This window comes from Hemiscyllium ocellatum, chromosome 5 (genome assembly GCF_020745735.1).
Source record: "Hemiscyllium ocellatum isolate sHemOce1 chromosome 5, sHemOce1.pat.X.cur, whole genome shotgun sequence".
In the NCBI taxonomy this organism is placed as follows: domain Eukaryota; kingdom Metazoa; phylum Chordata; class Chondrichthyes; order Orectolobiformes; family Hemiscylliidae; genus Hemiscyllium; species Hemiscyllium ocellatum.
The window spans coordinates 57,916,775-58,060,953 of record NC_083405.1 but is presented as its reverse complement, the minus strand read 5'-3'; the positions used below and the strand labels follow the sequence as shown (position 1 = coordinate 58,060,953).

At 41.1% G+C, this 144,179-nt stretch overlaps 2 protein-coding genes, 1 long non-coding RNA gene and 1 pseudogene across 6 annotated transcripts; 3 read left to right on the top strand and 1 right to left on the bottom strand.

Moving 5' to 3' along the window:
- Positions 1 to 9,179: 9,179 nt before the first annotated feature.
- On the top strand, positions 9,180 to 12,593 carry gngt1 (guanine nucleotide binding protein (G protein), gamma transducing activity polypeptide 1). 3 transcript variants are annotated; one of them, XM_060825457.1, is made up of 4 exons: positions 9,234 to 9,248; positions 9,719 to 9,868; positions 10,006 to 10,105; positions 11,986 to 12,587. In XM_060825457.1, exons 3-4 carry the CDS (start codon positions 10,025 to 10,027, stop codon positions 12,109 to 12,111), a joined length of 207 nt encoding a protein of 68 aa, XP_060681440.1. In that variant the 5' UTR covers positions 9,234 to 9,248; positions 9,719 to 9,868; positions 10,006 to 10,024; the 3' UTR covers positions 12,112 to 12,587. The 3 variants fall into 3 exon arrangements, with proteins under 3 accessions (XP_060681441.1, XP_060681440.1, XP_060681439.1); XM_060825458.1 differs by lacking the exon at positions 9,719 to 9,868 and having other exon boundaries at positions 9,180 to 9,248; positions 11,986 to 12,593; XM_060825456.1 differs by lacking the exon at positions 9,234 to 9,248 and having other exon boundaries at positions 9,632 to 9,868.
- A 27,167-nt stretch (positions 12,594 to 39,760) lies between these two features.
- LOC132815703 (uncharacterized) lies at positions 39,761 to 49,002 on the bottom strand. Of its 2 annotated transcripts, none has more exons than XR_009644697.1 (3): positions 48,940 to 49,002; positions 42,359 to 42,431; positions 39,761 to 40,059 (listed from the first exon to the last, which is right to left on the bottom strand). It is a non-coding gene; the product is annotated as an uncharacterized LOC132815703 (long non-coding RNA). The 2 variants fall into 2 exon arrangements; XR_009644696.1 differs by having other exon boundaries at positions 48,894 to 48,976.
- Positions 48,330 to 124,635, top strand: zgc:85777 (uncharacterized protein LOC405871 homolog). Its single transcript, XM_060824778.1, has 9 exons — positions 48,330 to 48,513; positions 75,256 to 75,376; positions 101,768 to 101,897; positions 110,174 to 110,280; positions 112,405 to 112,572; positions 113,635 to 113,808; positions 115,193 to 115,354; positions 117,539 to 117,689; positions 122,941 to 124,635. Exons 1-9 carry the CDS (start codon positions 48,355 to 48,357, stop codon positions 123,032 to 123,034), a joined length of 1,266 nt encoding a protein of 421 aa, XP_060680761.1. The 5' UTR covers positions 48,330 to 48,354; the 3' UTR covers positions 123,035 to 124,635.
- LOC132815915 (large ribosomal subunit protein eL42-like) lies at positions 119,845 to 120,327 on the top strand (annotated as a pseudogene).
- Positions 124,636 to 144,179: the final 19,544 nt, after the last annotated feature.

Here is a 144,179-nt window from a genome sequence, read left to right as displayed (position 1 = left end):
TCCAAAGTATCTCTGAAGGTCTTTTTTTTGTCTTGTGGCATATGTCTTATGCCTTCAATGTTTTTTATTCATTTACAGGATATGGGCATCACTAGTTGGGACAGCATTTATTGCTCATGCCTTGTTGCCTTTGAGATGATGGTAGTGAACTGTCTTCTTGAACCATTGCAATCTATTTGGTTAAGGTAGACCCTCTCATTGGTCTAGGCACATCGTCTATATTGTTAGGGAGGGTGTTTCCTGGATTTTGACCGAGTGATACTGAACAAACAATGATCCAAGTCTTGATAATGAGAGCTCGGAGCGGCATTTGCAGGTGGTGGTATCCCAATGTACCTGCTGCCCTTGACCTTTCAGATGGTAATTATCATGTACGTGGAAGGTGTTGTTTGAGGATCATTGGTGAATTTCTGCAATGCATCTTGTAGATAGTACACATTGCTGTTACTGAGTGTCGGTGGTGGAGCGAGTCGGTGTTTGTGGATGTGGTCAAGCTTCTTGAGAAAAGTTGACTGGCAGGCCCAATGATTGATTAGAATGTAAAGTACTGCAAAGAATGACTACATTAATCAAGAGAAAGAATTTAGAGTATCAGAAGAAGCTAGATAGTTATATAAACGCAAAAAGCAAGGTATTCAAAAAGGAAAGGAATAAGTAAAGTGAGTGTTTCCCCACTAGAGAGTGGGCATGGCAAGTTAATAGCAGATAATAAGGAAATTGAAGATGGAATGAACAACTATTTTGCTTCTCTCTTCATTTTGAACAATATGAAACATGTTTCCATCATAATTGTAAATCAGGAGGTGGAGGTGATAGATGAAATTAGGGAAATTGCAATCAATGGCTCAGAAAAGATTTACAAGGATGTCACCAGGTTTAGAGGGTGAGAGCCAAAGAGAGGGGCTGAATAGACTGGGGCGTCAGAGGCTGAGGGGTGACCTTGTAGAGGTTTATAAAATCCTGAAGGGCATGGATAGGGTAAATAGACATGGTCTTTTCCCTTGGCTGGAGGAGTCCAGAACTAAACGGCATAGATTTAGGGTGAGGGGGAAAGATTTAAAAGGGACCTAAAGGGCAACTTTTTCAAGCAGAGGGTAATGCATGTATGGAATGAGCTGCCAGAGAAAGTGGTGGAGGCTGGGATAATTACAATGTTTAAAAGGCATCTGGATGGATATAAAAATAGGAAGGATTTAGAAGGATATGGAACAAGTGCTGGCAAATGGAACTAGATTAATTTAAGATATCTGGTCAGCATGGACGAGTTGGACCGAAGTTTTGTTTCCGTGCTGTACATCTCAATTGACTCTGACTCTATGGTGGAAGTGGTACTAAACAAACTGTTGGAACTGTGGACTGACAAGTCTCTGAGTCCAGATGTACTCTGTTTTAGGGTCTTAAAAGAGTGATGAGTGAGATAGTATTTGCGTCAGTGTTGATTTTTCAAAATTTCCTCAATTCAGATTAAAATGTAGCAAATATAATCCTCTTAGTCAAAAAGGAGGGAGGTGGAATACATGACACTGTAGATCAGTTCGCTTGATATCTGTTGTAAAAAGATATTAGAATCAATCATTAACAAGTTTATAGTTGCGCACTTAGAAAATAGAAGCCCATGACATAGCAGTTAACATTAGCATCACAGGAAGGTTGGAGGCTGGCAGAAAACAGAGAGTTTGCATCAATGTGTCTTTTCCAGACAGGTGGACCGTAATAAGTGGAGTCCTGCAGGGGTCTGTGCTACCTTTTACAATTTATACAAATTGCTTAGTTGCAGTGATTGAAAGCGTGATGACTAAATTGGCAGATGACACAAATATAGATTGGAAAGTATACTTTGAAGATGATGATACCAAGGATTCAGACTGATATATTTAGGTTAAGTGACTGGGCAAAAATCTAGCAGAAGAAATATAATGTAGGAAAATGTATCATTGTTTATTTTGGCAAGAAGAAAGAAAAGCAGAGGATCATTTAAACAGTGAAAAGTATACTTTGAAGAGGGATCTAATGTTCAAATGCAAAAGTCACAAATCATTAGTATGCAGGTATGATAAGTGATCAAGAAGGCTGATGGAATGTCAATCTTGATTATGGGATAAACTGAACACAAAAACAAGGATCTTATGCTGCAGTTAAAAGAACATTGGTGTGACCACATCTTGAATACTGTGTGCAGTTTTGCTCCCCTCATTTATGAAAGGATGTTAATGAATTGGAGGTAGACCAGGGGAGGTTAATTACCTTGATCCCTGGAATTCATGGCTTGCCTTGTGAGGATATGTTGGTCAGGCTGGCCTAGTTTCCACTGTAGTTTAGAAGACTGATGGATCATTTGATTAACATATTTAACGTACTTTAGTGGGCGGCACGGTGGCACAGTGGTTAGCACTGCTGCCTCACAGCGCCAGAGACCTGGGTTCAATTCCTGACTCAGGCGACTGACTGTGTGGAGTTTGCACATTCTCCCCGTGTCTGCGTGGGTTTCCTCCCGGTACTCCGGTTTCCTCCCACAGTCCAAAGATGTGCAGGTCAGGTGAATTGGCCATGCTAAATTGCCCGTAGTGTTAGATAAGGGGTAAATGTAGGGGTATGGGTGGGTTGCGGGTCGGTGTGGACTGGTTGGGCTGAAAGGCCTGTTTCCACACTGTAAGTAATCTAATCTAAGATTCTGAATGGTCTTGACAATGTGGACATGCAAAGGACTGGTTCATCTTACAGGTCAATCAAGCACTCGGGGGCATTGTTCATCCTTTTGGGACATAGATGAGGAGATATTCTTTTAACTCTCTCCCTCATAAAACAGTGAAGGCAGGGTCTTTGAATATTTGAAAGGCAGGTAGCAAGACATTCTTGTTAGGAAGAGGAATCAAGGATCATCAAAGATAGATGGGAATGTTTAATTTGAAGCACAACAGATCAATCATGATCTTAATGACTAGTAAAGCAGTCTCAAGGAGCTGAATTGTCTACTTCCACTCCTAGTCCATATGTTTGTGGATTCCTTTTAACTGCAAAGGTATTGAGGTCTGTGGCAAATCAGCTATGATCTTGTTGAATCAGAGATCAAGCCAGAGAGGCTAAATGGCCTACTTCTGCTCATATCCCTGATGCTTTCATGTTCTTATAAACTGCAGGCACATGCTGCAGTGTTGAAGTTGACATAGCACAGTAACATGTCCACCTCTTGGCTGATTGATACATTTACTCTTTGGTGCTCCACACCACCACAAACTGCGTGTTTCCTCTGTGCTAAAGCACAAGCTAAATCACTGAAGCTCCTGGCTCTAACTCAGCATTAGAAACATTGTGTGTTAAAAACGGGCTAAAATACAGAGGCCGAATGTCTCTAATTAAGTGCTAAAAGCATTGTGCACTAAAAAAAGAGGTTGCGATCTGTAAGAAACTTGGCTCCACATCAGTGCAAAATCTTTCTTCTAGGTGACTAGCTGTCTCTGACTGCAAAGCATTGTGGCAGAAGCATACAAGTCTTGGCTGTCTCTCAGCTTCAATGCAACTGGTTAAAACCTGACATCTTATACTCCACAGGGCTCATGTAGCACCAGAACGACTGGCAAAATTTAGGGTAGGAACATCCCCAATGTGTCCTAAATGTAAAATAGAAGTGGGCACTCTCATGCACTGTTATGGACACGTCACAAGATCCACAAATATTGGGACAGAGTAGCGAATGCTCTGACAAAAATCTTGGGAACGGAGATAGGATTGGATCCAGTGTCTCTTCTCCTGGGCTTTTCAAATCTGCCCTCCCTGGATCTGCACGGGAGGAAATTATTCTCCGTTCTCTCTTTTTGTGCAAGGAAAAATATCTTAGTGAATTGGGTAGCTGAGGGCCCTCCAGGACTTTCGAATTGGCATAGGTTAATCATGGAATATATCCCCCTTGACTTCCTCACAAATTTGGTGCACCAAAACACTGAATTATTCTATAAAATATGACAGCCTTTTCTGAACTATGTAGACACAGATGTTTTGGCCATATTGTCAAGGGCTTTTGTCCAGCTGTGGGAGTGGTTCTGGCTGGTCTGCCCCCCCGGGGAGGAATCCATTATTATGATTTGACGTTAATCCATTTTGAGTACATATTTAATTATTTAATTATTACGTTATTTCTTACAAGTAATGTAAGATATCTTATTTTATGCTTTGGTTGTTTGTAGGATAGATTAGTAGTTAGCTGAGTTTTTTTTTCTTTTGTTGTGTTTTGGCTATTATTTATTTTTAAAATATATATACTTAATTGTATATTAGTGTTTATATTTCTTTGTATTACTTTGTAATTTTGTACAAAATGTTTTAAAAAATCATTTTTCTTTCAATAAAAATACGTATTAAAAAAAACCTGACATTTTGGATGAATTGCTCCAGGATCAGGCATGGCGATGTTATGAGGTTGGTGGTTTCCTTCTACTAAATTGTGTAGATGAAACGATCAGGAATACAGTGGCTCTTGACCTTGGATGGACATTGCACAGAAGAAGCAGTTCATGTAAAAAGAAGCTGGATAGCTGGTATAGACATTCTGTGAACTGCAACAGACCCTGATAAGACAAGTTGCCAGCTTCCCATTGTGATTTATTGTCAAGTTTTAGTGCCATCTCCTTTTATGATGGAGGAGAACAAAGCTGGAAATGTGATGTTAGCAGGGTGAATTGGGGTGTTAGTGAGATACAAATGTATGGAAGTCAGTTGTTCATCACTCAAGGGTAACATTCTGTAGTCACTATCTCAGGCTTGAGGACCAAATTGGGCAAGTCTTTCTGAAACAAAAACAGAAATTCCTGGAAAACATCAGCAGGTCTAGCCGCATTTGCTGAGACAACCCAGAGTTAATGTTTCGGGTCCAGTGACCCTTCTTTAGAACTTCAGAAACAGAACAATCTGTGTCATATTTCCAGCATCCACAGTTATTTTGTTTTTTTCTCTGTTAAGTATTTCCCAATGTTGAGATCTGAATTTTTTTCACACGTGATCGGTTTGCCATTATCTCACCATACGTGGAGGGTGGGTTCCACACAAAGATAACACCCAGGTACTACAAGTAATAATGATTGCAAATTGTATGTTGAATATTATTGAAAGGGGTTTAAAACATAAGAGGAAGAAAATCTTTGTGAAATTCTACAGGGCTTTGTTGAAACCATTATGCACAGTTTGATCTCTTTACCTAAACTAGAATATACTTGCCTTAGAAGGAATGCAATAAGAGGTGTCCTAGATTAATTCCCACGATGAGGAGAGATTGAATGAAATGTGTTTGAGATTTAAAAGAATGGGGGATGATCTTATTAGAACATATATAATATTCTGACAGATGCTGACATGGTAGATAATCTGTGGCTACTTCCAAAAGTATAGTCTCAGAATAAGCAGCCTTTAGATTTTGATAAGGAGAATAATTTAAAATTAGAATATTACACATCTTTAGAATGGCCTGCAGATGTTTGGTTACTGATTGTAATGAAGGCTGAAATTAATAGATTTCCAAGATCCAACTGAATTAACAGATAAGGGGACAAATGGGAAAGCGAGTTGTGGTCGAGAACCAATCAACTTGCAGAAGATACAATGAAGTCCTATTTCTATTTCTTTTACGTTCTTATCAAACAATTTAACATTTTGAAATTGTGTGTTTTCCTGCTTTTACCAGTGTTCTCAGGTTGTTGAGGCTAATTGGGATAAATAGGATGGATGTTGCCTCTCTAAACAAGCAGTTTTATAATTTATTATAAATGTTGTTGTCCAATGGTCTGATTACCTGATTTTTTTTTACGCTTTGCAGAGAGATTTCACTGAAACAGTGGTGTTTGGGATGATGGACAGTGAAGTCCACCACTCTCTCATGAACTATTTTGCAAAAATGATATTGATTCTCAGTAATCAGTGACTATTTCTAAAAATATATTTATTTTGATTATATAGATTAAAATACCATGGATGATGTTGATGTATGCTTGCGAAAAACTATCAAGCAAAAAACTGTGCCATGAAGGAATGAATGCATTCAATTCTGGTCTCCTTCCTATCGGAAGGATGTTGTGAAAGTTTAAAGGTCTCAGAAGAGATTTACAAGGATTTGCCAGGGTTGGAGGATTTGAGCTATATAGGGAGAGACTGAATAGGCTGAGACTGTTTTCCCTGGAGCGTCAGAGGCTGAGGGGTGACATTATGGAGGTTTACAAAATTATGAGGGGCATGGATAGGATAAATAAACAAAGTCTTTCCCCAGGGGTGGGGGAGTCAAGAACTAGAGGGCATAGGTTTAGGGTGAGAGAGGAAAGATATAAAAGAGACCTAAGGGGCAACTCTTTCACGCAAAGGGTGGTACATGTATGGAATGAGCTGCCAGAGGAAGTAGTGGAGACTGGTACAATTGCAACATTTAAAAGGCATCTGGATGGGTATATGAATAGGAAGGGTTTAGAAGGATATAGGCTGGGTGTTGGCAGGTGGGACTAGATTGGGTTGGGATATCTGGTCGGCATGGATGGGTTGGGCCGAAGGGTCTGTTTCCGTGCTGTACATCTCTATGACTCTATGACACTAATGATTGTTAGTAAAATCTCTGATCACAATGTCAAGCAATTCTGCAATAACTAGGAAATTAAAACATATGTACTTTTACCAGTCGACATAATTCACAAAGGAAGTATCATAATAAGAGGTACAAGACGCATTAACCCTTCACTTATACATATACTGTGGGGAGAATTTACAGATCATTTCAGAAAAAAAATTGTAATCTTATCTCAAAAGATTAATGTGTACATATTTCATGAATAACAACCGATAAGAGAAAATTTGGGATTTTGCTTTCGTAAAACATATATCAGAGATTGTAATAAGTTACTTCAAATTGGTTAGAGCTGAAGATGGTTTTAATTCATGGCTGTGAGTGCATCACCAGAGACGCTTTACGGTACAGTTTAAAATTTCGAGTACAGATCACGACTATGATTAAGCCCATCAGGCCCCATGGGCTAATTAAATATTCAGAAAACACGAAACCATTTCTTCCCCAGTTACAAACTCTTTTACCTTGTCGAGGATTTTCCCTTCCTCTTTTTGTCTACTTGCTTCAGCTAAACCAATCTTGGTTGTAAAAGATCAGCTTCTGTTACCATATCTTCTTTGTAACAAAGACTTTCTGCATTCACACTGGCTTATCTGCTACTGTCACTCTTATCTATGTTCTCGTTACTTCCAGACTTAACTATTCCAATGTGTCCTCGTTCCATCCCACATATTGCCCCCCATAGACTTGAGCTCATCCTAATCTCTGCTATTCAATCGTATCTCATACTAATCTCCATTTGCCATCATCCCCTGTGCTTTTACACAATGCTCACTGACAGAACGCTCGGTGCAGTCAGAGGTTCTTGGTGGAGAGACATTTTCTATTCCCTGACTCTATCAAGTTCACTTGCATCTCCTTTGCAAGAGAGGTAGAATGAAATTTCCTCCTCTGATGAGTTGAATCTTGGGCCATTCTATTTACCTGCTCTTGCTTCAGCACAGGAACATTTGGTGTGTGTTTTTTTGTGTGTTGAACTGCACAGCCTACCTTCTAAACCAAAATGGGAGCCAAATCTGAGTTGCTGCCTGCAAAGTTCAGGCCAGCTGATGGCTCCTTTTCACATCTGCTGGGTTCTCTTCTGCTGCTTTCTCAGGATCTCATAGAGCCCATAGACTTGTAAAGGAAATGTGAACATTTAATAATAAGCAATAATCAATGGAAAGGGTCTTCAATAAGTGCACTTTGGCATGTTGTTAAAATTTTCAGTCAAAATTACACTACCTCAGAGCTGAAGCAAGGTAGAAATATAATGGGTTTCACGGCATTGAGGGGAAGGAGGGGGAGAAAAAAAGAGACAGTCTGTGAAAGGGAGGAGGGTAGAAGAGATTGCATGACAAAACTGTCATCAGATAAAAGGCAAAAAGTGGTGGTCATGATTGAGGGAAAGAAACAAAGCATTTATTCCAGAGTGTGTTTGAATGGCAGAGTAATAAAAAAACTCTATCCAAAAGCAAAAACATGAGTAACAATATTAAGTCCATTACATGCCAAAAAAAAATCAAAATGGGATGCAATGTTCATGACCTGAAATTGTTGACCACAGTCCAGAAAGCTGTAAAATAGCTCACTGAACGATAAGGTGCTGTTTCTTGAACTTGCATTGATCTTCACTGGAATGCTCCAGCAGGCTGAGGAGGGAGATATCAACTGAGAACAAGACCGTGAACTAAACCAATAGGCAACAAGAAAGTTGGGGGCATGTTTATGGTCTAAGTGGAGATATTTGGCAAACCATGCATTGAACCTGAGGTTGATCTCCGACGTGCTTCCACATTGTGTGCAACAAATGTAGCGATATTAAATTGAAAGTAAATTGCTACTTTAACTGTTACGGATGTTAGACCCATGAATATAAGGAGAAATTAGATAAATGGAAGTGCTATGATTGTATCAGAAAGTTTCAGGGCAGGAAATGGGTGTTGGTGGTGATTAAGGAATGGACCAGTGTGTTGCACATGGAACAATCCCTTTAAAATGCTGACGAGAGCAGAGGGCAAGATATATCTGGTGGTAACATCATGCTGGAAATGGCAGAAATGGTTGAGGATGATAATTTGAATATGGAGACTGGTGAGGTGGAAAGTGAAGACACGGAATCCTATTGTGGTTCTGGGAATGTGCGGAAGGGGTGAGGGCACATGCAGAGGAAATGGGACAGAGGGAGTTGAGTAGTCAACAACTACTTTAGTCGTGATTGTACCAGTTGGAGGAAACTGTCACACTTACAACACTTTCAGGTCGCAAAATGTGTTTTGTGGAGCAGCAAAGAGAGGTGAGATTGAAATACTGGGAAATGTGGAACACTGCTTCTCCTGGCTACACAGCAATGGCTATACCAAAAGATTCCAGATGATTCTGTCATATCAAATTTCAGTACAGGGGTCAAAAACAAGAGTCAGTCTCTTTATTTGCATGTTTAAGGATATCTCAAACTTATTGTGGACTGTCAGGGACACAGGGAAAAGAAATGTCCATTCTAATACTGGATTGGATGACGTTCAGAATGTAGACCATTTTACTAAACAGGGCCAGCTAACTCCACACTTCCTATCTTCTGTCACAGTCCGTAATTACAACATGGAAACCCCTTGTGACAGAATAACACTGCATTTTTAATTTTCGATGAGAAGTTAAACTTCATCTTGGAAAGGTCAGGTTTTTTTTAAATACCAGCCTATTACATCAACTTATTTGAAGTGATTGTGAAGATGTGTTAAACAAATTCAGAACTAATGTGAGCACACTAATTGTAAATACACTTCAGTGCTGTGTATTAGGAAATAAGGGGAATTATTGAAAGTGGTTATTATAAGTGACTGCGTGCAGTAGGTGACCCACTCCAACAGATGTATAAGAGCAGATAAATACTCCGATAACAGACTTTTGCAGCTTACCGCTACTGACGTCAGTATGATCCATTTTATTAATAAATGTAATTTTAAAATAAACAAAATGTGTGTTTACAGGAAGGCTGACGAACCGAAGGAAGGATATGTTTTTTTTTACACTGTTTCCTTTAAAAGTTGCGTATACAATTTTAGAACAATATGTTTGGCAAGGATTTTCTCCCCTTCTATTTAATGAATAAATCTGATCAAGCTTTTGACTTAATCACATTAGAAGATTAAGATATTAAGAGCCCTGTTTTAGAGGGCATTACAAAAGGTCGCACTGGTGGTGCAATCGGACTGGGGAAGTTAACGTGAGCAGCGGCCGGCGAGTCTCTCCCACAGCTCGCCAGTGAATGAGTTGTATTTACCCCGGGTCAAGGTGAGCTAATCGCGCCCAACCCTTGGATCTGTTGCATTATTCGTTCGTTTGCAGTGTGGCGCGAATTTTGATAAATGCTTTCAAACTAGCAATTACCTTCACAGTATTGTGAGCAAAAGTTTTTATTTGTATTTAAGACGACAATAGGAGCCCAGCATGGATGAGCTAACAGACAAAGACCGGTTGAAAATGGAGATAGAGCAACTTCGTAAAGAAATACCATTGGAGAGGATGTTGGTAAGATTTCCCGCTTCTCACCCTTTAAAAATAAGGGGGTCGCGAATTTGAGATAGAAGGGAGGAGAACCTTCTAAATGTTATCCCTCAGGAAAAAGGGCGGCGTAGAGTCTTTGAATATTCTTAAGGCAGGGATGGTTTTTGATGGGGGAAGGGGGTGAAAGATTGGTCGGGTTGGATGAGAATATATAGAGTAATCAGGTCAGTCCTATGATATTGAATGGTGGAACAGCCTGAGAGTTGCAAGTGGCCTACTCTGCGCCTCTTTGTACACCAACATGCAAGTTATGTTCTGGGAAGAGTTACCAGGACTGAAACGTTAACTTTGGTTTCTCTTCACAGATGCTACCAGACCTGCTTTTCCAGCAACTTCTGTTTTTGTTTCTGATTTATAGCATCCACAGTTCTTTCGACTTGTATTTAACACGAAAGCTATGATATTTTTCTGTTGCTGTTTTTGTGGATCGGCAGTTAACCTTTAACGTTCGCCGAGTTGGTATTAAAATTCATTTCATTCAAAATTGCCAATCAGCATTACTGAAATCTTAATGAAGGCTACGTGTGAAGTATATGTTTGGTATATTTTAATACTTTAATAGCTTTGGATCTGCCTGATGAGTGGGAATAATGCTTGAAGTTTAAAAAAAGTAATTAAACATTAGCAAGACTTCAAATGGCTAAGTACAAAATAAAAAAAACTGAACTGTGGAAATCAGAAACAAAAACAGAAATTGCTGGAAAAACTCAGCAAGTCTGACAGCATCTTTGGAGAGAAATCAGTTACCGTTTTGGTTCCGGTGACCCTTTAACTCTGATTTTCTCTCCACAGATGCTGCTAGACCTAATGAGTCTGATAAGTACATTTCCAACAGAACACAGTACTCAGCATGGTACTTGTTCTTCATTAAAATCAAGGCCACTCTTAAAATTCAACCAAACTGAATCCATAATGTGTTTAATATCTTCAGTTATATCTGTAATCTAATTACACTTAGAAATGTTCACATCTAGTAAAACATAAGGCAAATAAAGGACCTGGTTATGTGCTGTTTCCATGGCTACTCCAGAAATGGTTGCTACCCTTGTGCCAAAAGTTATAACTTGAGGAAGAGCAGCACTCCATGTGAAGCATTGCCGACCAGGAGACTCTCCTGCTTTTATTGCAAGGATTTGCAGCTAAATAATCAGCCACATTATGATACACCTTCCATGTCCATGAGCTCTGAGCTTCTCACTCTGAGGCAGGAGTGCTACCACAAGTCTTTCCCTGAAATCCACTAAATTATTGTGAATTAACAGTAATTAGAGATAACGTAGGATCTGCTGGAAATTGTATCACTGCACTCAAAAGTGTGAAACAGTAGGACAGAACTTACTAATGATGAATACTTTTTGAAAGTTAATAATGTCACTGTTAATCACTGTGGGTAACTACCAATCAAACACTCATAAAGACTTGACGCGATGGAAGTTGAATTAATGTTTAGGGAACAACCAGTTTTGTGAAGCCTCAGAAGGCCAGGAACAAAGTCCTCATATTAGGTCAAAATTCATTTGTGGGAGTGCTAATTGCTCTTCCTAATTCACAGTGCATGTAAATTTAGATTACTGGAAATTAAAAATAAACATAGAAAGTTTGGAAATACACTTAACAAGTAGCATTTGCAATGCAATTATACTCTAATAACCTTAAGGTTAGCTTTGGCAAAGATTAACCTTAGTGTACAACTATGGAACCCAAACAGTGGGACCCATGTTTCATTGTGAATCCCATTATCAAAGTCAGGAGACAACTCTCTGCATGCATACAATTATTGTGTTTAAATTCTACTATCAATCTATTTTACGATAGCCACATAACTTTATATTGAATTATTTCAGGTGTCTAAATGTGCCGAGGAACTGAAGGATTACATTGAATCACAATCAGCAGAAGATCCTTTGGTAAAGGGGATCCCTGAGGACAAAAATCCCTTCAAGGAGAAGGGTGGATGTGTCATATCATAAATCAGACAGGACTCCGATATCCTCAGGGCATCAGGGTATTTTCTACAGTTTAGTGCCCATTAGTACAATGAAACCCAATAGATGCTAAGCCTGGAAGATGGAAAAGTGCAGTCTTCTGGCATGACATCTTCAAGTTGTTCATGAATTTAAAAAGCATTTCAGCACCTGCTGCAAAATAAAATAGTTTTGGCAAATTCTACTAAGTTTGGCAAATTATTTTGGAAAAAAAAAACATTTGCCAATGTATGAAGGATAATTCTTTGTGAATCACTTTAACATTACAATCTGTATATGGAACTTATTTTTAAATGAATAGTGTACATAGCCTGATAAATGTAAGGCCTGAATTGGTGTATAGAAATTGATTAAGAAAGCTATATTATTTCCCACTTCAAAAGACTTCTTGCAAAGCAATGAAATTAATAAAATTATTCTGATTCATTATTCCTGAAACCTTGTATGAATGCATCAATTTAATCAACAATCCAACACTAATGACATATAATAATTGCAATGTAGAAATTTTATATATATATATTGCAAAATCAAACTTATCATACCTTTAGACCATTTAATACAGAGTTTAGCAGACATTTCATGGGATTGAAATTTTTTTATTAAATTCTACCATGACAAAGTTTTAATGAATGTTGACAAACACAATAAATGCTTGTTAATACAACATTTTCAAAATGGTTTTTTACCATTGTGTGATTTCAGAAAAAAAACATGTGATTTTCATAAAACAATTTAAGCTTTATATTTTACAGTTCCATTTACTATGTACCTTTAATGTAAAAAAGTTTTCAGGCAGAAATATATAGTCAATAGAAGATTGATTTGTAAGTAAGAAATTTGAAAAACCTAATGGAAAAAAATTGTTCTCAGAAGATTGTTAAATGGTACATAGTTAACATAGAGAAACATGGGGTTGAGGGAGACAACTGAAATAAAATAATTCAAGTAACTGAAAGATGTGATGCTAAAAGTGAAGTAAGAGGAAAAGAGCTCCATAAAATATCTCAAAAAGCAGAATCACCCAACATAAATATTAGACTGGAAAAAAAATGGCTGCCAAAGATTTAAAGACAAGACCTTAAGGTTAAAAGTGCTCGGTAGAGGGAGTACCCAACTTCAGTGGAATGGATATAATGGGTGGATGTGAAATAGAGTATTGTAGAAGCAAATATAGAAAAAGCAGTTGTAATGGTCTCATTGTTTCTATGAATGTTAGAAACTTAGGTCATTCGAAGGATTGACCAGAACAGCTGCAGAGTTAAATGAGAGAGGTGATACTCATTGGACTTTGTATTTAAGAGCTGGTTTCTGCACCAAGGATCATTGACTGCGGGATTAATTTTAAGAAAGGCTGGGTTCTAGGCACTGCTCCCAGGTCTGCCTAAAGGAGCCATCAACAGGTCCAGACAATTGCTCCATGGCTGTGTTCACATTCAGGTATCCTTGAAGAGGGAGGACACAGTGTCCGCTAACACTCTTGATACCTTTTGAGAGAGGTGGGCACTGCAGGGGGTGAAATGCTTTGTTTCACTCTCCAGCTCCATTTTAATTTAGTTCCCTCCCTCTCTCGCTACTTTTCCCTCACCTTTGAAGTTATTGCATTGTCCCTAATGTGCAGTGCTTGTAAATGTTTTGTTTAATTAGAAACACAGGTGACCTGGTGGTGGAGTACTAGTTTTTAAGAAGGTTTCATGGGTGATTTGGTTTAGGTAGTAAACCAATCGGAGGTATGTAAAAGCGTTGCTGGGTAGAAAAAAGTTCCTGCCCCTCTGATGCTGCTTGACCTGCTGTGCTTTTCCAGCACCATTCTAATCTAGAAAAAAGAAACAGCTGTGTTCTGCAACAGAGGTGATTTGGCGATGGTTTAAGGAAAATAAAAAGTTGCTTTCTGGGGCCCAGCCAAACTTATCATCAACAGGTCCAGGCAGCAGACCATGAAGGAGGTCATAGTTCCCAACCACCTGCCTGTCTTCTGCAGTTCCTGCCAATTGACCTTGGAGAGGGAGCATACATTGTCCACCAAAACCTTTGGAGCTGGGTGAGGGTTATGCATTATTGGGAGGACTTAGTGGGTCTGTATTTTAAACAAAAGTTTGGTTCAAAAGGTGCTCTTGTCACTAAGTCATAATTTCGTGTCAGTAGTACTGTCCCTATCTCTGAGCCAAGAAATTCGGGCTCAGGCCTCAGCTACGTCAAATGTGTGATAAAACATGCCTGAACATGTTGATCTTAATAAAAACTGATTTCATCCCCTTGAGACCTTTAGAAACAGATGGAGGCTATGGTGCATTATTTCTCTACCAACTCCATTTTGATTTAGATTCCTCTTTCTTTTATTATTGTGACAATGCCCCTGATTTGGTCATTAGATATTCAGGTAATTAAGTTATGGACTCTTAAAATTTTTTAAAACACTTATTTCCTGTTGATTTTTTTTCTTAAAAAAAGGGTTGGATTCCACCCAAGCGGAGAGTTGGCATCTGTATAAGAAAGGGTCTAGAGAGAAAGGTGGAACCTGGTGTCCATGCTAAACTATAGGTTTACAATAAAACTTGTATGTCACTGAAAGTTTTTTGCTACCTAATTCTCTATATGAATATCATTCATAAAGTATTTTCTGTTCTAATCGAATATGGGAGCAATTTGAAGGAATTGTAAGGTTGAGAAATTTACATTGTCATTCAGGAAAGGGGAAGAGGTAAAACTAAGTAAGTGCAGGTCAGTCAGACTAACCAGAGAAGAGATTATTAAAAGCTGTCATCAGTGACAAAATAAACATTCATTTAGAAACGGGGATAATCACAGAGAGCCAGCTTGGATTTGCTAAAAAAAAAATCTAGTTAATTTATTGAAACTATTTGATAAGAAAACATGGAAATTTGATTGAGGTAGTGCAGTATGTTTTATATACGGACTTTCAGGAGTTTGTGACAAAATGCCACATAGAATGCTTACTTAAGACAATAGAAACCTGTGAAATTAAGGGAAAGGTTGTGTTGCAGAAACAAAACTAGATCAATTGCAGGAAGCAAAGTGAGAAGTCACACAACAACAGGTTTATTTGAAATCACAAGCTTTCAGAGCATGACTTCATCTGACAAAGGAGCAGCACTCCAAAAGCGTGTGATTTCAAATTACTGTTGAACTATAACTTGGTGTCATATGACTTCTGACCTGGTCCACCCCAGTTCAATACCGGCACCTCCATATCATCGGTGATAAGTGAGTTTGGAAAGTGGTTTACAGTGGTGTTCTTTGAGGATCTGTCTTGAACCCATTACTCAACTTTACAACCAAGCCAGATTTTCATGCAGGCAGTAGTATTACTAAGTTTGTAGATGGTGATAGGTTTGACAAAGTAATAATTCACAATGAGAATTGCTACATTTTCAGGATGCCATAGGATTGTGAAATGGGCTGAGGAATGGTGAATGGAGTTCAATCCAGAGCAGTGCGAAGTGATAAACTTTGGGAGTATAAATGTTGAAAGGCAGTTTACCACAAATAATATGGCTTTGAAAGGTGAAGTGAAGATGAGTATATACAATGCCTTCAAGGTAGCAGAGGAAGTTACTAAGGTTGGTAGTGGATGGATTATTTGAGTTATTAGATAGAGGAATCATACAAAAGAGTAAAGTGACCAGACTAGAAATGCATTGATAGAATTTGGGGTCAAGAAAAGAACAGCCAATTAGGTGTTTTTGAAATGTAGTCACTGCTCACCTGATAAGTATAAAATAGAGAGTTTCAGTTTCTAGTTTCCTTTTAGCAAAATTTATAAGTATAGCAGCATGGAAAATGGAAGCATGAGTAGGCTGGTTAGCCCTTCGAGCCTGCTTCGCCATTCAATCCGATCACAGTTGGTCTTTCAATACAGGAACCTGTTCCATTTTCTCCCCATACCCTTCAAACACTTTACCCTAAGAACTATATCTAACTCCTTCATGGAAACATTTGATGTTTTGGATTCAACTGCTTTCTGTAGCAGAGAATTCCATAGGCTCACCACTCTTTGGGTGAAGAAACTTCATCTCAGTCCTTAATGGCCTACCCAATATCCTTAGGCAATGACCTCTGGTCTGGACTAGTTTATTTATTTTGCCTGGTTTATTTGTTTATTCATTATGGGGGTGCTCTTAGTTGGTGTGCATAAATCACCTGGACCAGATGGACTACACCCCAGAGTTCTAAGGGAGAGAGCTGAAAAGATAATGGGGGCATTAGTGGTGATCTTTCAGGAATCACTAGAATCAGGGAGGGTCCCATGAGGACTGGAAAATTGCTAACATGACACCTCTGTTTAAAAAGTAAGGCAAAAGATGGAAGGTTACAGACTGATTGGCCTAATCTCAGTCGTGGGCATTGTGACGGGTGAGATTTCTGAATACATGGAAGTGTAAGGTAAAATAGGGCAAAGTCAGCATGGTTTCATCAAGCGGACATCATGCCTGATAAATCTGCGAGAATTCTTGAAGAAAGTAATGAGCAGGTTGGACCAAGGATAGCCAATGGATGTTTTTGACCTGGACTTCAAGAAGGCCTTTGACAAGGTGCAGCACAGGAGACTACCGAGTAAGATAAGGGCCCATGGTGTCAGAGGCAATGTGCTAGCATGGATAGAAGCTTATCTGTCTGACAGAAAGCAGAGACTGGAGATAAAAGGTCATTCTCAGGATGGAAGCTGGTGACAAGGTGTATTCCAGAAGGCTCGGTATTGGGACCACAACTTTTCACTTTATACATTAACAATCTAGATGAAGGAACTGAGGGCATTGTGGCTATGTTTGGAGGTGATACAAAAATAGGTAGAGGGAGAAGTTGTATTGAGGAGGTGGGGAGACTGCAGAAGGATTTGGACAGGTTAGGAGAGTGGCTTGCTGCGTTTGTCCAGCCTCCTGCCTGTCTACCTAGGTTAGGAGAGTGAGCAAGAAGTGACAGATGAAGTACAACGTGGGAAAGTGCGAGATCATGCTTTTTGGTAGGAAGAATAGAGGCATGGACTATTTTCTAAATGTGGAGAAAATTCAGAAGTCTGAAGTGCAAAGAAATTGGGAGTTCTAGTCCAGGATTCTCTCAAGGTAAACTTCCAGGTTGAGTCAGTAATTAGGAAGGCAAATGCAACAAAGGCATTTATTTTGAAAGGACTTGATTATAAAAGTAGGGACACACTTTTGAAGCTGTCTAAGTCTCTGGTCAGACCGCATCTGGAGTATCAGGAAGGATGTACTGGCCCTGGAGAGTGTTCGGAGGAGGTTCATGGGAATGGTCCCATGAATGAAAAGGTGAACATTTGAGGGCTCTGGGTTTATACTCAATGAAGTTTAGAGGATTGGGGGGTGGGGGGGGTGCGGGCAGTGGGGGGATCTAATTGAAACATACAGAGTATTGAATGGCCTGGACAAAGTAGATGTTGGGAAGATGTTTATATTGGTAGGAGAGACTAGAATCCGAGGGCATTGCCTTAGAGTAAAGAGAAGACTTTTAGAATGGAGGTAAGGAGAAATCCAGAGAGTGGTGAATCTGTGGAATTCATCACCACAGAAGGGTGTGGAGGCCAGGTCATTGAGTACACAGGATATTTAAGACTGAGTTGGATGGGTTCTTGAATATCAGGGTTGTGGGGAGAAAGTGGAAGAATGGGATTGCAAATGGCGGAGCAGACTCAATGGGTTAAATGGCCTAATTTCTGCTCCTATTTTAGGACCTTAAGGTCTTATAGAACTCAAAAAGGACAACGAGGACTGAATAAAATGAGAAATCAGTGCTCAGTCAGGAATATGATGCACAAAGGGTAGGATGGATTCCTTTTCATACATTTTCCTGGCTCCAATAATTGGTGGTTGTTCTTTTATCTACTTGCAGGTATTCTGTAATTTGCAAACACTTTAGCTGATTAATAATTCATTGACTTATTAAATAACATTTACATAGACATGACAGGGTTTTGATGTGTTGAGCTTGCAATAAATGGGGATTTGTGGAATGCACCACATAATTGCAGTAAGTGTCGACAGCTTGCGCAACCTAAGTTCAGAGTTGCTGAGCTGAAGTTTTCATACCTTGTGGAGTATCAGACAGTGAGTTGGTCACTTTGTTCCATGTGGAAAACATGATACCCTTAGTTTAGAGCATCAAAGCAGTGTTGGGCACTATTCAGGGGAGGAGCTGACTGTGACAGTGAGTCAGGCAGAAGATAGTGATACAGAAGAATCCACCCTTGACTTTGGCCAACAGGTATGAAGTATTTTATAGCTCTGATGATGTAGACAAGGATATCAGGGTGGATGAACAACTGACCATGGCATCATGGTGCAAGAAGCCACTAAAGCATAAGGATTGTGATAGTGATGGAGGGTGAATAGATTTTGTCTCCTACAGCTGTAACCAGGAATTCCAAACCTGGTATTGACTGCTTGATGTCAAGTTTATGAACATATTTCCATGGCTGGAGATAAACTTAGAAAGGGAGAGAGAGCATACAGTTGTTGTGGTCCACATAGGAACCAATGGCACCACTAGAACCAAGAATGCTGACAGAATATGAGAAATTAGAATCCAAATTGAATTGGAGAACATTATGGGTAACCATCTCTAGACTGAGCCACAAAATTTGCATGGGTCAAGTAGATTAGAAAATGAAACATGATGGGAAAACATATTCACCAGGCTTAGGTGAGTTTTTTGCGAATTGCTTTACTAGGCGTTGGATTGCCCTTTAAGTTGGGGAAGTGGTGAATGATGAGGTGGAACATTCAGGTAAAGATAAACGTCAAAGTATCAGAACGTATAGCGCTGCATGTACAAGCAGAGTAGAACAGGAAGGACAGAGAGTTGATTAGTAATTATACATCAGCGAGCACAGGCCATGCACAGTATGCTAATAAAGAATTTAAAATAAAGGCTTTTTATCTGAATGAGCAAAGTATCTGCAATACTGTAAGATAAATAAATCAATGGCACAAGTAAAGATAACTAGATCTAATTGGTATTATTAAGCGATTGTTATATGATGAATAAAGTTGGGGAATGAATATTACAGGGTACATATTATTTCAAGAAGATAGGCAAAATAACAAAGGATGAAGAATAGCCCTGATAATAAATGCTGACATAAGAACAGTAGAGAAAAAGGAATAGGGTGAATGACAAGTCAGAAAATAGTAGCATGAATAGTTTATGGTTCCTATAATAGTATTTGTATCATTGGATAGAGCATTAGCAAAAATTATTGAAGTGAATAAAACTAGCAATTATGAGGACTTGAATCTTCACTTAGACTTGGGCAATTAAATTTGATAGAATATACTAGAAGTTACAATTGTAGAGTATTTTCATGACAATTTCCTAAAACAATGCATAGTGGGACTAGCAGTATTGTCTCTGGACTATTAATCTGGGACCCTGGTTTAAGTACCAACATGGCAGATGGTGAAGTTTGAATTCAGTAAAAATCGGGAATTGAGAGTCTAATGATGACCATGACAGAATTATCAATTGTTGGGAAAATCCACCTGGTTTACGAATGTCCTTTAGGGAAGGAAACTGCCATCCTCACTGGATGTGATGCATATGTGACTCCAGAGCCACAGTTATATGGTTGACTCTTAATTACTCTCTGGGTAATTCGAACAGGCAATAAATGCTGGCTGAGCCAGTGATGCTCAAATCCTATGAATGAATACAAAGAAATGTCTAGCATTGTGCAGTGATGTAAGGTTAATTAGTAATCTCATGTTTAAAGATCTTCTGGGAAACAGTGATCATAATGCAATGGAACTTCATCTCAAATTTCAAAGCAATATACTCCAATTAGAAACGTCATTCAGTTGCAGCATTTCATTTAGATCCTCAGGACTTACTGCTTTTCATCAGTTACCATGATTACCTGGTTCCACTGTCTTTACAAAGTTTGTCCATAGGATGTCATGATCCCCTTGAGAGTAGATCTTGTCTTTTTTTCCTTTTCACCTCCTGAATCTTGCTTCCTGTGCAGGGTCACTCTCATATTCTGCTATACTTCGATCTTTCTCAGGTCAGAATCAATTTAAATCCAGCATCTACGCCAGCTAAGCCATTCCTGAAGAAGGGCTTATGCCCGAAACATTGATTCTCCTGCTCCTCGGATGCTGCCTGGCCTGCTGTGTTTTTCCAGCACCACATTTTTCAACTCTATGCCAGCTATACTGTATTCCCCATTAAAATGTGCAGGCTAGCTAAGACTCATGTTGGCCTCTGACAATATTACACCTATATTCAGCCATTCAGCTGCTCAGCAGACTGTATACTACAATAATTTAGAGAGGCAGCATCAGAAAGGTTGTGTGATACCTACTGTTGGGGATAATCTGCTTTCGGGGTACCTACATTGGGGCTAGGGAGGGGAGCACCATTATTAAAGCAGACACTGTCAGGTACCAGCTAAAACACAGCCATGTAAAGTAAACCCAGCCACTGCAGGACTGTCTGCCTGAGGCCACATTCCCTGGGGATTAGAACATGTCCATCAGTTTCAGATCATCCTGTTACAATCTCATTGTTAATAAAGGAAACCGGTAACTATCGGATAGTGTAAATCGCACCGATACTACACTTAATTGATAAAGTACTTGTTAATGCCTCCGCTGACGTCAAACTCCATCGGGTCCTGTGTTAAATGATAATACCTGTATATTCAACTATGGAGAACTATTGTGAACGCCCAGACAGCCAGACGCATAGCAATGAGGAAACCCTTCCAAACAATAAACTTTTGAATTACAAGATCGGAAACTGCTGAACCCAGGATGACTACCCATTGTTCAGCACAGCAGGAGCTGGACAGGTATCTCGGGGCAGCCAATAGAGACACTAATCCCTTCACAGACAGGTGAACCGACCAATGAGAGAACCGAACGAGGGGAACCTGACCGGGAACTCGAGGAGGCGCGAAGTATAACTGCTCCAGGTCCGAAGAGGAAGACAGAACGCCTTCTCCAACGAATTGCATGCACTTGAATTCGTTGTATAGTTTGCCAGTCTTGACTCTGTAATAAACGGTGTTTTTGCTCCAAACTCTAGCCGGTGTGATCTCTCCTTCCAAAGAACACGTGGAGACGAGACCCTACGTGTCCGTCCCAACACTACATCAAAAGCAAATGTCACATGGTAATCTCATAACACAATCCTTGGACTCATTTTAAATTTTACATCAAGATTCCTTTTCTGAAAAACCCTCCCTCAACCATTCTATCCATTCCATCTTAGTGATTACCACCCTATCTCCAACTTTTATCAAATCCTTAAGCATGTTGCTGCTTCCTAGACTTGGGCTCTTCTGTCCCATGACTCTTTGTAGTGTTCAGTTATTACCCTTTCTCTAGGAGCAAATCAGTCATAATGAAAGTCTCGTATTACATTTTTGTGACTGTAATCACAGCAATTTATTCCTCAACTAATCTTTAAACTTTCTACAGCATTTCAAGTGTTTGGCCATGCCATTTGACAATACTATAATCCAACCTTTTTCATGCATGATTACCTCAAAGTCAAGGTCTTCACCACATTATTATTTTCAGTGTCCCACTATTACTATTCATTTATTCTTCATTTTCACGTTATATTTCCTTTTAGTGACATTATTCTCAGGTGTGATATACCAATATGTTGAGAACCTGCTGATCTATTATTGCTTTTGGCTGTGTTGTTGAAGTGATTGCCTTGATTGAGTTCTAAGTCAAAGAGAGGCGCAAAAGCCCACATGTATCCATTAAGTCTCTGAACCATCATCAGTTCCTGATAGGCTCAAGGATAATTCTTCCAAAGATGTTAGTTAATTAATCTAATCAATATCCCCAGTAAAAGTGGACAAGATTCCCGCATCAGGCCCTTCCCATCCCAGTAGATAGTTTTCCCACTGTTACATATTATGCACCATGTCTCCCACCTGATTTTCGCAGCATTCCCTCTACCACCATTCCTTTACCAGAACTTCCATCTAATATTCTAAGTTTAATCACCACTATGAATGATGACAATGCAGAGCTGTGTTTTTATTGTTATGTTAAGAATTTAAATCATTGCATGGTACCAATTATTCCTTTGCAGGTTAATATCTTATCACTGTTGATAGTAGAAGAGCTTTATCATCCTGTCCAGTATTTCCTCTGAAAAAAAAATTCATTATTTCTTCAATTATTTAGGCAGTATCATTAATAATGACTGTTAATTTTCTTCATGCTTAAGTATCTGGCATGTAAAAATTATTGCGGATGGTGAATTCCCATTTACTAAGTGTTGAAAATAAATTAAAATGAATAGTAACTAACCCAAATACTACAACATAGGCACATTAATAACATTTAAAACATACTGATTAGAATTTCAAATTATGACCTTGACTGTCCCTAAAAAAAATGAAAAGGACTACACTGCAAATTAAAAACAAAGACTTTGTTCAGAATGAAAATATGAGGGATTAGTGTCCAAGCCAATGAAAACAGGAATCAATGATAAGGGAAGATGTCCGGTCCGCCCAGTAACAATAGTTCAAATCAAAAGTTAACTTTTCAGAATTGAGGGATATGAAAATGCGCAGAAATGAACAAACTTAGAAATATTTTGTGAAGAGACACAGCTACAAACAACTATCAAAAAAGGAGCACAATAATATTTTCATGTTTGAAGTATTTTGTTTGTGTAATTCCTCCATGCTTTCCACAGAATTTTGAAACTGAAAACCAAATTGCTAAATTGTCTTCACAGATTGACAAATTGCAGAAGCTGTTATCAGATCAATGAGAAATACAGTTACGCCACTAAAAGTAAACTCTGGGGCATTCTGGAGATCTGAATTAAAAACTGAAAAAGCAAGAGAAATTCAACAGGTCTGACAACCTCTGTAGAGAGACAACAGAAACAATTAATGTTTCAACTGCAATGTCTCATTCAGAACTAAAGGGTGTTGGAAAATAACGATTTGTATGCTATTGTTAGAGGGTGAGGAGGAAGTAGTGGAACAGATGGTGAAGTGTCCACAGCAAAATGGTGAACAGTGTTTATGCTCTGAAATTGATGTGCACAATGTTGAGTCCTGAAGGCTCAAAATACTTAAGTAAAAAATGAAATGTTGTTCCTCTGGATGGCATTGGGCTTCATTGGACTGCTACATTTGGCCTAGGATGAAAGCAATATGGTACATTGATATGGCAAACAACTGCAAAGCCATGTTCATTCTTGCAGACAGAGCAGTGGTTAAATATTGTTACATTTTACTTTTAATGACTATTGTTTCTAACTATATCAATTTTCATTTCCTTTCACTTTTAAAATGGTTGTGTATCATCAAGTCGGAAGACAGTCATCAGTAAAATGTTTTTAAAAATCAGTTCAGAGTTAATAGTCAAACTATTATATTTATTTGAATGTGCACCTGCATCATCGATCCTGCCTCTTCTAGCTGAACTTCACTTTGTCTCAGTTGCTGAGGCATGATTATATTTACTATGCAGGAGTCTCAGTCTTAACTCACACTCTCTGCTTCAGGACAGCATGTCTCAGCTGACATGCAGTCAAACCTCCCTCAGATAGCTACCAGACATTGCAAGGTCTCCTCTGCTTTTTGACACTAACTGGATCTTATTTTGTCCACTGCTTCGACCTACAACAGTCCCCATCAACAATTGTCACATTAGTCTTGGTCATACCAAGCATTATTGTGCTATTCTTTTCTTAGCCAGAGTTGATTATTATTTGAGATTCACTCTGATAGACAAGGATAACTTTCTTCAAAGCCCCAATGTTACTGATGTCATAACCTGACGGATCTAATATGAGAAGAATATATTTTTGTCTTAAAGTTGAAGACTGTTCTTGTCATATATTCACTTCTCTTTCCTTTCCTTTTGTCAATCTTCCATTTTCATCCCTGTCTCCATCTAATACATGCTAACATCCATAAGACCATTTCTGAAAATTTTACCATTTCCTGCTGGCATCTCCAAATGTCTATTTCCATTAAATCCACTTCTTCTTCCTTCAATGTCTTACTCCACATGTCTGGTCACTCCTTCTTGGTCCTTAGCTGACATTGTTAATGGTCCCCTGTCCTCAGATACTGACACTCTCATGTTCATCATCTGTCTCCTGAACATTTTACCTCATATCTCTGTCCTCTCCAATACAAGAGCATCTCTAACTTTTATTTCCTTGTTAAGATTCTTTAACAGGTAATAAATTCCCATTCATTTACATCTCACTTGAAACTCTGTTTGACTCTATCCAGTGTCATCTTTCAACACTGAATCACTATTCTTTAGAATTTGAAAGAATTAGAGGTGAACTCATTAAAGCATATAATATTCTTACTGGATTCATAAGGTATATGCAAAAGATGTTTCTCCTAGGTAGGGGTGGGGGAGGAGTCTAGATTCAGGGGACATATCTCAGATCAAGATGTCCGGTATTTATGACTGAGATGAACAGGAGTTGTTTCACTCAAAAGATGGTGTATCTCTGGAATTCTCTATCTTTGACAGCTGTAGAGGTTCAATCTTTGAGTGCATTCAGGACAGAGTTGGATAGGTTTCCAGATATTAAAGATATCAAAGAATATGGTGTTTACGCAAGAAAATGACGCTAATGCAGAAGATCAGCCATTATATAGTTGAATGGTTGAATTGGTTTAAGGGGCTGAATGGCCTACTCCTACCGCTACTTCCTGTATTCCCAAGCCCAATTGGCACTGGTCACACAGCTCTGGGCTATCTCTTGTTAAAATTACACACGACATTTTCTATGTTATGGAACACTTTTCCTTTTGCAACATTCATTAGTAAAATTAATCACATCAACTCCCCAGCAACTCTCCTTCATTTACCTCATTGTGATTGTCCTCACATAGTTTCATTCCCACTTACTTAGATGTAACCAATGAATCTCCAACCCTTCACAACCACACATTGTCACTGAATGGATCCCCAAGGTTTGATTCCTGAGTTTTTCTTCTTTATCTAGATGCTGGCACTCAGAACATTACCTGCAAACACAAATTCCTCTGTGCTTTTCCTTACGACTCTAGGATAGATCACAACTTCCAACATAACACCAGAAAGACTGAAACCATGGTCTTTACGCTTCACTACATAATCCACTCTATGAATCTGAATTAAGCTATCTGTCACATAGACACTCCCTTTGACACTTAATAGGCTTGGACTTTCAAATTCCACACGGAAGCAGCAGTTTGCCTGATTCAGTAGTCTTGCCATTGAACATATTATGTACGTTTACTAAGGCAGAAAGACCAGTGATGATGTAATACAGAAAATCGGGCAAAACGAGCAAGCAACAGAAGGAGAGTATGTTCAAAAATTAGCAAGACTAGATGTAGTGGGGAAAACTGAGTGCAAAATATTGTTAGCTCTGTAAAATGACAACCAACAGATGGGATAGAAGAGGGTAGAAAATAAAATTTGAGAACATTTCAATACGCAGCTTTGGCAAACCATCAGGAGAAAGTTGTGCTGGAAAGCCAGACTGTGTTCAGAATGTATTGACCAGAACATTGTGTTCACACATTGTGTCTCTGTGTGGTTATTGCTAAGACAGGTGAATATATCTGTTAACAGCAGCTAACTGCAGATCAACGTTTGTATGAATTTATACTATAAAACATTAGCAACGTTTTTGAAAAAAAAATTATAATTGTTTCTAACTGCTCCGCTTAGAAGTAGTGATTCATTGTTTCAAAGTATCTCATTATATTGAAAATTTGTACTAATGATTTACTACTAGGGAATAGATTTAGTGGCCACAATATTAACAAAAATAAAATATTGTTGATGTTTCTAATTTGATATATATTTCATAAATAACCAATAACGATATTTATAAAATACTTTCCACATCATTACATATTGCAGTTTTTTAAAACGTTTGTTCATGGGATGTGTGGATTTTTTTGGCTAGGCCAGCATTTAATGCACATTCTAATTGCACTGGGAAGGTGCTGGTGCACAGCCTTGTTGGAATGTTGCAGTCCTTAGGATATCGGGGCACCCACAGTGCTGTTAGGGATGAAGTTTGAGGATTTTGACCTGTGCAACAATGAAATAATGGTGATACATTTCCAAGTCAGGAAGGCAGGTGGTTTGGAGGGAATTGGCAGGTGGCTATGTTCACATGCATCTGCTGCCCTGGTTCTAGTAGTCATCGTAAGTTTGAAAGTTATTATGTAAGGAGTCTTGGTGAGTTAATGTACTGCAACTTATAGGAGCTGCTGCCACTGCTGTTATTGTGTTTTGCTGGTGAAGGGAGTGAATATTGAATGTGGTAAATAAGGTGCCAATCAAATGGGCTGCCTTTTTCTGGATGAGGTTGAGCTTTTTGCGTGTTGTTGGAACTGCACTCATCCAGGCATGTGGATAATATTCTGTTATGCTCTTGACTTGTGCTTTGCAGATGATGGATAGACTTTGTAGAGACTCAAGGTGTTTTACTTACAGCAGAATTCCTAACCTTTAACCTGTTCTTGTAGCCACCATGTTTATATGTCTGGTCCAGTTCAGCAGCACAGATAAATCACTTCAAAAAGTAATACTTGAACAGGGATTGTTCTATCTTGGGGTTCTAGAAATTTAGTAGAATCACACTTGTAGATGCAAAAAGTGGAGCTGTCAATGAATTTGTTACTCATGGGCTGCAGAAAGGTATGTGTTTTCTTTGAGATACAGAGCATGTTGCAGTGATGGGTGATGTGGCAGTCTGGACATAAATTTATTTTCTTTATTCTTACATGAGATTTAGGTGTCCCTGGCAGGACCAGTATCTGTTTAATTGCATCTGAACAGAATAATTTGCAGTTAAGAGTCAGTCATATTCCTGTGGATTGGGAGTCACATGTTTGCAAGACTAATAAAGATGGCAGATGTCCATTCTCTGCACTATATTCTGATCATGGTCTGCAATGGCTTCTTCCATCATTTCTCTCAATCTATAGATGGTCAGATCATCCATAATGGCTTCTGCTCCATGCACCTTACCGTTATCTCATAGTGTCTGTGTTGATACTCTTCTAGAACAGTCGATATGCCATATGGGATGCACAATCATCTATATTTATCAAATGGCATGTAAATTGTATTTAGAACATGGCTGCTTTCTCCCAGCTTTACTCGCCAGTAATCATTTTACCATCTAAGAAAGCAAACACTTGTAACTTGTGACAATACTTTTTTAAAGCCAGTGAGATCTCTTCAAAGCATTATTGAAATTATTTGGATCTATGCATACTCCTATGTTGTTGTGGTCCATGTTGGGACTAACAACATAGGCAATGCTAGGGTGGAGGACCTGCTTGGGGGGTTATCAAGCACTAGGAAGGAAATTGAAGTACAGGTCCTCAAGGGTCATAATCTCTGGATTACTGCCCGTGCCACGTGCCAATTGGCATAGGGATAGGAAAATTAGGGAAGTAAACACGTGGCTAAGGGATTGGTCTGTGAAAGAGGGATTCCATTTCATGGGGCATTGGCATCAGTTTTGGAACCAGGGGGATCTGGACCGTTGGGACGGTCTCCACCTGAACCGATCTGGTATCAATGTTCTAGAGAAGAGGATAAATAGGGTGGTCAGTAGGACTTTAAACTTCTGAGTTGGGGGGAAGGAAAAGTGAAAGTGACAGGGAGTATGGAGTTAAATGGAAAGATAAGCAGGAGGATAGCATGTATGCAGATGGATTTAACCTTGAGGCAGATTAGGAATGCAACAAAAAGGAAGGATAACTTAGGACATCTTATGACTTCCAATATCTCTAATGATGAGAATGTTAGCATTAAGGCACTTTATCTGAATGCTCGTAGCATTCATAACAAAGTAGATGAACTAACGGCACAGATCATCGTGAATGATTATGATGTGGTGGGCATCACAGAGACATGGTTGCAGGGGGGTCAGGACTGGCAGTTAAACATCCAAGGATTTACAACTTATCAAAAAGACAAGGAGGCGGGCAGAGGGGGCAGGATGGCCTTGTTAGTTAAGAACAAAATTAAATCTATGGCACTGAATGACATAGGGACGGATGATATGGAGTCTGTGTGGGTGGAATTGAGGAACCACAAAGGCAAAAAATTCATGATGTTGTGTACAGACCTCCTAACAGTGGTCAGGACCAGAGGCGCAACGTGTACCGGGAAATAAAAAAGGCATGTCAGAAAGGCAAGGTCACGGTGATCATGGGGGACTTCAATATGCAGGTGGACTGGGTAAATAATGTTGCCAGTGAATCCAAAGAAAGGGAACTCTTGGAATGCTTACAGGATGGCTTTTTGGAACAGCTTGTCATGGAGCCCACAAGGGACCAGGCTATTTTGGACCTGGTGCTATGTAATGAACTTGACTTTATAAAAGATCTTAAAGTAAGGGAACCCTTAGGAAGCAGGGATCATATTATGGTAGAGTTCAGTCTGCAGTTTGAAGGAGAGAAGGCAAAATCGGATGTAATGGTGTTACAGTTAAACAAAGATAATTATGAGGGCATGAGAGAGGAACTGACAAAAATTGACTGGAAGCAGAGCCTAGCGGGGAAGACAGTAGAGCAAAAATGGCAGGAGTTTGTGGGTATAATTGAGGACACAGTACAGAAGTTCATCCCCAAGAAAAGAAAGATTATCCAGGGAGAGATTAGCCAGTCGTGGCTGACAAAGGAAGTCAGGAAATGTATCAAAGAAAAAGAGAGATCCTATAAAGTGGCCAAGAGCAGTGGGAAATCAAAAGATTGGGAAGGCTACAAAAACAAACAGAGGATAACAAAGAGAGAAATAAGGAAGGAGAGGATCAAATATGAAGGTAGGCTAGCCAGTAATATTAGAAATGATAGGAAAAGTTTCTTTCGATACATAAGAAACAAACGACAGGTAAAAGTAGACATTGGGCCACTTCAAACTAATGCTGGAAGCCTAGTGATGGGAGATAAGGAAATAGCAGGAGAACTTAACAAGTACTTTACGTCAGTCTTCACAGTGGAAGACCTGAATAATATCCCAACAATTAAAGGGAGTCAGGGGGTTGAGTTGAGTTTGGTTGCCATTACAAAAGAGATAGTGCTAATTTGCCTAACCTCGGTTGTTTGTAAAATTCTAGAATCCATCATTAAGGATGAGGTTTCTAAATTATTGGAAGAGCAGGTTCGGATTAGAACAAGTCAACATGGATTTAGTAAGGGGAGGTCATGCCTGACAAACCTGTTGGAATTCTTTGAAGAGGTGACAAGTAGGTTAGACCAGGGAAACCCAGTGGATGTGGTCTATCTAGACTTCTAAAAGGCCTTTGATAAGGTGCCACAGGGGAGGCTGCTGAGTAAGGTGAGGGCCCATGGTGTTCGCGGTGAGCTACTGGTATGGATTGAGGATTGGCTGTTTGACAGAAGGCAGAGAGTTGGGATAAAAGGTTATTTTTCGGAATGGCAGCCGGTGACAAGCGGTGTACCGCAGGGTTCAGTGTTGGGCCCGCAGCTGTTCACGTTATATATTAATGATCTGGATGAAGGGACTGGGGGAATTCTAGCAAAGTTTGGCGATGATACGAAGTTAGGTGGACAGGCAGGTAGTACTGATGAAGTGGGAAGCTGCAGTTTGGGAGAGTGGTCCGGGAAATGGCTGATGAAGTTCAATGTGAGCAAATGTGAGGTCTTGCACTTTGGAAAAAAGAATACAAACATGGACTACTTTCTAAACGGTGAGAAAATTCATGAAGCCAATGTACAAAGGGATCTGGGAGTGCTAGTGGAGGATTCTCTAAAGGTAAACATGCAGGTTGAATCCGTGATTAAGAAAGCGAATGCAATGTTGTCATTTATCTCAAGAGGGTTGGAATATAAAAGCAGCGATGTGCTACTGAGACTTTATAAAGCTCTGGTTAGGCCCCATTTGGAGTACTGTGTCCAGTTTTGGTCCCCACACCTCAGGAAGGAATTACTAGCACTGGAGCGTGTCCAGCGGAGATTCACACGGATGATCCTTGGAATGGTAGGTCTAACATACGAGGAACGGCTGAGCATCCTGGGATTGTACTCACTGGAGTTTAGAAGGTTAAGGGGAGATCTAATAGAAACTTACAAGATAATATCTGGCTTGGAAAGGGTGGATGCTAGGAAAATGTTTCCGTTAGGTGGGGAGACTAGGACCCATGGATACAGCCTTAGAATTAGAGGGGGTCAATTCAGAACAGAAATGCGGAGACATTTCTTCAGCCAGAGAGTGGTGGGCTTATGGAATTCATTGCCGCAGATTGCAGTGGAGGCCGGGACACTAAATGTCTTCAAGGCAGAGATTGATAGATTCTTGATGTCACAAGGAATTAAGGGCTACGGGGAGAATGTGGGTAAGTGGAGTTGAAATGCCCATCAGCCATGATTAAATGGCAGAGTGGACTCGATGGGCCGAATGGCCTTACTTCCACTCCTATGTCTTATGGTGTTATGGTCTAGACTTTAATGCTGCTCGACTGGTCTGTTGGATTTTCCATTAACTTGAGTATTCCTGTCTTTTCAAGCTTAGTCTATCTTGTCTTTTGGGCTGGAGTTGAGGCAGCTGGAGCTCTCTTTGACAGATGCTGAGTCGTTCTCAGTCTTGTCTACTTTGAGATTTATTCCTGATGAAGGGCTTATGCTCGAAACGTCGAATTCTCTATTCCTGAGATGCTGCCTGGCCTGCTGTGCTTTGACCAGCAACACATTTGCAGCTGTGATCTCCAGCATCTGCAGACCTCATTTTTTACTTTGAGATGCTGTTCACCAGGAAGCCATGCAAAACCTGTGAAAACATCTTTATCACCTTTTACAACCTGTAAAGCAATCAATAGCTTAGTGGTCTACAAAATGCTGTAAATCTCTGCTGGCATGTGTCAGGTTAAAGTTCAAACTCTGGTGTACATTGGCTGAGATGAATGGATTTTACTTAAAGTCTACTGTTTGGAACGGCTCATCTTTGTTCTTCCCATTACATTGGGCTGTCAGCTTCCTTTGTCCTCCTGTGATTAAAATGATTTATCATACAGCCTCAAATTTTCCTATGCAGCCAGCAAAACTGGCACCAATCAACGTGTTTATCTAATACTTTATGTCACTAGATGCTGAACTTCTGCAGTTATCATTTCAACAATACAAACCACTTATCGCCTTTAGACTTGATGCCTTTCGAGAGATTTGTCAGAATCATAGGCCGTTTTTAGGCTTTTTTTTGCTTCTTTCTGCCAAGCGTTTGCATGCAAACTGATTTAACTTTTTGCATTATAGCCCACATAGACATGCTTCATTTTCTCTTCTGTGTGTCATCTATGATATTTGAATCCTGCCTTCTGGCCTTGATCTTTCTTCTGGGTCTTCAGCAAACGTTTCTTCCTATTTTACCCAATTTGTTGTTCGCATTCAGCCTGAAATGTCTCCGAGCATACAGCAAAGACATTTTTCTTCATGAGTATACTTTAGCTGATAATTGACAGTCTCAAAACTTCCGTGCATGGAAATATATGTTTTTAAGAGTAATTTTCTCTTCTCTCAGAATCTCACTGCAGCATCTCTTATGCTAAGACAAAACTATTCAGGTAAGTTCATTTTTCAGTTACCAAAACTCACAAGGTTCAGTTAAATGGATCAATGCAATCACATACTGATCGATAGTCTCCTTCTCTCTGAGCTTTTATGTTGAACGCATATTGTTCATACAATTAAAGTATTCAAAATTGCTTTCAAATTTCTCCAGTATGGCTATTCCACTTCTCAGTGAGGACTAAAGTGCAATGCAGCACCCTTTCACCAGTATTGATAACAGAATTGCTACACTTAATTTATTTAGGCCTTTCAGTTTACACTGCAGCTCCTTCATAATTTTGTCACTGAGAGTGGAAGAGCTCCAATTTTGTTTTCACAGCACCAGGGATTGGAAAGTTCACAGCCATTCTTACTCAGCTCGTGGTTCAAAGTTGTAGATTGATTTTCTAATTCTTCCTTACTATTTCTTTTTGTGGCTAGTTTTCTTACATTGTTGAAAATCCATTCAATTTCACCTGTATGTTGCTGTGTGTGGATTGAGCTGCACGAGAACAATGTGGAGGCTGGTAGAATTACAACATTTAAAAGATGGATACATGAATAGAAAGGGTTTAGAGGGATATGGGCTAAATACTGGGAATTTGTGAAATTTATGACATGGATGCCATATTTAAACCCTGGTTTTACAGCACTTCAGAAGCTGTAAGCCAAGAGCTGCATTGTGCACTGTGATCCTCCATCGTTAAAGGTAATGGCTTGGAAAGGAAAGTTAGCTCTTCAGTTTGCAGACACACTCCTGAAGTACTGGTAGATGGGATGGTGGAAAGCAAGATGGTACCTTTTTTTCCTGCTAACTGCCAAAGGAAGCCACATTAATAGACTTCACCATACTGAACAGAAATTGCAACATGCGTCGGTGTCCCAGGTGAAAAGCAACACTTAGCAGGGCAGTGAGAAGGTCAGTGATGTTCTGCACTTTGCAGGTGTAAGTGAAACCATTTTCTTGCAGCTACCTCACACTCACATGGCCTTTACTCATCTCTGCCTCTGCACACTAACCTCACCAAGGCTCATGAACTACTACTCTCATTATTTCCATCATGTCATCAGCTTTCATGCATATAGTAGGTATGGTTAGTATATTCGCAGGTGATACCAAAATTGGTAGCTTGTGGACAATGAAGCAGTTTTCCTCAGAGTACAATGAGACCTTGATCAGATGGGCTGAGGAGTGGCAGATGGTGTTTAACTTAGATAAATGTCAGGTGCTACATTTTGGTAGGATCAGGGCAGGACTTATACACTTAATGATAAGATCCTGGGGCATGTTGCTGAACAAAGGAACCTTAGAGTGCAGGTCCATGGTTCCTTAAAGTGGTAGATAGGATAGTGAAGAAGGCATTTGACATGCTTTCTTTTATTGATCATGCATTGAGTGTAGGAGTTGGGATGTCATATTATGGCTGTACAGGACATTGATTAGGCCTTGTTTGGAATGCAGTATTCAAATCTGATCGCCCAGCTATAGAAAGGATGTTGTGAAACTTGAAATGGTTCAGAAAAGATTTACAAGGATGTTGCTAGGGTTGGAGGATTTTAGCTACAGAGAGACTCAAGAGACTGGGGCTATTTTCTCTGGAGTGTCAGAGGCTGAGGGGTGACCTTATAGAGGTTTATAAAATCATGAGGAGCATGGAAAGGGTTGATAGCCAAGCTCTTTCTTCCAAGGTAGGGGAGTCCAAAACTAGAGGGCATAGGTTAAAGGTGAGAGGGGAAAGATGTAATAGGGACCTAAGGAGCAACTTTTTCACTCAGAGGGTGGTGTGTGCATGGAATGAGCTCCCAGAGGAAGTGGTGGAGGCTGGTACAATTACAGCATTTAAAAGGCTTCTGGATGGGTATATGAATAGGAAGTGTTTGGATGGAGATAAGCCAAATGCTGGAAAATGGGACTAGATTAATTTAGGATATCTAATTGGCATGGATGAGTTAGATTGAAGGGGCCGTTTCCATGCTGTAAATCTCAATGACAATGTGACCTCAACCTTGTAAACTGTTTACTATTCCTGTCTTCTGCAATTCTTTTTCATTCACACGGCACAGCTCAATTAATCTTTTGTCAATCATTACCAATTGATTTACCATCCACATATAGCAGCCTAAATCCCTCCTTTTGACTCACTGAAAAATTAATAGGCCCACTCCCTCAGCTGTAATCAGATGATGCCCTTGACTGACTATGGGCATACTTCCTGACTGACCACAGTGCCCTTGAGACCAATAAGGACTGGTCCCAAGCACATGCAGCATGTTTATTATGCAAACTCCTGTACATGTGACATTGAAATAGTACTTTGGCATAAGCACCATGTCCATCCCGTCCACTATTCAGTGCTCCAAATGTTAACAAGTTGCCTTAAAAGCAATGCTTACTACAAAGGTTGGCTGTCTCCGAGTAAACGAAAAGGGAATGTGTGCTAATAACATAAACTAAAAGCCATAAAATGGATCAGGCATAGCTGCATGAGGTGTGCTTGTGTGTGTGTATCTCTGCATGCAAAGAGACCTGGCCTATGCATGCAAGTCACCACTGTTCTTGTGTACCAAAGAGAAGGCCCAAATGGCTAAAGTGGTATCTGAGTTGGTCAAAAAGCAGCTACAATCCTATGGAGAAGTTGTTTATTTGGTGATGCCAAAGTGCATGGACACAGGGTGCAAGAGAATGGTGTCCATGGAGAAGGCACAGACATTGCTATAAAGGTAGAGTTGGACAAAGCAAGCAGCTGCCTGCTAACTGTTTGAAAGTTCAGGCCAGAGTTTGATGTCATCTGGTTTGCTGGGGAGGGAGAAGAGAATCATGAATGCATAGAAATAAGGTGGGATTAGCTAATAATGCAATGCAAATGCAAGGAAATAAGTAGTTGCTGCTCATTAGTATGATTCAGAACTTGGTATTTAGCCCTAAGGACAGAATTATAAACCTTGCTGATTAGGAAGCCGATTTTCATATTTCTCCACATTTTCCCAACATTTGCACCATTGTCCACTTTGCTTAAGAGAGGAGTTGGGGTAGATGATGTTAATGGAGAGATGTGTCAGGGTAGTGAAACTCAGCAAGTCTGCCAGCATCTGAGGAGTCAATACGACATCTTTGGGTCAATATGACTCTTCTTCAGAGCAATATTGGGAGTGTTCTGAAGAAGAGACCAATCGGACTCAAAACATTAACTCTGTTTCTCTCTCCACAGATGCTGCTAGACCTGCTGAGTTTCTTCAGTACTTTCTGCTTTTATTTCAGATTTCCAGCAGCTGCAGTATTTTGCTTTTGTTTGAGCTGTGTTGAGGATGGGTTGAGTTAGCAAAAAACTAGTTAAGTCAGTAAAACAAGGAGATGATGGTGTTGGTCTGAATTGGAATTCTGTATTAAAGTAAACAAGAAAATATAGATCAGTTCCAACAATCCCACATTTTATTGCTTTTTCCTACTAGAAGATGGGGGACCAGAAAGTGAGCTGTGTCCATCTCTTTCCAGTGGAAGATACTTGAAACATCCAGTTAATACAGAAGAATATGAGGGAAGGATTAAGTAACGTCATCATCATTACAGACATCATACTGGATAAACTAACAAGACTAAAGGAAGGTAAATCCCTTGATCTGGATGGCTTGCATTCTAGGTTCCTAAAAGAGGTAGCTACCGAGATAGTGGATGCATTGGTTGCAATTTTTCAAAAATTCTTCGATTCTGGAGAAGTACTAGAGGATTAAAAAACTGCCAAAGTGACATCCCTATTTAAAAACAGTTGGAGACAAACTGTGGGTAACTATAGGCTGATGATCTTAACATTTATTTTTGGAAAAGTTTTGGAATTAATTATTAAGGAAGTAATAGCAAAACATTTAGAAAATCAGAATCTAATCAAGGCAGGTCAACATAGTAAAGGAAGTCATGTCTGACTAATTTATTAAAGATTTTCAAGTAAGTCTCAACCAAAGTGGATAGGGAGAACCAGTAGCATTTCGACTTCCAAGATGTTTGATGACGCATCTCTCAAAAGGTTAACTAATAGGAGCCCATTTTGTCTGAGAGAACGCTCTTTAGGTGGTCTGAAACCTGTTGATCTTCCAGCTGAAGGAGTTGACCCCGACTGAGTGTTGCAGACTGGCACATTCCAAGGTCCAGGACGACGTGTTGAGGGACGCGCTGAAGCTTGGGGCAGCTGCCGCCAAGGCGCAGTGGGGAAAGACCACCGTGTAACGTCTGCCTGCCTAAGCACAGGGGTCTGACGCAGTAAGGGGGCTCCGCTGACCCCCCTGCTAAATATGTGGATAGTAATTGTACAGACCTGTATATATGAATGATTACTCTGTCTCTGTATGCCAAGAAATGAAATGTTTACGTATGTATGGCATGACTAATTGTACAGATCATCAAAATATTTTATGAACAAAGTATATTTTTGAAATTAAAAAAAAAGTTGTCTGAGCTAGTATATATTGACATGGATAAAGACTGGCAGAAAAGCAGCAAGTGGGGATAAAAGATTCTTTTTCAGGTTGGCAAACCATGACCCAGTGGGCTTCCATAGGGATCAGTGCAGGAACTACAACGGTCTACAATATATATGAATGACTCAGAGGAAGGAAACAAATGTCCTGCAGCCAATTGCAGGCAGTACTAAAACATATAATGATAAAGTTCTGAGGAGCGTTGCTGAACAAAGAGACCTTGGAGTGCAGGTTTATAGTTCCTTGAAAGTTGTAGTTCTTTGAAAGTTGAGTTGCTGGTTGATAGGATAGCAAAGAAGGCATTTAGTATGCTTGCCTTTATTGGTCACTGCATTGAGTATGGGGAGTTATGGGGTCATATTGTGGGTAACTAAGGCATTGGTTAGGCCACTTTTGGGTATTGTGTGTAATTCTGGTCTCCCTCCTATCGGAAGGATTTTGTGAAACTTGAAAGGGTTTGGAAAAGATCTACAAGGTTGTTGCCAGGGTTGGAGGCATGAGCTATAGGAAGAGGCTGAATAGGCTAGGAGTATTTTCCCTGGAGTGTTGGAGGCTGATGGATGACCTTATAGAGGTTTATAAAATCATCAGGGGCATGAATAGGGTAAATAAGCAAGGTTTTTTCCCTGGGGTGCTGGAGTTCAAAATTAGAGGCATAGGTTTAGGGTGAGAAGGGAAAGATGTAAAAGGGATTGAAGGGGCAACCTTTTTATGCAGAGGGTGGTATGAGTATGCATGAGCTGCCAGAGGAAGTGGAGGAGGATGGTACAATTACAGCATTTAAAAGACATTTGGATGTATAAATGAATTGGAAGGGTTTAGAGGGACGAGGGCCAAATGCTGGCAAATGGGACTAGATTTATATAGGACATCTTATCTGCATGAACAAGTTGGACTGAAGGGGCTTTTTCAGAGTTGTATATCTCTATGACTCTATGTGGAAAATCAAGTTATGAGAGGGATAGAAGCAATTTACTGAGAGATACTAATAGCTTAAGCAAGTCGAAAAAAAAACGTTGGCAGATGAAGTATAATGTCGGAAAATGCAAAATAATTCATTATGGAAGAGAGAACAAAAGAACAGAATATTATTTAAATACAGAAAAACAGCAGAAAGCTGTAATGCAAAGAATCTGGTGATACTTGAACATGAAGCATAGAAGCAGTTAATCACAAAGGTTAACTGAATGTGGTTCCTTATTTCAAGGTGGTTGGAGTATAAAAGTAGGGAAGTCTTATTACAACTGCTTGTGGGAATATATCTGGAGTACTGTGAGCAGTTAGGTCGCCTTATTTAAGGAACAGTATCATTTCATTTAAGGCCATCCAGAAAAGGATAATGAGGATGACCCCTGGTATGGAGGGATTATTTTATGAACCAAGGCTAAACAGATTAAAGTTTAGAAGAATGAGAGATGATCTCATTTAACATTCTTAAGGGCAAAATGTAAATGCTGAGAAAACGTTTCCCCTCATGGGAGTCAAGAACCAGAGAGCTTAGTCTCTGAATAAAGTGTTGCTAATTTATGATTGAGATTTGGGGGAATTTTCTTCTCTCTGAATATTGAGGGTTTTTGGAATAGCTTGCCACATAGAGCTTTGAGAGTAGAGTCTTTTGTCTATATTTGAGAGAGATAAATTATTGGACAGTCAGGAAACCAATGGTTTTGGGGAAATTACGGAAGGGTGGATGTGACGAATGTTGGATTAGCCATGATCCTGTTGCATAGCAGAGTAGGCTGAAAGGGCCAAATGGCTTTTCCTAATCCTATTTATTTTGGTCTTATGGTCTTATCTCAGTGTTTGCTGCTATTGGGATCAGGAGATTTTGATTATGTTGAAAAATGAGATTCTTCATGTTACCTCTGTCTCCACAGCCAATCCCAGCAACTGTGAGTTGTATTCAAATAGCACCTCAAATGAAGTAAATTGTAATAAAATATTCCAAAGTACTTAATAGGTGATGTATGCAGCAAACAATCAAACTGAGCCAAAGAAGGTTATATTAGGTTGGATGACCAAAGATTTAATCAAAGAGGTAGTGAGAGAGATTTCCAGATGTAGGCAACTAAATAACTTGTCACAAATGGTGAGTGGTGAAACTTAGGCTAGCGCCTGTAGTAATCAATACAGGATTGTCAGGCTGAAGTTGATTTCAGAGATTGTGAGGGATAAGGCCATAGAAGGAATAGACATCAAAATGAGAAATTTAAAATTGAACATCACCCGATCAGGAACCAATGCAAGCCTGGGAGCACAGAGGTGATAATTTTATGTTGAGTGCAAATTTTATGTTTGGGAAATAGGTTTCAGTATGCTGAATCTCACCCCACACATACGCAAAACCCAGGAGGAGGTAAGCCACTGCTTTTTATACTTTGGCTATCATCAGATAGATGAGAATGAAACCAGACAAGTGGAGTCCACCAAGCTGAATTATTTCAGAGAGAATTTGATGGAGGCTACATGGTGTGTCCAAATGTTTTGAAAGCTGCAATCTGGTAAAGAATGTTAAGGAGGGATATTTAACATTTATCGCTGTCAAATAGGCAATTTGGGACTTCGGGCCATTTTGATACTGAAGGATTGGAAAGTTTCAAAATGGAGATCCAGGGAGGATTTTGCAAGGTGAGAAAATGTTCAAGGACTGTACATTACCTTAAATCTGTGTCCTTGTACATTGATACTTCTGTCACAGTAAACATTTTCTTATTACTTATGCATTGAACCCATTCATGATCTTGAACATCTCAAACAAATCTCCTTCACACCTTTTCTTTAAATTAAACAATCCCAACTTCTCTGATAGTTTTGCATAATCAAGCTCCCTCTTCCAAATACTATTCTTGGCTGCAGACCAACTAGCATTTTATAAATGTTGAACCAAAATAATCATGTGGTACAAAAGAACTTAATATTGCTGAAAAGTGGCAGGAGGTTGAAGAATTCCATCTTACACTCATGAGGAGAAAGACACAAGCAACTAAACATTAATTTATAGATATTTTCTAATCAACCTGTTCAGATGTGTTATTTCACAAATCTGGGGCAAGTAATACTTGAGCCAAGGCTTCCTAGTTCAGACACAGGGATGCAACTACAGCACCATAAAACCAATGCCAATCAGATGAGGGTACTAATGTGTTGGACTACGGTTGGCATGGAGACAACAGAAAATCTGTTCTTTAGCTACGTAAAGTATGATAAAGCTGGAAATCTATTCTGTTAACTCCTATTATAAGCCATGTTCATGGTCGCCGATTTCACGGTTTGGGATGTATAACCGGGGATGCTTCCCTCAATAGTGGGACTTTATGTAGTTCGTATTATCTCACCTCATTCTTCCAACCAAAATATATCACTGCTCTGAAAATGAAACTGTTCAAGTAGTAAACAATAAATTTGGAACAGATCTCTGTGCTTCAGGGAAATAAGGATTGCAGGCTAAGAAAGTCAATTGCCACATAAGTAACAAAATGGCCAAAGGCCAAAATCCCATTCTTCAGGAAAATTTGCATGTATTTAAGATCTTTCACTAACTCAAGGTGTCCCAAAAGTTGTTTTACACACAGTAAATTATGTTAGAAGTGTAGTCACTGTTTTAATATTGTAAATGCAACAACCAAATTTGTGCACAATGAGGATCACAAAAAAAGACAAACAATAAAATAATATTATTTGCGGTGGTGTTGAGGAATGGCTTATGCCCGAAACGTCGATTCTCCTGCTCCTCTCCAGCTGCCTGGCCTGCTGTGTTTTTCCAGCACCACATTTTTCAACTCTGGTCTCCAGCATCTGCAGTCCTCACTTTCTCCTCCTTGAGGAATAGATGGTCAGACATTGGGAAGAACACTCACTCTTTCATGAAATAGCTCCGTGGGATCTTCTACATTACACTGAAAGGACCAAGGTGACCTCAATTCAACTTATCTTCTAAAGGACAGGTTCTCCAACAGTGCAGAACTCCTCAATGCTCTACTAGCATGCCAGTTTGGATTATGTGACCAAATATGTGGAGTGGCACCTTATACCAATGACGATTTACATTTGATATTAAGAAGTGGACAAGAAAGGGGAAAAAAGTGGGAAGTGGTTAGTGAAAAGTTTCTGTTACTAGGCTAATAATGCAAAGACCCAGTCTAATGATCCAGAGAATGTGAATTAAAATCCCTTTACAGCAGTTGAGGAATTCAACATCAATGAATGAACAACCTGAAGTGAAAAAAAAACAAACTATTTCTTGTGGCAACCATGAAACTGTCAGGATGTCACAAAATCCCATCTGATTCACTGATATCCTTCAGGGAAGGAGTGATTTTTATTTGTTCCAACCTTTATAATTACTTCAGACCCTTTACTGTCTTTTGAATGGAGCAAGTCACTCAATTGTTTGATGGAAAAACTAACAATGGGTAATGAATGCTGAATTTGTTAGCAACACCTGCAACCTTTCAATATATTTTAAAATGTCAATGGGTGGGTAGTGCCAAACTCAAAACGTTACTTGGGTGAGAGTGGTGAAGGGGATGGCAGACACATAGTTGAATCAGTACTTAAGTGAGAGGCCATTTCAGATTAAGGTAAACCTGGGAAGGTGAGGGCAAAAATGTGTTGTGTTGGGGGAAGAGGTTCTAGGGCAAGCTTGATAATCAGTTGAAGACAGGTGGGGAAAAATGCTTCACTTTGTATGGTCAAAGCTGAATGTCAAGAGTCTGCTTGGGGTCATGGGAGCCATCAAGTCCCCCTGCTTCTCAGAAGGATGAATATGTACAAATGAGTGTGCTTCTTAATGCAGGAATGCGTAAAATAAGTATGCTTCTCAGTGGGACAGTGTGAATAAAGTTAGAATCTTAGTTGAAATGGGGAAGAAGAATGTGTAAAAAATAATTGGAGTGCACATGATGAATGTTATGTCTTGTCATAGTAAAATGTGAAGTCTGCTGGTCGAGGGCTAATTTAACCAAAGTGTGCACATCAGACTATTTCAAATTCATATGTTCTAACCTTGATTTTGTGTGATACTGTAATTTTATATTATTATACTTAAGTAGCAGAATTTCTGGCAATTTGAAAAGCAGAGATGTGGGATTGGTTGCAGCAATGGTGATAGCAGAGCTAGGGACACAAAACCAAACCGGTGTTACCACTGACAGGGATGTGTAATTACAGAATAAAAGTCCAAAATTATTGTGTTGTGAATAATGGGCTGGATGCTAGAATTAACAACACATAAGGTAAACATTTTAAAAAAATCAAAACCAAGTAACTTTTTTAGAAATGTTGAAGGAAGGTTTTCTATAATACAACATAGATCTTGTGCAGTTTTTAGAGACCCCTAGATATTTTAAATTTGATCTGTGGATTGTAAGTGGCAACTGCAAAAGCAATGCTTCCCATGCTGCATAATTTATAGAACATAACAAAACCAGTATGTAATGGTATAATTCAACTGATTATTACACACTAAGTATCACATAATCTACAAACTCCCTTTTTTGTTTCATTCCTGAAGACCTTTGTGCCTTGAGATTGTAAGGGCTTTACATCTTAAAAGCATCTGGAAAAGCTTTTGTGAAAAAAAAATTCTATTTCAGAACATTCTGTCCAGAGTTCACTGCAAAATTCTTAAAATGCTACAATTATTTCTAAATTAATATTTTTTATACAATTTGTGGATGCTGCTGCAGAATAAAATGCATTTATACAGAGCATTTCATCACATTCCAAAGTGCTTCAAAGTCAATTAAAAGCTTTTAAAGTGTAAGTTAGGAATTGCGGCAGCCAACTTGTAACCAGCAAGCTCTCACAAACATGACCAAAATCATATTTTTTTTAAAAAAGTAAAATATTTTGAAAGTCTAAAGAACAAATGTGAGCCAAGGCATTGGGTCAATTTTTTCTCATATGCAATTTATATGAAATAATAGATGGCATATTTTTGAAGTAATTTTTTTCTGTAGAAGAATGTCTTGAACACAACAGAAATTGCTGAATTTGTTTTCTTAAGTAGGATCACTGGACCCGAAACATTAACTCAGCTTTCTCTCCACAGATGCTGCCAGACCTGCCAAGTTTTCCCAGTAATTCCTGTATCTGTTTGTGATTTCCAGCATTCCCAGATTTTAGTTTTCTTTCTGTTTAATTCCGTGAACAATTCTGGTACGGAATCGCTAATTACAAGTTCACTAAAATTACCTTTTTTAGACTTCGGTTTATAAAAATATATTTTTCCATCAATGCTTGTGAAGTCACCTTTGTTTCCAGTTTCCTTTTAGAAAAATAAAGAAATGGGTATTTCAGTAACAGTTCAATGCATTTTGCAATCAATGTGTTTGATTTATTTTCACAATAATAAGCAAATACATTGCTCCATAGAGCAGTCAACACTAATGAAATTATTCTGAGTACCAGACTTTGAACTCATTTACATCCAATTTAGCAAGTTGAATGGCATTTATTTTTCAAACCAAGATGTACCAAACAGGTTAAACTTTAACCTAAAGCTGAGTCTCACTTGATTTGATTAGAATAATCTTTAGGGTTTGCATTGATTGATTTTTTTTTAAGCATGTGCCCTGCTTTCATAAAAATATACTGTGTTTGAACCACCATCTTCTGAAGTGTGGGACACACTGGGCCTTTGGCACCCATTAAACAAATTTGCTGGGTTTGCAAAGATTTTTTTTAGATAAAAGCAAGCATTCCAGCTGCTGGATTTAGCAAAGTTTGTGACGACTTTTGGAACAAGTGGTGCAAGTAGTCTACACACACCATAGCTTTAAGGTATTCCACAGTACTATAATAAAAAGCTGAAGTTGCTGCAGAAACTCGAGGCAGCATCAACGAACAGAGAAACAGAGTTAAAGTTTTGAATCCAGAATGCCTCACCTTCAAAATATGAACACCCACAGCCTCGGGCTCTCATTCTGGCCCAAATACATACACCCAGACCCTGCACCATCACAACCCACATGCTCAACCAACTCTGTTTAAACACCTCCACCCAGCAAACCCCAACCCCACTGTTCGTCTTACCCCAATCATTTAACCACACCACCCTCACCCATCCAAATGTTAAAAATCACACAACACCAGGTTATAGTCCAACGGGTTTAATTGGAAGCACTAGCTTTCGGAGTGCCGCGCCTTCATCAGGTGGTTGTCTGGTGACCACTGACCCTCCCCTCCCCTCCCCTCCCCCATCCTGCAATACTGATCTCCTCCCCTCCCATCCTGTGATACTGACCCATCCCTCCCCTCTCCTGATACTGGCCCCCTCCCCATTTCCCTCCCATCCCCCAATACTGACCCCCCCCATCCCCCAATACTGACCCCCCTCCCCGACACTGACCCCCCCATCCCCCGACCCCCTTCCCCTGACAACCGCTCACCCTGATACTGACCCACCCTCCCCGACACTGAACACCCTCTCGCCCGACACTGATCCCCCCTCCCCTAACACCGTTTCTCCCCCAACACTGTTCCCCTCCCCTCCCCTCCTCCGCGACACTGTTCCACCCTCCCCCTGACTGTTCCCCCTTCCCCCGACACTATTCCCTCCTCCCCCGACACTGTTCCACCCTCCCCCCGACTCTGTTCCCCCTCCTCCCCGACACTGTTCCCACTCCCCCTCCCCCCGACACTGTTCCCCCTCCTCCCTGACACTGTTCCCACTCCCCCTCCCCCCGACACTGTTCCCCCTCCTCCCCGACACTGTTCCCACTCCCCCTCCCCCCGACACTGTTCCCCCTCCTCCCTGACACTGTTCCCACTCCCCCTCCCCCCGACACTGTTCCCCCTCCTCCCTGACACTGTTCCCACTCCCCCTCCCCCCGACACTGTTCCCTCACCCTCCCCCGACACTGATCCCCCCCAACACTGCATACCCCTCCCCGTGAAACTGTTCCCCCATCCCCTCCCCTGACACTGTTGCCCCCACTCTCCCTGACACTGTTCCTCCTCCCTGACACTGTTCCCCCTCCTCTCCACTGATTCTGTTCCCTCCCCCCCTGACACTGGTCCCCCCCAACATTATTCCCCTGACACGGTTCCCCCCTGCCCCTGACACTGTTCCCTCTTCCCCCAACTGTTCCCCCTCCACCCGACATTGTTCCCTCCTCCTCTCCCCCTTCCCTCTCCCCCGCGACACTGTTCCCCCCGACACTGTTTCCCCCTCCCCCGACACTTCCCCTCTCCCCCTCCCCCCTGACACTTCCCCTCTCCCCCTCCCCCCTGACACTGTTCCCCCTCCCTCCGACGGTTCCCCCCTCCACCCCGACACTGTTCCCCCCTCCACCCCGACACTGTTCCCCCCTCCCATCGACACTGTTCCCCCCTCCCATCGACACTGTTCCTCATCCCCCTTCCCCTGACACTGTTCCCCCCTCCCCCGCCCTCCTGACACTGGTCCCCCACTCCCTCTCCACCCGACACTGTTCCCCCCCCACCCGACACTGCTCCCCCTCCCCCGACACTGCTCCCCCCTCCCCCTCCCCCGACACTGTTCTCCCCCCTCCCCCGACACTGTTCTCCCCCCCCTCCCGACACTGTTCTCCCCCCCCTCCCGACACTGTTCTCCCCCCTCCCCCTCCCCCGACACTGTTCTCTCCCCCTCCCCCCTCCCGACACTGTTTCCCCCTCCCCCGACACTGTTTCCCCCTCCCCCTCCCCCGACACTGTTTCCCCCTCCCCCTCCCCCGACACTGTTTCCCCCTCCCCCTCCCCCGACACTGTTCTGTCCTCCTCTCCCCCTCCCCCCCCCGACAGTGTTCCCCCTCCCCTCAACACTGTTCCCCCCTCCCCCCGACAATGTTCCCCCACCCTCTCAGTCTCCCATCCCTGACACTGTTTCCCCCTCCCCTTCCCCTTCCCCTTCCCCTTCCCCCTCCCCCCTGACACTGTTCCACCCTCCCCTTCCCACCCTTGACATTGTTCCACCCCTCCCCTTCCCCATGAAACTCTTCCCCCGACACGATTTCCCCCTCCCCGACACTGTTCCCTCTCCTCTTCCCCCCGACACGATTTCCCCCTCCCCTCTGACACTGTTCCCTCCTCTTCTCTATTTGACACTGTTCCCTCCAACACTGTAGCCACCTCCCCGACACTGTTCCCACATCCCCTCCCCCCGACACTGTTCCCCCCTCCCCGACACTGTTATCCCTCCCCCCCAACACTGCTCCCTCTCCCCCTGACACTGTTCACTCCCTGTCCCCCGATACTGCTCCCCCCCCCCCCCCCGCTCTCCTGGCACAGTTCCCCCACACCCCTTCCCCTCGACAATGTCCCCCCTCGTCCCTGACTCTGTTCACTCCCCCCACCCGGCACTGTTCACCCCACCCCCTCCCCTCCGACACTGTTTCTCCCTCCCCCGCCCTCTCCCACACCTGACACTGCTCCCCCCCGACACGGTCCCCCCCCCCCCCCCGACACTTTTCCCTCCCCTCCTCTCGACACTGTTCCCCCCGAAATTGTTCCCCCTCGGCACTGTATACCCAACCTCCCGACACTGTTCCCACCATACCCTCCCCCAACACTGTTCCCCCCTCCCTCTCTGACACTGTTCCCCCCCCCCTAACACTGTTACCCCCATCCCTCCGACACTGTTCCCCCTCCTCCCCGACACTGTTCCCCTCCCCCTCGGCACTGTATACCCATCCTCCCGACACTGTTCGCCCCATCCCTTCCCCCGACACTGTTCCCCCTCCTCTGACACTATTACCCCCTCCCCCCGACACTGTTCCCCCTCTCTCCCCGACACTGTTCCCCTCCCTCTCTCCCCGACACTGTTCCCCTCCCTCTCTCCCCGACACTGTTCCCCTCCCTCTCTCCCCGACACTGTTCCCCTCCCCCTCCCCCTCCCCCGACACTGATCCCCTCCCTCTCCCCCGACACTGATCCCCCCCTCCCCCGACACTGATCCCCCGACACTGTTCCCCCTGACACTGTTCCCACCTCCCCCCCCTTCTGACACTGTTCCCCCCACCCCCTCCCCCTAACACTGTTCTCCCCTCCCCCTGACTCTGTTCCCCTCTCTCAGCCGGCACGGTTCCCCCCCGTCCCCTGATATTGTTGCCCCCACCCTCTCTCTCTCCCATTCCTGACACTGTTTCCCCCCTCCCCGTCCCCCGACACTGTTTCCCCCTCCCCCTCTCCCTGACACTCTTCCCCCCTCCCTCTCCCACCCTTGACACTGTTCCCCCTCCCCCAGCCTCTCCCCCCCGAAACTCTTGCCCCGCCTCCTGACTTGGTTCCCCCTCCCCCCCGACACTGTTCCACCTCCCCCAACACTGTTCCCCTTCCCCCGACTCTGTTCCCCCTCCCCTATTACACTGTTCTCTCCCCCTCCCCCGACACTGTTCCCTCCTCCTCTCCCCCTCCTCTCACCTTGACACTGTTCCCCCCAACACTGTATCCCCCATCCCCCAAAACTGTTCCCCCCATCCTCTCTCCCCGACACTGTTTCCCCTCCACCCCCGACACTGTTCACCCCCGACACTAATCCCTCCCCCTCCCCCAACACTGTTCCCTACTCCTCTCCCCTTCCCTCTCCTCCCCTGGACAGTGTCCCCCCGAAACTGTATCCCCCTCCCCTGACACTGTTGACACCATTCCCTCCCCGACACTCTTCCACCCTCTCTCCCACCCTCGCCCCGACACTGTTACCCCTCCTCCCCGACACTGTTACCCCTCCTCCCCGACACTGTTACCCCTCCTCCCCGACACTGTTCCCTCCCCTCCCCCTCCTCCCGACACTGTTCACCCCGACATTGTCCCCCCGACACTGTACCCCCTCCCCCGCCCTCCTGACACTGTTTCAGCCATCCCCCCGATGCTGTTTCCCCCTCCCCTGACTCTGCTCTGCCCCCCCTCCCCCCACCGGCACAGTTCCCCTCTCCTTCTCCCCTCCGACACTGTTCCCCCCACTCCCTCCCTCTCCCAACCCTGACACTGTTTCCCTACTCTCCCTCCCCCGACACTGTTGCCCCTCTGACTCTGTTCCTCCACCCGACACTGTTCCCCCTCCACCCGACACTGTTCCCCCTCCCCCGACACTGTTCCCCGCTCCCCCCCTGACGCTGACTCCCACCCTCCCCCTGACACTGATCCCCACTCCCCCTGACACTGACCCCCCTCTCCCCCTGACACTGATCCCCACTCCCCCTGACACTGATTCCACCCTCCCCCTGACACTGATCCCCACTCCCCCTGACACTGACCCCCCTCTCCCCCTGACACTGACCCCCCTCTCCCCCTGACACTGACCTCCCCCTCCCCCTGACACTGACCTCCCCCTCCCCCTGACACTGACCTCCCCCTCCCCCTGACACTGATTCCACCCTCCCCCTGACACTGATTCCATCCTCCCCCTGACACTGATCCCCCTCCCCCGACACTGACCTCCCCCTCACCCTGACACTGACCCCCCTCCCCCTGACACTGATCCTGCCCTCCCCTGACACTGACCCTCCTCTCCCCCTGACACTGATTCCACCCTCCCCCTGACACTGATCCCCACTCCCCCTGACACTGATCCCCACTCCCCCTGACACTGACCCCCCTCCCCCTGACACTGACCCCCCTCCCCCTGATCCCCCTCCCCCTGATCCCCCTCCCCCTGACACTGACCCCCCTCCCCCTGACACTGACCCCCCTCCCCCTGACACTGACCCCCCCCTGACACTGACCCCCCTCCCCTGACATTGATCCCCCCCTCCCCTGACATTGATCCCCCCCTCCCCTGACATTGATCTCCCCTGACATTGATCCCCTCCCCTGACATTGATCCCCCCCTCCCCTGACATTGATTCCCCCCCTCCCCTGACATTGATCCCCCCCCTCCCCTGACATTGATCCCCCCCTCCCCTGACATTGATCTCCCCTGACATTGATCCCCTCCCCTGACATTGATCCCCCCTCCCCTGACATTGATCCCCTCCTCCCCTGACACTGACCCTCCCTCCCCCTGACATTGATCCCCCTCCCCTGACATTGATCCCCTCCCTCCCCCTGACATTGATCCCCCTCCCCTGACATTGATCCCCTCCCTCCCCTGACATTGATCCCCTCCCTCCCCTGACATTGATCCCCTCCCTCCCCCTGACATTGATCCCCCTCCCCTGACATTGATCCCCCCTCCCCCTGACACTGACCCCCCTGTCCCAGGGCCCCGCGCCTGCGCACTCTCGGTCGCCATGGCCTCCTGCTGGTGTCGGTTGCTCCTCCGGAGCCGGGGCCCGTTGGGGAGCCGCTGTTACTCGCAGAAGGCGGCCCGTTACACCGAGTCCGTGTCACCCCCTCAGGACATTATCTACACCCCGGAGCACTACAGCCTGAGAGACTCCCTCCGCAAGGTAAATCTGCAGGCTCGGCCCCCGGGGCCCCTCTCCCTCTCCCGGGCCTGCCCGGAGGCGGTGAGCTCTGCTGCAGGTCAGGGTGGGGAGTGTGCTGCTGCCTGAGTGCGGCCCGGCCCGGCCCGGCCCTGCCCCTGCCCGGATGGGGGCCGCCTGTCTCTGGTTCCGCAGGAATTGCTGTAGGACCTGGGCATCACCCGGGGGGGGGATGGGGATGGGGATGGGTGGGTGGGGGAATCGCTGGTAACTCCCTCCCATTTGGAGTTTTCTCCCTGAAGCTGCTGCCAGACCTTCGGCTGAGTCCCCTCCAGCTGTTTCTGCTTCACCTCCCCAGCTCCCCGCACTTTTATAACAAAAAAAACATTGTAGTTTGTCTTAACTGATGGTTCAGCCTTGGCCCCGGTGAAACGAAACCACAGTCGTCACCTTGGAGCTGGGCATTCGCTTCAGCAAGAGGACAGACAGGAGGCTGTTAGCAACGAGGCAGATTTCGAAATGTCACCTCAGCGATTTATTCACAGTCTCGATAACGCTCATTTATTAGTTCTGGAAGCTGAAAACAGAACTTGCACAAGTGGATAGCAGGTTAGAGAATGGTGCGAGCAAAACCAGCTCATTTGGCCCATCGTGTCAGTACAGAATCTAGGACAATAACCAGTGCCACTCCCCCACCTCTTCTGAAAGCATCAAAGTAGACTTCACCTCATTGACAGCGTGTTTTAGATCCCCATTACTTGTTAAATCTTTTGTTTCTATGTTGTTTCTCTTTTGTTGACAGTCATCTTAAATTGGTGTCCCCTTAATTTTCAAGACTGCTGACACCTTTGAGTTTTATTCACAACTGAAGTTCTTATCCGAGGACAATTCTCATTTCTTTTGATACACGCACAAGTTTATGCATTTATGAGTGTGATGCCCAGAACTAGACATGGTATTTAACTGGAGACCACACTGGTTGTTTGAGATTTGTACTCTGTGCCTCCTTTGATAAAGACATATTTCTAGTATAATGTATAATTAATTAAACTGCTTTCTCTTTCAAGGATATATATATACTACCAGAGCCCTCTACTCTTACACCCTTATTAAAATTGCAACCATTATGTTGCATCTCCCTGTTTTACTTCCCCAAATTTATCACTTCCTACTCCTTTCCATTACACTTCTACTACTTGTTCATCCATTCCAGCAGCAAGTCTAAATTCTCTTGAACTCTGTACTTTCAACCTTACAGTACACAAATGTTGTTATCCCCAAATGGATAACTCTACAATAAACCTCCTGCCATCTAAAGAACAATTGTTCATCACTAAACAGAAAAGAATTGAAGATGCGGGAAGTCAGAAACTGAAGTAGTCACTGGAGCTGAAACATTAACTCTGCTTTCTCCCTCTGTTTTCTCAGCTGCCAGACGTGCTGAGTTTTCCCAGCAATTTCTGTTCTTGTAATTGTTTATCACAACTCAGCTTCTTGCTCTTCAGCCAATTTCATATTTGTGCTGTCATTGTGTATTTAGTTGCATGGGCTGTAAATTTGTGGACAAGCGTGGGGGTTGGTTTCGCTCATTTGACTGGATAGCTGTTTTGCAATGTGGAGTGATGCCAACAGCATGGGTCAATTCCGGCACAGGGTGAGGTTATGAAGGGTTCTCCTTCTCAAACCCTTCCTTTGACTGAGCTGTGGTGACTCTAACGTTAAACCACCACCACTTGGTCTTTCCCTAGTACAGAGTACCCTGATGGTCCAATACATCTATGGTGACTTTACCTTTATATTTTAAGTTTTACCTCCTGCAGTGTCTCAAGTCCCTCCTCTTTCAGTATGACTGAGGCAGCAGCACCTTCCATGATAGATACATATTATAGTAATTCAATATTAATTTAGTCTCTCAGCCAACCTTCATGCTTTCCCCCTAGTAAGTCCCATTTCTCAGTTTACCATTTTTAAAAAATATACCTATAGAATACATTGTGAAATTTGTCACTTATTTTCTTTCAAATAAACCTTAAATATATTAAATAGAAATACTGTAACAAAAACAAAAATCAAATGGTCAACAAAAACTTACAGAACTGCAACAGAAATTTATCAAAACATTGTCATTAGCGAGGATGACACACCCTTGTCCCTCTACATTTCCAGGCAGAAGTGGGCACTGCAGATGCTGGAGTTAGAGTCAAGATTAGAGTGGTGCTGGAAAAGCACAGCAGGTCAGGCTGCATCTGAGGAGCAGGAAAATCAACGTTTCAGGCCAAAGCCCTTCATCAGGAATGAGGCTCATTCCTGATGAAGGGCTTTGGCCCGAAACATAGATTTTCCTGCTCCTCGGATGCTGTCTGACTTCCACGTTACCACATACCCTGTTCCAACCTTTTATAATTTCAAAGATTTCTATTTCTCAACATGCATAAAGTGCATTGATATAACAAATAAATATCGTAGGCTTTCAAGTCTGTGCTTTTGTCTGTCCTGTTATTGGTCATCATCCCAGGACATCAGCATTCTAACCTATCTGAGCTGGTGCATACCCCAAAACTGTACACAGCAATCTAACTGAGCTGTTTTAAAACTTATGTTGGAGGAAGCCATTAAGCTCTCTGCTTTGAAAGAAAATTCAATTAGCCTCACTCACTTGCATTTTTCAATATTGAATTCAACACCTTCAAATAGTGAACCCACTCTCATTCCTTCCCTTTCTTTTAGCCTTATTTGTTACATTCCCTATCAGTTCTCTCTCCCCTCCTGCACTTCAATTGTACTGTCTGATCTTTCCAATCTGGCAGTTAGACACACCATTGTTCTAACATTCTCACATTCCAGTCACTTAATCTGAACTATCAACATCCCCTGGCACTCCACCCATCCCTCCCACTGCATAAATGCTGGCTCCTCCGCACTTCATGATAGCTCTGATGAAGTCATCTGGACTCAATGTTAGTTTGCTCTTTTTCCATGGATGTTGTCTGACCTGCTGTGATTGCCAATATTTTTTGTTTTCAGTGTGTTTTTCTATAGCCCTGCAAGTGTTAGAGGCTCAACATTACCACTTTGCTTTTGTATTCTTTGCCAATGGTTATAAAATCTGGAATTCTGTTCAGGGAGTTTTAATGAGGATGGGTACTGCCCTTACTTTTCTTTGAGCCCCCCAAACCTCCAGCTTTTCCGCAGGGCCATTTACTTCCACTCAGAGTGCGCTCAGGTTTTTAGTCACTGAATGAATTTTAATCAACATTTTACCAATATCCCATCGCAGCTTTCTTTGGACTGCTAAAGGATTAACTATACTTCATGATGCTATGAACAGCAAATTTTGATATAAGTTACAGTAGACCCATATTCAAATTATCAATATAAGCAATGGACAATAATGATTGCTGTTTTTGATTTTGGAGAAGATTTGTAGCTCAGGCTGTGGATCAGGTTGTAAGTTTGCTCGCTGAGCTGGTAAATTTGTTCTCGAGACACTTTGTCACCATGTTAGGTAGTAGCATCATCAGTGAGCCTCCGATGAAGTGCTTGTGTTCTCTCCTGCTTGCTACTTATTTGTCTTGGTCTTTGTGGTGGTGGTATTGCTTCCAGTTCTTTGTTTGATAGGTTGGTAAATCCAAATCAATTTGTTTGTTAATGGAGTTCCGGTTTGAATGCCAGATCTCTAGGAATTCCCATGCATGTCTTTGTTTAGCCTGTCCCAGGATGGATGTATTGTTCCAGTCAAACCAGTGTTGCTCTTCAGCTGTGTGGGTGGATACTAGTGATAGTTGGTCATGTCTTTTGGTGGCTATTTGCTGCTCATGTATCCTGGTGGCTAGTTTCCTGCCTGTCTGTCCAAAGTAATGTTTGTTGCAGTCTTTGCAGGGTATTTTGTATATGACGTCCATTCTGTTGGTATGGGGTCCTTTAAATTTATCAGGAGCTGTTTCAGCGTGGTGGTAGGTTTGTGGGCTACCATGATACCTAGGGACCCGAGTAGTCTGTGGCAGACTGCGCTTATCGGGTACCCATTGGTCCTGAATACATTATACAGGTGCTTTTCCATGGCTTCTTTTAGTTCATAGGTGCTGCAGTGTGTTGTGGCTCGTTAAATAATGTCTTGATGCAGCTCTGTTTGTGGATGTTAGGATGGTTGTTCCTGTAGTTGAGTATCTGGTCAGTGTGTGTGGCTTTCCTGTAAATGCTGGTCTGTAGAACGAAAAGCCAATGGAGAGTTATCATGATGTCTAGGAAGGGGAGCCTGTTATTGTTCTCCTCTTTGGTGAACTTTATATACGTGTAAGGATGAAGTTTGTGTTTGTAGGTTTCATCTAATTTGTATTTCATAATGTCAAAGTGCCATCCACATAGTGGACCCAAAGCTTGGGCTGGAATGTGGGAAGAACTGTTTGTCCTAACCTCCGCATAACTGCTTCTGCTACGAGTCCTGATGTTGATGACCCCATTGGCATCTCATTGATCTGTTTAAAGATCTTGCCGTTGAAGGTGAAGTGGGTCATGAGGCACAGGTCTAATGTTTTGAAGATGCTATCCTTGCTGATGGAATTGGTGCTTTAAGGTGTTTGTGTCCTTGGTTTGTCTAGCAGTGAGGCCAGTGTTTCTTTGGCCAGGGTGATGTTTATTGATGTGAATAGGGCTGTCATATCAAAAGAAACCTCGACCTCGTCCTACAACTTGTTCTCCAGCAGGCAGTGAGACAGACAGTAGCATCAACACCAAGCAGAAGAAAGAAGGTAACACCCTCAACATACCCAGAAAGGAAAGCCCTGGAAGGACTCAGCAAAGACAAAAATGTTGTAATTTTACTGGCAGACAAAGGGCGGATGACCATCATCCTGAACAGAACACAATACATTGAAAAAGCAAACACACTACTTGCAGATACCGATACCTACCAACAGATGGAGATGGACCTGATTCCACACCTTAAAAACCGTGTTACAACATCCCTGAGGAAACTTCACAAGACAGGTGAAATTAACAAGGCAGACCTCCAAAGAATGAAACCTGAAGGAACCAACACACCCTGTTTCTACAGATTAGCAAAGGTATATGAACAAGGGGCCCCCCTCAGACCCACAGTCTCATGGGACACTGACAGACAGACTAGCAAAGGAACTGCAACGCAAACTGAAACACCTTGTAGAAGATTCCAGCCACTTCATCTACTCCATCCAGGAATTCTTTAACATCATCAGACTCCAAGGTAGAGGACAACGAGGTCATGGTTTCCTTTGACGTGACAGCCCTATTCACACAAATAAACATCACCCTAACCAAAGAAGCACTGGCCTCACTGCTAGACGAATCAAGGACATAAACACCTTACAGCCTAATGATTGCTTGACTCAATCTACTTGAACGTTACTGTGTATTTCCAACTAATCTGACAAAACTGCTCTCAATTCTAACGCTGTTCTGTCTCTCTCAACTACTTTTAATTGTATGTTTTAGTCTTAGTAACCACTGATAGGCATGTCAACATGGTAGTAGATGGAGCATATCTGTTTTATGCTTAGTTATTTTAGTATTGTCCATAGGCTACATATAACATTGACTTTACTGCCATTGTGTAAAACCTTGAATTAATCTATATTGAATTTTAACTGGCACTATTTTTTGCATTTGTGTAGTTTTATGGGTCCTTTTTCATATCATCAACTTTACTCCAATCACGTGCATTTCAAGTTAATAAGTAATAAAATGCTGAAGATTACAATTTAAAGTGACTTCACTGATACATGATTGTTTTGGCTGTTTGATCACTTTGATACATGTTTAGTTATTGGCAAACTATTTCTTGTTTTATTCAGAGCTAACTCTAGTGACACTTGTTTAGCCCACAAATATTGTTGTCTCATCACATGTAGTGCTTTTAGAAATCCACCTTTTATTAAAAAGTAGGTCTTGTCATTGGAGATGAAGTGGGTTGTGTGGCACAGGTCTATTAGTTTGAGGATGCTGTCCTTGCTGATGGAGTTGGTGCTGTCAGGTGTTTGTGCCCTTTGTTTGTCTAGCAGTGAGGCCAGTGTTTCTTTGTCAGCTTTCATCTTTGTCTGATCCCTGCTTTTAAATATTTCAACTGGTTGGTAAGTACAGTGAATTACTTCATATTGCAGCTGATTTGGAAAAGTTATTGAAGTGGACAGTGTCAGCGATTATGGCACTGTTTGAACTGAACTTATTACCAAAAGTAATTTTGTTAAAAAGAACCAAAAAGCTGCAGATGCTGGAAATCAAAAACCACATCAGAAATCGCTGGAAAAGCTAAGCAGTTCTGGCAGCACCTGTGGAGAGAAAATAGAGCTTTTCCTGCAAATTCTAATTTTGTTCATAGTTTTATTTTTGTTTGTTAATTAAGCTCCTTCATTGCTTATCAGTGTATGAAGTGAGAACTATATTGTTTGATGCTGATATAATGAATTAACTAAATGTCTATGAAGCATTAGGGGGTATTATTCATTGTCACCTTTTGAAATTTCCTGACTTTAATCTTTCATTATGTAACTAGTAAATTCCCAGTTGATAAATCAACATTGCCTTTTATCAACCATTTCCTGTTATCAACCATTCCTCTTCTGTGATCCGCCATTTCCTTTCATTGTATTTCCTGGTCATGGGTGGAATTATTGACAATTTTATTTTGGTTAATATGCCCTTTTGGATGTGATGGACTTGGCTAAATCCACAGTAATCAAGTGTTGATGGAAAAGTATTTTCCTGTAATTCTTTATTTTCCATGAGACTGTGCTTGTTTTCAATTCTCTTTCAGAGGATATCAAACTGAAAGATGGTAATTGTAGTTGATATGGCATGCTGATTGATATTTTGCGGTTAGATGTTAATTGAGTCTTTTCATTGCCTGGTCATATTTATGACTCTACAAGTAAGGTTTTACATGACTTGTTCAAATTGGAATGGCAGAAATATTAGAAATTATATAGTTAAACGTAGGATACTTTACAAATGTGCATCTACAAATCTAACATCCATGGCGCAACTTTTTCATTATGCTGTCTTATAACATTCATTATCATAGTATTTATTTTGATAGCTGTACCCATTACAGATGTTTCCTCTTTCAGATCTTAAACGTTGTCACTAATATTCAAAAAGGTCAAAAGATAATTTGTGCCATATTAGATGGTTCTAGGCTAATCAGATATTTTACACTACTTGTACTAAATGCAGCTTAAAATTGCCAATACTTAAATCTTTATATTTAAAACAAAATAGAATCTGTCTACAGTTTTTAAAAACGCAATTATTCCACAAATGGGAGATGCTTAACGTTTTGAGAGAATTTCTTTTGGTGACAATGAAGTAGCATTGAAACTAGTGATACACTACCCAAATATCTGTCCTTTTTTTATTATACAAGTTCCTATGACAACATTTATAATGGATTGTTTTCTATGTAAACGTGTGATTACAGCAGTTGCTAGCAGTAATTACTGATTACTTAGATGCATATTACAGTTGTGCTAGTTCTAGAATATTCTCCAGTATGAATCAATACTGTAAAAGGAGAAAACTGAAAGCAGGAATTGGAGAAACAAAAACATGGATGCCAAGTTTAAATCAAGTTGGGATAAAATTTTACTGCTTGGAGTGCAAATGGATACTCACCTTTCGCATTCCTTTATTCATCGCATCTGAATTAACTTTGTAGTCACTTATCCATCCTGTTAATGTTAAATTCCCCCCAAAAAAATCATGAGTTTGAGCTGTTACAGATGAGAGAGAGAGAGATGTTGAATAAATTTCCCTTCTTCTCCAATGTTGGCAAAAGGCAACTAGATATATTTTATAGGAGCATTTTATCCATTTGAAAACAAACTTTAATGGACAGATACAAACAGGCTTTTTTATACGCCTTAATCGTAAACATATTGTTTTCCCTGTAACACCTGAAAAATAATTGCACCAAACACTCACTCACTCTTTTACTAGATATACATGCACAAGAAGAAATGGTTTCCAGAGATCTGCCATCCACTTAGATTACTAAATCACTTGGTTAAAGATGCTTTAAAATGATGGTTAAAATGTTGCAAACCTGACCAATTTTCTCATTTGCGTGAATGTAATCAAACTTGGAAGTTTTTGGCTTTTCCAGACAACCCTATCGGAAAGATGGTGTGAAACTTGAAAGGGTTCAGAAAAGATTTACAAGGATGTTGCCAAGGTTGGAGGATTTGAGCTATAGGGAGAGGCTGAACAGGCTGGGGCTGTTTTCCCTGGGGTGTCGGAGCTGACAGGTGACCTTGTGGAGGTTTACAAAATTATGAGGGGCATGGATAGGGTAAACAGGCAAAGTCTTTTCCCTGGGGTGGGGGAATCCAGAACTAGAGGGCATAGGTGAGAGGGGAAAGATATAAAAGAGACCGAAGGGGCAACTTTTCACAGGGTGGTACGTGTATGGAATACGCTGCCAGAGGAAGTGGAGGAGGCTGGTACAATCGCAAATGTGTTGCTGGTCAAAGCACAGCAGGCCAGGCAGCATCTCAGGAATAGAGAATTCGACGTTTCGAGCATAAGCCCTTCATCAGGAATAAGAGAGAGACAGCCAAGCAGGCTAAGATAAAAGGTAGGGAGGAGGGACTAGGGGGAGGGGCGATGGAGGTGGGATAGGTGGAAGGAGGTCAAGGTGAGGGTGATCGGAGGAGATGACCTGGGGGGTGCAGTGAGAGAGGGACTCACTGAAATCCTTGTAGAGGGAGGAAGAGAGCTTCTTCAAGGAAGGCATCCTTGTAAGAGGATTCGCAGTAGGTTAAAATCTTCGAGTAAAAAATGAGGTCTGCAGATGCTGGAGATCACAGCTGCAAATGTGTTGCTGGTCAAAGCACAGCAGGCCAGGCAGCATCTCAGGAATAGAGAATTCGACGTTTCGAGCATAAGCCCTTCATCAGGAATAAGAGAGAGAGAGCCAAGCAGGCTAAGATAAAAGGTAGGGAGGAGGGACTAGGGGGAGGGGCGATGGAGGTGGGATAGGTGGAAGGAGGTCAAGGTGACTGCGAATCCTCTTACAAGGATGCCTTCCTTGAAGAAGCTCTCTTCCTCCCTCTACAAGGATTTCAGTGAGTCCCTCTCTCACTGCACCCCCCAGGTCATCTCCTCTGATCACCCTCACCTTGACCTCCTTCCACCTATCCCACCTCCATCGCCCCTCCCCCTAGTCCCTCCTCCCTACCTTTTATCTTAGCCTGCTTGGCTCTCTCTCTCTCTTATTCCTGATGAAGGGCTTATGCTCGAAACATCGAATTCTCTATTCCTGAGATGCTGCCTGGCCTGCTGTGCTTTGACCAGCAACACATTTGCAGCTGTGATCTCCAGCATCTGCAGACCTCATTTTTTACTCGAGGCTGGTACAATTGCAACATTTAAGAGTCATTTGGATGGGTATATGAATAGGAAAGGGTTTGGAGGGATAAGGGCCGGGTGCTGGCAGGTGGGACTAGACTGGGTTGGGATATCTGGTCAGCATGGACAGGTTGGACGGAAGGGTCTGTTTCTGTGCTGTACATCTCTATCACTCTATGACTCTATTTGTGGCTGACTCCATAGCTGACTGTTGTATTAACAGTCCAGCGCTGGTCTGGGGTGGACAAAGTTAGAAATCACACAACACCAGGTTATAGTCCAACAGGTTTATTTGGAAGTACTAGCTTTAAGGAGCAGCGCTGTGGTGTTGTGTGTGATTTTTAACAGCATTAACAATTGACAAATCTGCATGTAAAAGTAATGGGAAACTTTCTTTAGAGCAAGTGTCAAATTACATGCTGGGTAAGAGATGGTTTCCCTTTGATATTCATACTTCACACTTACTCATCGATTGAACTTGTGGCTTTATAACGCACCTTATGAGGAGACTTGAGTAGACATTAGGCCTATGCTAATTAGAGTTTAGAAGAATGAGAGGCGATCTTAATGAATCATATAAGATTCTTAGCAGGCTTGACAGGGCAAATGTACAAAGGTTATGTTCCCTTGTGAGAAAGACTAGGACTAGAGGATACAATCTCAGAGTAAGGGATCAGCTGGTTAGGATAGAGATAAGGAATTTGTACTGTCACAAGGTGACAATCTGTGGAATTCTCACAGGGCTGTTGAAGCTGGGTAATTAAGTGGCTGAGATGGACATATTTTTAATCAGTAAGGAAATAAAGAATTATTAAGAAAAGATAGTAGAATGGAGTTGAGGATTATCAGTCAAGATTTAGGGGCGGCCAGGTGGCTCAGTGCTTAGCACTGCTGCCTCACAGCACCAGGGTCCCAGGTTCGATTTCAGCCTCAGGCGACTCTCTGTGTTGAGTTTGCACATTCTCCCCGTGTCTGCGTGGGTTTCCTCCCACAGTCCAAAGACGTACAGGCCAGGTGAATTGTTCATGCTAATTTGCCCATAGTGTTAGGTGCATTAGTCAGAGGAAAATTGGTCTGGGTGGGTTACTCTTCGGAGGGTCGGTGTGAACTTGTTGGGCCGAAGGGCCTGTTTCCACACTGTAGGGAATCTAATCTAATTTCATTGAATGGTAGAGCAGAAGGGCTGAATGGCCTACTTTCTCTCCGCTATCTTATGTTTTTTTTCTCCAGTCAGTTTCAGCCATGTGGTGACAGTATGAATGTATTCTGTTGTCCATAGAAAGAATTAAATGCAGGTTAGATTGACACAATGGTGAATAAATGATATTGAATCAACATTCTAGGCATAAATAGCCTCCTTCATATCTTTATTTGAAATTCCATTTGGTCAGCAAGTCTGACAGTCATTGTTACTTTAACTCTCCCTAACTGAGATGGAGAAAGCCTCGTCAACGCTGTGGTTGACAACTTACATTTTAATAACCTTTCAGCAACATCACGAAGCATGAGGTTCATCACTGTCTATAGCAAAACCATAAACCAAGTCACTTTTCTCTATTGACTTCACCTTGTTAAATTAGAGGGTCCGTATTCCATGCTTTTTAAAAATACAACTGTCCAATAAGGTTAACCTTCCAATTAGCCTGACAGACATATGATATTATGGTGCGATTGTGCTGGTGATAACTACTTTGATCATTATACCCTAGAATCATGCAGCACAGAAGAAGCCCTTCAGCCCATTGAGTCTGTGGTCACCTAATCACACCAATCCAATTTTCCAGTCCATAGCTTTGAATGTTATGAGATTTCAAGTCAGGTGCTCATCCATGTACCTCTTAAAGGTTCTCTGGTTTCCTGCCTCTACTACCTTCCTGGGGCAGTGCGTTCCAGATTCCCATCACCATCCAGATGAAAATATTTCTTCAAATCCCCTCTAAACCATCTGCCCTCACGTCAAAATTATGCTCCCTCATTATTGACCATTCAACTGAGGAAACATTTACTTTTGACAAGGCACATCATAATCTTATACACTTCAATCAGGTACACCACCACCATCAGACCCCTCTGCTCCAAAGAAAATGGCTAAAATGCTCCATCTCAAGTAACAACCTGGTAAATCTCATCTACCCCCCCTACAGTCACATCCTTCGTATAGTGTGTGGACTGGAACTTCACACAGTACTCCAGCTGTGGCTTAATCAAAGTTTTGTACAACTCCAACATAACCTTCCTGTTTTATAACCTTTCCCCAGACAAATAAGTGAAAGTGCCTCCTTAACTACGGACGTTTACTCTAAACCGACTGACTTCCGCAGCTACCTAGATTACACCTCCTCCCACCCTGCCCCCTGTAAAAAAAAAAGCTATCCCATATTCCCAATTCCTTCGTCTCCGCTGCATCTGCTCCCAGGATGACCAATTCCAATACCGAACAACCCAGATGGTCTCCTTCTTCAAAGACCGCAATTTTTCCTCATACGTGGTTGACGATGCTCTCTACCGCATCTCCTCCACTTCCCGCTCCTCCGCCCTTGAACCCCGCCCCTCCAATCGCCACCAGGACAGAACCCTACTGGTCCTCCCTTACCACCCCACCAACCTCCAGATACATCATATCAAACTTCGTCATTTCCGCTACCTCCAAACAGACCCCACCACCAAAGATATATTTCCCTCCCCTCCCCTCCCCTATCAGCGTTCTGGAAAGACCACTCCTTCCGCGACTCCCTCGTCAGGTCCACACCTCCCACCAACCCAACCTCCACTCCCGGCACTTTCCCCTGCAACCGCAAGAAATGCAAAACTTGCACCCACACCTCCCCCCTCACTTCCTTTCAAGACCCCAAGGGATCCTTCCATATCCGTCACTAATTCACCTGCATCTCCACACACATCATTTCCTGCATCCGCTGCACCCGATATGGCCTCCTCCACATTGGGGAGACAGGCCGCCTACTTGCGGAACGTTTCAGAGAACACCTCTGGGACACCTGCACAAACCAACCCAACCGCCCCATGGCTGAACACTTTAACTCCCCCTCCCACTCCGCCAAGGACGTGCAGGTCCTTGGTCTCCTCCATCGCCAGACCATGGCAACACGACGCCTGGAGGAAGAGCGCCTCATCTTCCCCCTAGGAACCCTCCAACCACAAGGGATGAATGCAGATTTCTTCAGCTTTCTCATTTCCCTTCTCCCCACCTTATCTCAGTCCCAACCGTCAGACTCAGCACCGCCTTCTTGACCTGCAATCTTCTTCCCGACCTCTCCACCCCACCCCCTCTCCGGCCTATCACCCTCACCTTAACCTCCTTTCACCTATCGCATTCCCAATGCCCCTCCCCCAAGTCCCTAACTTTTATCTTCGCCTGCTTGGCACACCTTCCTCATTCCTGAAGAATGGCTTATGCCTGAAACGTCGATTTTCCTGCTCCTTTGATGCTGCCTGACCTGCTGCCCTTTTCCAGCAGCACATTTTTCTACCCTACTACCCTGTCTGGCCACCCCCTGTGAACTGTGGACAAGCACATCTATCCTAACTTGAACTTAAATTTACCTACAAAAACAGGACAAATCCAGTTTAGTCTCACTCATCAAAGTCGTGGAAGGTGTTGTTGATAAATGTCATCAAGAAACACCAGTAATCTCACCTGGCAAATGATTGGATTTACCTCACAAAGAAAAGGTAGTGAAATGGTGTTCATTTGTTTTCCTTGCACGATCATAAGTTGTTAACAAAACACCTTGCTACAATTTTTTTCTGAAAAGCAGGAGCTTCTATGTTCCATTGATTCCAGTGAACCAACAGACAATCCTTCAGGCCTCCAAATATTTAACAATCATCTTAATGTCAGTTAATGGAAATTACTTTATTTAACCTTTTAATGATTTAAATGTGTGATACACCTCTAGAAGTCTTTGATGCTCTTAGTTAAAAATCACACAACACCAGGTTATAGTCCAACAGGTTTAATTGGAAGCACTAGCTCTGAGAGACTTAAACAATCAAGTTATTTTTCAATGTATAATTTCAGTTACATCACACTGTAAACTTATGCTATAAATTCTGTGTCTTACAGTTGTGTACTCCCAACCACCTGATGAAGGAGCAGCGTTCCGAAAGCTAGTGCTTCCAATTAAACCTGTTGGACTATAACTTGGTGTTGTGTAATTTTTAACTTTGTGCACCCCAGTCCAACACTGGCATCTCCAAACTATAGTTATCTTGTATGTGTACTATGTGTGATTAGTGAGTTACATTTTTGGAATTGTTAAAAATAAATTTGTTAATTTATATTTATCTACATTGACCCATATTTGCCAGGTGTTTCCTGTCATCCTTAACCTGTATGTCTTCTGCTCCATTTTCTCACATTTCCTGCTATCATGTTATTCCAGCTTTTTGGTTTGTCTTCAGCACTACCTTACTTTAAATTTTTTGTAATTATCTCTCTGCCTCAATTAATTGGATTATAGGTCATCCCTTCTCTTATTATTCAGTTGTTGACCCTTTGCTCACACCGTATGACACTTTGTCACCTGCAAAGACTTATTATTCAGTCTATTAATACCCCACCCGCACCATTTGTGTGAATTTTTGATCTCTCTGTCTATAAATTCTGTGCCTGTGTGCTTTTCTTCACTTCATCTGATGAAGCAGCAGCACTTATAAAGTTTGTGACTTCTGGTCTTGTCCACCCCAGTCCAATACTTGCACCTTCTCATCATTTCCTCCTTTAACATTTGTCATTCTCTGAGCTTGTTATTACCAACAAATTTCAGTACTATTTCATTCCACGTCACGCATATAGAGAATGAAATAGTCCAAGCACAAGTCTTTCAGCACCTGCTACTTGCCTCCCCAATATCATTCCTTTACTTTTATTCTTTTTTAAATGTTGTTCAGCTCAGCTCTATCAGTGCTGTCCCTTTATACCGTAGTCTTTAATCTTTCCAAAAGATTTTGTGTACTTTTTAAATTGCAGTTTTCAATGTCTGAATAAATTATATCTATTATATTCAAGTAGTACATACGTTTGATAATGACCTCAACAATTTAAATAAATTAGTCGTGCAAGACCTGCTCTTTACAAATCTGTGAATGTCCATGATTCACTTTTTATACATTCATTATCCACTGTTATGGCAATTAACAGTTTTCCAATGACGTGAGACTAAATAGTTTACAAATACCTGTCATCAGTGTCAATGCATCAACTGAAAACTATCTGTACATTTTTTTTGACATGTACACACATTGATGAAAAGAATTAACACAAATGCAAATGATAGAGCAACTGCTATTAAGGATTCTAAAGATATATTATTGAGACTAGCATTTCTGTAATGGAAAAAAAAACCTTCCATCAAACAAAGCAAAAGCATGACACTTCAAATTTGAACTAAAAACAGGAAATACTGAAGACAATCAGGTTTGACAGCAGCTGTGGAGAGAGAAATAGTTAACATTTCAAGTTCTTTTTTCACTCTCAGAATCATTACAATGCAGAATTTTCTGACTTGAAAACCATTGGAGGTCGGGTTATTGAGTGTATTCAACACTGAGTTAGAACAAAGAACAATACAGCATAGGAACAGGCCCATCGGCCCTCCAAGCCTGCACCGATAATTTTGCCCTTCCATATTAAACTATCTTCACTTATAAGATCCATATCCCTCTATCCCCTTCCTATTCATGGATTCATCTAAGTGCTTCTTGGATACTGCTATTGTGTCTGCTTCCACCACCACTCTGGCAACATGTTCCAGCCACTCACCATCCTTTGTGTGAAAAATGTGTTTCATACATCTCTTCTAAACTTCACCTCTCTCATCTTCAACCTGTGTTTCCTAGTAATTGACGACTCCACCCTTGATTGGATCATATTTTGATTTGCTGAAGAGATGAAGGTTGGGGTGAGAGTAGGTAAGAAAGGGCATTTGAGACCACAACAGTTCAACCGTCATACTATTGAATGGCCTACTCCTGCTTCTAAGTCTGATGGTCACTTGTACAGGTTTTACCAGAATCATTTCTGAAGTTATTGACATATATCTGAAAGAAGGGATCCTATCACTGAAACCTTCTTCCTGTCCAAAACAAAACCATTCAGCACAATGTTCTGTTTGTTGTCACTCGGCCAATTTTGCACCCAGTCTATTATTGTTCCTTTTATTCCATGGGCTCTAACTTTGCTCATAATCCTGTTCCATTTTCCCTTTTGAAAGTGCATGTGTACCATAGAATTGTCACAGTGCAGAAGGAGACCATTCAGCCAATCGTATCTGCACCAGCTCTCTGAATGAGTACCATGACATAGTGCCATTCTTCCATGTGTCCTTCATAACACTGATATTATATATATTTAAATAATCATCTAATGTCCTTTTGAAAGCCACGATCGAATCTGCTTCACCACCCTTGAAGGGCAGTGCAGATTTGAGTCACTTGTGTGAAAATATCTTTTTCTCACATCACTTTTAATCATTTTGTAAATCACTTTTAATCTGCACCCTTTCATTATTAGTCTGTTTACAAGCAAAAACAGGTTCTCAATGTCTACTAGTGATTTTGAAAACTTTAATCAAATCTTTCCATTCTCCTGTCCAAGCTGAACAATCCCAGCTTCTCCAATCAATCTTCATAATTGCATTCATTTCAATTGTTCTTGTCCTAAAGTATGCAGCCCAGAACTCTTAATAATACTACAGTTGAGTTCTAATTGTTATATAGATTGAAAATAAGATCCTTGCTATTGTACTGGGAAGCTACATGCTTTATTAACTGCTATCCACCTGTCCTGCCACCATTAATAACTGATGCACGTATACACTCTAGATTGTCTGCTCCTGTACACACTTTCGAGTAGTTTCATTTAGTTTATTTTGTGTTTTGATTTTTTTTTAAACTGACATTCATCAGCTCACACTTCTCTGCATTCTATCCAGTTATCCTCCAACTTGTCAATATTCTATACTGTCTACACCAACTACATTATTCTCATACAAACCGGACCCAAGTTAGTTGAACATGATTTGCAACTAACAATTCATTCACGTCTGGTAAAATTAATCCACAGTTGTCCAAATGACTTAATTTGGTCCCATATTATCATATTGAAAAGCTTTTCCCCCATCAATGTAAAGCTGACTGGTTTGTATTTGCTGGATTCATCCTTATAGATGTAGCATTTGAAATTCACCATTTTAGTCACTACGCCTTCTCCATGCCAACCATCTCTTTCTAAGGTTATTTGGAAGATTTTTGCCACTGACTGCATTTTCAATATTCAATTGCATCTGACCCATGTTAAAGCCATAAGACATTGGAGCAGAAATTGGGCCAGTTGCACATTGCGACTTATCTGCCATTCAATCATAGCTGATGGGTTTTCAACTCCATTTTCCCACTTTGCCCCTGTAACCTTTGATCCCCTTGTGATGTTCTTTGTGATATTTTAACTTCAAGTGCAGTTATCTTAATCAATATGTACTCTTCACGGTTCTTAGTCTACCAAATGGCTCTACCTCTTCAGCCATAACTTTGGAAGCATCTTCTTCCATTGAAAGGATGGATGCAAAGCAATCATTTAATACTTCAGCAATATCATTTGCATTGTTGCATAGATTTTCTTTCAGGTTCCCAAACTGACCTCAAGCCTTATACCACCCTGTCACAAGTTACATGGCTATGGAAAACTTTGATTCAGTTTTACATTAGCTGCCATTCTCTTTATATTTAAAAAAAAACACTTGTGGGATGTGGGTGTTGCTGCCTGGCCACTATTTATTGCCCATTTCTGATTCCCTTTCAGAAAGTGGCAGTGAGCTGACTTCTTGAACCTCTATTGTCCACATGCTGATGTTGACTCACAATGCCCTTAGGGAGAGAATTCAAAGATTTTAACCTAGAGACATTGAAGGAACAGTGATATGGTTCCAAGTCCGAGTGGTGAATGTCTCGGAGGAGATCTTGTAGGTGTTAATGTTCCCATGTATTTGCTGCCCTTGTCCTCCTCAGTGAAAATAGTTGTGGGTTTGGAAGATGATGTCTGTGGATCTTTGATGAATTTTCTCTTATTTGTTCCACCACTTTGCTTTGAATTCAGTTATCCTCCTGCTAAAGCTTTAAACCACAGGAGATAGGAGCAAGAGAAGGCCGTTTAGCCCGTCAAGCCCATTCCACCATTCAATTTGATCATGAATGATCCTTTGTCTTAGTGCTATTCTCCTACCATACTCCTTGACACCTTTAGCCACTAGAAATTATTTATTTCTTCAGTGATTTGGCCTCCACAGCCTTCTGTGGTAGGGAATTCCACAGGTGCACCACTTTCTGAATGAAGAAATCTCTGTTCATCATTGTCTGAGATGGCCTACTGCATATCCCGAGACTGTGACTCCTTGTTCTAGATCCCTTGGCCAGGAGCAACATCATCCCCTGTGTCCAGCCTTACTGGAATTTTCTATGTCTCAATGAAATCTCATTCTTCTAAATTCCAGTGAATACAAGCCCAGTTAACCAAATCCCACCTCATATGATCAACCTGCCATTCTAGGAACCAATCCGATGAACCTTCATTGCACTTCCTTTGTGAAATATACTTCTTTTCTTGGGTAAGAGGATGAAAACTGCACATGCTAACCCACATGGGAAAACCTAGATCTCCTCAAAGAAAGGAGAGTCTTTTTTGCCTGTCTCCATACTTGATCCCCCCCAAAAAAAGTAAATCTTGCTCAGTAGCTGTGAAAGGGTTTCCTTCTAATGATACTTAGCTTGAGAAACTGCAATTTCACAAGGGAATTTAAAATATCTTCAGTACTAAGTTGAAGGCTTGATTTTGAATGAGTGACTTTAATATGATTATTATGAACAGAAGTTGGTGCTTGAGGACATCCCTCTAACCTCTTGTTTTGAATGTCTCCATATATTATTTTCTAACTATGTCATTGTTTCTGCATGGCCTCCCACTTAAATTTTCCAGTCCACCTTGTTTCAGTCAGTGTTGTGCATTGTTTCTCTCAGCCTGGTAAAGTGCTTTGAGGTGTTCTTCAGTGCATGAAGAGTGCTGAAGTGGTGGTCAGGAAAACTGCTTCCAGTTTCATGAATTCTGGCATCCTTTTCAGCTTGACTGCAAAACTAGTACAATGTCACAATGTAATGACACAAATATTTTGCTATTAAAGCATTGACAAGCATTGGTTTTAAAAAGAATGCTTCACTAATACTCAAGATTAAAGTAATTGGCTCAGAAACCTATTTAGGTCACACTAATGGATATATAGATTTAAGATGACCCTTCTGCTTAATGGATCAGTCTTGACAAGCCTGAAGTCGATAAGGTGTTTCACATTAGCACTATTAATGATGAGACTAAGATTAATTAGTATGGCAGGAAGACTACCTCATTTTCACTTGCCAAAGACAGAGAGTTGTAGAAAATCAAATAGTGCCTATTTAAAACCTATTATTTTTTGCTTAGAACTATATCTAGTTAAGTAAGAACAGATAAATAAGCATGCCTTCTTACATCAAATCCAAATTAATGCTTATGCTCAAATATGCCTTTTTGAAATGAGGATTTATCAGTTGCAACCAACTAATTTGAGGATCATGCATGCCACCTCTTGCAACTGTTTAAGAAAATTTTATTTTTACTTGCCTCCCCTCTTTTCCTGCTCAGGCTGTTTTGTTTATTCTGTTTTTTCCCCTTTTTATTATGTCTCTTTGTCTTGCAACTTGTTCCTATCTGACATCCTTTATTCTCTCTGCATTGTCTCATTGTTAGACCGTAAGACGTTGAGCAAAAGTAGGCTGTTCAGCCCAACAGGTTCTCTCTTCAACTTAATGATGATCATCAACTCTATTCTCTCACTTTTTCTGCATAATCTTTTATTACCTTACTCATTAAATATATTTAACAACCCAGCATCGACAGTAAAAAAAATTCTACGGATTTTTTCCCCCTGAGAGAAGAAATGTTTCCTCATCTCGAACTTAAATGGACGACTCCTTATTCTGGGAATTCACATGGGGATGTGATGGTTCTGCACCTATTCTACCAAGGTTCCTAAGAATCTGGTATATTTCATGAAGGTTGCTCTCATTCTTCTAAATTCCAATGAGTACAGGTACAACCTAATTCAGGTCTCCTCCTAAAACAGTTCCTCCATACCTAGGATCATCCTAATGAACCTCCCTTGGACTGTCTCTGTTACTTGTATATCTTGCCTTAGATAAGGAGATGAAAACTGTAAACATGTTCTAGCTTGACTAGTGCCTGCTACAGTTTTAGCAGAACTTCCCTATTTTTATAATTTTTGAATATTTTTCTGAAATAAAAGCCATTTGCCTTCCATACTATTTGCCGAATTTACGTTATCTTTTTGTGATTAATGCATGAGGACTCAAATCCCTCTGTGTTGTAACTTTCTACAGTCTTTTTCCATTTAAATAATAATCAGCTCCTCTCCTTGCCAACATACATTACCTCCCATTTTACCTCATTCTATTCCATCCGCCAGTTTTTGCCCTCTCAGTTAACCTGTCTGTATCCTCCTGCAGAGCCTTTGTGTCATCCTGACCACTTACTTTCTCACCTATTTTTGTATCAGCCACAAGCTTGGCTACAGTGCATTCTTAAAGTACATTCACTTTCCTTATCCAAGTCAGTAATTAATATTGTAAATAATTGCAGCCCCAGACTAATCCCTGCTGCACTTCACTAGTTACAGGCTGTCATCTTGAAAATGTCCCCGTTATCCCAATTCCCTAACTTGTATTAGTTATCCGTTCCTCAATCCAAGTTATAATACTATCTCCAATACCAAAAAAAAGTATTTATTAAGTAGCCTACTTATCAACCCAAATAACAATCATTCCCTTTTACCTGCTTGTTACCTCCTCAAGGAAGTGTAATAAATTTGTTAGACATGATTTCCCCTTTGAGATGCCATGCTGACTCTACTTGATCAAATTATGTGTTTATAAATGCTCTGCAAGTCCACCCTTTATAATAGACTATAATGTTTTCCCAATAACTGATGTTAAACTAACTGCTCCGTGGTTAGCTATTCTTTTGTCGTCTTCCATTCTTAATTAACATGGTACTTTGGCAGTTTTCCAATCCTCTGGGACTTTCCTAGAATCTAAATATTCTTCGAAGATTACTAACATTGCTATTTAGCTGCTTCCTTTAAGATCCTAGAAAGCATCCTATCAAGACAAGGGGCCTGGTCAGTCTTTAGCCCCATTAGGTTCCCTTGCATATTATTTCTAGTGATAGTTATTATACTTATTTCCTATCCTCACTTTCCTCGCTGATTATTCAGAATTTTTGGAATGCTTTTAGCATTTTCTACTGTGAAGACTGATGCAAAGAAATTATCTAATTCCACTGCTATTTCCTCCTTCCCCATTATGATTTTGCCAGCCACGTGCTTCGAGTGGCATACGTTCATTGTTGCCTCTCACTTCATTTTTATAACTTTAAAGAAACTCTTGCTGTCTATCTTGATATTACTTGCAAGTTACCCCTCAAAGTTTATTTTCTCCCTCCTTTTTCAGTCACCTTTTATCCTTTTTCAAAACTTTTCCAATCCTCTGGCTTCCCACTAATCTTTGGCACATTTAATTTTTTTTCTTTTGATTTAATGCACTCCTTAACTTCCCTAGAATTCTTGTTTCTAACTTGGAAATATCTTTGCTCTGAATCATGAGCTATTTTCTTAAATGTCTGCCTTTAGTTCTCAACCATCTTTGCTGCTAAACCCCTTTTCCAGTCCACCCCACCTAGGTCTGGTTCATGCCTTTTTTAATTACCCTGATTGAACTCAACCTAAGTTCCTCCCGCAAGCTAACTACCAGATTCTATCATTTTATTGATTGCTGCTTCCTAGGAATTTTTCTACTCTGACATAATTTACTCTGACATCATTACACATCACCAGATCCAAAATAACCTGAACCTTGGTTGATGGCGGTGGGGGGGGGGGGGCACTGGTCCCTGCATGATTCAAGTTAAGCCTGCCCTATCTTTCAGCTCCCTTCTAAGCCAGTACTGGTGTCTCGCGCTGAAACCCGTTCCTCCAGTACAAATGTTTAAGCCATATATTTAACTCCTTGACACTATTTACTAGATAGTTGCCAGTTTGCCTGCAGCTCAATTGGTAATTATTACTTTAAAGGTTCTACTTTTCAATTTAGTTCCTAACTGTTCAAAATTTTTCAGCAAAACCTCCTTTCTAGTCTTGCCAACGTTGTAAGTACCAATGTAGATAGCGAAACTGGATCCCTCCTTTTCTACTTCCAAGTTCTCCTCCAGGCCTGAGAGATGCCCTTAACTTTGGCAACTTAGGACTTTGAGTCTCACGTATGCAGAGAAGAGTATCTACCCCCTTAATTATACTATTCCCCTAATGCTACTAAATTCATGTTTTCTCTTCCCACCTGAATTGCTTCCTGCACCAAGGTGCTGTGGTCACTTTGCACATCCTTCCCGCAGTCCCACTGTCATCTACACAGCTTGCATAAACTTCATAATTATTGGTCAATTATAGGGACTGATGCTTCTCAATTGCAAGCCCCAGGGTCCTCGATGCCTCTCCTGCAATCATACCCTCCTATCCCTGATCACAGACCAATTTTGAATTATCTGGTTTGACTCCCTCTGGAGCAAAACTGTTGTAGCCTCTCTGCAACCCTGTGGAATTCTCCGTCATGAAAATTGGAAGGAGTTAACGAAGAATCAAGCTCTGACTGTCATGCATCCACTTCCTCTTGTGAAAGACCAATCTGAAATCTCTTTGTTTCGAATGAGAATTGAAGCATTTTTGGACGTTTTGTAAGCTAATTTTAAAGTTTGTTGTTGCACAAGTTATGCAAGGTAAGTCAAAGGTTAAAAAATCCATCCATGTAACAAAATGAATAACAGAGGGAACTGTTTGATGAGATCCTTGTCACACTGGATGCTTTGCTTTTTACTTGCATGCAACAAAGATCCACGTGATCCAGTCCCTTTTGCTCATATACAAGTTCCTATTCCCACAACTGCTGCACAGGATCCTACTCTGTTTGTATTTGATTCTGATTGTCTCTTTCGAAACCATTACTCCTAGCCAGTGCATGCTGACATTTGGAATTCATGCAAAAAAAGCAAATTGCTGCCAACAATGGATAGCATCTGCTTTTATACAATTGCCAGCAATAATACAATCGGAGTGGGGAAAGCAGAACTGACTGGCTGAGGATTGGGAAGACAGTGTTTTAAGAGACTCTGACTCTCTTTGTCACTCCTATTGTTGTATCTTCCTTTTGAGGTGTATGTTTCATATTTGGTGCCTGCTTAATTATTTTCTTGGTCACATTCTATACTATCTATAAATCTTCCAGTAGACTAACTTTCAAAACTCTTCTATAAACCTTTTCCTTTGTTTTATTTAGTGTTCTTATTAATCACTTTTATTGGGCATGGTTGGTTCACATCAAAAGTAATTCTTTTGACTTCCATGGATGTGTGCTTCTATTTGTCTTTAAATTTCCAAAATAATATTCATGCTATCCAAACTTAAAGAAATGGTTTAAGAAAAGACAATTATGATTTAACTTTTAACTTCAAAGAGCAGTTAAGTACTAACAATATAAAATAACTGGGTTGAGAACAAGTAGTAGCTACAATTTATGGAGAGAAAAGAATACTTGCCTAATAATCTTCCTTCTCTTCTGTCTGATAGCCTATTCTCTGAGACAATTTCAGAATTTTTTTCTTGAGATTAACTTTTCCAATTAATGCCTCATCTAAAAGGAGCAGAGCTATTTCAAATTCTCTTAGATAAAGTGCGATATGGATATTTCAGATTTTTAGAGATATTCTTGTTGGAATTTTACTTATTTCAGCCCTCCATTGTAGATCAGATTTGGAGATGCCGGTGTTGGATTGGAGTGTACAAAGTTAAAAATCACACAACACTAGGTCTAACAGGTTTACTTGGAAGCACTAGCTTTCGGAGCGCTGCTCCTTCGTCAGGTGGTTGTGGAGTATAGGATCGTAAGACATAGAGTTTGTATCAACAGTTCTATAGATCTGTGTCTGCAAATACATCACTCATTAAGTTTATAAGTCAGTGAATAGTGCCACTGTGTGGCGATGAGTCATTTGGTAGGAGGAGAAATAAAACTGTTTTGTTCTGTTTTAATTTTGTGCATTCATTTGGTATCTAGAAATAACTGCCAGTACTGTACTCTTGCCACCTTATCTGGATCCAAAGAGGAGGTAACATTGTTAAATTCTAGCTTGGGGAGTATCCTGTAATTAGTCAAGTCCTGAGAGGTTGCTAAAACACATGGTCTCCATTTTCCTTTCAATAAATCAGTGTCAATCCAAAGTTTATGCCCTATCATCTCCCTGCCTTCTATTCCCAGCATACCTGGCCTTCTGTGTGTTGTTTATAAATAATACCTGATGCTGTTTGTGCATTTTCACCGTGTCTGCGTGGGTTTCTTCCGGGTGGTCTGGTTTCCTCCCACAATCCAAAGATGAGCAGGTTAGCTGAATTGGCCATGCTAAAATTGCCCATAGCATTGGATGCATTAGTCAGAGGGAAATGGGTCTGGGTGGATTACTCTTCAAAGGGTAGGTGTGGGCTTGTTGAGCCGAAGGGCCTGTTTCCACACTGTAGGGAATCTAGTCTAATCTAATCCTCCACTATAAGTAAAGGGGAGAGTGGGGAATAAAAGAAAGATCTGTTATTATTAAAATACACAGACTACAATGCTGATTGTGCCCACCGGAACTTACCCTGATAGTCTTTGAGGGTCAATGGTGTGGGATCATTATGGGGAGATTGCATTTATATGGGACCACTGACATCACTATAGGCAGAATTTTTAGTGTCTGCCTATGTCATGAGCCTGAGAAATCTGGTATGTTTTATAAGTGCAGAGAAATCCAAGTCCTCTGTAGCCCAGGCTTATTGTGGCCAATCAAAATTTTTGTTATAATATTGTCACTATTCTTGGTGGTTCTATCACTCCTTTGACTGGAATTTCTACATAAATGAAGCCCGATTTACCTGGAAGCTAGTCCATTTAATCATTTTCAGTGTACAACCTCTAGTAATACACCATTTTGTCTGGTCTCAGTGAGAACTTGATGGATCTCTGCCCTATTAGCCTCATTAGCTTTGTAAGAGGGTGGGCTCCAATTTTTACTTGGCCAACTGGAGCGTTGCTGAAGATCTGGCATGGTTGAGCACATGCATTTTTCTGCTGACAAACTCTGGTGGAGCTGTTAAATAAATTTGGCCTTGCTTTTTGGTTGAAATCTAAAGCATTTTCCTGAGTAATATTCAGTATTCTGGACCTCTAGAATCAGATTAATCACTTCTGTCCTGAATTGCTGTTTGATTTGGTGCCTACTAGTGCTTTGAACAGAAAATGCTGGAAGTAATGGTGAGGGATAAAGTGGAATGGTTTCCTATTATATTTTCTACCTGCCACAAAATGATTCAAAGGTTGATGATCAGTCTTTAGGATATTTAGGTCATGGAGCTTTATATCAGCTGATGTCTACATCTGAGGAGCTAGCCTCTAAATGCTCAATGAAATAATTCCATTCTCTATAACTTGCTGAGGATTTTGTGTAAACTATGACCTCCACAACAAGATGCTTAACCTTAATCTAATTACAGTCCAACGTTGAATTACACTAAATACTTTTGTAAGACTAAGCACTGTAACACAAGGAGTGTTCAATGCTAATATTGTAGTATAAAAAACATAATGCATTAAGGCTGAAGAATCTTAGAAGGACCCATGTATGCTGTGAATTAGTTTTGTACTTACAGATTGGCCAGATTTTGTAAACAGTGTATCATGTTTTTAAATGTTTCTAAATTAAATATTTAAAGATCGCTCCCTAACTGGATTTCACCAGTTCTTTAAATTAAGTGAATAACTATGCTATGAGACAAAATTTGCATGTTATCTTGCTATGTGGCTGATGCACAAAGTCTTGCTGTACTGCTTTGGGTGCTTTGTTCCATGTTGTTGAGAGTTGAATTCTCATAATATGGGACACAGGTACATTGCATATTAAACACCATATGCTTAGCAGTCTCCTCTCATTTCATTTGCACAATACTAAAGCCTATTATGAAGCTGGAGCAGATTTGCTGCAGCACTTTTCCATTAAGGTACTCTCTTTCCAGTTATTACTAAATCTCATTTCTTTGGTGTCCATGAGGCAATGGAGTAAACAGATTTTGTTTTGTTAAACTGACACACATGCCAGTAATTGAGTGCCAACAGTCCTTCTTGACGAGCTCCCTCAGCTCAAAATCTATGCCCTCTAGTTCTGGACTCCCCGACCCCAGGGCATAGGTTTAGGGTGAGAGAGGAAGGATATAAAAGAGACATAATGGGTAACTTTTTCACGCAGAGGGTGGTACGTGTATGGAATGAGCTGCCAGAGGAACTGGTGGAGGCTGGTACAATTGCAACATTTAAGAGGCATTTGGATGGGTATACGAATAGGAAGGGTTTGGAGAGATATGGGCCAGGTGCTGGCAGGTGGGACTAGATTGGGTTGGGATATCTGATCGGCACGGACGGGTTGGATCAAAGGGTCTGTTTCCATGTTGTACATCTCTATGACTCTATGACTCTCGGTTCGCATTGTGTTCTTACTTTGGGAGTATTACAAATATAGTTAAATTAGTTAATCATACTGAATGAGGTTTGCTCTGTGGGATGTAGGCTTATGGCGCGACGGAGGATCACTGACCCTTGCAGTGTAATGCTAGAAGTGTTTCTTTTTAGCCGTTATGCATACAATAATGAAAGTAAAATAGAGCTTTAGTAATGAAGAGGGATGAAATTGGGCTAGTGTGTTTTCCTAGAGTTGGGGAGACTGAGGGAGACATGATTGAGATGTATAACATTATGAGTACCATAGGATAGACAGGAAGAAACATTTCCTTGTAGCAGAGGGATCAATGACCAGGGGCATAGATTTCAGGTGAGAACAGGAGATTGATGGGATGTGAGGACGTTTTGCTTCCACACAGAGAATGATGGGAATCTAGCAGTTACTGTTTGCAAAGGTAGTAGATGCAGAAACTTTCCTAACATTTAAAAAGTATTTAGATGTATACTTGCAATGCCAAGGTGTACAAGGTTATGGGCAAAATGCTGGAAAATGGGATTAAAATAGCTAGCTGGTTGTTCTTGACTGATGCAGACTTGATGGGCTGAACAACCTTTTTCTATTAATTCTTAATTTAACAATTTTTATTTAAATGAAGCAATGTATGTTTGTTATTAAGTTTTGTTGAATCATGTTTACTGAAAGATACTGATAAAACATTAATGTTTTAATTTTAACAGATAATTGAGAAGAAAATTATTCCCTTTGTTGATAAATGGGAAGAAGCAAGGGCATTCCCAGCCCATACAATCTTCAAAATTCTTGGACAGGCTGGCTTCCTGGGTGTTAACAAACCAATAGGTAATCGAATGTATGATTCTATAATAAGTTTTATAATTTCAACATACGTACTTTAGTAACAGCTTAGGACAAAAAAACAAACAAATAATGTACAATTTCAATCAGACATCATGTATTATATAGGAGAAAGTGAGGACTGCAGATGCTGGAGATCAGAGTTGAGAGTGTGATGCTGGAAAAGCACAGCAGGCCAGGCAGCATCTAAGGAACAGTGGAATCGATGTTTCAGGCATAAGCCTTTCATTGGGAATGAGTCGTGTGTGCCGCTGAGCTGCCAGATAAATGGGAGGGGGATGGGGCTGGGGGAAGGTAGCTGAGAATGCAATCGAGAGATGAAGGTGGGGGAGAATGTGGTAGGTCAGAGACAAAGGTGGAACGGATAGATGGGAAAGACGATAAACAGGTCAAGACGGTGGTGCCGAGTTGGAGGCTTGGGTCTGGGATAAGGTGAGGGGAGGGGAAATGAGGAAACTGCTAAAATTCACATTGATCCCATGTGGTTGCAGGGTCCCAAGGTAGAAGATGAGGTGTTCTTCCTCCAGGCATCAGGTGATTATGGTTTGGTGATGGAGGAGGCCATTGACCTGCATGTCCTTGGTGGAGTGGGAGGGGGAGTTGAAGTGTTCAGCCACGGGGCAGTGGGGGTTCTCTGAAGCGATCCGCAAGTTGACGTCCTGTCTCCCCAATGTAGAGGAGAGCACATTGGGGCAACGGATACAGTAGATGACATTTGTGGAGGTACAGGTAAATTTCTGTCTAATGTGGAAGGATCCTTTGGGGCCTTGGACGGGGTTGGGCTGGGTGGTGAAGGGGAGTCGGATGTGGAAAAATTCTTGTAAAACTATGGGTATTGGGCAAATTAATGCACTCCCTTAAATTGAGTTTGTTGGCAGGAGAGTATTTAATCAGGCAGGAAGATTAGATTAGATTAGATTCCCTACAGTGTGGAAACAGGCCCTTCGGCCCAACCAGTCCACACTGACCCTCCGTGGAGTAAGTCACCCAGGCCCACTTCCCTCTGACTAATGCACCTAACATTATGGGCAATTTACCATGGCCAATTCATCTGACCTGCACATCATTGGACTGTGGGAGGAAACCGGAGCACCCGGAGGAAACCCCCCAGTCACACAGAGAATGTGCAAACTCCACACAGACAGTTGCCCGAGGCTGGAATTGAATCTGGGACCCTGGTGCTGTGAGGCAGCAGTGCTAACCACTGAGCTACTGTGGAAACAGGCCCTTTGACCCAACCAGTCCACACCAATCCTTCAAAGAGTAACCCACCTAGACCCATTCCCCCTGACTAATGCACCTAACAGAATGGACAATTTAGCATGGCCAAGCCACCTGACCTGCACATCTTTGGACTGTGGGAGGAAACCGGAGCAGCCTGAGGAAACCCACTCAGACCCCGGAAGAATGTGCAAACTCCACACAGACAGTCACCCGAGGCTGGAACTGAACCTGGGTACCTGGTGCTGTGAGGCAGCAGTGCTAACCACTGAGCCACCATGCCACCATGACTGGAAGAACCCTACTACCCTCCTTTTACCCTGATTAAATCCATGGTGGGTAAACCTATGGACTGTCCTCCTCACCTCTGCTTATTGAGGTCCTTAAGTGGGCATGAATTGCACATTTAAAAGCCTCATCCCATTGCCGTGGTAAGGATGGGTGGGGAGGGAGGGTGGTGGGGTGGATGCTGGACCAATGACATGTCGGCATCAGTTGTATATGCGCATGATCAAGTCAGCCCAACATCAGGCTGGGTAGACACTCACTGAGGGTCACCCTTCTGCCCTTGTTGCCAGCTGCACTCAGTCCCCAACCTGTAAACTCTCCTCCATTCACTCACCTGTAGCCTGGGATCCGTTTCTAATGTTGAATCTCAAGTGGGTGTTCGACTGGAAGTAGCTCCTGCTTACACTCAGAGGTCTCAGAAAATCTTTGATTGATGGGAAAGTCACCCAGTGCTCAGGTAAATGTTTGAGTGGCACTCGGTGTCGCAAGTTTTTCCTGAAAGAGTTGCTTGACGATCCCATTTACTCTCCAGCTGGCAGACAAGACTCCTGTTGACTTCACTTAGTACTATCTGTCATTTTGTTTTCTGAATTTCTTGTTGTTGGGGTTTTATAGTACTCTTGAAAAATTAAGCAATTAAATCTAACTACAAACTTGAATTTGGGTTATGAAAGTTATTTTTACAGTCTATCCCAATTTGCTGTGTGTACATCCTGAGAGCTTTTTTGAAGCATCAGCATAAAAAGATGTGATTGTCCTACCACGCCATAGGGTTGTTCTCTCACTTGAGAGAAACAGCTACTGGTGGTTTAATCTGAGGGTCACCATGCCTCTGGTGAGGGGGGAGATTGAGAAGCAGGGTCCTTAATGGATATTTAATGTATGTTGTTGGCATCACTCTGGGTCACAAACCAGCCACGAAACAACTGAACTGAGCTTTAGTGGTGCAGTCACAAAATAGAGTTCCAGAATATTGGTACATCATGAAATGTCTACAATGTGTAACTAGGATCGTGTATATATTAAAGGATAGTTAATGGAAAGTTGATGTAATCACAACATTACAGTCTTTATTTTTGTTGCAGGTAAAGATTGCAAGAAAGAGAAGTGTCAAAGTAACCTTGATGAGTTGTTATAAAATTGTAACATTAGAAAATGTTCCAAGGCACTACACAGGAGTACTCTGAAGTATAATTTTATACTGAACTTCATCAGATCTCAGAAGAAATTAAAAAATTATCAGACGAAGGCTTTTAAAGTGTATCTATAAGGGGGAAAAGACAAAGAGGGATGGGAGAGGTAAAGCGAGGGAGAGATTAGTGCTGCAATGCAATCAGTTGTAGGTCTTATACTTCAACTATTTTGTGCCTTTGATAGGAGTAGATTTTGAATCTGCCAGTGCATCAGCCATGTGAACTGCTGTATCCTCTGAGCTTCTTGAGCGTTATAACTTCAGCCAAGTAGTGTACTTTTCATCATACTTCTGATTTAAACCATTAAAAGGTAAAGTGGCTTTGAAGCATCAGGAGGTGAACCACATATTGGACAGTTGAGAACAGCAGCTTACAGTCTGCCATCGAACATGTTTCAACTGCCTTACAAACAATAAATTGTTTTTCAAGTAAAATTACCATTGCTTTTCTTAATACAAAATCCAATATCATGAATTAAATGGATTACCAGGTGAATTGCTTTGGGTCTGGACCATTTTATTCCAGGAAATATTGGCCATGACTTAATCTTTGTGCTGCCATTGTTAGCTGTCTTACTAATATATTCCTGATGAAGGGCTTATGCCCGAAACGTCGAATTTCCTATTCCTTGGATGCTGCCTGACCTGCTGTGCTTTAACCAGCAACACATTTTCAGCTGTGATCTCCAGCATCTGCAGACCTCACTTTTTACTGTCTTACTAATATACTCATACATTTAAGGGTTTAGTCCATTTTAACTCAGTCATGTAAAATGGTGGATAAGCTGTCTGTGGTCAACAGAATAAGGTGAAGGAGAGCAATTTGTTGTATATCATCACCTCGTTAGTTGGGGTGAAGTGGAGGCAGATAGTTGGGTGTAGGTTATTTGTCCCATTAGCTGCCTAGAGAGACTGCTTTAAGGAGACAAAATGATAATTATACTGTAGTTATCTTTATTTTCTTAAAAAGAATTGCTTTATCATAAATATAGTCATTTGGAGGCATGTTATAGCTTTTAGCGATTTCTGGCTTAAAGCTGTTAGCCCAACATTTCTTGTGATAGTATTTTCACACAGGCTAATGAGGTAGGACAGTAATATTGGTTAAAGACGGGAAAGATTTAAAAGGAACCTAAAAGGGGCAATTTTTTCACATAGAGGGTGGTGTGTGTATGGAATGAGCTGCCAGAGGAAGTGGTGGAGGCTGGTACAGTTACAACATTAAAAGCCATCCTGATGGGTATATGAATGGGAAGGGTCTAAAGGGATATGGGTCAAACGCTGGCAAATGAGACTAGATGAATCTGGTCAGCATTGATTAATTGGACCAAAGAGTCTGTTTCTGTGCTGTCCATCTCTATGACTCTGAATCTTTAGATCTTGAGAAGTGTTGTGTCAGCTTTGGCAGGATGACTGAGTATTAGAGAAGTCCTAGGACAGTGAAGATGCAGCACAGTTCGCATACTGTCAATCAGGAGGAAAGTATTGTTAAAGTTCCTGATTAGACCCCAGCCCTGATCGTGAAATAATGACATAAAGCAGCAGAAGAAATGCGTAAAGTTAGGACAGATAAAACCAAATGTCTCACTTTCATCACCATATAGTAAGGTGTTTGAAACATGGCAAAGGTGGTCAATTGTGTGCTCCCAAATTGAGTAGTTTGAGTTGAGAAACACCTGTCGCAGGAATAAAGTTGCCCAGCTAGTGTGGTTTTTATTCTGGAGGGTAGTTGTGGAATGCAGTTGAGCCCACCCTTCCTGAACACAAATTGGAGCCAGTCAAGACACTCTGAAGTAGGTTGTTAAAAATCACCTCAGTTAGGCTCTTTTCCTGAGATTTCATACATGAGATGCAATTTGCACACACTAACTTCAACAAACAGTTAAAATCTATGAAAGCCTGTACAAACCGGGTGACCCCCTTTGACATACTTCACAGGCATGCAAAGTGGAGTCAAAGAAGCGCCGAACAAAGAAAACACATCCCCTTTATACAGATCAGTTGGTAATGCGTACAGATAATCTGGCCACACCCACCCCCCCCCACCCCATAAATAACCAAGTGTTATCCCAGGTACAGTGGTAGGATGAGGTCATCCTCGGAGAAAATGTAAATATACATGTCCTATCCTGGGGAATCATTATGCAAACGATTTCCTGACTCCATGATTCCCCAAGATGAAGAAGATGTGATATGTCCTAGCTTCGGGGCATGGCTATTAAAGCATTTCTGAATGGAAGGGACTGAATGAGAGTTTAATTTGATAATAGCAGGAGAATAGTAGTAAATGACTGGGCAAATGAAGTGGGAGTCATCCACATTCCTGCATGAATATCGTCTTCATGTTCAGCTTCTGGAGAAAGACAGTACAGTTTAACCCTTTAACATTATATTAATGTCCAGAGAGATGATGTAATGTTAAAAGATTGAATGATATCTATAACTTTATCCCAATTTTTTTGTTCAACATTTTGTCCCTGAACCTTTGTCCCTCACCAAGGCTACTTAGCATCATCCAAACCTGTGAACTTCTCCACCGAGAAGGCCAAGGACAGCAGATACACGGAAACACTACCACCTGCAAGTTCCCTTCAACTCCATACATATTCCTGACTTGTAACTATGTTGCTGCCCTTCACTGTCTCTGATGCAAAATCCTAGAGCTTCCTTCCTAAATGGGCTAGCCCTAATCCTAATCCATCTGGTATAGGTATGCCAGATGGACTGCAGCAGTCCAAGAAGGCACCTCACCACCATCTTCTCAAAGGAAATTAGGAATGAATAATAAATGTTAGCTAGTTTACGATGGCCATATCCCGTGAAAGAATGAATGTAATAATTCTCCATGTACTCCCCTGCCTACATATGCAAACTCATGTGAACCCATGACTTCCATCTACTCTCAATTACCTCTTATATTCCCATGTCAGCCAATGATCCTGTCCATGGCCTCTTGTAGTTTTATGCCAATCCATGACTCTCCAAACACCCTTTACCCTTGTATCCTGCTGTCAATTCGCCCAATTTCTACCGGACACAGTCCTCAGGTCCCATGCTGAAATTAAATAAAATAATTTGCTAAATAATACAGTTCTCAATATAAAAATTCTCCCATTAATTGAGCATCCATTGAATAAATTTAAGCCACCTTAAGTGCTTAATCCTTTATAAAAAAAAATCTTTATATTCATAACTAGCTTTCCTTTTATCAATGTCCTTTAGCTATCAGTCATACTGAACCTACAACTTTACATTGTGATAATGATGGTTTGAGGAAAACAAGCATGAATAATGCTCTACTGATAGCACTGAAGAGTATTTGAAACTGCTGGAGAGATTTTTTAAACTCCCACACACACACCCAGCGATTATTGAAGAGCTGCCCATATAAACAACTTCACAACTTAGTGTTCTATGGACCTTGCCCATCTTTTTAGAGAAAATGCAACTTTTCTAAAAATTGGTAAAATGAGACACAAAGTAAAAGGTTTTCATCTTGTAATCATCAGGACAAGGACGCAATAAACCAGAATCTGAAAAGGACCACCCATATCTCATCGTTTTATGTTGTCGTTGTCTACGGGAATAGTGCCAGAAGACTGGAGGATAGCGAATGTGGTCCCCTTGTTCAAGAAGGGGTGTAGGGACAGCCCTAGTAACTATAGGCCAGTGAGTCTCACTTCTGTTGTGGGCAAAGTCTTAGAGAGAATTGTAAGGGATAGGATTTATGAACATCTGGATAGGAATAATGTGATCAAGGATAGTCAGCATGGTTTTGTGAAGGGCAGGTCGTGCCTCACAAACTTTATTGAGTTCTTTGAGAAGGTGACCAAGGAAGTGGACGAGGGTAAAGCAGTAGATGTGGTGTATATGGATTTTAGCAAGGCGTTCGATAAGGTACCCCATGGTAGGCTACTGCAAAAATTATGGAGGTATGGCATTGAGGGTGCATTAGAGGTTTGGATTAGGAATTGGCTGGCTGGAAGGAGACAGAGGGTTGTAGTTGATGGTAAAGGTTCATCTTGGAGTGCAGTTACTAGCGGTGTTCCACAAGGATCTGTTTTGGGACCATTGCTGTTTGTCATTTTTTTATATAAGACCTGGAGGAGGGGCTTGAAGGCTGGGTGAGCAAGTTTGCGGATGATACGAAAGTCGGTGGAGTGGTGGACAGTGAAGAAGGATGTGGCAGGTTACAGCGGAATATAGATAAGTTGCAGAGCTGGGCAGAAAGGTGGCAAATGGAGTTCAATGTAGCTAAGTGTGAAGTCATTCACTTTGGTAGGAGTAACAAGAAGATGGATTACTGAGCTAATGGTAGGCTACTTGGTAGTGTGGATGAGCAGAGGGATCTTGGTATCCTTGTACACAGATCTCTGAAAGCTGCCACCCAGGTAAATAGTGCTGTGACGAAGGCATATGGTGTACTGGGCTTTATTGGTAGAGGAATTGAGTTCCGGAGTCCTGAGGTCATGTTGCAGTTGTATAAGACTCTGGTGCGGCCTCATCTGGAGTATTGTGTGCAGTTTTGGTCGCCATACTATAAGAAGGATGTGGAGGCAGTGGAACGGGTGCAGAGGAGGTTTACCAGTATGTTGCCTGGCATGGTAGGAAGATCGTATGAGGAAAGGCTGAGGCACTTGGGGCTGTTCTTATTGGAGAAAAGAAGGTTTAGGGGAGATTTGATAGAGGTGTACAAGATGATTAGGGGTTTAGATAGGGTTGACAGTGAGAACCTTTTTCCGCGTATGGAGTCAGCTGTTACTAGGGGACACAGCTTTAAATTAAGGGGAGGTTAGTATAGGACAGATGTTAGGGGTAGATTCTTTACTCAGCGTGTTGAGAGTTCATGGAATGCCCTGCCAGTATCAGTAGTGGACTCTCCCTCTTTATGGTCATTTAAGCGGGCATTGGATAAGCATATGGAGGTTATTGGGCTAGTGTAGGTTAGGTAGGCTTCAGTCGGCACAACATCGAGGGCCGAAGAGCCTGTACTGCGCTGTATTTTTCTATGTTCTATGTTCTATGTTCTATCTATAGCATTTGCAGTAAACTCTGATCAGTCAGAATGTTGCCATAGGAATTTTTAGAAATTAGGAGTTTCTATGATCCTTTGAAAAAGGTGCATTGTAAGTGCAAATTCCTTTTGAGTACATAAAAAAGGATCCTGTGAGTTTATATAGCTTAAGATCTCTAAAGATTCTCTTCCGAATCTCTAAAGGTTCGTAACTCCCACATTACAGCATAAGGCACTTGATACAAAAATAATGTCAGAGAAAGTAGAAGCAATATTAGAAATTTGGTTCATAGATTCTACTCTGCCATTTATTATAATCATGGCTGATACTCTACTCCAAATCATTGTCCCAGTTTCTCCATATCTATTGACGCCTTTAGTTACTAGAAGTCTATCTATTCCTTTTTTACTATAAATTCAGTAACTTGGCCTCCAGCATTCTGTGTAAGAGAATTCCACAACTTCACCACCCCAGAATGAAAACAAATTATCCTCATCTCTGTCCTAAAGAGTCTACTGTGTATTTACTGTGTCCCATTCTTAATACACTCCCCAGGTGAGGAGAGCAACATTCCAGCATTTGGTCTGCCCAGCCCTATCAGAGTCCCTTCTCTTGTTCTAAATTCCAGCAAATACAGGGTGAGATGTCCCAATCCCCTCTCATGACAAACCTGTCATCCCAGGAATTAGCAAGCTGGATCTTCACTGAACTCCCTCAATGACAAGTAAATCTTAGGTAGGGAGACAAAAGTGCACTCAATACTCAATGTGTGGTGTCTCAAAGGTCCTGCACAGCTGCACTTAGACGTCCTTGCAACCGTACTGAAATTCCCTTGTATAGGGACACCTAGGTCCCTTTTGTGCATAGACTTTCCCAATGTACCATTGTTCAATGAGTGTTCTGCCATTTTATTTTCCCATTGCAAACGCTACCTTCACACCTAATCATGCTATACTGCATCTGGTATGTATTTACCCACTCAATTAGTTTGTCTAAATCACAATGAAACCTCTTCTTCCCCACTTTGAATTCCTTCTTCCAAATTGCAGATGTGCATTGTGAATAACCGGGGCCCAAGCATTGATCTGTGGTATCCCATCACCTTCCACTCCAAAAATGATCCATTTAATGTCTGTTTGCGATCTGCTGAGCAATTCCTAATCTGTAAATCACTTTCAATAGGAGAAAGTGAGGACTGCAAATGCTGGAGATCAGAGCTGAAAATGTGTTGCTGGAAAAGCGCAGCAGGTCAGGCAGCATCCAAGGAGCAGGAGTATCGGCGTTTCGGGCATGAGCCCTTCTTCAGGAATAGCCCCAATATCATTGTACTTTACTCTTATGTGAGACTTTATTTAAAAATTTCTAAACATAAGCCATATCCATTGGCTTTCTCAAGTCTGTCCCACTGGGTAAGTCTTCAAAAATATTCCAGTTGTTTGGACAAAGGTGATTTCATTTCAGAAATCCACATTTACTTTGTTTAATCCTATTGAATTTTAGGCCTTGGAGATTTATCAGCTTTCATTCCTGTTAACCTCTCCAGAATTTTTTTTACTCATACTGATTTCTTTTGGTTTTTGCCTCTCAATAGCCCTTTGCTTCCTTCACCTTTCTGGGAGGCGTTCAACATCATCTATGGTGTACACGGATCCAAAGCAGTTGTTTAATTGCTTGACCATGTCCTTGTTCTCTATTATCAAGTCTTCCATTTCAGACTCGAAGATATTGCCTTCACTGAATTTTTCTTTTTACACACTTGTGTGTTTGAACTCAGCACTGAGTTTAGGCAGTAGTGAGGATTGCAGATGCTGGAGATCAGAGGTCTAGATCAGAGTGGTGCTGGAAAAGCACAGCAGGTCAGGCAGCACCCAAGGAGCATGAGAATCGACGTTTCGGGCAAAAGCCCTTCAGCAGAAAATGCCTTCCAGATGAAGGGCTTTTGCCCAAAACATCAATTTTTCTGCTTCTAGGATGCTGCCTACCTACTGTGCTTCCTCAGCACTGAGTTTGCCAGTCCCTTATAAATTTAGTTGCCAATACAAGATTGTCGCATGCCATCCCCATCTGCTTCCCCAATGCAGTGATAATAGAATTTGTCAGGAATTGGGATTGCCAAGTGCTTTTGAATCTGATTTTATCCAATTTTATTACAAGAGATCGAAGTCCAGGTAAATCCGAAGCTTAGTTAAAAAGGTAGGTTTTAAGGAGCATCCTAAAAGGGGAAAGCAAGGTAGGGAAGTAGAGGCAAGCAAGAAAACATATGGAAATACACTGGGCATGGGCAACTAAAGACACAGATGTCAATAGTAAATGAGTTAAAATTAAGGCTGGATTAAATTCCATATTTAACAGAGCACAGAGGGGCATAGAGGATTTCGAGATTAAAGAGAGAAGATGCAGAGGCTATGGAGGGATTTAAAGACAAGTGTGAGAATATTAAAATTGATTCCTTGCTTGAGTGGGAACCAATATAGGCCAGCAATAGAGTCATAGAGATGTACAGCATGGAAACAGACCCTTCGGTCCAAACTGTCACGCCGATCAGATATCCCAACCCAATCTAGTCCTACCTGCCAGCATCCGGCCCATATCCCTCCAAACCCTTCCTAATCATATACCCGTCCAAATGCCTCTTAAATGTTGCAATTGTACCAGCCTCTACCACTTTCTCTGGCAACTCATTCCATACACGTACCATCCTCTGCGTGAAAACGTTGCCCCTTAGGTCTCTTTTATATCTTTCCCCTCTCACCCTAAACCTATGCCCTCTAGTTCTGGACTCCCAGGGCAATGACTTTGTTTATCCTATCCATGCCCCTCATAATTTTGTAAACCTCTATAAGGTCACCCCTTAGCCTCCGACGCTCCAGGGAAAACAGCCTGTTCAGCCACTCCCTATAGCTCAAATCCTCCAACCCTGACAACATCCTTGTAAATCTTTTCTGAACCCTTTCAAGTTTTACAACATCTTTCCGATAGGAAGGAGACCAGAATTGCACACAATATTCCAACAGTGGCCTAACCAATGTCCTGTACAGGCGCAACATGACCTCCCAACTCCTGTGTTTAATACTCTTACCAGTAAAGGAAAGCATACCAAACGCCGCCTTCACTATCCTATCTACCTGTGACTCCACTTTCAAGGAACTATAACCTGCACTCCCAGGTCTCTTTGTTCAGCAACAGTCCCAAGGACCTTACCATTAAGTGTATAAGTCCTGCTAAGATTTGCTTTCCCAAAATGCAGCACCTCGCATTTATCTGAATTAAACTCCATCAGCCCATTGGCCCATCTGGTCCAGATCCTGTTGTAATCTGAGGTAATGCTCTTCGCTGTCCACTACACCTCCAATTTTGGTGTCATCTGCAAACTTATTAACTATACCTCTTATGCTCGCATCCAAATCATTTATCTAAATGGCAAAGAGTAGAGGACCCTTGTGGTACTCCACTGGTCACAGACCTCCAGTCGGAAAAGCAACCCTCCACCACCATCCTTCTGTCTTTGAGCCAGTTCTGTTTCCAAATGGCTAGTTCTCCCTTTATTCCATGAGATCTAACCTTGTTAATCAGTCTCCCACGGGGAACCTTGTTGATGAACGCCTTACTGAAGTCCATATAGATCACATCTACTGCTCTGCCCTCATCAATCTTCTTTGTTACCCACCACTGAGGTCAGGCTCACCATTCTATAGTTCCCTGGCTTGTTTTTACCACCCTTCTTAAACAGTGGCACCATGTTTGCTAACCTCCAGTCGTCCGGCACCTCACCTGTGACTATCAATGATACAAATATTTCAGCAAGAGCCCCAACAATCACTTCCCTAGCTTCCCACAAAGTTCTCGGGTGCACCTGATCAGGTCCTGGGGATTTATCCACTTTTAACCGTTTTAAGACATCCAGCGCTTCCTCCTTCGCAATCTGGGCGTTTTGCAAGATGTCACCATCTGTTTCCCTACAGTCTATATCTTCCATATCGTTTTCCAAAGTAAATACTGATGCAAAATATTCATTTAGTATCTCTCCCATTTTCTGTGGCTTCACACAAAGGCCGCCTTGCTGATGTTTGAAGGGCCCTATTTTCTCCCTAGTTACTCTTTTGTCCTTAATATATTTGTAAAAACCCTTTGGATTCTCCTTAATTCTATTTGCCAAAGCTATCTCATGTCCCCTTTTTGCCCTCCTGATTTCCCTCTTAAGTATACTCCTACTTCCTTTATACTCTTCTAAGGATTCACTCGATCTATCCTGTCTATACCTGACAGATGCTTCCTTTTTCTTAACCAAACTCTCAATTTCTTTAGTCATCCAGCATTCCTTAGACCTACCAGCCATCTCTTTCACCCTGACGGGAATATACTTTCTCTGGATTCTTGTTTTCTCATTTCTGAAGGCTTCCCATTTTCCAGCCGTCCCTTTACCTGTGAACATCTGCTTCCAATCAGCTTTTGAAAGTTCTTGCCTAATACCATCAAAATTGGCCTTTCTCCAATTTAGAACTTCAACTTTTAGATCTGATCTATCCTTTAACATCACGAGTTTAAAACGAATAGAATTATGGTCACTGGCCCCAAAGTGCTCCCCCACTGACAACTCAGTCACCTGCCCTGCCTTACTTCCCAAGAGTAGGTCAAATTTTGCACCTTCTCTGGTAGATACATCCACATATTGAATCAGAAAATTGTCTTGTACGCACTTAAGAAATTCCTCTCCATCTAACCCTTTAACACTATGGCAGTCCCAGTCGATGTTTGGAAAGTTAAAATCCCCTAACATAACTACTCTATTATTCTTACAGATAGCTGAGATCTCCTTACAAGTTTGTTTCTCAATTTCCCTCTGACTATTAGGGGGTCTATAATACAATCCCAATAAGGTGATCATCCCTTTTTTATTTCTCAGTTCCACCCAAATAACTTCCCTGGATGTATTTCAGTGAATATCCTCCCTCAGCACAGCTGTAATGCTATCCCTTATCAAAAACGCCACTCCCCCTCTACTCTTGCTTCCCTTTCTATCCTTCATGTCGCATTTGTATCCTGGAACATTTGTATCCAGTCCTGCCCATCCCTGAGCCATGTTTCTGTAATTGCTATGATATCCCAGTCCCATGTTCCTGACATGCCCTGAGTTCATCTGCCTTTCCTGTTAGGCCCCTTGCATTGAAATAAATGCAGTTTAATTTATTAGTCCTACCTTGTCCCTGCCTGACCTGACTGTTTGATTCACTTCTGTCCTCAACTGTACCAGTCTCAGGTTGACCTTTTTCCTCAATATCTCCCTGGGTTTCCCCCCACCCCACCACCACCTTAGTAGTTTAAATCCTCCCAACCAGTTGTAGCAAATTTTCCTGCACCACAGGACTGATAAAGGAATGGAACTTGCTGTGAATTATGAGAGCAGAGGCTTGGATGACCTCAAGTTTACAGAAGGTAGAATGTGTGACATCAGTTAGGAGTCCTTAAGAATGATTGGGCTTAAAGGGAACAAAGACATAAACCAGGACATCAGAAGCAGATGATCTGAAGCATAGGTCATGCTGGGTGGTACTACACAATTGTCAGCAATGGGTCTTTGTGATGGTATGTCTATGAAGTCAGATTAAACATGAGACCAAGGTTTCAAATAAACTGGCTTAGTCTGCCTGTTGTTAGCGAGAGAGGTGGAGTTAGTACTGTCTTAATACAAGTTGTGTGGTCTCCATATAGACTTAGCAAAATTACTTGCAATATCTTCAGTAGCCCACAAGATTATTTATTTTGCATAATCTGAAAAGCATGATTTGAGAAGGAAGCAACTAAAATGTTAACTATTATGATTAAGTACTCAACAAATTAGGCTATCATGCTTTCAAAAATGTAACACTAATATAAGATGGACCTTCCTGTGTTCCTGTATTACTCAGTCAAAGTTGTTTATGGGACAAGTTAACATGAAATCGTAAAAGACCTTTTAGCTCATCAAACTTGGTACTTTGCCAGATATTACATAATATGGTCTATAATTTTTGTACCCAACTCGCACAGTTATTAGAAGTACCAAAGATAATAGAAAAGAATCTCCAAAATATTTATGTAACCTTACAGCCTCCATTATTCAGCTCTTTGGTTATTTTCCATACTCTTGTTATGTCACAACAGTACAAAAATAATTGGACTTGGTAGAGTACTTGATGGTTTCTATATCTTTAACCTTACAATGTTTCATCCTGTTTTGCACTTGTTTTTTCTTTACTTTCTGCTGATTTTTTTTTCATTTTCATCCTTGTTTTCAGATGTTCTCTGGTGTGTTGCCTAATTCATTCTCCATTAGTGAAACTAAGCTAAGGGTTTCTGCTACTTACTTAATTTTGGTAGACTTCACACCTAAATGCAATTCTGTGCTCATCTAAAGTCCATGGTTCGCAAAGTGTTCTGTGTCCTTACAATAAAAATGCTGGACAATACTTAACGCCATTCTGTCTTAGTATTGCAATCAGGAGAATCTAGAAGCTGCTTTGGAATCATGTCTTCCCAGACCATGGATTAGCTACAAAAGATTACCCTTCTCAATTGCAAAGAACAAAGCATTCGATGTGGTGGGGAGGTGAATATGGTTCATAGATTGCTTGTGATTTCTCCACACCTCATGGAACTAATGGTGGGGGAGGAAGGAAAGTCAAAAGATTAATTGCACTGTGAGAGTTCTTGAGTTCCTGATATTTTTTTCAAGAAATAGGTGAATGAGAAAAGTTAGCCCCATGAACTTCAGTGTTCTGAATTGTCATTCACTTGCTGAGGTTGAATGCAATGCAGAACATTGCACCTGTATGCCATTTTGGTTAGAGAATATAATGTCAAGAAGCTAAGAGGGAATGCAGGCTTTTTCAAAATAAAATTAATTTTTCTGCAACCCCAAACACTGAAGGATATAAAGTAATTTATTGTTTGCTGTTGAATTAGATCGATGAAGAACAAAATAAAATTACATGAAAAATATCTCATTCAGGTTCTGAAGAAGAGTGACATCGATCTTAAAATGTTAACTCTGTTTCTCACTCCAGAAATGCTGCCAAACCAGCTGAATTTTTCTGGCAGTTTCTGTTTTTATTTTTGATTCTGTGGCCCCTTTATTGAAACAGATTTGAGATAATACATCTTATTTTTTCTTCATCCCTTTCATCTTGTCACTTGTCATTTTTATGCTTTGCTTTCTTTGTGACTGTTTATTTTTTCCTGGTGTGTTTCTGACTTTCTTTAATTTTTCACTTCTGATCCTACCTCCATTTACTTTTGCTATTATTCTGACTGTTCATTGTCTCAGCTTCAGACCTCCCAGGTAAGTGCATACTCATGTTGCAACATTCTGTGACACTATACCCACATCACTAGTACTATATTTTGGGAAGGAAAAGAATATTCAATAACTGTTAAGTTTTCTTTCTTAAATCCAAAATACTGGGATGAAAACTCTGAATAAAAATCAATACTAATGTTGTTAATTTGAATCTCATTTGAGATGCTGGAGATTAAGATTTTAGTTTGTTTGTTGTGAAGTGTTTTGATTCCTATAAAACCTAGCACGGACTTTAGGAAGTTCTAAGTTCAAATTTCTTTTCTGCCAAGTTCCAGGTATTATGACAACAGGAAAGAGAAACTGGTGATAAGCTTTTACCCTCTATCCCAAAGGCAGAATTTATTTGGCAAAATTACTTTCCTGATAAATAAAGTGCAAGATTTATTGCACTCCAACTGAAATTAGATAATAAGAAATGTACAGGCCAAAAGCAGTGTATTTTTATTCAAACTTTACTTTTAAAAATATTATTACAAAAAATTTGAAAAATTAAGTAAACAATCAAATAGCTGTAGTTGAGAAGAGGAAAAGCTCTAACCTTCAACAATGAAAGATTTGAGAGGGTAGCTGTGTTAGGGGATAAAATTTGGGATTAATAGAGCAGCCAGTCTGTTATGATGTGGGAGTCGAACCCCTCTGCTAATTAAAACTAAACACCTGGAAAAGCTCACCTCATGATCTGCTAAAAGTGTGAGTGAACGAAAGAGAACTCCTAATTTACACTGTATAAAGAAAAATAACAATTCCTACCTTTAAAAGTGAATACCAAACAAAAACTATTAACAAATCTAAGCCCCTTTCTTTTTAACTAATTACTATCTGACCCCAACTCTATAAAAATTCTGCTCCAATATCACAATTATTAAACATTACATTAACTTAATCTCAATTCCACACAGTCTCTTATGCTGTCTTCCTTCTGGTCTTTTGAATCTGTTACTTTCTTCTGACCTTCTGATTCTGTTGTCTTCTCTCTGAATCATCGTCTTACCTTTTTCTGTAAAAGCAGTAAAAAGTACTTTTTGACAGATATTGTCTTCTGAGATTTATTTGAGAGCAAGATATTTATTTCTTTGGATAGCTCTCCAGTTCGGTGGGCAGTTGCTCTTTAATCACCAACACTTGCTCCAGAAGCTTAAAACTTCCAGGAAGAAACTTGTTCTTCGTCTCCTTTGTTCACTTCCAACTTGAAGGGTTTGTTGATGCTGGCAAACTGGGCATCCATTTTTTTTGCAGTTGGTGTTTGCGGGCAATTGTTTGGCAGAGTGTGCTTCTATCAATCTTTTAAATATTTCAGATTAATGAAATCAGGATAGGAAAAAGCTTTGATATATTTGAGACAGCACATCAGTAGAGGAACTCCATCAGGATCCACAATAGTGATAATGCACTGTTGTGAGCTTAGCATATGCATAACAGACAAATCAACTTTGTAAAACATACCACTCGTGTATGGTTTGCAGACTGAAACTCAGATTTCTTGGCCTCTCAGATGCTTTTGGAAGCTGAAGTTGTCACTTTTTACAGGGAGATCTGCTTCCTCCTGCACTTATTGGCTATGCATTGCTAATACTGGTAAAGTGTTCAACCCTGAATCTTTTGTTTCCGATCCTTCCAGATGCTGTAGGTAACCATCAGTGTCTACCAGTCTGTTGCACAAAATGTAAGAGGAATTTTCCTTGTGGTAATGATCTGAGACAACAGCTGTTCAGTTTATGTCGCATAGCCTTAGCAGTAGGAAATTTGTAGAACTTTGAGTTCAGTGTAAACAGATTTTTATATAATTTGTTTTATCACTGGTTCTGGCTTTTGAGGTTTTAGATTGTACAACGTGGAAGCAGACCCTTCTATCAACCAGCCTTTGCTGACCATGTTCCCAAACTAAACGAGTCCCACCTGCCTGCACTTGGCCCATGTCCCTCCCAACCTTTCCTATTCATGAACTTATCCAAAAGTATTTTGCATGTTGTAACTATACCTGCACCCACCACTTTCTCTGGCAGTTCATTCCACACAAGAACCACTCTTTGTGTAAAAAGGTTGCCACCTCATGTCCTTTTTAAAACTTTCTCCTCTCAAGTTAAAAACTCCCCCTCACTCATTCTAGGGAAAAGACCCATGTCATGCACATTATCTATCTCCTCACAAACTTACAAACCTCAATAAAGTCACACTTCAACCTTCTACACTCCAATGGAAAACAGTCCCAGTCTTTCCAGTCTATTTTGATTTTTCTAACTCTCAATCCCCAGCAACATCTTGGTAAACCTTTTCTGAATGCTGTCCAGTTTAATAATTATCTTTTTTTATAACAAGACGATCAGAACTGCACACAATACTTAGAAGAGTCTCATCAATGTCCTCTACAACCTCAATATAACACCTAAATTCCTATACTCAAAGGTTCTAAACAATGAAGGCAAATGTGCTAAATGCCTCTTAACCACCCTGCCTACCTGGAAAATTTCAAAGAATTGTGTACCTGAACCTCTTGGTGTGTCTGTTCTACAACACTACCCATGGCCCTCCCATTAACTATATAAGTCTTGTCCTTGTTTGTATTACCAAAATGGTGGCTCAGTGGTTAGTATTAACCCGGAATTCGGGTTCTATTCTACCTTCGGGTGACTATCTGTATGGAGTTTGCACATCCTCCCCATGTCTGAGTGGCTTTCCTCCAGGTAGTCAGGTTTCATCCTGCAGCCCACAGATGTGCAGGTTAGGTGGATTGGCTATGCTAAATTGCCCATTGTTTCCAAGGATGTGTAGGTTAGGTGGATTAGCCATGAGATATGCAGGGTTACAGGGATAGGGTACGGGTGATGGATTTGTGTGGGATGCTGTTCGGAAAGTTGGTGTGAACTCAATGGGCCGACTGGCCTACTTCCATACTGAAGGGATTCTATGATTGTATAATGAAAATGGTATCTGCTACTCCTCAGTCCACTGACCCAATTGATCAAGATGTCATTGTATTAGCCTTATTGAGATGTACAGCACGGAAACCGACTCTTTGGTCCAACCTATCCACGCCGACCAGATATCCTAACCCAATCTAGTCCCACCTGCCAGCACCCGGCTCAAATCCCTCCGAACCCTTCCTATTCACATACCCATTCAAATGCCTCTTAAATGTTGCAATTGTATTAGCCTCCACCACTTCCTCTGGCAGCCTCATTCCATACATGTACCATCCTCTGCGTGAAAATGTTGCCCCTTAAGTCTTTTTTATATCTTTCCCCTCTCACCTTAAACCTATCCCCTCTAGTTCTGGACTCCCCCACACCAGAGAAAATACTTTGTCTATTTATTCTATCCATGCCCCTCATGATTTTATAAATCTCTGTGTGGTCACCCCTCAGCCTCCAGCACTCCAGGGAAAAGAGCCCCAGCCTATTCAGCCTCTCTATATAGCTCAAATCTTTCAACCTTGGCAACATCCTTTCAAGTTTCACAACATCCTTCCGATAGGAAGGAGACCAGAATTGCAAACAATATTCCAAAATTGGCCTAACCAATGTCCTGTACAGCCGCAACATGATCTCCCAACTCCTGTACTCAATACTCTGACCAATAATGGAAAGCATGCCAAACGCCTCCTTCACTATCCTATCTACCTGCGACTCCACTTTCTAGTAGCTATGAAGCTGCGCTCCAAGGTCTCTCTTTTTCAGCAACACTCCCGAGGACCTTACCATTAAATGTATAGGTCCTGCTAAGATTTGTTTTTCCGAAATGCAACACCTCACATTTATCTAAATTAAACTCCATCTGCCACATTTTAGCCCACTGGCCCATCTGATCAAGATCCCGTTGTAATCGGAGGTAACCTTCTTCGATGTCTACTACACCTCCAATTTTGGTGTCATTTGCAAACTTACTAACTGTACCTCTTAAGCTCATATCCAAATAATTTATATAAATGATGACAAGAAGTGGACCGAGCACCGATGCTTGTGACACTCCAATGATCACAGGCCTCCAAACTGAAAAACAACCCTCCACCACCACCCTCTGTCTTCTACCTTTGAGCCAGTTCTGTATCCAAATGGCTAGTTCTCCCTGTATTCCGTGAGATCTAACCTTGTTAATCAGTCTTCCATTGGGAACCTTGTTGAACGCCTTACTGAAGTCCATATAGATCACATCTACTGCTCTGCCCTCATCAATCCTCTTTGTTATTTCTTCAAAAAACTCAATCAAGTTTGTGAGAGATGATTTCCCCCGCACAATTTTAGATAACCTTTTTCACTATCTACTCTACCACTAATTTTGGTGTCATCCACAAACCTACTAACTATGCCTCATATATACCTATCCAAATAATTTATATAAATGACAAACAAAAGTCAGAAAAGCAACTCAGAGTCTTTAGTCATTGCACTTACTAATCCATGTTATTTCTCTCCCCTGCCAATGGACCTAAAATATAGTTCACTGATGTATTTGACTTAGAAGAGAAAGATTTCGATAGGAGAAGAAAATGTAGGCTTGCAAAACAAAAAGATAAGGTGGCATTGCAGGGCAATTATTTTCATATGATGTCCAAAGTGGGACAGGAAGGGGAATGAAGAGTGGAAAAAAAACAAGGTTAGTGGTTATTGAATATACTTACTATTCAGAACAAAATAAATGAATTAATGGCATAAATAAAGTTTAATGGGTATGATTTAGTTACAAGGAGATCATACTGGGGTCAAAGAGTATGTGACCTTTCAAAAAGGCAAGCAGGAAGGGAATAATGATGAAGTGGCTTTGTTAGTACATGATGGAATGCGTACATTAGCAAGAACTGATTTGAACCAGCTGAAGATGCAACGTAGAATGTAAGTTGGTGGAAGTAAGAAATAACAAGGAAAAGAAGACATTGTGGGAGTAGTCAATGGGTCCCCTAACAGTAACTACATGTTGAATGGAGGGTAACTCAGGAGATAATGAGGATTTGTTTTAGAAAAAGCAAAACATGAATCCTAAGCAACTTTAATCTTGATGTAAATTGGGAAAATCAGATTGTCAGAGGTAGCCATTAAGGAAGAATTCATAGAATATATTTAGCATAGTTTCCGGGAGCAAAATGTTATTGGTCCATTCAGGGATCAGATTGCTTTGGATCTAATAATGTGTAACAAGGCAGGTTTAATAAATGACCTCAGAATACAAGATCTCCTCAGGAACAGTGACATGAAAATGGTAGAATGTGACATTCAGATTGGGAGCGAAAAGCCTGGGTTGGAAACAACTGTGCTACACTGAGTAAGGGTAATACAATGGAATAAGGGCTGAGTTAGCTGTAGTGGACTGGGAAAGACATTCATCAGAAGAGTATTGATGAATAATGGCAGATGTTTTCAAAACAAGTGTAGGAATCACTGTAAACGTGTATCCCGGTGAGGGAGAAGGATCTTGGGAAAGGGATAAATTGACCATGATTAACCAGGGAAGTTAAGAGCAGTATCAAATTAAAAGAAAAAAAATCATATTATGGCAAATATTAGTGATAAATCAGAGTATTGGGGTTGTGTTAAAAGTGAACAAAAGATGACCAAAGAAAAAGGAGAAAGTAAACTGGGGGCAAACTAGCAAGTAACATAAAAATGGACCGTTTCTTTAAATACCTAAAAAGGAAGAGGGAGACAACAAATAACATAGGCCCCTGAGAGAATGAAATTGACAACATAATAATGGGGAGTAAGGGAATGGCAGAAAAATTCAACAAATATTTTACATCTGCCTTCATGCCAGAGGATATTTTTCAGAAAGGGAAGGCGGCAAAAAGAAGCAGATAACTATAGATCAGTTAGCATAACACCTGTTTTGAGAAGATGTTAGAGTCCATTATAAAGGATGTAATAGCTGAACATTTCGAAACAAAATATAATAAAATAGATTCAACATAACTTCATGAAGGAAACTCGTGCCTGACAAATTTATTACAATTCTCAAAGAAGGTAGCAATCAGGATAGATTAAAGGGAACCCATTATATAATATATTTGGATTTCCAAAGGGTATTTGTAAGTCTTCTTAATCAAATAAGAGTTCGAGATCTTGGAGATAGTATGTTTGCATGTGGGATTGGGTAGTCAACGGAAGACAGAGCTCGGATAAAGGGGGCATTTTCAGGATTGCAACCTGTAACTAGTATATTGTAACTATGTTGATTAGTGGTGGATCACAATTATTAACATATAAATGACTTGAAAGATGGATGTGAAAGTACGATCACCAAGTTTGTGGATGACACAAAATAAATAGGAGGTCAGATAGTGAGGATGATTGAAGGGCTCCACAAAGAGACATTGACAGGTTCAGTGAGTGGGCAAAAACTTGACAGATGGAAAATGTGAGGCTAGGCCCTTTATCAGGAAGAACTGGTGAAACAAATGCTGTTTAAATAGGGAATGACTGCAGAAATCTACATCACAGAGTGATTTGGAGATCCTTGTGCATGAATCACAAAAAGCTCATATCCAAGTTCAGTGGGTAAAGAGGGAAGGCAAGTGGAACATCTTCATTTCAAAGGAAATGGACTGTGAACATTGGTAGGTCTTGCTAAAGCTAAAGAAGGCACTGGTCAGACCAGAGCTGCAATACTGTTTTCGGACTATCATCTAAGAAAAGGTACAGGTGACAGTCCAGAGTAGCTTGATTTGGGTTTGGAGGGATTTTCTTAGGAACAAAGAATGAGCAGGCTGGGCTTCTATTCATTGAAGCTTAGAAGAATGAGATGAGACCTTATTGAAACACATAAGATTCTTTGTGGGCTTGAGTGGCTAGGTGTGGAACAGTTGTTTCACCTTGTGGGAGAGTCTAGGACTAGAGAGTGTAATCTCAGTGTAAAGGATTGCTTATTTAAGACAGAGATAAGGAGGGCATTTTTTCCAGATTGGTGAAACTGTGATATTCTTACCACTGAGGGCTTTTGAGGCTAGACTGTTAACTCTGTTCCAAACGGAGATATACAGATTTCTAATCAGTAAGGGATTGAAGGGTTATGGGGATAAAGCAGAAAACAGAGCTGGGGGGTTATCAGATCATGCATCACATCATTGAATGGCAGAGGGGAGTCGATGGGCCAAATCTCTTTCTTCAGCACTTGAATTTTAAGGTATTTTCATATTTGATGGGTTTTTCTCCTAAAGCTGAAAAATCTGCAAGTGACTTTCTGGAATTTTCACATACTGGGATGAAAAGTGTTTCTTGTCTGACTGAGTTTTGGCTCCTTTTGTCTTACATTGTTGGACGATATGGGGTATTTCTCTTTGGACCAAAGGAAGCTTTGATGGAACTGTACAAATTTATACAGAACCACAGATGGAGGTGGTCAAGTCCTAACGGATGTAGCTGCTGGATTGGGTCTGCAGCAGATGGCAGCAGCGACAGGATAGGTAGTGTCCAGGCTGTGTGCCAGTATGTTCCCACTTGTCTGACCTGCCGCATTCTTTGTTTTTTATTTTTGTTTCTTCGTTTCTTTATTGTATCAAACTTCACTTTTTCTTCTTTTCTGTGGCTGCAATGGAGGAAGGGGGTTGCGACGACCTGCAGCTTGGGCAGCACGATGGATATAGATGTCCATTCCTCGTGGCCATGGGCTGTGGCTTTATCAAAGGCTTCAACATTGGTGAGTCAGGTCTGTTCCTCCTGGCAGTGGTGCAGTAATTTCAGCAGTGGCTATAGCTGTGATAGCATGGTGGTTCTGGTTTGATTCTCATGGCTATGGTAGCTTTTGGCAGCAACAGTTCAACGTTGACAACTTGGTGGATCCGGTCTGTCCCTCCTTGCTGTGGCAGTGATGCAGTGGCCTCGGTGTTGGTTTTGCCTGTGGCAGTGTGATGGGTCCGGTCCAGAATTCCTTGCTTTGACAGTCTCGGGGGCTGCTTCAGTAGCAGTTCCCAGTAGCCATTCCATAAACCCAAATTGTCGTGGAGGGAACAAGAGGTGAGGTTTGTCCTAACTTTGTCTCAACTATTTCTTTTTATAATTTCAATAATTAAAATGCTGCTGAATTGTGGCAACTCATACACATCTCTCTGTATTTTCTTAAATACATGTGGCAATAAATTGATATTCTAGCAAGAAGGAAGACATACTTGACTTCATCTTTATCAGCTGTTGGCTGCAGATGTATCTGTGCATGTAAAAGTGACCTCTGCACAGTCTTAAAGCAAAGTCCTGCCTTCAAATTGAAAATAACCTCCATTGTGTTGTGTGGCATTATTACTGTGCTAAATGAGACACTCAGAGCAAATCTAGCAGCTAAAAACCAGGCAATCGTATGGCTGTGTGAGCTATCAACAGCAACAGAATTGTATTCCAGCACAATGTGCAACCTCGTGGCCCAGCATATTCCTCCATTCAGCCATTACCATCAAGCCAGGGGATAAACCCTGGTTCCATGGAGAGTTCACAAGTGTCCGGAGCAGCACCAGGCATACCTGAAGATGAAATATCAACCTGGTGATGCTACTGAACAGGACTACTTGCATGCCAAACAACATAAGCAGCAAATGATACAGCTGAGTGATTCCACAATCAACTAATCTCTACACTCCTACCACATTCAATCATGAATGATGGTGAATAGTTAAACAACTCAGTGGAGAAGGAGATTCCACAAATATTCCCATCCTGAATAATGGAAGAGCCCAGCACTTCAGTGCAAACAATAAGGCAGAAACATTTGCAGCAATCTTCAGCCAAAAGTGCTGAGTGGATGATCCATCACGGCCTCCTCCGGTGGTTCCCACCATTACAGGTATGAGTCTTCAGCCAAGTCGGTTCACTCCACGTGATATCAAGAAACAATTGGAGATCCTAGATATTGTAAAGACTACAAGTCCTGACAACATTCCGGCAATAGTACTGAAGATTTATGCACTAGAACTTGCTGCTCCCCCTAGCTAAGCTGCTCCAGTACAGTTATAACACTGTCATCTACCCAGCAATGTGGAAAATTGCCCAGGTATGTCCTGTACATAAAAAGCAGGATAAATTCAACCTGGCCAATTACCATCCCATCAATTGGCTCTCTATCATCAGTAAAGTGATGAAAGGTGTCATCAACAGTGCTATCAAGCAACACCTGCTCAGCAACAACCTGCTCAGTGACGCCCATTTTGTGTTCTGTCAGGACCACTCAGCTCCTGACCTCATTATAGCCAGTGTTCAAACATGGATAAAAGAGCTGTATTCCAGAAGTAAAGTGAGAGTGACAACCCTTGACATCAAGGTTACATTCGACTGAGTGTGGCATCAAGGAGCCCTAGCAAACTTGGAATCAGTGGGTATCGGGACTAACTCTCTGCTGGTTGAAGGCACATAGGAAGATGCTTCTGGTTATTGAAGGTCAGTCATCACATCAGCAGGACATCTCTGCAGGAGTTTCTCGAGGCAATGTACTAGGTCCAACCATTTTCAGCTCTTAGTCACTGACCTTCCCTCCATTATAAGGTCCTGCTGTGGAGCAGGACACATCCAGTAATGGTGGTGTCTGGAGCATTGTATGTAAGATATGATTCAGTGAGTATGTCAGGCTGTTCTTGACTAGTCTGCGAAATAACTTCCAATTTTGGCAATAGCATGTAGATGTTAATAAAGAGGACCTTGAAAATTCAGCAAGGTTGAGTTTGCCATTATTTCTTCCAGCGTAAGTTGACATCACAGAGTCATTCCTTGCTTGGTTTCAGTGATCAATACAGTTGAATAGTCTGCTAGGTATTTTCAGAGGGTGTTCAGAGAGAACTAACTACATTGCTATAGGTCTGGATTGGATGGTAAAAACATTGATTGCAGATGCTGGAAACCAGATTCTGGATTAGTGGTGCTGGAAAAGCACAGCAGTTCAGACAGCATCCGAGGAGCAGGAAAATTGACGTTTCAGGCAAAAGCCCTTCATCAGGAATACAGGCAGAGTGCCTGAAGGGTGGAGAGATAAATGAGAGGAGGATGGAGATGGGGAGAAAGTAGCATAGAGTACAATAGGTGAGTGGGGGTGGGGATGGAGGTGATAGGTCAGGGAGGAGGGTGGGGGAAGGTAGCAAAGGTCTGGATTCACGTGTAGGCGAGACCAAGTAAGGGCTATGGTTTTCCATTCTGAGAGTACATGAGTGAACCAGATGGATTTTATGATATTCAAGAGTGGTTTCACTTTGTTTTAAGCAACAAATGATGATGGTCTGAAACACCTCAATCACAAGGGTGGTCAAGTATAGATGATGAATGATTTCAAAAGGAAATTAGACTGGCATTTGAGAAGAATTATTTTTGTATGACTGTTTGTTTGGAAAGAGTAGTAATTGAAGTCTTTCAGTGTCTGTTAACTGACTATTTAAGGGTGTTAATTTTTGAGCACATCTGCAAAGGAGCTGCTTGTCCAGCATTTTGTGAGGTATTAAGCAGGAGGAGAATATTTCTCCAGAACAAACTCACCCATTATTTGACTTTCTCATAATTTTTCGTAAGGGAAACATTGGGCAGGAATAAATCACAAGTCGATGTTAAAGTTAAATTACATGCTAAATAGTTCACTTCAAATTCTCTTTCTCACCAAATTCCTGAATCCATTTCTTTGTTTAGCTGTACTTTTTGAATTGGCCTGTGTTTTACTTCATTTACATACACTGCTTCACAGGCCCAAAGCCTTTGAGATAACTGGTTTAGTGAGGGAGTGAGAAAGATCATAATGAGAGGTTTGGATCGTGGCTTTTGAATCATCAGTAGGATGTCATGGTATTGAATGGAAGGGAGGGTTAGGTGGCAGGGTAGTTCCTTGAGGAGATCCATGATGATCTGGTGTTCCTCTTGTGCTGGATGGTTACCTGATTTTGGAGGTTGGAAACATTTGTAACGGGGGAAGAAATCTATTATTGTAAGATAAAGATCTGAGGCAAGGATGGTGTCCAATTGTGATTATGAAGGAAGCAAACAAATTGCAGGTGCTCAGATGGAGTGGTGGGCATAGATGAAGCCCTGCATTCCTTCTGATTCACAAGCAGTGCTGGACAGATACTTAACTTCATGGATTTAGCCTCTCTTCATTCCTTTAAGCTGCCAAGGTTCCTAAGACCTAGAAAGCCAGTCACTTGTAATTTAAAAATAAAATGATTGATTAGTCCACTTTCCATAAGTGGCTTGGTAATCCTCTCCTTGTCCATTATAAGTTTAAAAAAGAGTGGGGTCAACATGGATTTAGTTCCTGGTACAAATATTTTGCATTTTAACCTCTGATACAACGCCTATCTACTTTTTTGAAAGTTAAAATGTTCACCAAAATGTATCCCTCAAGCCTGTTAATACAGCTGAAAGATCTTTCCTTTCTTTTCCCAGAATGTGGAGGGCTTGGTTTGGATTTCAGCTACAGTATCGCAGTAGCAGAAGAACTTGGAAACATACCATGTGGTGGGATCCCCATGGCAATCGGCGTCCAGAGTGATATGGCTACACCAGCTCTAGCCAGGTATTGACTGCATTTTTCAAGATGGCAGGTATATTTGAAAAAGACAAATTTGGAATGTTGTCAAAGAAATTAAGAGGAGAATCTTTTGGTAATGTTCCTACCTCTGACCCAGAAGGTCCGGATTCAAGTCCCACCTCTAGAAATAATGACCACAGAGCTATGTCGAATAGATTGATTTTAAAAACCTTATTGCAAGACTAATGGTTGCTATTACTTAACAAAGTAACAGCATTATCTAAGTTTAATGGTTCTTCAACATTGTTATAAATATTTCATTTAGTTGAAATTCTACATACGCTCAAGGTCAAGTGATTAAATGCATTATAAACAACTTTGATTCCACTCAACCTATGCCCTGAGGTGTAAACCTTGGCCTCATCATCCTGACAAATTGGCGCACTTTCCTGAGGCAGAACCAATTTATGTCCATTGAAATCTCCGAATGGAATCGTATTTATGAGTAAACTGATTTTCTTTTTCTAATTACCGTTTTTTTGTCACCTAGAGTCATTAGGCCATAGAGATGTACAGCACAGAAACAGACCCTTCGGTCAAACTCATCCATGTCGACCCAAGCCCCACCCAACCCCCTACCCGTTGCCCTTACGTGTTTTATCCTCACCCTTCCCAATGTTAGTCTCCTGTCTTACCTTGACCTGCCTCACTGACTTGGGCAAAGCACTGTTCTCTCATCTTATTATTTGTCTTCTGTATAGCTCCACCTGGAAGGACTGATGGCAGTCCCCAGCAGTGGTCACTGCTTCCCATAGAACTGCTGGCTGTTTGACTCAGAGGGGGTCTGACAGCAAAGAAACAAGTCTTGACCAGAACCAGTTAACAACCTGACTATTATCAAATCAAATCAGAACTCCCTAGCCACATAGGGATCCTCATGAATTTTAATCCTTCAGTTGAATATGCTTGGTCTTTCTCCATAGGTAGCAAAGGAAATTCACCAGCAATGTCATCACACTTACCTATCTAGAGGTCTGTATCTTGTGGTGGAGCTTGGGACAATGGTGTACATCAGAATCCGGTAACTGGGATCCAGCGCTGTTAGGGGTCTGTTGAACTTGGATCAGTGGTGGACTTGGATCAGGAGCCTGTGCCAGACCAGTGTCAGATTCATGATTTCTGTACCTTCCCTGCCTTGTAACAATTAATTCTGTATTAACCTAGGAAGAGGCTTAGGGTCATGTTATATGTTCGTGTTGCTAGGTCCTGTTACAGTAACCAAAGCAGCTTTTTTTAAAGAATAATACAACTAATGTAAATGCCATTAAATTGAAGGCACTTGTCACAGGAAGTTGCACTGGCAGGTTTCTTGTATCTAGAACCAAGAATGCCATTACTTCAGTGCATGTTTCATCTGTTTGATTGAAGTTGCTCTGTAGAGTCTCTGAACTTTGTAAACTTCCCTCAACTGTCTGAATTTAAGGGCTCATTTGTGACTTACTTGCTATAAGTAATCAATATTGTATTTGAACAGTGGTTTATTTGGTACAGTTGAGAATCAATTGAAAATTTTGTCAGCCCAGTCAGTGGATAGAAGTTGTAACATCCTGTTCCATATTTCCTGCTGCAGCTCATTCACATTGATCCTCTCGACCCTCATGTTGAATCTTTGATATAAGAATGATCCCATGACTCCTGATTAATAGCCTGAAAATTAAAACTCTAAGCAGAATTTGTCCAATCTCATTTTTCCCCTACTCTCTCCGACCGTAATGAAAATGTGTAGGTATAAACAAGGACTGCAGATGCTAGAAACCAGAGTCTAGATTAGAGTGGCGCTGGAAAAGCACAGCAGGTCAGGCAGCATCCGAGGAGCAGGAAAATCGACGTTTCGGGCAAAAGCCCTTCATCAGGAATTGAGGCAGGGCGCCTGCAGAGTGGAGAGATAAATGAGAGTGGGGGTGGGGGTGGGGAGAAAGGAGCACAGAGTACAATAGGTGAATGGGGGTGGGGATGAAGGTGATAGGTCAGGGAGGAGGGTGGAGTGGATAGGTGGGAAAAAGATAGGCAGGTAGGACAAGTCATTAGGGCGGTGCTGAGCTGGAAGGTTGCAGCTGGGGTGAGGTGGGGGAATGGGAAATGAGGAAACTAGTGAAATCCACATTGATGCCCTGGGGTTGAAGTGTTCTGAGGTGGAACGTGAGGCGTTCTTCCTCCAGGCGTCGGGTGATGAGGGAGCGACGGTGGAGGAGGCCCAGGATCTCCGTGTCCTCGGCTGAGTAGGAGGGGGAGTTGAAATGTTGGGCCACAGGGCAATGGGGTTAATTGGTGCAGGTGTCCCGGAGATGTTCCCTAAATTGCTCTGCTAGGCATCGTCCAGTCTCCCGATGTCGAGGAGACCGCATCAGGAGCAACAGATACAATAAATGATATTGGTGGATATGCAGGTAAAACTTTGGATGTGAGGGAGGAGGTGTAGGCGCAGGTTTTGCAATTCCTGCGGTGGCAGGGAATGGTGCCAGGAAGGGAGGGTGGGTTGTTGGGAGGCATGGACCTAACCAAATAGTCACACAGGGAACGGTCTTTGCGGAAAGCGGAAATGGGTGGCGAGGGGAATATATCCCTGGTGGTGCGGTCCGTTTAGAGGTAATGGAAATGTCTTCAGATGATGTGGTTTATGCGAAGGTTGGTAGAGTGGAAGGTAAGCACCAGGAGGGTTCTGTCCTTGTTATGGTTGGAGGGGCGCGATGTGGACGAGATGCGTTGTAGGGCTTCTTTAACCACATGGGAAGGGAAATTGCGGTCTCTAAAGAAGAAGGCCATCTGGTATATTCTGTGGTGGAACTGGTCCTCCTGGATACGGCGGAGGAATTGGGAGTACGGGATGGCATTTTTGCAGGAGGTAGGATGGGAAGAGGTATAATCCAGGTAGTTGTGGGAGTCGGTGGGTTTGTAACAAATGTCAATGTCAAGTCGGTCGTCATGAATGGAGATGGAGAGGTCCAGGAAGGGGAGGGAGGTATCAGAGATGATCCAGGTGAATTTAAGGTCAGGGTGGAATGTGTTGGTGAAGTTGATAAATTGCTCAACCTCCTTCACAGGAGCGCGAGATGGCACCAATGCAGTCATCAATGTAGTGGGAGAAGAAGTGGGGAGTGGTGCTGGAGTAACTACGGAAGATGGACTGTTCTACGTAGCAAACAAAGAGACAGGCATAGCTGGGTCCCATACGGGTGCCCATGGTTACCCCTTTGGTCTGGAGGAAGTGAGAGGATTCAAAGGAGAAATTGTTAAGGGTGAGGGCCAGTTCAGCCAAACGAATGAGAGTGTCGGTGGAAGGGTACTGTTGGGGATGTCGGGAGAGGAAGAAACAGAGAGCTTGGAGGCTTTGGTCATGGCAGATGGAGGTGTAGAGGGATTGGATATCCATGGTGAAGATGGGGCATTTGGGGGCCGGGAAAACGGAAGTCTTGGAGGAGGTGGAGGGCATGGGTGGTGTCTCGAATGTATGTGGGGAAATGAAATGTACCTATTCAGATGCATAGGTCTCATCCAGAGGTTTAAAAAAGCCATAATGCTTGAGAATGGACATACTGGTCATACTGGAGATCCATTTTGTGGTATACGAGATGAGTTGAACCTGTGTTCTCCATTTGATCATTTTTTCTTCTGGGTTAGCCCCTCCTTCCTCTGTCCTCAGTCTCATCACAATCTTCTGTTATTTCTATGTTAAGTTTGCAGCATTTAAATAACAGGCCTTTGTGACTACAATTCATCTCTAAACATTAGCAAAAATATAATTTATTTGGTGAATGAATGTAACTGTGACCCATCAGAGTTGAGTGATTATTTGTGATCTACCAAGGTTCAATATTGTAAACCAGTTTATTAATTTGTGGAATGGACAAAGAAGTAAATAGAATATTATAGATTGAATTAACTGTTGCATTTCAAAGTGAATTTGCTGCCCCTGGGTTCCAAAGGCGAGTCATTGGACTCAAACCATTGTGTTTCTCTTTCTCTACACACTCGGGCAGACCTGCTGAGGTTCTCCAGCACTTTCTCACTTTGCGACTGCAGTTTTCATTTTTTAACTGTTTTCTCAAGACATCTTAAGTCCAGATTTTGTTTTGTTATCTTTTTGGCTCTGCAGACATCATCCCTGTGCCTTCTCGAAGTGTTTACTTTGCTGCAATGTTTTAAATGTCACTTTACACTTTGAACTTTGCTCTGTTTTGGCCTTTTGAATTTTCTGGAACTGTTTTTGCGTAAATATTTTATTGATGAAGCAATTTATGTCTATGTCCTGTTAATATTCAAATGAGCCAAGTCCAGGATTTCAGGCATAGTCATTATCTGGATCTGTGGTGACAGCTGGACGTACTATCCTGCTTCGTTTCCACCAGAAAAGCAGGAAGCCAGAAAATGTCACAGGTGAAATTGTTCTGGATGATTCATCCGATCAACAGATGTGTTTATGAAAGATAAAAAAAAAATCCGATCTCCTCATTTCAAAATATATTCTTGCTAAATCCCATGTGGAAAATGTGTAATAGTCTTGGTCAACATGTAAAAACTAGTCTAATGTACATTACTCACCAATTAACATGCTCATTCATATTTATTTAACTTTGATCAAGCTTCTCAACTGTATATCGTTATTAAAGAAAAAAATAGATAATATGATTGGCCTTATCAGCAACTTCATAAATTGGTTCAAGCCATTTGTTCACAGGAGAAAGTGAGAACTGCAGACGCTGGACATCAGAGTCGAAAAGTATGGTGCTGGAAAAGCACAGCAGATCAGACAGCATCCGAGGAGCAGGAGAGTCGATGTTTTGGGCATAAGCCCTTCATCAGGAATGTGGGTGGGGGAAAAGGGGGCTGAGAAATAAATAGAATGGAGGTGGATGGAAGGTAGCTGGGAAGGCGATACTTGCAAGTGGGAGGTAATAGTGATAGGTCGGAGGGAAGGGTAGTGTAGATAGGTGGGAAGGAAGATGGACAGGTCAAGAAGGTGGTGCCAAGATGGAAGGATTAGTCTGGGATGAGGTGGGGGGAGGGGAGATAAGGAAACTGGTAAAGTCGATGTTGATGCTGTATGGTTGAAGGCTTCCAAAATGAGGCGTTCTTTCTCCAGGCAATGGATGGCTTGGATTTGGCTGTAAAGGAGGACCAGGACTGTAAAGGAGGACCAGGACTTGCATGTTCTTGGCAGAGGAGAGGGGGAGTTGAAGTGGCAGCCACAGGGCGGTGGGGCTGTTTGGTGCCTGTGTCCCAACGATGTTCCACGATGTCCTGTCTCCCCAGTGTAGAGGAGACCACAATGAGAACAACAGACATAGTAGATGAGGTGTTTGAATGTGCAGGAAAATCTCTGCCAGATTGGAAAAGATCCTTTGGGGCCCTTCAGACCAAAGCAGTAGCCATGGGCACCCACATAGGCCCTAACTTTGCTTGCCTCATCATAGGATGTATGGAACAGTCCATCTTCTGCAGTTACACTGGCACCAGCTTCCACCTTTTCCTCCACTACATTGATAACTATATCAGTGCCACCTCATACTCCCATGAACAGATTGAACAGTTCATCAACTTCACTACTACCTTCTACCCTGACCTTAAGTTCACATGGACCATCTTGGACACCTCCCTCCCCTTCCTGGACCTCTCCGTCTTCATCCCTGGCGACCGACTCAAGACTAAAATTTATTCCAAACCCACCAACTCCCACAGTTGCCTAGACTACCCCCCCCCCACCTCCCCAAAAAAACGCTATCCCTCACTCCCAATTCCTCCGCATCAGCTGTCTGCTCCCAGGAGGAGCAATTCCACTCCAGGACATCCCAGATGTCCTTATATTTAAAGGAATTTAAAGCAATTTCCCCTCCCACGTGATCAACAATGGCCTCCAGCAATCTCTTCCACTTCAGACACCTCCACCCTTTAACCACACCCCTCCAATCACAAGAATAGAACCCCGGTCCTCACATTTCACCCCACTAATCTCTGGATACAGTGTTTTATCCTCTGCCATTTCCGCCACCTATAATCAGACCACACCACCAGAGAGGTATTTCCCTTTCTACCCCTATCTGTGTTCCACAGAGACCATTCCCTCCGTGACTATCTCGTTTAAGTCCACACCTGACACCTACTCACCCTCCATTCCTGGCACCTTCCCTTGCCGCCATAAGAGATGTAAAACCTGCGCCCACACCTTCCCATTCATCTCCATCCAAGGCCCCAGAGGATCTTTTCACATCCGGCAGAAATTTTCCTGCATGTCCAAACACTTCAGCTACTGTGTCTGTTCCTCTCTATGTGAGTTCCTCTACAGTGGGGAGATAGGGTGCCAACGCACAGGACATTTCAGGGAACATCTCTGGGACGCCAAACAATCCCACCACCCTGTGGCCAACACTTCAACTCCCACTTCGCCAAGGACATGCAAGTCGTGGGTCACCACCTCCACTAAATCTTAGCCGCCTGACCCCTGGAGAAAAAACGCCTCATCTTCTGCCTCGGGACCCTTCAACCACCCAGCATCAACGTCAATTTTACCAGTTTCCTTATCTCCCCTCCCCCCACCTCATTCCAGATCCAGCACTCCAAGTCAGCACCACCCTCTTGATCTGTCCTACCTGTCCATCTTCCTTCCTGCCTATTCACTCCACCCTCCCCTCCGACCTATCATTATCACCCCCATCTGAGTACCTATCACCTTCACAGCTACGGTCTCCCCCAACCCTACTCTCCTATTTATCTCGCAGCCTCCTTTAACCCCCACCCCCCCAACTTTCCTGATGAAGGTCTTATGCCTGGAGCATTGATTTTCCTGCTCCTTGGATGCTGCCTGACCTACTGTGCTTTTCCAATGCCATGTTTTTCAATCATTTGTTACAAGGCAAGCTCGATGCTGAACTGAGATTTGTCAAAGCCAACCTGCAGGATAGACTATGCTAATCAGATGATTTCTTGCCAAAAATCTGTCAAACACAGACAAGATCCTAAGGTGATCACTTGATCCTGGAAAATCTACCTTTAGTCACCCTGAAAGATAAGGTATTACAAAGACTTGAGCAACACGTTAAGCTATGTGTTTCACAGTGTTAGTATGTTCAGTCATGATTTGGAGGTGCCAGAGTTGGATTGGGATGTACAAAGTTAAAAATCACACAACACCAGGTTATAGTCCAACAGTAAAAAAGTAAAATTCCTGATGAAGGGCTTATGCTCGAAACGTCGAATTCTCTATTCCTGAGATGCTGCCTAACCTGCTGTGCTTTGACCAGCAACACATTTGCAGCTATAGTCCAACAGGTTTATTTGCAAGCACTAGCTTTTGGTGCGCTTCGAAGTATGTACAGTAATTGTAACATGATATTTACCAAAAAATAGAACACAGCTGTCAAGCCAAAAAGTGTTCTGCCTAGCGCATAAACGTGTAATGTGGTATATGAATTCCAGTGGGTATGATGTAAGGTATGCTCAGAGATTGTCAGATCCTATCAAACAGATGTCCCTTTGATTATTCACAACATGCAACACAACTGACTTCTCCCAATCAGCCACATATGCAAAACACTAAACATGCTGTCCAATACTGGATGTGATTCTGCAATTGGACACCATTTATCAGATAATTCCAAGTGTGCAAATAATTGCACTGAAAACCAGTTTAGAATTATAAATGTGGTGCATTTGTATGTACTACACAGAGCTATATTGTTTGTATACTGAAGAAACTCAGCACCGCCCTCCGGACCTGTCCATTATTCCCCCCTCTGACCTATCACCACCTCTCTCCCCTTATTCCACCTATCACTTTCTCAACTACCCCCCCTTCCATTTATCTCTCTGCCCCAGCCCACAAGCCTCATTCCTGATGAAGGGCTTATGCCCGAAACGTCGAATTTCCTATTCCTTGGATGCTGCCTGACCTGCTGTGCTTTAACCAGCAACACATTTTCAACTGTGATCTCCAGCATCTGCAGACCTCATTTTTTACTCGATTATTTAGTCAATCATTATTAACCGTTGCATTGTTCATGGCAAAACCTCTACAAATCAGAGACAACTTGCCATCCAATCAGCACTCTCTTCTCATACAGTATAAATGTTGTTTCTTCTTATTTTTATTTGCTATTCTTTCAAATTATGTTGTTGAATGCACAATGAAAAGCTTTAACAAAATTGTTTGTTCAGCAGTACTCAAGTTCTATACTACCAAATGACTCTTTACATATGTATCGTAAAATGTTGGTCAAATGTAAGGAAGGAGTAACAATCTTTCAAATTTAGTGTTGTTTATTTCCCAGATTTGGTTCCGATGAACTGAAACGTCAGTTCCTCACACCTACCATTGCTGGGGACATGGTAGCCTGTTTAGGAGTCAGTGAAGTTGAAGCTGGATCAGATGTTGCAAGTATGTAATATATTTTAAATCAACTGAATGCTAAATATAAGTCTGTGCAGACAATTTGATAATCATTTTAAGGCTTTGTAGAATATGGACTAAGCTTATTATTTTGCAAATTAGTAATATCAATGAATAGTATTAGAAATTCTACCAAATATATCCATTTCCCTATTAGGCTGAATAGCACATTGAAAATCAAGCCTCTCACTGTTTATATGTCAGGATACTTCTGAGTTCTCAGACTAGCTTTATTTTAAATTTGACAATGGTAGAAAGCTGCTAATTTTGATACTTTTTTTTCAATAATGATATACTGATTGTGACAATTTATTTTCAATGTTGGCTTTGAAAATCTGGGTGGCCATTTTTTTTATTTATTTAACCCATCTTTCTAATAAACCTGTGCAGAGATGTTATTACACACCTCTGAAGCAAATGAGATTTTAACCAGGGCCTCCCGATCCAGGGGTAGGTGCACTACCACTGCCACACAAGGTACAATTGGCTGAGAAAAGGGGCTTCAAGAAGGTTTCAGGTAAATGTTGGATACTGAAAAAAAGATGGGATTATGGGATAAAAAATTTGAAGAGTGGAAAATTTTACTTTAAAAAAAAGCTAGAGTAGAGGACAAGGTAGGTCAGAAAAGTTGAACTGAATTACAAAACAAATTTGAAAGAGAAGAGAAGAAAAGGGTACATTAATGTTTTAGACTTTAATTACTAGGAACTGTAGATTGTAGCTCATTTCACCATGAGCATAAATGTATCACCCTTACAAAATGTAGCCAATACTGAGTGCTAGATATCTGAACAGTTCGAAACTGGAGAGTTTTGAACTATATTTTATTCTTCAGTTATTTTTATAATTTGATAATATAGAAAGAATTCAAATCATTGTGGAACAAGATTCAAAAGCAATCTTTCAACTCTTTGAAAATGCTGATCAAGAACATTTCATCATCACCAGAATGAATGTTTTTATCTCAGGAAGGTGAAATTTGAAACTCAAACTCCATTATTATTTTGGGGCGCCATTAGTTGGGAAACTGCATGGCACCAACTATACCCCAGTTGGGGTCTAGATTTGATCACAATTTGGTTGGTGGGGTAAGGTTGGACAGGGCTCTGAGACTCAAGGTTTTGGTGTTTGTCCTGAATAATACTGTTTTTTGGGGCCTCTAATGGAAATATTAAAAGATTTAAAAATTCAAGCTTATCCAGGCCTCTTCAGACTATGCTGCAGCTTACACTAATACCATTGTCAAGACTAGCATTATGTCTTGCAAGATCTGGAGTTAAAAATCATGTCAGAATCATAATTGCGTCCTCTATATTTACATGTTAATAATACTTAAGGTTGCCAAGATTGTTTAAGGTTGTCTTGATTCCTCAGGCCTAAATCAATGTAGTTTTCCTGGACAGGACAAGTTAAAATCGGTCCTTCAGTGTTTTTGAGACAAGAAGTTAAGAAAGATCAGTAAGTGGAAACAAAGTAAAACTTAGAGAATAGCAATGAATTAAAATTAGGTTTTAAACAGGGCAAGTTGAAGTATGACTTTTGTTCTACATGTTTGAGACGTTTTGGTTTATTTCTTAAGTTTAACATAATACTAGTAAAGCTACTCTTGATATCACAATAGATTTACTCCTGTAATATTAATGCTAATTTAAGTTTACTGCACATCATGTGAAAATAAACATTTCCTGTTGGAGCAGTGAGACAGGAATTTCGTAGTAGCCAAAATCTATACATATGAAAAGGTATAGAGGACTGGAAGAGCTCTCCATCTAAGTGCAGTGACATCATCTAATTATAACTGGTAGGAGTCACTGCATTAGGCAGATATTTCTGCTGATTCTCTTGTAAAATTTAAAATACTTTTTTATTTTAGTTCATTGGAACTGTTAGCTTCAAACAAAGTTGGATAAGTGATTAACAGCTTTGCTGCCAAATCCAAACTTTTCAGAGAATCATCTGCTAAGATTTGACTTGGATTTTTGTTTCTTTCAGTTAGGAAGAAAAAGTTAAAATGTCAAGGCACATTTTGAATTCAGAAAGGTTTTGGATCAATATACTGCGTGGGTCTGACATTATGATTTATATCTTGAAAAAAATGACCTACCTTTGCAGATATCAAGACCAAAGCTGTGAAGCATGGAGATGAGTACATAATAAATGGAGGGAAGATGTGGATAACTAATGGTTGTCAAGCTGACTGGATGTGTCTTTTAGCAAACACTAGTGATGGGCCTCTTCACAAAAGCAAGTCTCTCATATGTCTGCCGATGAAATTACCAGGTAAGAATTAGAGTGAACATAAAATAGGCTGACCTAAGAGGTGGATGGAAGACCCTACTTTCATGTCTGCTAACTAATAAGTAGACATCAGAGGAACTCTGTGAAGCATTAGACTCCTGTACATTCAGTATGAATTCAGCCTTTAAGTTCTCCTTATTTGCAGAATATTGATAGATTTCAACCACCTGCTTTAAATTAAATGGAACATTTGAGGTGAGTTTATTTGGATTCCTATCACAGGTACTTGCCTGTCATTCTTGTATGTGGCATTCTGTTGGGAATTTCAATGTAATGAATCATGCCAATGATGTGATATCCCACATTTGCTATTTTGTAAAAAAATAAATTATCCTTAGATTGTGCACAATGCAGCTGTAAATCATTCAAAATGCTTTTGGAGAATATTTTTCATCTGAGTTTTTTTCCTTGCCAACTGAAAACTCTAATGTTTAAAATAAATGGTTACAAAAATTGCATGTTTCCTGATATTGAATGTACCCACTGAGTTACCTTTCCACATCATGACAGATTTACATCATACTTGATTTGTACTTGAAGGCTCCCAGAGTCACCATCTCCCAAAATCTGCAAAAGTGCTTGATATATATGTAGCAGTTTCTAACCCTGTGATCTGTATTTGTTTTTTTGCCATTTAAGCATGTACCATTGAACTTGATTCCGCATGCAGCCTTCAACTCCTTTTTCTGTCACAACATGTCATACTACTCATTACTTGTGAATAGCCACAGAATTGAGTGAATCCCTTGCTGTTTGGGGCATTCTATGGAATCTTTTACATCCTCCTGAGGAGGAGTTTGAGGCCTCATGATTCAAAAGTTAAAAACACTAATAATGTAGCACTCTTCTGCATTGCACTGAAATGTTAGCTTATGTTCTGTCTTAATACTTAAAGTAGGACCCCAAAACCATAGCCTTTTTGTTCTTGCCTGATGATAAACTAACCTCCAGTATGTTAATTATGATGGAAATATTTCTAATTAGAATAGGAAGTTTCATTTAAAATGTTGTTAAATTAACTAACCATATGAATTACATTTTCAGGAGTCCATGTGGCTAAAAAGATTGATAAATTGGGCATGTGGTCCTCAGATACAGCACAGATCTTTTTTGAAGATGTTAGGGTTCCAAGAAAATATCTCATCGGCGAAGAAGGAATGGGTTTCACCTACCAGATGTTGCAGTTCCAGGAAGAGCGCATGTGGGCAGTTGCAGCAAGTATGTTCTGTCTATTGAGCATGAGCATAAGTTAGGCAAAAATTTAAACACTACTTCAGCTGCTACTGTGAGGCTTATTGCCACAAGAATTCAAAAGATACACGAGTACAGTGAAAAATGTAAAGGTGGTCATTTCTGGTGCCATCTTAGGTACAAAGATACAAAACCTTAAGTATGAATTAGAAAAATCAACAAATCCAGTTTAAAGTTCAGCATTATGGTCCCCCAAAAACAGAGAAAGAGTGAATGTTGAATAGAACACAAAAGGTTGCAAACAATCTGATTCAATCTTTGATATTAAGCAGAAAGGGATTAAAATTGGTAGCAAGGCACAGAATTTCTGGTAGAAGCATTGGCTACATTCTTCCCATTGTTTATCTGGAAAATAATCATCCAAGACTCTGAATTTTGATCAAGCAGCTTGATATCGAGGCCATGGAGCAGCAGAATGAGGTAATTGGCTGTTGTCAACATATAAACCGAAGGTGCTATTCCAAGGAAGTGCACAGAAATGGAGAAGAAGGAACCAAGGATAGGTTATTGGGAACTCCAGCGAAAATGTGTAAGACTTGTACAGAAACTATTGTAGGGGATGCAGCAACTTTGATTAGATAGTTAAATATGGAATTAAGTAAGTGTAGTACTACCAAACTAACAAGAGAGGCGTGACATATAGGCATAGTGAAATGGTGGACTGAAGACTAAACACAAAGTGGTCAGCAAATGATCTATCACAGTAACAGAAATACCATTCATAACCTTGGTTAGGTGCTTTGTGATGATGTAGGAATTGAATTCTGATTGGAAAGTTACAGAAGCGATGAGTATTGTACGCATTTGGTGGGTGACAACATGTTCAAAGATTTTAGAGAAAAGCGAGGTTGAGGATGGTCAGTAGTCTGCAAGGACATAAGAATAAAGGGAGAGGGTCGTGATATTTTAACTATTGAATACATTGAAATGTCAGAATAACCATTCAATGTGAACCTAACAATTAGATCATTAAAAGCAACTGAAAGTAAATAAAGGACCTGGAACATAATATTAAGCTAATTGGTTTAAATCATGCCAAGTTGGGCCTAGACCTCAGAGTCACAGCAGACTCTGCAGAACCTTTACAGCATGAACGAGATTCACATCTTTGAGTTGGGAGATTTTCCAGTGTCGTGTTCTTGTCTCTTACCTAGCAGTGCCCACAAATGCTGTTTTCAGTCTTTTGAGGTTCCAGGGAGGAGTAATGCTGAGGTGGCCAGCTTAAAAAGTCTATCTCTATTTGCTGAGACATCAATCCAGTTCTGGAATGAGTCCACTGTGTACGCTAACGTACATGATCACTGTGCACAATGCTAACAGTTTTGTAAGGATGTTATTTCTGTCTCTGTAGTGCTGGCTCCACTGCAAAACATCATACAGGAAACTATCGAATATACACGCCAACGTAAGATCTTTGGTCAACCAGTCTTGCACAACCAGACAGTACACTTCCGCCTTGCTGAACTTGAAACTGAGGTTGAACTTGTTCGTTCGCTCCTTTATCGTTGTGTTGGTATGGAACTTTAATAACTTAAATCGTCTTCAAAAACATGCACTTTTATTACAAAGATAAATGAGACATATCTTTTCATTGCAATCTGCTGGAATCCAACCTGATATGCTAACTGTGAGGTGGAGAGGTTCAGAATCATTGTTGGCACTGAGAAGACCTAGATTTGTTAAACTGACCAAATGAACAAATTAAAATCACAACCTAAATGAAGGTAGCAGAATGGTGGATGCAGTTATTGAAGTTGTTCCCTTAAATTAACCCATGTTGCCAGTCTGATTCTGTTGTGCAGTGGGGAGGATTAAAATTAGGGCTAATTTTTTTTTTGTCAGTCAGTGTTGATATTTTGCCATAATGTGTGTAGAAGATTGCAACTTAAAGAGAGCAGTGGAACTTTTTAAATGTTTATTGGGAAACATAAAGAAAAGTACAGCACAGAACAGGCCCTTTGGCGCGCAAGATGTTGTGCTGAGGATTAAATAGTCTAACCTACACACCCCTCAAGTCACTGCTATCCATATGCATATCCAGCAGTCGCTTAAATGTCCCTAATGACTCTGCTTCCACCACCATCGCTGGCAACGCATTTCATGCATTCACAACTCTCTGCGTAAAGAACCTACGTCTAATGTCTCCCCTATACCTTCCTCCTAATATCTTCAAACTATGATCCCTTGTGCCAGTCAATCCTATCCTTGGGAAAAGTCTCTGGCTATTGACTCTATCCATGCCTCTAATTACCTTGTATACTTCGATTAGGTCACCACTCTTTCTCTTCCTCTCTCTCTCTCTCTCTCTCGAGAGAGAGAGAGAGAGAGAGAGAGAGAGAGAAAAGTCCAAGCTTAGTCAACCTCTCTTCGTAAGACAAGCCCTTTAGTCCAGGCAGCATCCTGGTAAACCTTCTTTGCACCATCTCCAAAGCCTCCATATCTTTCCTATAGTAGGGCGACCAGAACTGGACATAATATTCCAAGTGTGGTCTCACCAGGGTCTTGTAGAACTGCAGCAAAACCTCACGGCTCTTAAAGTCGATCCCCTGTTAATGAAAGCCAGAACACCATGTGCTTTCTTCTTATTAGTAAAGAAATAGTACTGACAATAGGGGAGGTGATGGCTTAGTAGTATTAATGCTGGATTGTTAATATGGACACCCTGGTAATGTTCTGGGGACCTGAGTTCAAATCCCACCACAGCAGATAGTGGAATTTGAATTCACTAAAAATCTAGAATTAAGAGTATAATGATGATCATACAATCACTGATTGTTGGAAAAACTACTGTCCTTTTAGAGAAGATCCTTACCTGGCCTGGCCCACATGTGATTCTAGATTCACAGCAATATGTTTGACTCTTAACAAGGCATGAGCAGTCAATGCTAACCAACACTCACCCCATGAATAATAAAAAATAAAATTAATGGAACTAAGCACCTAGAAATGCTCGACATGGTAACCTACCCCGCATGATTTTAAAAGATATGAACACAACATGAAATATAGGAGCAGAAGTAGGCCATTCAGCAAGATCATGGCTGATCTGCCCCAGACTTGATCTCCTGATGTACCAACTCACCATAGCTGTCAACTCCCTGAAACTTCAAAAGTGTATCAGCCTCCTCTTTATATACTTCAAGTAATCTAGCCAGATAATTCAAAAAATTCACTACACTCTGAGAGAAGAAATTCCTTCACATCTCAATTTTAAATAAATGTTCTGAAGAAGAGTTATATTAGACTCGAAGCATTAAGTCTGTTTCTCTCTCCACAGGTACTCCCAGACCTGCTGAGTTTCTCCAGTACTCTGTTTGTTTTAAAGATGTGTTCCCTAATTCTGCAACTTTGTCTCTTGGTTTGAGATTCCCTCACTAGTGAAAACATCTTCTCAGCATCTACTCTGTCAAGCTTCCTTTGAATCTCATATGTTTCAAAAAGATCATTCCTCATTCTTCTAAACTGTAATGATTAAAGGCCTTGCCTGTTTGACTGGTCTTGATAAATCAACTCCTTCATCCTTGGCATCAGTCTAATGAATCGCCTTTAAACAGTCTCCACTGCCACTTTATGCTGTTTTTAATACAGAGGTCAAAACTTTACGTGGTATTCTGGGTGCAGCCTTACCAATACCCTGTTCAACAAAGATTTACTTGAAAATTAAGTTACAATTAAGTTTATCTTGTTTTTCATGCAGCTCAGTATATTCAAGGAAATGATACAACAAAATTGGCCTCAATGGCAAAGTTGAAGGCAGCCCGCCTAGTTCGTGAGGTAACTGATAGCTGTCTTCAGTTCTGGGGAGGAATGGGTTTTACTAATGAAGTGCTGGTCAGTAGACTGTACAGGTGAGTAAAATTAAAGTTGCAGAAATCAAACTGCATTTACTTGCAAACATTTTCTGTATGTTTTAAATGCAATACCTTAATAAACTTCAATAAAGTGTTTTAAAAATTTAATCAAAATAGAAATTTAAGAAATTCCAACAGTAGTTGATAGGTTGTGAAGTTCAGGTTAAATTAGGTTTTGAATTATATGAATTATATGATATGACAATGTATAGTTTATAGGGAGGATTTTCCTGATTTTATGTTAGTGTGGTGAATAATCAAAACATTGTACACGTTTCTCAAGAAACCCACTTGCTTTTCCTTCCATTGTGGAAAGAACATTTAATGGGTTCCTTTGCAGGTGTGCTCTGACCAATCAGATGCTCTGATATTCACTGCACACAATCCAGTGCAGTGATCCACAAAAATCTTTCCTTATGGCTTCTCACATTTGTGTATATACTGAGTGAATAGTCAATCTAATAATATTGGTGTCTTATTGATTCAATCACACAAAGTTAGAAGGTTCACTTGTGAAAAGTATTCGAAATTACATTAATTAAATTGTTCAATATTCAGTGTGAATGCAATAAATCTCAGATGGCCCAAAGAGACCATTTTTCCAGCACTTGCTGTTCTTACAATATTTTTAAGGTCACCTGTGATTATTTCTCGTTCACAGAGGTGACTATGACCTGTTTGTAATGATGAATAATATATTCAAGATTGCTGTGGCCAGGATTTTGATTGGACACAGTTGGTTGCTGCATATGCTTCACATTCAGGATTCCATGATGATAAATGTTTTAAACCTGAACTGTCGTGCTGATTAATGGGGGAATTGTTTCTTGTAGATCTTCTAAAGTAAACCATACGTCTCAGACAGAAAAAGAGTACTTGCCTGTCTATTCTAGTGTGATGACAGCCATTTTTAATTTACGTAGTGATTTGTGATTCAGTTTAGAATGGAAAGGTTCACACAGTGAGTCACAGGCTCAGTCTTTTAATCTAGGTCACCCTCCCTTCCTCCACTAATACCTTCATGTTTCTTTTGCGCACCCTGTCAATCCATCAGTTCTGAGCTTCTGCAGGTTCTCATCCAGCTCTTATTTAAACCTGCATCTCCCAACATTGCCCTAGGTCCTAGTCTTACAGCTTAGTCATGCCAACCATCATGATGCTTTGCTTGCTAACCCTACCAAATAAAGCTGGGGTGATGAGACTATTCATAACATCCACTGTCTTTCACAATGACATATATCTTCTAATATTGTTGTATTCTTCACTTGTATGTTGAGTTGTACCTTCCCTTCACAATTATTGTCTTCTCTGCATTCCAGCATGCTGCCTCTAATCCTTACCATTCACTCCCCTAACGACTAGCACAGCAGTATAATAACATAACACTACCTTCAGTGAACAAACTTCCCGAACTGACCTTTGTTCCTCACCACCTCCCCTGCACCTTGACCAACATGGACCAACATCCCTGACCAATGATTAACCAGACTTGTGACTGATCTCTGTGCAGCTCCATGACTGATGAACCCATTAAACCCTGGACTAGCTGCACTTGGCCTGAGGAGATGAGGAGGAATTTCTTCTGCTGGAGGTGGCGAATCTGTGGAATCACACAAGGCAGTGGTGGCCAAGTCATTGAGTAGAGTTTAAATAGAGATCAATAAGTTCTATTAAGGGGATCAAAGGTTACAGGGAGAAGGCAGGAGCGTGGGACTTAGAAACATATTGGCCATAGCAAATAATGCAGCAAACTTGATGGGCCAGTTGGTCTCATTCTGCTTCTGTTCCTTAAGGTCTTATGGGGTCCAAGTGCTGGCAAATGGGACTAGATTAGATTAAAACATCGAAGGGTCTGTTTCCATGCTGTACATCTCTATGATCCTATGACCTGCAGGATTGACTATGGCCCACTTCCCGCACTGTAATGATATAGAACCCCTGACCCTGACCATGTTAACCAACCACGTCCAAGTCACTGGCCTAATATCAGACAATGCCCTTAACTGACAGTAGCTGGACCCCTTGGTAGACAACAGTCCTTCTTGATTTGATTGAGGACTGTTCTGGATTACCATTTGGTTGATGCACATGCATGTGCAAGATTGCTTGTGGTCGTGTAGATGTGAGATGTAACATGACTCCATAGAGTACCATGTCCTCTCCCTTGACTGATTATGCTGGCAACCACAACAGTCTGCTCAGCTCTGTATGTGTGTTTAAAGCCAAGGTAACACATAAGTATTGCATAGCTCTAGGTTCTGAATGTGTCCCGCACCCTCGCTCCCCCCACTTTGCACCTCTGTTTAGGGCCAAGCCAAGAAGTTAGTCAATGTACCAAAGACTAGTAGGATGTACTGCAAGAAATGTCACAGGCACCAGCCACATAAGGTTGCCCAGCACAAGAAAGGAAAGAATTCCTTGTTTGCACAGAGTAAGAGGCAGTATGACGACAGGAAGCAGATTGGTTATGGTGGACAGACAAGACCTATATTTTGAAAAAAAGGCTAAAACCACAAAGAAGATTGTGCTGAGACTGGAATGTGGAGCCTAATTGTCAATCAAAGAGAACACAAGAGGTGCAAAACTGTGAGCTGGGAGGAGACAAAGGAGGAAAGGTCAAGTCATTCAGTTCTAAGCTGCAGTCTTTGTGTTCTCTAAAGTACAAATTCACAATAAAAATAACTAAAAATTTAAAAAGAAAATGAACCGTATTCTAAGTGAGTTGGGGACGTGCCATGATAATGTGATGAGATTGTTTTATGTCCAATGCCACCACAATGGATGAGTGATGCAAGTGGTCACTGCCCATGGAGCATAGACTGGGAATGCCCACCCAAATGGAGACCCAGAGGTGCAAGCGGTGAGCTGGGATTACCTGATATTTACTCAGATTTTCATGTCTGCAATGGTCCCCACCTAATTTCACTCCATTGCCTAGTAAAACAGCAAACTGACTGATAAATGATGTGAGATTAGGTATTAATGAGATGTTAATACATGCAAATAGGCCTCTCACCACTTAGTGGGATTTACTTGGGCGAAAAAGTTATTTTAAAATAATTAAAATGTATTGTAAAGGACCTGTTTGTTTATTTTTGTGAGACTGAAAGAAATTGATTCTGTTACCAGAGAGTTCTTTGCTTTTGCATCTGCATTTGTTAGAAATTAACAGATATCAGTCAATTTTCCTGATATTATTCCCAGATAATTTTGCAGCATTATTGAAAAAAAAGCTTGCATACATACAAAAACAAACACACAGAATGCTGGAGCAAATCAGATCTGGTAGCATCTGGAGGAGAAACAGAATGAATTCTGAAGAAAAATCAACTGGACTTGAAATGCTAACTCTTTCTCTCTCTCCATAAATGCTGCTAGATCTTGTGAGTTTCTCCAGCATTTGCTTGATTTGTTTCAAGTTTCCAGAATCCTCGTTATTTTACTTTTTTTCACATTTAATGTAATGCTTTCGAAAACCACTAGGCCACTCTGAGCACCTTGCAGCCAATTAAGTATTTGTCAATTGTAGTAGCTGTTTCAGGTACTGTGTCAGGGAATATTGCAGTCTCCCCACTGAGGGGGCAGATAGATCTTCAGTTTAACATCTCACCTCAAAGACAGCATCTCTGAGAATGCAGTACATCCTCAGTATTGCACTGAAATGTTAGTCTTAACTCTGCACTGGAATGGGACTTGAACCCAGCATCTTGTAACATAGAAGCAAGAGTAATACAAACTGTACCAGCTTCCATTATTTTCTATCATTGTTTCATATGTTGCATAGTTTTATACAGCTTTAAACTACACAATGCTAACAAATAATTCAACTGTAATCTTACAATATTGCACTGGTAGAAAAGCTACTGAAATTATTTATAGCCAGGGTATGTGTCGTCTTAGTTAATGTATATGCTATATTTGTAACAGGGTTGTACAGAAACAATAGGGATGCACTTAGATCAAGAGGTTTGAATGTACAGAACAACCTCGATTATCCGAACGAGTCAAGCCGGGAGTGTTTTGTTCAGAGAACTGATTGTTCGGATAATGGATATCGTTTTTATGGGACCTTGAGATCTTGTTCAGATTATCCAAAATCGAGTTTGTTCTGTAGTTCGTAATAATGCTATCAGCACAGATTTGATTTGAGTTCTGGTTCTAATCCAACTGAGAAAGGTAGATGTACACCCTATTGGTTATAACCATCTGCAAGAATTTTGCATGAATACAGTTGCTGTGCCTAAAGGGATATTACAAATGGATGGAAAGTAAGAAATGCTTTCATACAAAGGCAGAGATTAAAAAGTCTGAGAGATGAGAAATGCTGTGAGTGCTTATGAGACCTGTCTTTGTTGTAATGACAATTTAAAACAAATGTTACCATTTATATTTGAAATATCCTTCACATGTTTATTAATGATTAAATTGTTGACTTTAGTTGGTTACTTATAGAGTCATAGAGATGTACAGCATGGAAACAGACCTTTTGGTCCAACCTGTCCATGCTGACCAGATATCCCCACCCAATCTTGTCCCACCTGCCAGTACCCGGCCCATATCCCTCCAAACCCTTCCTATTCATATATCCATGCAAATGCCTCTTAAGTGTTGCAATTGTACCAGCCTCCACCACTTCCTCTGGCAGCTCATTCCATACACGTACAATCTTCTGTGTGAAAAAGTTGCCCCTTTTCCCCTCTCAACCTAAACCTATGGCCGCTCGTTCTGGACTCACCGACCCCAGGGAAAAGACTTTGCCTATTTACCCTATCCATGCCCCTCATAATTTTGTAAACCTTTATAAGGTCCTTTGTATGTTCTTCACCTTTTTAAAACTGCTGTTGTTTTGACTTTTTTTTTCCAAAGTTCCAAAACAATGCAACAGCATATGAAACAGTAATTGCTGCTCCTGGAATTCGAGGAAATCACCTCCAGCACCTAAAATACCTCAAAAAAAAAGGAGCAGCTGTTACAGCCAGAAATTTTTCCCGACCTCCATCTTGGATTACCCAGAATCCTTACATAAATGTTTTGAAAAATATGAAATCTTGTTCAGATGTAGGTCTTTGAGTGATTTAGTTTTTTTTAAATGCATCTATCTGTACAGGGCACGTAACACACCCTTGAAACTTTGCAACAATTGGCTGGAAATTGCAAAGTGCTATTTCCCAAATAGAGTTAAAGTGTAAACATTTATTAATCTCTGTGAAGTTAGTAATTGATTCTGTTTTCTCACTTTATCCTTGAGGGATATGAGGTTGATGTCAATAGGAGCTGGTGCAGATGAAGTGATGCTGTCCATCATATGCAAGTACATGGGGACCATTCCTGGAAAAAACTAATTCATATAATAGCAAACTCATCAACAGGGAAAAGAACAAAACTGTATAATCTATTGCATTAATTGCTGGTGGTGCTTTCGTACTATATGTTTCACAGTGCCTTTTTGTAATATATTTTTTTTGTCTTGGAGAAATGCAATTGTCAGCATAATCTTTCACTTAAGAATGGAGAAGTATTTTGGAAATTCAAAAATCAATCATTTTTATTTTTTACTTAACTGAAATAACATCACTTTAAAGAATTGAAAAGATTGTGGGAGTACTTTGAGCTGAAAGTACTCACACACGGTTTCCAATATTTTTCTTACTAATTTGATACTGAAGTTGAGAAAAATATTACTGAGGAAAGAAAAAGGTCTCCCTACAGTAGAGCAGTCTGAAGAATTACAATGGTTTCTTTTTAAATTACGAAAAGTTTGGAAACAATGTAGTTAAAAAAATTGCTTCTGATTGGATGTCATCTACTTAAAATTGTCATGAAGAAAAATGCCATTGTGCAGAAACTTAAAGTATGGGATGCTTTATTACAAAACGGCAGACATAGATACATATTTGAAGCAAATTAAAATTCAGTACTAGAAGACATTAGTTGTGGATTTCTTTAATAAGAGCTTGCAAGTGACAGTGGATTACTTGTCCCCGTATGTCATAAAGCTATATGATCTAATGTGACCTATCACAAAATATGTGGAATTTTGTTGTTATAGTCTTGTAGCGCTTTGTCTCCTTCTATTTAAACTCTGATAACAAAGTTCAAGAGACCTTGAATGCACCAGAATGACTTTATTCACTTTACTGTTTACAAACCTTGGGGAAAGACTCACTGCTGCTGAATTGGACAGTTTTAGGGAAGTGGATAGAATGATTCTGAAATGAATATAATGTGAGGTAGATGAGCAGCAATGGAATTGTGGATCTATTTGACACCAGAAAATGGCACAATTTTCATGACAAGTATAAAGATAACTAGTAAGGCAAAGTGATGGAAAAAAACTTTAACAGGAAATACTTATCTCACACTTTCATATAACATAAAGCGATTTTCAAACTCGACAGATTTTTTGAAACCCATTGTTCAGACGTAAAACTCTGGATTCCATGCCTCAAATTTTGTTGCCATATTTCTTTGAAGATCTTTCATTAAATTAAATTCTGGTAGCTAAGCAAGATAATAAGAAAAATAAATTGATAAAAAGAAATTTTGAGCACAGTGGGAGCAAAAAACTTGAATAATCTGTAAACAGTACTTTTGGTTACTTAACATAATTGGCAAGTTTTCCATTAATAGCTTAGATTATTACACAAACGTCTTGGAGCAGGCTAATTTAATGGGGTTTTGTGTCTGATTTTGGTGTGGCATTACATATTCTTATGTAATGTAGCTCACTGCCATCAATTGTACATCAAATAGTATTTGTGTTAATAAATTTGTATAAATAATGGATCAACTGTGATATGTTAATGAGCAGTGGTGAATGGAACCTTTGCCATGCAAGCATAAGATGATAAATATATGCAGAATAAAATCTTATTTACATTATCCCTCATTCTACTTTTCCCTGGTGTAGGCAGCAATAAATAAATCTCCGTCATTGATCTAATTCAGTAATGTGTGTTTTTTTCTTTACAAGTATGAAGGGGGTATTAATTTGAATAATACTGGGTATATCCACTTCATGGTGATTAAAAACTTGATATGAGCTGAGTAGTTAATTTACAAAATGTCTTTTTGGAGAAACTTTCTGTCTGTTTTGACATTGAATGTGCTTGTCTTACTTCGAACTCCCTATTCAGATTCTGTGATGTCCACTAATGATTCTTCAGTCTGGTGAAGGAGATGCAGTGTTGTTTGTGCCATTCACACAGCTCTTGGATTTGTTGCAGAGGAAGTTCCAACATTTGGAGCTTCCTTGGAAAAGCTCATGGGAAATAAATTGATGAAGATGATACTAGGTGCTGGGTGATATTTGTTTTTCACTGACTTCAAACAAAGCTGCTCAAAAGGAGATAATGATAGCAAGTTTTGAGAAGATTTCTAGCTCAGGTTGAGATTCTGGATGTAGATTTGCTCGCTGAGCTGCAAGGTTCATTTTCAGATGGTTTGGCACCATACTAAGTAACATCTTCAGTGAGCCTCTGGATGAACCACTGGTGGTGTAGCCCGCTTTCTATTGATTTGTTTGGGTTTCATTTGTTTGGTTGATGTCATTTCCTGTTCATTTTCTCAGGGGGTGATAAATGGGATCCAAGTCAATGTGTTTGTTGATAGAGTTCCAGTTAGAATGCCATGCTTCTGGGAGTTTTCATTCATGTCTCTGTTTGGCTTGTCCTAGAATGGATGTGTTGTCCTAGTCAAAGTGGCATCCTTCCTCATCCATATGTAAGGCTGCTAGTGAGAGAGTGTCACGTCTTTTTGTGGCTAGTTGATGTTCATGTATCCTGGTGTCTAGTTTTCTGTCTGTTTATCCAATGTAGCATTTGTTACAGTTCTTGCAAAGTATTTTGTAAATTATATTAGTTTTGCTTGTTGTCTGTATAGAATCTTTCAAATTCATTAGCTGCTGTTTTAGTGTGTTGGTGGGCTACCATGTTGCGAAGGGATCTGAGTAGGCTGGCAGTCATTTCTGAGATGTCTTTGATGTAGAGGAGAGTGGCTAGAGTTTCTGGATGTGTTTTGTCTGCTTGTCTGGGTTTGTTGCTGAGAAATCAGTGGACTGTGTTCATTCAGTACCCATTCTTTTTGAATACACTGTATAGATGATTTTTCTCTGCTCTGCATAGTTCCTCTGTGCTGCAGTATGTGTTGGCTCGTTGAATTAATGTTCTAATGCAGCTTCATTTGTACATGTTGGGATTATTGCTTTTGTAGTTCAATGGTCTGTGTATGTTGTTTTCCTGTAGATGCTGGTTTGAAGTTCCCCATTGGCTGTTCGCTCTACTGTGACATCGAGGAATGGCAGTTTGTTGTTGTTTTCCTCTCTTTAGTAAATTTTATGTTAGTAATGGTTTTAGTCATGATCTAGAAGCTTTCCCCTAACTTATTTCATTTAGAGATGACAAAGGTGTCATCCATGTAGTGAACCCAAAGTTTGGGTTGAATGGTTGACAGAGCTGTTTGTTCGAGTCTCTGCATTACTGCCTGTGCTAAGAACCCTGATATCGGAGATGCCATGGGTGTTCCATTGGTTTGTCTGTATTTTTGTTGCTGAAGGTCAAGTGGGTGATAAGGCATAGGTCCATTAGCTTGCCGTTTCTCAATGTCACAGTAGAGTAGACAGCCAATGGGAAACTTCAAATCAGCATCTGCAGGAAAACAACACATACGGACCAAATATTGGACTACAGAAGCAATCATCCCAACATCCACAAACGAAGCTGCATTAGAACATTATTTCAACGAGCCACCACATACTGCAGCACAGAGGAACTATGCAGAGCAGAGGAAAATCATCTATACAGTGTGTTCAAAAAGAATGGGTACTGAATGAACACAGTCCACTGATTTCTCAGCATCAAACCCAAATAAGCAGACAAAACATATTCAGAAACCCTAGCCACTCTCCCCTACATCAAACACATCTCAGAAATAAATGCCAGACTACTGAGACTCCTTGGCATCATGGTAGACCACAAACCCCCCAACACACTAAAACAGCAGCTAATGAATTTGAAAGACTATACAGACAACAAGCAAAACTAATGTCATTTACAAAATACCATGCAAGAACTGTAACATATGCTACATTGGACAAACAGGCAGAAAACTAGCCACCAGGATACATGAAAATCAACTAGCCACAAAAAGACATGACACACTCTCACTAGTATTCTTACATACGGATGAGGAAGAACACCACTTCTACTTTGACAACACATCCATCCTAGGACAAGCCAAACAGAGACACATATGAGAATTAGTAGAAGCATGGCATTCCAGCAGGAACTCTATCATCAAAGATATTGATTTGGATCCCATTTACCACCCCCTAAGAAAAAGAACAAGAAATGACATCACCAACCCAAGGAAACCCACACATATAAATAGAAAGCGGACTACACCATCAGTGCTTCATCCGGAGGCTCACTGAAAATGTTACCTAGTATGATGATGAAATGTCTGAAAACGAATCTTCCAGCTTAGTGAGGAACCCTACATCTAGGATCCAGTGACTTTGATTTTTCTATTTCTAACTGTAATTTTAATCTAGCACCATGTCAAGGGAATGTATTAATATGCAATAGCAGTAACGTAAGTAAGTAGGTAAGCAAGCAAACATCTTGAAGTATTCACAACACAGCCAAAATTCAAAATCACTAATTTTCAGATAATGAAATAAATGATTGATGGATTTAGTTAGGTACAATGAAGATAAACAGTTTTTAAAGACATACTTATTAAAAATTTGGAAGTTTTATTGCAAACAAATTTGGATTCAGAGAAATAAAATTAGTTGGCAGAAGGTGTAGGAGTTATTATCTGACTTATTCATTATTAATCTCATTTTACATAAACTGGTTTTCTTCAGGGTAAAGTGCCTTTCGCTGCAGAGAACCGAGAGAGTTCCTGAGTTGGTGAAGGTCTGATCAGTGGTTTATCCCTACATTGTCCACTGCCACAAGCTGTTAAGCTACCAAAGATCCAATCACAGATGTTGACAGGCAGAGAGCATTTGCCATTGATAACTGGTCACTTGTCCAAAGACCAATCAACTGTTTGTTGCTCGCTGAATCTCCATTGTCTGCACCTTCTCTGACCACTGCTTACACTACCAGCTATGTAAACAATGTGGAAACATACCATAATCCTTCACGAATTCTCTGATTCTTAATATTGTTTTTTTCTCTCACTTCAGTCCACAATCAAAATGTGGAAAAATAAAAAGATATAGGACACATTCTCTTGGCAGCAAAATTGTCTGCAGTAACTCCTTCAAGATTATTTTTAATTCAGTCACAAGATGGGGGTACCTCTGGCTAAGCTAACATTTACTGCTGTCCCTAATTGCCCATTGCTGTTGGATCTGGAGTCACATATAGGCTGACCAGGTAAGGATAACAGATTTCCTTCCCTAAAAGGGATTAGTGAACCAGATGGGTTTCTTTCCTCCTCACAAAGTAAACAATGGCTTCATGGTCATCATTAGACACTAATTCCAGGTTCCTTATTAAATTTCAAATTCCACCATTTGCCATGGCGTGTATCTGAATCTGGTTCCACTGTAACATTAGCTGAATTTCAGGATTAATAGTCTAGCAATAATACCATTAGGCCATTGTCTGCCCAAGACTAACAGAATAAGAGTGAAAGTTTTCATCAATTCATAAGATATCCCATTAATTGTAGTCTGGAGCAGCACAGCTTTAATGACACCAATTTTGGGTTTCTGTTATTCAAATATAGACTCCAGAAATTACTATCCTTACAGTAATGATGGCAAACATTGGCAACATTGTTATAATTACCACCACAGAATATATTATATATTATAGCAACGTGCTTACCTCCAAGTTCAATATTGATACTTTTCATCTAAGGACAATTCCTGAAGCAGTTCTCCTGAGTGGGTAGTACCTGAAGGGAGAGAGATTTCATTTCAAAATGACTTAATGCTCCCATTTTATTGATCCAGAAAAAATGACTCCCAAGAAAAAGACTTGCATTTATAAAACATCTTTCATGACACTGGGGCATCACAAATGGTTTTAAAACTAGTCAAGTACTTTTTAAAGCTTATATAGAAAACATGGCAGTCAATTTGCACGCACAAAATAATGACATAATGACTGGATAATCTGTTTTGATAATGTTAGTTGGAGGATAAGGATCAGGAGAATTACTATTTCATCTTTGAAATAGTGTTATGAAATAATTTTGCATCTATCTGAGACAGCAGAACACTCACCTAGGACTGCACTCACTGGAATTATCAGCTCTCATCTTCAGAGTGCGGCTCCAAAACAAAATCCTCTGAGATGAGTACTCTCAGTCACAGTGACACCAAGAATGTGAAGTGGTTGTCTACTAAAAGAGTAAGATAACAAGCATATAATTTCACTTTTTTTTTGTCAGGAGGTTTGGTAATCATTCCATGGAGTGCTCTTTAATGTCTAGTTCGTATCTCTCAGCATTGCACATTGGGATTGCAGTGTTCAGGTTTAGCCAGGTCAAAATGTGAATGAGCTATGTTGGTGTCTCGGGAGGGATAGCAAAACAAAAGAATGACAGGTTGCTGACAACAGGAATGAAAACAGGGACAGAAGAAGTAAAACAATTGTAAAGAAAATAATCACTCAGTTCAGCTCAAATTGATAGCTATTCTTTCATGCGACATTGGTGTAACTGGCTAGACCAGTACTTATTGTCCATTCCAAACTGCCCTTGAAAAAATGGTGGTCATCTGCTTTCTTGAACTGCTGCAGTCTATGCAGTTAACACACAGCTTGTGAAAGCAGAGGCAATTTGAACTTATAAAGATTGGAGGAATCAGGTAGGGTGGAAATGAAGGGCCTAGCGACCTTTAGACTGTCTTGTGGGGAGACATCTGAGGGACATGTGTGTGGTTCCTCCTTTGGCTATGTCTCCTGACACCACCCTATCTCCTTGTGAGGATAGGGCACCTGCAGTGCGTGCCATGTTCCCCATCATCATATCATAATACATTTGGTCCTGATGGCCAGTGAGTGGGGCATTGAAGACTGGGTGTATGCACTATTACAAACTGATTCTGAGCCAATCTGATGAATGGTCACATGATTCGCTGTACTACTATTGCAGCTTCTGGGCAATGAGGGATATTGTGTCTCAAGTACTTGTTCTTCCCTTTGTATGAATGAATTCCAACAGCACAGTGCTGGGCCTGAGCAGGTGCTTGGTTTCTGGCAATCTCTGAGTGCCAGTAGCCTGGGGCATTTCCTATTGGCCAGTTGAGGAACTGTCATTATGGTTGTGCTCCTGCACACATAGCCTAATTTTCCCATTGAGGTGTCAGCATCTGGGTTGTTATGAGATAAGTGGGGTGCAGGAAGCAGTGCTTCCTTTGAATCCTTTCATGCTATGAGGTCAAGGAGGATGCAAGGCTTTGGGAAGTCAGGCATTTAACTGTGGAGGTGATAGACATTTGGTTTTACCTGTAAAACACAATACACAGAAGGAATCACGCCCAGTGATTAGAAGCAATGTGCAGTGAATGACACCGACAGAAGTCTCTGTAAGCCCACAGGAGTTGCCCCAGTCTTCTCCTGTGAGGGCCAGGATTCTCTCCTCATAGCAAGTGAGGAGCCTGATGTTGGGTGCCTACTCCTCTCTACCGTTTTATGGTCTTCTCCTTTATTAAGAGAATTAGAGGGATTGAGCGAAACAAAAGTGAGTGGCATGGGTGCTAGTCCGGGTGTAGGTTGTGGAAAAATGCTGGAGTGTTCTGAGGAGTGGGGAGACAGTATCAAGGCTTGCAGAGTTAGTGATGTGTGTGGTTGGGAATGGTGAGGAAATATGTTGCAGAGAATAGTGAAAGTAGCACAGCATGAGCCTTGGAGAGAGATGAGTGCAGTGGCAAAGAGAGAGTGCATGTGAAATAGCATGGAGAAGAATGTGATGCTTAACCCTGGTGGATTGGTGATGATCATTGAACTTCTTAAAGCACCTGTGGCCATTCACCCAGACCCTGGATATAGCACTGACCCAGTTGACAACCGTGAACCACGCGGCCAAGGTCTGGTAACACAGCCTCCTCTGATAGTCCTTACAGAAATGGACTCCTGTCCTTTACATCACCCAATCCACCAAAACCTCCAGGCCCCTTTCAAAGAATCACAGTGCTATCTTTCCCTTCTTGGACATATGTTGAATCTGTCTTTGACACAGCAAGGCAGATTTGGAATGCCAGTGATTGTCGAGGTGCACAACATTTCAAGATAGAGCCTCATCCCTTGTGCACACACTTGCAGAGATCTTGAATGGACAGAAACGACTTCTTAACTGTGTATAAAATTCACTTGGTTACTGGCATGTGAGCTGGATATGTAAATAAGAAATGAATTTATTTACACTTTATTTTGCAATACTTTTATTTTACTGTATAACCACCTACTCAACAGTAAAGCTAAAAGATCAATCTTAAATAGAATTTAAAGTGCAAAGAAAGACAACTTGCCCAACATTAAACAGAAATTATTGGAAAAGCTCAGCAGTTTTGGCAGCACCTGTGGAGAGAAATCAAAGTTAATGTTTTGGCTTCAGTGATCCTTCCTCAGAATTGGATCTGATTTCTCTCCACAGACGCTGCCAGACCTGCTGAGCTTTTCCAGCAATTTATGTTTTGTTTGCCCGATGTTGGTCTATGTAGATGCTTCTATTTCTCACAAGTCTTCTTCTGTCATACTTGCTCCATTCATATCTACAAAGCATTCCATAAATGCTTCCCAGGTGCTAAGGTGTGAGGTATCATACTGGAATGTGAAGGTGAGCAGTAGGAATATCACAGAAATCTAATTTGTTTAAAAATACTGCTGCATTGAAAGAAGCCATAAAATCATGAATCTGACCATAAGCAAAATCTAATATGACTGCTGGACAAACTCACCAGATGAACCTGTAATTAAAAAAAAATTGGAATTGAAGATGCCTAAAGTCACATACATAGGCAATGCACTGACAGCAGGTCCAGGTCTCAAAAAGGTAAATGCTATTGTAACAATGCAGCGCAAGAATGTGTTGAATCCACCAAGTATTTAACCAAAGTTTTGCCCAATTTGTTGTTTGAGAATGAACCAAGCCACTACCAATCACATTCAGTTGTTTCAGGATACAGAACATGAAGCAGCATTCACTAAAATTGAGCAACTCATGATGGTGATGCCAGTGCAAAAAGCTATGATGTACCGATGAAAACACCTAGCAGTGCAATGCCAGTGAGACAGGACTTGTAGCAATGCTAATGAAACAAGGACAACCAGTTGTACGGTTTTACAAGTTGTACTTGCATTTGCAGTGTGAACACAAACAACCATACACTAAGATCAAGAAGAAGTACCTAGCTTTTGTTTTTGCTGGTGAATATTTTCATCAATATGTACTTGGAAAAGGCAAAGTAACCATCGAGTCTGACAACAAACCATTTCAAAGCATTTTCCTCAAGCTAATGCTATCTGCTCCAAAGTAGCTGTAGTGTTACGCTGGTCACAGAGATACAATTTGGCCTGACAAACAAGCAACATGAAGAGTATAGCGAGTATTAGGACAGAATGTGACATATTCCAGCTCCAAAATAAAGCAGCAGCTCTACATCCTTTGAAATTTGTCAATCCAGCAGGCACTCAATCGACAGACAAGTGCTTTGCTCAAAACAAATAAACTGCACAGCAAGATACAACTCTCCAAATCTTGCAAGAAGTAATGATGAAAGGATTTCCTGAAGGCATCAAAGCCATTCCTATGGGCATAAGACCAAGACAAAGATACATTGACAGCCCAAGATAGTATACTGTACACGGAAATAGAGTCATTAAGGATTTGAGAGGAGTGATGCTAAATCGCATACACAGAAGTCACCTAGAGACTGAGGCACATCTGTGCACAACAAGAGACGTCAAACATAAAAAATGAAATTGAGGACCACATCAGCCTGTATAGTGCTTGTAATGTGCACCAAGTAAAGCAAGCTCGAGAGCACATGATAATGTTAACGAATGATGTTCTGCATTCCACAGGGTATGTGCCACAATCTTCTCTCCAGTAGTTCACACCCACAGGGGCATCATTGAATCTACTTGTGCCAATGCATGGGTCTATCACAAAGTTTCAGCATCATATGCATGATATGCACTGAAGAGCTCACAGGGATCTCATATTCTCCGAGTACTAAGCCTTCCTGGGTAATATACCCCCCACTCACAGGGGATGGCTTGCAAAATGCATACTGACAAAATGCTCTTGCACCCAATGGCAGCACATTAAATTCTTCCCATTATCTCAGCAAGGACAAACTCATCCGCAACCACGCTGAGTACACGAAGACCAACAGATGAGTGTTAGACATCACACTCCACCATTTTCAAGGATTGTGTAGTTGAGCTTGTCTTAGAAGACTGGGAACATTCCAATGGCAATGGGGAATCAGGAATTTCCCAGAAAGATAGTAAACAACACTATAATTTACTCTTTTCAGACGTGTAGGTACTAAAACACATTGGTCTACCTTGAGGTAAACATATATTCAACTGTACTTTTTTTTAATGTTTGCTGTGATCTTGTTATACTAATAGGAGCTAAGAAGCTTCTCAGGGTTGAAAGTTATTGAGTTGTGAAACGCCTTCCACCATTGAAAAGAAATGCTGTTTTTCATTTGCTCATTTTTTTTTACCTCTATTCTACTCAGCAAAGTGGGCGACTGCAAGTCACTTCATGTATCAGGAAAGCACACAGTTATTAGTCAGGGATTGCAGTTAAGGTGCTCCATATTCCTCTCAGACACACCAGTGATAAAGTTTAGGGAAGGAATGTCCAAATCCTGCACTCTGCATCTGAAGAGTAACCCACCCAGACCCATTCTTCTACCCTATTACTGCAAATTTGCCCCTAACTAGCGCATCTAACCTATACATCCATGAACACTACGGGCAATTTAGCATAGCCAATTCACCTAACCTGCACAACTTTGGATTGTGGGAGGAAACCACAGCAGCCGGAAGAAAGCCACGCAGACACGGAGAGAATGTGCAAACTCCACACAGTCGCCTGGGGCTGGACTCAAACCTGGGTCCCTGGCACTGTAAAGCAGCAGTGCTAAACACTGAGCCACAGTGCCACCGCAAAGTGAACATGCTTCAAGTAAGAACATGCAGCATTGAATTCATAGCTGCAAACCTGCAGACATGGCCAGCGTGGGGGTCAAACCTTGGCGTTATTAGCACCACACTCACTTGGTCACAAAAAATTTGTACATTAAGGAAGCAGAATCCTTTTTCTGTTGGTGGAAATCATGATAAGGTGCTCTGATAGCAATGGGTGCAATTGACTGCATCCAACTCCTGTGATAAACCAGCAATGGCAGCAACGCCCAATCTCCCACCTGCCCGATTCCCTCTGTCAAGGTGAGGATTAGATGAATTGGTGGCTTTTGTGAAGAGACAATCAGTTGCCTCCTGGATCCATTTATGAGTTGACACATGCAAAATGTCACAAAATCTCCAATATCCCCACAGAAATGATCCTCTGGCGAAGAAACAAAGGGTAGCTGTTAACTTTAGGGCTACAGATTGGGGATTGCCACCCAATCCTTGTGGCTGTGGCTCATCATCCAGCATCTAACATAAATATGATAGCTCAGGACATCCTGAAGCATGACCCATACTCACCCTCCTGCAGATAGCTGCACCTGAGACCTGTAGAGCCTGTTTCATGTAAGAGCTCTCCTAAAGATATGGTGGTTTTTGATCTGCTGCTTTTCTCCATGCAGGCCTGTGCCTGCCAGTAGCAGCTGTTTCTGTTGTTGTTTTTATGAGTTTCCAACAATGAATTATTTGCAACTATAGCAGCACAAGAAAAATGGCATAGTTCATCTCTGTCATGATCCTTTCATTGCCAAATCTGTGAGAACAGAAAGTGGATACAATGCTATGTTATTAATGGGACATTTTAGCCCCTGTCATTCCTTCCCCACAAGGCTCTGGGTCAGGAGTCACCCTTTCTCATATTGAGAGCTAGTTCTAATTAATGAAAAACATCTCAAACCTATTAAAACATGTATGTGAAGTATATTAATTGGTCAGGGTATTACAGGAATTATAGCTGAAAATGTGTTGCTGGAAAAGTGCAGCAGGTCAGGCAGCATCCAAGGAGCAGGAGAGTCGATGTTTCGGGCATGAGCCCTTCTTCAGGAATTATAGGTGACTTTCAAGTACATGTATTTAAATAAAAGAAAACAGATCTTTATTTTCATTTCAATGTGCCCATAATCCTGTGTGGGTATTTTTAATGCAGCTGTATTGTGACATATCGCTGGAGCAGGTGGGGCTTGAACTTAGGCCATCCAGCTTAGTGGTATGTACACTACCACCGAGCCACCATAACCCACGGTGTATCCAGAGAGAGTAGCTCTGATGGAATTATTTAGATGATTATCAGTCACATGAGGTTGAAGTGTGATTTTGATAACTTCACGTTATAAAAGGCAGATTCACAAGGGTTGATGACGATTACTCACGGCGGATTCGCCGCCGATGATTAGCCACTGGGGTCGTTTGACCTCTGGAGACTATTCGCCACCGGAAATATATATATGTACTGATTGTTTTCCCTCCCGCCTGTTCTTTCATACTTCTTAGTCCCCTTTATTTATACAACTACATACTACATATTGATAAAAAAAAGATAAAATAAATATCATTTATTGGTTTATATATAAAAATGAGTTACAAACTTTAACCAGAAAAAGGAAATACATTTTTAAAATCTTTATAATGGCAGTAAAATCTCACATTAATATTAAACAATGAAATTTCAGTTCATTTGATAGTTATGCGCTATTCCTCTAAGATATTCCAATCTCTTTCGCCGTATACAAAAACAATTTTATTTTGTTCTATCATCTGCGTGTCGATATGTTTTTAGCTTTATCTGTGGTGGCCCTTTTGTTCGCATCACCAAAACTTAATACTTGAATCACTCTTGGACAGTTTATCAAATATATATATATATAAAAAACCATCGTGGTAAAACTTCTTATTTCCACGTTTACTAATAATTTCTGTTTCCAAACTAAAAATTCCTGTTCCAAAAATACAAGCTTAAAAAAAACTCTCCTGTAACGAAAATAAGTTGTTACTGAAACAACGCAAACACTACCTTAACCAGTATAACGACAATTTTTTATACCGCCAATATTCAAAATGTACGACTTACTTGTGGTGGCGAATCATCTTCAGTGGCCAAAGGGCAGTGGCTAATCGTCGACAGCGAATCTGCTGTGGCGAATGGTTCCATCCTAGATTCACAAATGTACAGAGAACCAAGGAGGAAAGCCACTTTTGTTGCTGCTTTCTGGGTGTTACTGTATTTTGAAGTTTCCACGAGACTCCAGAAATTTGTGATAGATTTCCGTGATTTCATCTGCATGTCACTTTGAAGGCTGGCAATCTCCATTTCTAAGATGAAGAAGTTAAACAGCACACTGATCTGTTCAAAAATGTCACTAGCATCCACTTCCATGTGGTGTTTGAAATAGCCATCATGTTGGGTTCCAGCTGCTCAATATTATTAAATCTGTGGCTGAGCTCTTGGCCAAGCCTGGGCATGAAACTAGGCAATGTCTAGATTCCAGCAGCAGCTTCATTTTATTTTCCTGCATTCGGAGCACAGAAGGAGTAAGATGTATTTTCCTTTCCTGTACTTGAAATATCAGAAGATTAATTTTTGACTTAAATCTTTCACAACCCTAGTCGTATCAGCACCTGACTTTTCTTTCCCTTGCAATTCACAGTTCAGGTCTTTCAATTTCTGTCATTATCTATTAAAACTGCCAAATTCAGCAGCCACGCATGGTTTGATAATTGGGTCTTATGAAGGCTTTGAGTTCTGATGAAAGTGAAAAAAATTGACCCAGTTTTTTTTCCCCAGCTAAGCTAACAACTACAGTTTGCAGCAAAACATCACTGCACTTGGATGACAGTGTCAAGGAATGACTTGGAACTTCAATGTTGTTTGACCTCTGCACAAATCAAATTAGTATTTCTCTAACAACAGGAGACATAATGAGATTATGTCTTTGGCACAAATTGGCTTTGATGAATGATACAATTGTAGTTCAAGAAATCCGGATCTGCTTTACACATTGCAGTGAAAACGGCAGGGCACCCAAACATTGTGGGCACACTGCCAATTGTTATTGCCACTAGCTTGAATTGAATTGAATTCATTGTCACGTGTACCGAGGCACAGTGAAAAGCTTTGTCTTGCAAGCAATACAGGCAGATCACAGATTTAAGTAGCATGGATAAGTAAATAATAGTTAAACAGCAGCAAAAACAAAAACACAAGTACAGGAGAATGTTAAAAGTTTGTGAGTCCATTCAGTATTCGAACAGCAGTAGGGTAGAAACTGTTACAGAACCAGCTGGTGCATGTGTTCCAGCATCTGTACCTTCTCCCTGATGGTAGAGGTTGTAGACAAACATTGCCAGGGTGGGATGAATCTTTAAGAATGCTGGTGGCCTTTCCTTGACAGCGAGACTGGGAGATGGATTCTATAGATGGGAGCTTGGCCTTTGTGATTGTCGGGCCCGAGTTCACCACTCTTTGTAACTGTCTCTGAGCTTGAATGGTACAGTGGCCATACCAGATAGTGATACATTCAGACAGATTGCTCTCGATGGCGCAACTATAAAAGTTGGCAAAGGTATTCGCCATCATGCCAAATTTCCTCAACTGCCTGAGGAAGAAGAGATGTTGTTGGGTCTTTGCAACCAGTGCAACCACATGAAGAGTCCAAGAAAGCTTCTCCAGTGGCACAGCTTTTTTGTGAAATGTTCTTGATGTCATTGTCCACATTAACTCCTCTGGTTTTGACTCTTAGAGACAATCATGTTGAGAATTTCTCTTTAATAGTGAGTTCTTCAAACGTGATTCGATCAAACACTGCCAGCAATGGGCAGTATCCCTTGTGTTGACTGATTTATTGCATTCAATAGAAAACCACATAGACCCACGTAAATCCATCTCTCACTGTTCTGTCACATTGTTATGTAACACATGTACCCTTCTTGTCATGGTGGTTTACTCCTAACTGCAGGGCTGAGATGACTGACATAACTTCAGAGTAAATTTGGAAATCTTGGAATGAGGACTGTGCCATCACAACCATCTCGCCCTTCCTAACCACACTGTGTAAAATGTTAGCTGAAAATGTGTTGCTGGAAAAGCGCAGCAGGTCAGGCAGCATCCAAGGAACAGGAGAATCAACGTTTCGGGCATAAGCCCTTCTTCAGGAATATCCTGAAGAAGGGCTTATGCCTGAAACGTCGACTCTCCTGCTCCTTGGATGCTGCCTGACCTGCTGCGCTTTTCCAGCAACACATTTTCAGCTCTGATCTCCAGCATCTGCAGACCTCACTTTCTCCTGTGTAAAATGTTACCTTGTTCTTGGTCAAACAGTGACCATCTTTGAAAGATGCCTCTGATAACATAGGAGTTGTTTTTAGGTGGTTTGGTAATAAAAAAAAATTCTTGCCTTTTGAATGCAGTTTTTAGTTCAATTACTTTTTGTGCTGCAGAATGCTGCCTGCAGGAAAATCCCTCTCAAATACTTGTGGACTGCTGTATAGTACCTCTTAACATTGCTGTTCTATTCTGACTGCAACTGCACACTTGAGATGAAACAGGCACATTTATCCCTCATACTTTGTAAACAAAATATCATTCTTCCACTCTTCATGGAAGTAGTGTGTCTTGCGTTTTCACAGATGGACCTGCTTTGCATTCATGATGTCAACAAGAATAGATTATGTTTCCCATCGCAACTCAGCTGGCTAAGAAGCAAGCTTACTGTGTTACCTTGGAAATGATACAAGGAACAGAGCTGGCAAACTAATTGTCTTTATCACAGATAATTCACTTTCTACGCTCAGTTTGCCTGGAGCCTCTCTCACCCCTCATCTGCAGCTGGACTTCCTTCATAAGAACCAGGAGCAGGAGTAGGCCATCTGGCCCTTGGAGCCTGCTCTGCCATTCAATAAGATCATGGCTGATCTTTTCATGGACTCAGCTCCACTTACCCGTCTTCTCACTATATCCTTAATTCCTTTATTTTTTAAAAAAAATCTATTTTAGCTTTAAAAACATTTACTGAAGTAGTCTTCAGTGGGCAGGGAATTCCATAGATTTACAACCCTCTGGGTAAACAAGTTCCTTCTCAATTCAGTCCTAGATCTGCACCCCCTAATTTTGAGGCCATGCCCTCTTGCCCTAGTTTCACCTGCCAGTGGAAACATCCTCTCTACTTCTTTTATATTTATTCCCTTCATAATTTTATGTTTCTATAAGACCCCCCTCCTTTCTTCTAAATTCCAATGAATATAATCCCAATCTACTCAATGTCTCCTCATAAGCCAACCCTCTCAACTTTGAAATCAACCTCCTCTGCAACCCCTCTAGTGCCAGTACATCCTTTCTCAAGTAAGGAGACCAAAACTGCACACTGTACTCCAAGTGTGGCCCCACCAACACCTTGTACAGTTGCAACATAACCTCCCTGCTTTTAAACTCAACCCCTTTAGCAATGAAGGACAAAATTCCATTTGCCTTCCTAATTACTCGTTGTACGTGCAGACCAACCCTCTGTGATTCATGCACAAGGACATCCAGGTCCCTCTGCATAGCAGCATGCTGCAACTTTTGACCATTCAAGTAATAATCCTTTTTACTGTTACTCCTATTAAAATGGATGACTTCACATTTATTAATGTTACATCTGCCAGACTTTTGCCCACTCACTTAAAGTATCTATGTTCCTCTGTAAAGTTTCACAGTCCTCTACACACCTTGCTCTGTCACTTGTCTTAGTGTCATTTGCAAACTTTGACACATTACACATGGTCCCAAACTCTAAATCATCTATATAAATTGTGAATAATTGCAGTCACAACACTGATTCCTGAAGCACATTAGTTACTGATTGCCAACCAGAATAGCACTCAATTATCTCCACCTTTTGCCTCCTGTTGGTCAACCAATCCTCTACCTATGCTAATACTTTACCCCTAACACCATGCATCTTTATTGCAGCAGCCTCTTGTGCAGCAACTTGTCGAAGGCCTTTTGGAAATCAAGGTACACCACATCTACTGGGTCCCCATTGTTCACCTAGAATTTCAAAAATTAGTTAAGCATTACCTGATGAACCTCCTCTGCAACTCCTCTAGTGCCAGCACATCCTTTCTCAAATAAGGAGACCAAAACTGCACACAGTACTCCAGGTGTGGCCTCACCAGCGCCCTGTACAGCTGCAACATAACCTCCCTGCTTTTAAACTCAATCTCTTTAGCAATGCTGCATCTGCCCAATGAATTTATATCGAGATGCCTTGATATTTCTTCCATGATAATAGACTCAAGTATCTTCCCCACCACAAAGGTTAAGTTAACTAGTCCATAATTCCCCATCTTTTGTCTACCTCCCTTTTTAAACAGTGGCGTTACATTAGCTGTTATCCAATCTGTTGGAACTGCCACAGAGTCCAGCGAATTTTGGAAAGTTTACTGCCAGTGCACCTGCTATTTCTCCCGCCATCTGTTTTAGTATCCTGGGATGCGTTCCATCAGAGCCAGGAGATTTGTCTATCCTTAGCTCCATGAGGTTGCCCAACACTACCTCTTCCGTAATAATGATTGTTTCCAAGTCCTCACCTACCTTCATTCTCTTTGACAATTACTGGCATGTTATTAGTGTCCTGCACTATGAAGACCAATAAAAAATACCTATTTAATGCCTCAGCCATTTCATCATAGCCCAAAAAATACCTATTCAATGCCTCAGCCATTTCATCATAGCCCATAACGAAATGCCTCTTCTCATCCTCAAAAGCACTAACGTTTACTTTAGCCACCCTTTTTCATTTTATGTATTTATAGAAACCTTTGCTATCTATCTTAAATTCTGTGCTGTTTTTTACTCATGTTCTATCTTACTTTTCTTTATAGCTCTTTTCTGCCAAGGAATCAGCACCTGCCAACAGCACCTTGGCCACTCTCCTAGTTCCCTTGGCAGCTTTTCACTGGCTGTTGCAGCTGGCTGTGGATTTGCCTGAAAGGTTTCTTCTTCTTGATTAGATTCCTCTGTTTGCTGCTCTTCCTCACAGTAGTGCCCGTGGTGGTAGAGAGGGTCATCCTCCATTGCTGACCCTAGAAGCTGCGGTTAGCAGAGGCCACTTCTGCCTAACTAACCTATGGTAGGAAACTGATCTTGTGACTCAAATCTTGTAATCTATTGGTACTTATCAAATTTTTAACGCAAACTAATCATTCACAGAATGTGTGGCATAAATGTTATTTGACATTTGTCAGCCTAAGTCTGATGAAGGGCTTTTGCCCAAAACGTTGATTTCGCTGCCTCTTGGATGCTGCCTGAACCGCTGTGCTCTTCCAGCACCACTAATCCAGAGCCTAAGTATGAATATAGTCGGATCTTGTTGCATTTGAACCTGGACTGCTTCAGGATCTGAGGAATTGCAAATGGTGCTTAACATTGTGCAATCATCAGTGAACCTCCCCAATTCTGACCTTATGATGGAGGGAAGGTCATTATGAAACAGCTGAAAATGGTTGGTACTAGGACTCCAACCAGCTGAGAGTTGCTCTCTAATACCTATTACTCCCAGTTTTGCTAGGGCTCCGTGATGCCACACTCAATCAATTGCAACACTGATGTCAAATACTGTTACTCTGATTTCATTTCTGGAATTCAATTTGTTTGTCCATGTTTGAACTAAGGCTGTATTGAGATCAGGAGATGAGCGGCCCTGGCAGAACCTAACCTAGGCATCATTGAACAGGTTATTGCAGAGCAGGTGCTGCTTTATAGCACTGTTGATGGGGGTGGTAATTTGCTGGGTCCTGCTTTTTCTGTACAGGACATACTTGGACAATTTTCTACATCGTTGGGTAGATGCCAGTGTTGTAACTGTACTGGTGAGGATCTAAAATTTGAATTCAGGCAACACGTATATGTAAATTTTTATTTACCACAAAATGGTTTCCCGATTTAAAAATAATACTATAAAATGGCCTGTGAACTTGTACTGCTGATTTGCAGAATTAAGCTGAAATTCAAAGATAAGAGGACAATAGAGTTTCCATAAATTGAATACTGACACATTAATTGACCATTTGAACTAACCTTGAACTGATACATGGCATGGCAATGTATGTTAATAAGATATCTTTTCCAAAGAATACCATTGGATTAGCCTGTTGTCAATCATGTCACCATATTACAGTTGATTGGACTTTTCTTGTAATTAAGAACCCTTTCCCAGGAAACATCATGGGATTAACTTGCTGTAAATCATGTCACCTTATTATATGTGATTGGTCTTTCTTGTAATTAAGGCTGTACTATTTCATAAAAAAACATATAAATAATGTGTAATTTCCAAATATAATTGTGCAATTTCACCACAAAGCACAAAAGCTTCAACCTCTGTGTTGCTGGATAGAATTGTGTCAAGGTACCTTAATTCAATAAACTAGTGACCCTTGCTTTTTGAACAGACTGTATTCGTTGATTTTTTTGACCGATCTTAAACCAAGACGCCCCTCTTGAGGGGTTATAGATCTTCACTGGAATAGCTTGGCTAGGGGAACGGCAAGTTCTCAAGCAAAAGTTTTTAGTGTTATTGTCGGAACGATGTCAGGGCCCATAGCCTTTCCAGTATCCAGGGTTTCCAACTGTCGATTGATATCACATGGAGTGAATCTAATTGGTTAAAGACTGGTTTCTTTAATGGTGGGGCCCATTGAAGGAGGCCGAGCACTCCTGGCTGAAACTTGTTGTGAGTGTTGCAGCCTTACCTTTTGCGCTGGTATATTGGGCTATTCATCATTGAGGGTGGGGATATCGGCGAAGCCTCCTCCTCCAGTGATTTGTTTCATTGTCTGTCACCATCCCTGACTGAATGTGGCAGGACTTCATCTGTTCGTGTTGGATCACTTAGCTCTATCACTTGCTGCTTATGCTGCTTGGCACGTAAGTAATTTGGATTTGAAAAGTGTGTTGCTGGAAAAGCACAGCAGGTCAGGCAGTATCCGAGGAGCAAGAGAATCAATGTTTCCGGCATAAGCCCTTTATCAGGAATGTAAGGAATGTTTGGTAAATTCACCAGGTGGATATCTCAATATTAGGTATGCTTGGTGCCTCATGGATGCGCAATCTTGAGTAGCTAGATCTGTTGGAAGTCTATCCCATTTAGCATGATGATTGTGCCTCACAACACAATGGAAAATATTCTCAATGTGAAGGCAGGACTTTGTCTCCACATAAATAAGTGAATAATATAGCTAAATCATTAATTAAAACGCATGAAGGATAGCAGGATATGCGTCAAGGCTGCATGCAATATGTGGGGTTCCAGACACCGTCTTGATCCAAGACAAACACTTCTGCAGTCAGTGTTTGAAGTTTGAACACCTTCGCTTCGGAGTTGATTAAATGGGGTTTGAACCGTCGGCGCTGAACTGTATCATCAAAGAGCAGCGAAGTTACCTGGAATCTTTGTACCAGGAGGCAGTCACGTTTAGCATAGGATTTTCTGATTTTGTCAGTGGTCAGGAACTGGTAGATATAAACTGTGGGGTAGGCCCATAAAAAGAGTCGAAAGGGCAGAAGTGCCAGCCTCTTCAATTTTCTGACAGGCTTGATGTTCTCACTGCTTGTTTGAATCAGAATGGCTGCTGCAGAGTTTGTGTGCAAATTTACCAGGGTATTGTGCTACAAGAAGCCATTCAATCTTGGAGAGTGAAGAAGGTAAGTATTGGAGTGGGAATTGGTTAGTGAGCAGGATTGACATAGTTCTCTGAAACAAACAGCACAATTCTAGATAGCTATGTTTCATGATCAGTGAGAAGTTTCAGGACATCTGCTCAGGACTGGAGAGGAGCTTGAAGTGGGAGGGGAAAGATGTAGTTGCCATGGTCCGTGTAGGTACTAATAACACAAGTAGAACCAGAAGACATTTGTGTGGTGAGAATAAGGAACTAAACTCAAACTGAAAAGCTGAGTGTCCAGGATTATAATCCCTGGATTATTATTTGAGCTGCATTCAAATTTGAACAAGTACATAAAATTAGAAAGGCAAACATAGCTCAAAGACTTGTGTGGGAGAACTTGGTTCAGATTCATGGGACATTGGCACCAATACTGGGGAATGTAGGAGTTGGTACTATAAACACCTCAAATGTGCCGGGATTGGTGCTCTTACTAACTGGATAAGTAAAGGAGAGAGGCTTTTAAAGTACATAATAAGAACAAGGGATCAAATGTAGAAAGATGTATCAACTTAAAGGTAGAAGAAAACAGCAATATGGGAAATGAGGGTCAGTGAATTGCAGCAAGAGGTAGAGTGATGAAGAATTAAAAATGTAACATCTAATTTTGATTGGT

Bases quoted from the DNA above. Each gene is read 5' to 3' on its own strand.
- zgc:85777 (XM_060824778.1), top strand. From the start codon at position 48,355: ATGGCCTCCTGCTGGTGTCGGTTGCTCCTCCGGAGCCGGGGCCCGTTG. The intron at 110,281-112,404 runs GTATGTAATATA...CTACCTTTGCAG, and splicing joins AGCTGGATCAGATGTTGCAA to ATATCAAGACCAAAGCTGTG. The intron at 113,809-115,192 runs GTATGTTCTGTC...CTGTCTCTGTAG, and splicing joins CATGTGGGCAGTTGCAGCAA to TGCTGGCTCCACTGCAAAAC.
- gngt1 (XM_060825458.1), top strand. From the start codon at position 10,025: ATGGATGAGCTAACAGACAAAGACCGGTTGAAAATGGAGATAGAGCAA. The intron at 10,106-11,985 runs GTAAGATTTCCC...GAATTATTTCAG, and splicing joins TACCATTGGAGAGGATGTTG to GTGTCTAAATGTGCCGAGGA.